This window comes from Acinonyx jubatus, chromosome E2 (genome assembly GCF_027475565.1).
Source record: "Acinonyx jubatus isolate Ajub_Pintada_27869175 chromosome E2, VMU_Ajub_asm_v1.0, whole genome shotgun sequence".
NCBI lineage: Eukaryota > Metazoa > Chordata > Mammalia > Carnivora > Felidae > Acinonyx > Acinonyx jubatus.
In genome coordinates this window covers 43,009,851-43,137,045 of record NC_069396.1, presented here as the reverse complement: position 1 = coordinate 43,137,045, position 127,195 = coordinate 43,009,851, and the positions used below count along the sequence as shown (strand labels likewise).

General features: G+C 49.5%; 5 protein-coding genes and 2 long non-coding RNA genes across 13 annotated transcripts; 1 reads left to right on the top strand and 6 right to left on the bottom strand.

The window, feature by feature from the left end:
* Positions 1-14,499: 14,499 nt before the first annotated feature.
* On the bottom strand, positions 14,500-28,395 carry MAG (myelin associated glycoprotein). Of its 3 annotated transcripts, XM_027044745.2 has the most exons (12): positions 28,301-28,395; positions 26,355-26,414; positions 25,830-25,898; positions 25,302-25,670; positions 23,544-23,840; positions 23,185-23,442; positions 21,813-22,073; positions 17,301-17,588; positions 16,867-16,963; positions 15,971-16,070; positions 15,676-15,714; positions 14,892-15,029 (listed from the first exon to the last, which is right to left on the bottom strand). In XM_027044745.2, exons 3-11 carry the CDS (start codon positions 25,873-25,875, stop codon positions 15,688-15,690), a joined length of 1,743 nt encoding a protein of 580 aa, XP_026900546.1. In that variant the 5' UTR covers positions 25,876-25,898; positions 26,355-26,414; positions 28,301-28,395; the 3' UTR covers positions 14,892-15,029; positions 15,676-15,687. The 3 variants fall into 3 exon arrangements, with proteins under 3 accessions (XP_026900544.1, XP_026900545.1, XP_026900546.1); XM_027044743.2 differs by lacking the exon at positions 15,676-15,714 and having other exon boundaries at positions 14,500-15,029; XM_027044744.2 differs by lacking the exons at positions 15,676-15,714; positions 28,301-28,395 and adding an exon at positions 28,156-28,294 and having other exon boundaries at positions 14,500-15,029.
* A 3,783-nt stretch (positions 28,396-32,178) lies between these two features.
* Positions 32,179-33,862, bottom strand: HAMP (hepcidin antimicrobial peptide). The gene is made up of 3 exons (XM_027044853.2): positions 33,598-33,862; positions 32,482-32,541; positions 32,179-32,397 (listed from the first exon to the last, which is right to left on the bottom strand). Exons 1-3 carry the CDS (start codon positions 33,682-33,684, stop codon positions 32,293-32,295), a joined length of 252 nt encoding a protein of 83 aa, XP_026900654.1. The 5' UTR covers positions 33,685-33,862; the 3' UTR covers positions 32,179-32,292.
* Positions 33,863-35,931: 2,069 nt separating this feature from the next.
* On the bottom strand, positions 35,932-45,248 carry USF2 (upstream transcription factor 2, c-fos interacting). 2 transcript variants are annotated; one of them, XM_027044823.2, is made up of 10 exons: positions 45,139-45,248; positions 44,829-44,875; positions 44,601-44,719; positions 44,346-44,465; positions 43,695-43,845; positions 43,485-43,572; positions 43,135-43,193; positions 36,987-37,081; positions 36,680-36,808; positions 35,932-36,580 (listed from the first exon to the last, which is right to left on the bottom strand). In XM_027044823.2, exons 1-10 carry the CDS (start codon positions 45,198-45,200, stop codon positions 36,491-36,493), a joined length of 960 nt encoding a protein of 319 aa, XP_026900624.1. In that variant the 5' UTR covers positions 45,201-45,248; the 3' UTR covers positions 35,932-36,490. The 2 variants fall into 2 exon arrangements, with proteins under 2 accessions (XP_026900624.1, XP_026900623.1); XM_027044822.2 differs by having other exon boundaries at positions 44,265-44,465; positions 45,139-45,247.
* A 1,131-nt stretch (positions 45,249-46,379) lies between these two features.
* On the bottom strand, positions 46,380-60,173 carry LSR (lipolysis stimulated lipoprotein receptor). Of its 2 annotated transcripts, XM_027044620.2 has the most exons (10): positions 59,822-60,173; positions 58,279-58,623; positions 52,916-53,035; positions 51,150-51,206; positions 50,432-50,578; positions 47,986-48,147; positions 47,774-47,833; positions 47,543-47,674; positions 46,625-47,250; positions 46,380-46,534 (listed from the first exon to the last, which is right to left on the bottom strand). In XM_027044620.2, exons 1-10 carry the CDS (start codon positions 59,928-59,930, stop codon positions 46,499-46,501), a joined length of 1,794 nt encoding a protein of 597 aa, XP_026900421.2. In that variant the 5' UTR covers positions 59,931-60,173; the 3' UTR covers positions 46,380-46,498. The 2 variants fall into 2 exon arrangements, with proteins under 2 accessions (XP_026900421.2, XP_053066769.1); XM_053210794.1 differs by lacking the exon at positions 51,150-51,206 and having other exon boundaries at positions 59,822-60,169.
* Positions 60,174-68,963: 8,790 nt separating this feature from the next.
* Positions 68,964-90,236, top strand: FAM187B (family with sequence similarity 187 member B). Of its 2 annotated transcripts, none has more exons than XM_015071973.3 (2): positions 68,964-70,544; positions 89,827-90,236. In XM_015071973.3, the coding sequence occupies exons 1-2, from the start codon at positions 69,832-69,834 to the stop codon at positions 90,212-90,214; spliced, it is 1,101 nt and encodes a 366-aa protein (XP_014927459.2). In that variant the 5' UTR covers positions 68,964-69,831; the 3' UTR covers positions 90,215-90,236. The 2 variants fall into 2 exon arrangements, with proteins under 2 accessions (XP_014927459.2, XP_014927460.2); XM_015071974.3 differs by lacking the exon at positions 68,964-70,544 and adding an exon at positions 83,871-87,071.
* On the bottom strand, positions 85,736-93,029 carry LOC128313261 (uncharacterized). The gene is made up of 2 exons (XR_008293712.1): positions 91,104-93,029; positions 85,736-86,703 (listed from the first exon to the last, which is right to left on the bottom strand). It is a non-coding gene; the product is annotated as an uncharacterized LOC128313261 (long non-coding RNA).
* A 7,123-nt stretch (positions 93,030-100,152) lies between these two features.
* LOC113595332 (uncharacterized) lies at positions 100,153-104,012 on the bottom strand. Of its 2 annotated transcripts, XR_008293711.1 has the most exons (3): positions 101,833-103,297; positions 100,578-101,126; positions 100,153-100,477 (listed from the first exon to the last, which is right to left on the bottom strand). It is a non-coding gene; the product is annotated as an uncharacterized LOC113595332 (long non-coding RNA). The 2 variants fall into 2 exon arrangements; XR_003415827.2 differs by having other exon boundaries at positions 100,153-101,126; positions 101,833-104,012.
* Positions 104,013-127,195: the final 23,183 nt, after the last annotated feature.

Genomic DNA, 127,195 nt, shown 5'->3' with positions numbered 1-127,195 from the left:
TATCAAAAGGAAAAAAGATAACTTTCATGGAGTGTTCTTGAATGGGCAAGTCTTGAGACTAGAAACTTACCACTTTCATCAGGCTTCTAGTCTGTGAGTGTCTGGAGACCAGACCCAGACATCAGGCAAAGCCATTCAAATCCTACAGATGGTCAGGGAAGTCTCTGAGAAATCTTCACCCTGGTATCATCAAACTCTACTGACTACCAGCCACTGAGAAAGGAACAGAAAAGGAGAGGGGTTTCTGGGTGGCTCAGTCGGTTAAGCATCTGACTTTGGCTCAGGTCATGATCTCACGGTTCATGAATTTGAGCCCCGTGTTGGGCTCTGTGGTGACAGCTCAGAGCCTGGAACCTGCTTTGGATTCTGTCTCCCTCTCTCTCCCCAAAATAAATAAACATTTAAAAAACAAACAAAAAAAGAAACAGAAAAAGAACAACTTATTCAAAAGACAGTAATGTTATGGGAAGGTATATTCTTCCCTATTTCTTCTGCTAAGAACAATTAAAAACTCTGGATATTATAAAATAAGCATAAAAAGACACTGAAAGACTGAGAGAAGGCACACTGGTTAGGGACCTTGGGACCTGAGGAATGATATGACCATGAATTCTCTGGGTTTTCTCTTCGCTTCATCTATCCCAGACTGAATACTGAAGAAGCAAGCAACTGGAAATGACAATGAGCACAGACAAAAAAAAAAAAAAGTTCCAGCAAAACTCTGCTCTTCTAGCTAAAGAACCAAGAAAGGGGCAGCCCAGAAAGACAGAAATCTTTCATGCAGTAACTGCTCTACTCCAGCGAAATGTCACAGAAAAACCTGCTGCTTCACTTCTACCCCTGACAGCAAAGGCTGAGTGCGACCCTAGACTTTCACCCTTGCCAGGCCACGCCCCCATACCACATCTGAGTGGTGCCAGAGGAGGCTGAGTGTGGGGCTGGGCCCTCCAGCCCCTCTGGGCTCTTTCTCCCCACAGTGTCAGTAGAAACCACATGGGCAGCCTGAACATCCAACCCCACCCTGTGATGAGACATCATACTCCTCATTGGAGTGGTGTAAGAGGAGGTCTAGGGGAGAATCAGGACTTTGACCATCACTCAGTGATCATAAGCCCAACTTCTGTGGAATCTTCATGAAAGCCATGTGGAGAGCAATAATGATGTACCCCCTCTCTGTCCCAGTCAAGATGGTATTAATGGATGCATAATGGGGAACCTGATCTTCCACCCCTGCCCAGCAATGAGAAAACTTCACACACACACACACACACACACACACACACACACACACCAGCTGTCAAGAGAGGCTGAGTGGAGAACCTGAACTTCTACCCCCATTTGGTGATAATGAGGCAGTGCCCCTGTTCATTTCACTGGAACAGTGTCAGGGGAAGCTTGCTAAAACACTGATTTAAATAAGATCCAGTCCCATAAATAATACCCAAAATGTCCTGGTTTCATTTGAAAATCACTCAGCCCACTAAGAACCAGGAAGTTCTCAAACTGAATGCAAAAAGATAATCAACAGACACAAACACCAAGATGACACAGATGTTGGAATTATCTAACAAGGATTTTAAAACAGCCATCATAAAAATGCTTCAGTGAGCAATTACAAACATGTTTGAAACCTATTGAAAAAAATAGAGTGTCAGCAAAGAAATAATAAAGAATCAAAAGGAAATTTTAGAACTAAAAAATACAATAACTGAAATTAAAAGCCCTAATGAATGAGCTCAACAACAGAATGGAACATGGAACATTAGAAATTACCCAATTTGAAAAACAGAACAAACTGAAGAAGAAAAAAAAAAAAAAGAAGAAGAACAGAGCCTCAAGGACATGTGTGGCTAGTATAACAAAAGATCTAACATTCATGTCATTGTAGTCTCAGGAGAGGAGAAAGAGGGTGAGCCTGAGAAAATATTTGAAGAAATAATGGCTGAAATGTTCCTAATTTGACAAAACAAACAAAAACCATATTATCTACAGATTCAAGAAGCTGAGTGAATCCCAAACAAGATTAACCCAAAGAAATCCATGTCAAGACACATACTAGTCAAACTTATAAAAATTAGACAAAGAAAAAATCTTGAAAGCAACCACAGAGAAATGATGCATTACCTACAGGGAGAAAACCCATTCAAATGACAGTAGATTTTGTATCAAAAGGTGATAAGGTGATAAGAAAGGTGTTATGAAAGTGAAACAGCATCTCTTAGATACTGAAAGAAAAGAACTATCAACCCAGAAATGTATATCTATTCTTCAGGAATGAAGGGGAAATCAAGACATTCTCAGATGAAGGAAAACTAACAGAATTTTTAACCAACAGAGACCCTAGAAGAGTGGCTATAAGGGAATCTTCTAAACAGAAAGAAAATTATTTAAACATTAAAAAAAAAATTTTTTTTTTTGAGAAAGAGAGACAGAGCGTGAACAGGGAAGAGGCAGAGATGGGGAGACACAAAATCTGAAGCAGGTTCCAGAGACCAACGCGGGGCTCAAACTCATGAACCATGAGATCATGACCTGAGCCAAAGTTGGACGCTCAACCGACTGAGCCACCCAGGCGCCCTTGAAAGAAAATGAATTTTTTTTTAAAGAAATTTTGGAACACCAGAAAGGAGGAAAGAAAATGGAAAGAGCAAACCTATGGGTAAATACAAAGGACTTTCCTTCTCTTCTTGAGTTTTCTAAATTATGTCTGGCAAAGCAAAATCTATAACACTGTGTAATGCTGTTCTCAGTGTCTGTAGAAGAAATATTAAAGATAATTATAAATGGGAGAGGGTAAAAGGATGTAAAGGAGGTAAAGTTTCTATACTTCACTTGAGCTGGTAAAATTTTGAAACCAGTAGACTTTGATAAGTTCTATATAATGTAATGCTTAGATCAACCACTAAAACACTATACAAAGTGATATATTAAAAAACACTACAGATAAATCAAAATGGAATTTTAAAAATTGTTCAAGAGACCTACATGAAGGTAGGAAAAAAGAAAACAAAGAAATTAAAAATTGAGAAAACAAAAATAAAATAAAAATAAAATGACAGGCTTAGGCCTTACCATGTAAGTAATTACATTAAATGTAAGTGGTGTAAATACACAAATGAAGACAGAGATTGACAGAGTGAGTTAAAAAAATGACCCAACTATATGCTGTCATAAGAAAATAACTTCAAATGTAATTAGACAGGCAAGTTGAAAATAAAATGATGTAAATTAATCAAAAGAAAGTAGAGTTCTTCAAAACAATTAAAAATAAAACTACCATTATGTATGAGCAATTCCACTTCTGGGGTATTTATCTGAAGGAAATGAAAACACTAATTCAAAAAGATATGGCACCTCCAAGTTCACTGCAGTATTATTTACAATACCTAAGACATAGAAGCCTCCTAAGTGTGCATCAGTGAATGAATGGATAAGGAAAATGTGATGTGTGTATATACAATGGAATATTACTCAGCCATAAGAAAGAAGGAACTTTTGCCATTTGTGACAACATGGATGGACCTTAAGGGCACTATGCTAAGTGAAATAAGTCAAACAGAAAGACAAACACTGCCTTAACTCCCTTATATGTGGAATCTAAAAAACAAACAAAATGAACTTGTAGATACAGAGAACAGATTGGTGGTTGCCAGAGGCAGAGGATGGGGAGGTGGTCAAAAGGGGTGAAGGTGGTCAAAAGGTGCCAACTTCCAGTTATAAAATAAGTCTTGGGGGTGTAATATATGGCATAGTGACTATAGTTAATAATACTGCTATATTTGAAAAATTCTAAGAGAGTAGATCTTAAAAGAAAAAAATTATAACTGTGTGTGGTGATGATGGATGTTAACTAGACTTATTGTGGTGATCATTTCACAATATATATAAATATTAAATCATGTTGTACACTTGAAACTAATGTTGTATGTCAGTTATATCTTAATTTAAGAAAAGTAAACTTCAGAACAAAGAAAATGACCAAAGCTAGGGAGGGATGTTATAAGGAAAGGGTCAATCCACCAAGAAGACATAGCACTGCTAAATGTGTGTGTACCAAACAACACAGCTAAAAAATACATGAAACAAAAACCAATAGAAATGAAAGGAGAAATAGACAAAGCCACAGTTATAGTTAGAAACTTTAGCATCCCTCCCTCAACAAATGATAGAGCAACTAGACATTAGAATCAGCAAGGATATATAAGAACGCAAGAACACCATCAACCAACAGGATCTAGTTGATGCTCAAATGATGTAATACACATTCTTTTCAAGAATCCATGGAACGTATACCAAGATAAACTAAATTTAGGGCTATACAACAAGACTTAGAAACTTTGAAATAATTGAAATCTTGTAGAGTACATTCCCTAACCATAATAGAATCAAACTAGAAATTAATAACAGAAAAATCTCTGAAGACTTGGAAACTAAACAGCACACTTCTAAATAATATATGTGTCAAGGAGGAAATCTCAAGGGAAATATAAAAAAATACATTGAACTGAAAGAAAACGAAAATAAAACTTACCAAATTTTGTGGTACACAGCTAAGCACAGGAGGTAAATTTATAGAACTAAAGGGTTACATTAAAAGAAAAAAAGTCTCAAATCAGTAATAAAAGTCTCCATCTCCAGAAGCTAGAAAATAAGAGAAAAATAAACCCAAAGCAAGCATAAGGAAGGAAATAATATACATAAAGGCAGAAATCAATGAGACTGAAAACACAGAAATAATAGAGAAAATTAAATATCTGTTTCACTGAAAAGACCAATAAAATTGACAAATCTCTAGCAAGGCTGACAAAAAAAGAGAGAGATGACAAATTGCTAACATTAAGAATGAATGGGGCATGGGGGCAACTGGGTGGCTCAGTCGGTTAAGTGGCTGAATCTTGATTTTGGCTCAGGCCATGATCTCATGGTTCGTGGGATCAAGCCCTGGGTTGCTTGGGATTCTCTCTTCCTCTCTGTGTCCCTACCCTGCTTAAGTGCTCACACAAGCACTCTCTCTCTCTCTCTCTCTCTCTCTCTCTCTCTCAAAATAAAGAAATAAACTTAAAAAAAATAATGAAATGGGATACCACTACAGGTCCTGCAGACATCAAAAAGGTAATAAGAGAATACTATGAGCAACTCTATGCACATAAATTTCAAAACTTAGATTAAGTGGATCAATTCCTCAAAAAGTAAAAACTACCACACCCCTCCAGATGTCAGGTAATTTGTAGAGCCCTATAACTACTGAGATAATTTAAAACATGAAAAAGAAATCTCCAGGCACATATGGCTTTACTGGAGAATTCTACCCAATGTGTAAAGAAGTAACACCAATTCTACATAATATCATCCAGAAAACAGTAAAGGGAACACTTCTCAGCTTATTCTGAGAAGCCAGTATTACCCCGAAACAAACAAACAAAAAGACAAAGACAATGCAAAGAAAAACTACAGACCAATATTCCTCATGAATATAGAGGCAAAAAATTTTATCAGAATATTAGCAGATAGAATTCAGCAATATGTAAAAAGAACTATATACTATGACCAAATGGAGATTATCTGACGGATGCAAGGCTGGTTCAGTATTTGAGAATCAAACAATGTAATCTTACATTAATAGGATAAAGAAGAAAAATCACATGATCTTATAAATTGTTGCGGAAAATTTTGACAAAATCCAACACCCATTCACAATAAAAACTCTCTGAGAACTAGGAATAGACAGGAAATTCCTCCACTTGATAATCTGCAACTAACTTAAAAAAACTAAAATGGGCCTATCAACACTATAAGACTGAATATTTCCACCCTAAGGTGTCTACAATCACCACTCTACTGAATACAGTACTGGAAATTCAGCAAGGTTGCAGAATACAAAATTAACACAAATATTAGTCATTTACTCACTTTTTTAATACTGACAATAATCATGTGGAAACTGAAATGTAAAATACAATTCCATTTATAATGGCTTTTTAAAAAGACATAACTAGATGTAATAAATCTAACAAGACATATATAAGACTTGTATACTGAAAATGACAAAACACTGCTGAAAAAAATAAAAGAAGACCAAAGTAAATACTATATTCATGAATCAGAAGATTAAACATGATAAAGATGTCAATTCTCCTCAAATTGATTAAACAGATTCAATGCAATTACTTTCAAAATCCCAGAAAAAATTTTTGTAGCTATAGACAAAATTATTCTTTTTTCTAATGTTTATTTATTTTGAGAGAGAGAGAGAAGGCATGAGCAGGGTAGGGGAACAGAGAGAGAGGGAGAAAATCCCAAGCAGGCTCCGTGCTGTCAGTGCAGAGCCCAATGCAGGGTTCGATCTCACAAACCGTGAGATCATGACCTGAGCCAAAATCAAGAGTTGGACACTTAACCGACTGAGCCACCCAGGTGCTCCTAGACAAGATTATTCTAAAGTTTATGTAGAAAGACAGAGAACTAGAATAGGAAACATTTCTGAAAAAGAAGAATAAAGGGGCGGTCACTCTACCCCGATTTCAAAGCTTATTATAAAGTAATGTGCAGTAATCAAAACTGTGTGGTATTGGTGGGGGGAATAAATACATAGATAAATGGACTAAAGAACCTGGAAATGACCCCAAACAAGGATGGCCAACTAATTTTTTTATAAAGGAGCAAAAGCAATCCAATGGAAGAGACATAGTCCTTCAACAAATGTTGGTGGAGAGATTGGTTACATCCATAAGCAAAACATGAACCTCAACCCAAACGTCACACTTTGTACAAAAATTAAAGTGGATTATAGATCTGTATGTGAAACATAAAACTAAAACACTTTTAGAAGGTAACATGGAGGGGCACCTGAGTGGCTCATTTGGTTAAGCATCTGACTTTTTTTTTTTTTTAATGTTTATTTTTGAGTGAGAGAGAGAGAGAAAGAGAGCAAGCATGCAGGGGAGGGGCTGATAGAGGGAGACACAGAATCCAAAGCAGGCTCCAGGCTCTGAGCTGTTAGCACAGAGCCCAACCCGGGGCTCAAACACATGAGCCATGACATCATGACCTGTGCCGAAGCTGAATGCTTAACCAACTGAACCGCCCAGGTATCTGACTCTCGATTTCAGCTCAGGTCATGATCTATAAATTGGATTTCATCAAAATTAAAAATTTGTGTTTGTTTTTGCTTTTGTTTTGCTCTGTGAAAGACCTTGTTAAGACAAGGAAAAGACCAACTACAGACTAGAAGAAAATATTTACATATCTAGAATATATATATATGTATATAATTACACACATACACACATACATACATACACACACACACATATAAAAGCTCAACATTAAAAAACTCAGTCAAATTAGAAGATGGTGTTAAAAATAAACCAGGAAGTTATTTTACCAGCAAAAATTAGTTTATTCAGGAATAACAGAAAATTATAATTTGGGACATGCAATTGTATAGGCAAGTCCAACAAAGGAAAGGAACATTATTTTATGGACAAGGAGGAAGTTAAAAGGTGTTGTTTGGAATGAAAGTCCATTGGAGAAAAGCCCAAGTCCAGGGTGATGACAGTTTCTCACTGGCTGAGTTGCAGGGGTGATTGATTTCTTGCAGGAGATGCAATGTGCTTCTTTCCCCTGTTGGGCCCTGTAATTGAGGATTCTTTCCTGTTGATGATTCTTCTTTTGGGGTCTGTAATTGACAGTTCTTCCTGTAATTGGCATTGAGTGGTATGGCTCCCCTTTCTAGCCTGCTCCATTTTAGTGAGGCTTCCTTCTATTAATTTTCACAACGGGCAAAAGACATGAGACATTTCACCAAAGACAATCATATAAAAAATGGTCAGCAATCACTGACCTTTAGAGAAATGCAAATTAAGATCACAATGAGGTAATACTACCACACATCTCTTAGCTGAAATTAAACATAGTGGCAATATCAAATGCTAGAAAGGATGTGCAGTAACTGAATCTTTTATATATTTCTAGTAGGAGTATAAAATTGTCCAGCCACTTTGGAAAACAATCTCAAAACAGTTCCTCAGGTTAAACATAGAATTACCATAGCTCTCTGCACTTCTAGTCCTTGGTGTATACCCAAGAGTAAAACATATCCGTCCAGAAATTTGAACACAAATATTTGTAGTGACATTATTCATCAGAGCCAAAAAGTAGGAACAACCCAGGTGTCCATCAAGTGATGAATGGATAAAGAAAATATGGTATATCCATACAATGAAATATTTGGCAATAAAAAGAAATAAAGTACTGATAGATGCTACCACATGGGTGAAGATAGAAACATTAAGTGAAAAAAGCTGATCACTAAAGACCACATGTTGTATGATTCCATTTATATGGAGTGTCTAGAAAAGGAAAATCTATAGAGACGTAAAGTATTTAATGATTGCCTAGGGCTGAGAGGAAATGGGGGGTGACAGCTAATAGACATGGGTTTATTTGGGGGTTGATGAAATGTTCTAATATTGATTGTGGTTGGGGGTGCCTGGTTGGCTCAGTCGGTAGAGCATACAACTCTTGATATCTCGGTCATGAGTTTGAGCCCCACATGTGGTGTGGAGTTTACTTAAAATAAAACATTTTAAAATTGATTGTGGTGAAGGTTGCACACCTCTGTGAATATGCATAAAACCGCTGAAGTATACACTTTAAGTAAGTGGATCGAACAGGCAACTAGAAAACGGGCAAAAGTCATGAAGGGATGTTTCACCGAAGGGAAACGTTTCACAGATGGCAAATAAGCACATAAAAAGATGTTCAACATCACTGGCCATCAGTGAAATGTAAATCAAGACCCTGGTAAGATATCACTACATACCTATTAGAACAGCCAAAATAAAAAATAATAACAATACCATGTGCGGGTGATGATACAGTGAAACTGGATCATTCACACATTGCTGGTGGGAATGTAAAATGGTGAAGCCACTCTGGGAAATAGACGGTGAGTTTCTTGGAAAAATGAACAAAACGCACCACCATATGACTTAGCAATTGCATTCCTAGGTGTTTATCCCCAAGTAATGAAAACTTACGTCCACACAAAAACCTTAACACAGTTGTTCATGGCAGCTTTATTTGTAATAGCCAAAAACTGGCAAGAACCAGCATGTCATGTAGGTGAATGCTTAAATTGTGATCCATCCATACCATGGAGTAGTAATAGCAGAGAACAAGGTATTGACGCACACAGCTTGTATGATTCTGAAGGACATCGTACTAAGAAAAAAAGGAAACATCAACCTCAACAGGTCATGTACCATATGATTCCTTTTATGTAACAGACCAAATAAAATGACAAAATGATAGAGATGGAAAACAGATTACTGGTTGCCAGGGGCAAAGGGAAGTGGGCATGACTACAAGGGAAAGCCTTGTGGTAAGGGAGTAATTCTGGATCTTGATTGCAGCGATGGCCACATACATCTAGACATGTGATAAAAGGACTCGGAACTGTATACACACACTCTACTAATGTCACACTCTTGGTTTTGATACTGTACCATAATTGTGTAAAATATGGGCACACAAGACCTCTGTTTTATCTGTGCAACTTCCTGTGAATCTATAATTATTTCAAAATAAAAAGTTCTATTTTTGCAACTTCCTGTGATTCTATAATTATTTCAGAATAAAAATTAAAGTCCCCAGCAATCTCAATGGGGGCTCCAGCTGGGGAACAGGGTCCCAAAGGTCTCTGGCAGGGGACCCAATAGGGACTTAAATCCCTAATCATCACCTAGAAGGAGTGCCTGAGACCTCTGCTGGCCTAACTCCAGGCATCGCTCACAGTCTTGTAACAGGAGGAAACTGGGCAGTAGACTCACGGATGTGCCTCGGTTTCTGGAGACCAAAGGCTTATGGAGAAGGCCAGGGTGGAAGCAGAACTCTATGACTTTGGTGCCTTTACTCTTCTTTCCAACTTTCCTTCCAAAGAGGTAGATAGTCTCCATTTTGGGTGGCCAAGTGTTCTAAATACTTTCTGTATTTATCAGTGATTCCTTCCTGTTGATGATTCTTCCAATGGGGTTGTAACTGACAATTCTTCCTGTAATTGACATTGGGTGATGTGCCTCTCCTTTTATGGTGGATGGCCAGCACTTTGGGTCACATCCCCTCTGGGAAAGCAGTGGAGCCAGGCAACTAGGTGCTACCGTGAGCCCTGGGCTACCACTCCCCACCTGGCCATGTGCCCCCTCGGAGCCCCCTCCCCAGGACCATAAGATGAGGATAGTGATCGCGCCTTCCTCACAGGTTTAGTGAGGTCACCCGTGTGATGGACTCAGCTGTGTGAGTGCCTTATGACAAGCATGTGGTAAACAGACCTGGTTTCAAATCCAAGTGCTGTCAATTATCAGTTGTGACATCCCTCAGTTTCCCTTCTAAGGGAGATGATGATATTGGCAGAACTGACCTCATGGGTGTGCTGTGAGAAATCACAGGCACATATAGTGCTTCACACAGTGGCTGTCACGAAATGAATGTGCTGTAAAAGTGAGCTGTTATTATTATGGATATTGTCACTCGCTCTGCTTGACCAACACTCCATGGGTGACCTGGAGTTGGGGCTTGACAGAGAGACCCTTTGAGACCAAACTATTTTTTTCCTCCCATTCCCCAGGGGAGCTACTCCAGGCAGACCAGACTCTGGGGGTGGGTCTTCTGCTTGCCTGCTGCCCTGCCCGGGAGGCCTGTGAGGCTGAGGTTGTCTCCTTCTGTCCGGGGAACAGGTTGGAGTTGACAGCGAGGAGGGTGGGGAAGAAAACCCAGGGAAGGAGGCTCTGGCCTGGAGCCCTTTCACTGATGAGGATGACAAGCTGCCTGCCGCAGGCACTGTCCTCAGGATAGGACTGGGGGCTGCCAGGGATGGGTTGTTCTCAGCCAGGAGGAACCTGGGAGTTGGCAGAAGAGGAAAAGGAGTTGCCTGTTGTCATGACCCTGGCCTGGTGCCTGGGCGTCTTCCTTCCTACACGCGGTGGCTGTCCCTGCCAACATGAGACCTGCTCACCTCTACTCTGGCCCAGCCAGATGTCATCCTGTGCCTCTGTCCCCATGTCTCTAAGTCACCATGTCATAGGTTCTGACTCTTCCTCAGCTTGTAATTTCCCAAGGGAGGGCTGCCGTCAGCCTTTCCTATTGATGCGGCTGGAGTAGGGCACACTTGTGTTCTCCACGAGCTTGTTCCTTCCACCGTCTTCAGCGGCTGAGGAAGAGGCTGTCTGGAACCCCTCTCTCTCCCTCTCCTCCAGCACTAGCAAGCTCCATCATTTCCTTTTACAACAGAGGTCCTGACCTGTCCCCTCTCACTGTCTCCACTTCCTCTCTCTTGGCCTCCTGAGCCCTCTGCCCACAGCTGCCCATCAGCTGGGTTCATTGTTCCCACAGTGGGGTCTTAGAAACCTCAGCCCCTCCTTAATATGCTTCTGTGTATAATCCTCCAGTGACAACCCAGATCACTCTGAGTAAAAGACCAAGTCCTAACCATAAGGCCTGTGATCAGGCTTCCTTGAAGCCGGAAACTGTTCCGGCTCACCAACCCCCCCCCCCCCCCAGGCATGCTGGTTTCCTTCTGGTTCCTAAACATAACACGTACATTCCCACCCTGAGCCTTTGCACCCGATCTTGGCTTTTCCCTGGATCCACATTCTCCACAAATGACCAGAATCCCCTCCCTTACTTCCTTCTCTCTACTCAAATGACCTCTTTCCAAGATGGCAGCCCTACACAGCACATTCTGTCCAATCGTGCTCACTTTCCTTCTTAGCACACCCACTCCCCAACCGGCACTTGTTTGACTGATTGTCATCTGTCTCTTCCACAGAGTGTCAGCCTCATGAGGTCGGAGAGAGTTTCTTCTTGGTCACTGTGATATCCCTGGAGCCCAGCATAGGTGCTCAGTAGATGCTTAGTAGGCACATAACAGGTGCTCAGGAACCACGTGTCGATGGAAGAGATGAATTCTGGGGGGAGTCTAGGAGAGGGGTGGAGTGTGATATCCCGAATTCCGATCCTCCTTGTGTGTCATCACTGAATGTTAGTCCCTCCTAAGAGACGGTCTTTGTATCAGATCACTTCGTTTTCCGTAAACTTTAGAGGTCTGCCTATGACCTTCAGGACTTTTGTTCTGTCTGTCCTTTATTTCATACATCTCTTTAAATCAATTCACTTGACTGTTTTAAGTTATTTTAGAGAGAGAGAGAATGAGCAGCATGATTGGGGGAGAGAAGCAGAGGGGGAGAGAGAGAGAGAGAGAGAGAGAGAGGGAACCTTAAGCAGGCTCCACCCTCAGCACAGAGCCTGATGCGGCACTTGATCTCATGAAACTGTGAGATCATGACCTGAACCAAAATCAAGAAAGAGTTGGATGCTTAAATTGACTGAGCTACCTGGGCACCCCCACTTGACTATTTTTTAAACAGCCTCATCCTAAGCTTTTGTTAAAAAACAAACAAAAAACAAAAAAACAACCCAATCACCAGTTTGGCGTGTCGCTTTCCTTTTGTTCCGATCCATGCCAAATGAAACATCAGTATTAATGTTGAAATTGCTCTCCAGCATGGCACTCGGGCGGCCCTTTGGGCAGCACAGGGTTACCGGAGTCCCTCATTATTGACACTGCTCTGCTCCTCGGGGCGAAGTCCTTAGGGGCCTTCCTATCAGCCCAGACCTGCCGGAGCCAGAGTCTGTCGTCAGAGGACAGGTGCGTCAGGGTGGGGTCCCTGCGTTGCGCAGGAGATCTGCTCGGAACTTCCCCCGTGGCTCCTGGGAAGTCCCCACGATTCTCTGCCTCATCCTCCGCCACTCTCCGTCCTTCCTCTCGGCTCCCGGGACCTTGCCAAATATGTTCCCACTTGAGGGGCCTTCACACGCCGTGTTCCCGTGAGACTTTCCTGTCATCGGGACGCTTCCCCTGACCCCTGAGACCCCGAGGCACACTTCCGTCCCGGGCTCTAAAAGCCCCCCTTGCACTTCCCTTGGGAGCAGGCGTCATCGGTGGCAGTCGGCATCACGTGTGAGGTCCTTTGTTCAACGTCCTTCTCTCTACCGGACCAAGAGGGCTCCGGGAGGAAGGGGCTCGGGCTAGGCCTGGGGTTGGTCCCCTCCCCACTGCTCACAGCCCCACGACCACCCACAGCCCCTTCTTGCTCCTGCAAGTGGACTCGCCATCCTAGCCGGAGGCGGCCTCATCACTTTCCCTCCGGCCATGGTTTGGTTAGTCCCACCTCTCAGCCTTGACTTTGGCCTCTGTGGTATCCTCTACCTTCTTCAAAGAGCAGGGCCCGCCCCAGCCCGGCCCAGGGCCCGCGGCCCAATTGCGGCCCTGTCCTCCCCGCTCCCTCAGCACCTTCCGTCCCGTGAGCCCCCGTTGCTTCAAGATGGCGGAGCGCACAGTGGCGGGAGCCCGGCTCTGGCCTCAGGTTGGGGCTGTGCAGTCACCAGCTGGGGGACCTCAAGGACGTGATTTAACCTTTGTGCCTCGGCTCCCCTAGGTTCCCAAACATCGATGCCTCAGAATCACCCGGAGGGCTCGTCAAAACACAGACTGCCGCCCCCCCACCCCCGAGCTTTTAGTTCCTACAGACTGACAAGGGGCCTTGTGAATGTGCCTTTCTGACAGGTTCCCAGGGGACGCTTATGCTGCTGGTACAGGGACCATTGTGAGAGCCACTGTCCTACTTGTTAGGGAAGGTAAGTGGAGATTGATTAACCTCTTCACGTTCCCAACAGGGGTTATGGAAAACGAAGAACTGAGTCCAGGGCCTGGCCACTCCATTTCCTAGCCCTGGGACCCTGGGGAAATCACCTGGCTTCTCGGAGCTGCAGCGTTCTTACCTTCACAGGGTTGTTCTATCCCTTCCCACGATAGCCTGAGCTTCTTGACAGGGCTTGGTACACAGCTGGTGCCTAATTAATGTTTCTTGAACCAAATGAGTGAGGTGGGAGAGGCTGAAGCTACAGACTGTGGCACGAACGTGGGGGGAAGGCAGTCAAACCAACACAGGCTTACGAGACGGTGAGATCTGCGGTCACCCCGACCTGCGGTCACCCCGCCCAGCAGAGTGCAGGAGGGAATGGGAGTGAGTGAAGGGGCCAGACTCAGCTCACAGCTGCCAGCCCCGAGTGGGAGCGGCTTCAGGGCAGTTGGCCTGGGCTCAGGGCTAGAATTCCTGGGCCCACGTCGCCACACGGGGCCTTGCAGAGGGCAAGGAGGGCGATGGTAGTCTCGCCTAGGATGGATCAGAAATCATCAGGATAGATCGGGGCGCCTGGGTGGCTCAGTCGGTTAAGTGTCCAGATCTCGGTTTCTGTTCAGGGCACCATATCGCAGTTCTGTGAGTTCGAGCCCCGTGTGGGGCTCTGTGCGGACAGTGCAGTGCCTGCTTGGAATTCTCTCTCTCCCCCCCCCCACCCCTCCCCCACTCACAATGTCTCTCTCTCTCTCAAAATAAATAAATAAAGTTTAAAAAGAAATTTTTAAAAGAGTCATCAGTATCTAGACAGGTATTTGGATTCAGGGCATTTATTTCATGTCCCTCTGTACAGGCCCTGGGGCCGGGTGTGGGGGCAGGAGACCAGGCAGGGGGCAGCAATAAATAACACGGACAGACAGACGGAGCTCCCCTCTGGACAGATGAGGTTAAAGGAGGTTAGAGAGGAGCCACAGTGCGGGGTGGGTGCTGGCAGGGTGGGGGCAGCTGGGAAGGAGGGGAGGCCGGGCCCCCAGGACCTCACCGTCACCTGCCCCATCCCTTTCCTGCCCCAGCCCTCACCGCTCTGGGGAGCAAGGGAGCCCATAGCCAGTAGGGGCCGGTGAGGGTCCCGAGGGAGGGGTGGCCACACGGGCTGCCCCCACCCCCTCACTTGACACGGATTTCAGCATACTCGGCCAGCTCCTCCGTCAGGGTGTAGCTGTCCTTGGTGGGCCGTTTTCCCAGGTCCGAGTGAGAATAGCTCAGGTCCAGCTCTGGGGGTTCCCCCCGAAGGCCCAGCAGCCTCCTCTCAGATCCCAGTCGCCTCTCGCTCTAGGAACAGAACCAGCCCGTTAGGAGGCCCTCGTTCCACCTTTTCCAGAGGCTGCGGTTACGTGCGCCTGCACGGCCCCACAGTTGAGTCCCAAAGCCCCACGTGAACCTCCTTTCTCGTCCCACCCTGGGGCCTTCGCCCCCACGGGTGCCCCGACGCACAACCACCTCCTCCTTGCTGAGCCCGAAAGTCACCTACAAATTCAATGTCTCCGGGAAGCCCTCTTCAACGTAGGGATTTGAGGGGCATGCAAGTCAACCCATAGCATCTTCCCAGATTAAAGCCACCTGGTCGGGATCCCACCTTTCCAAATATTTGCAAATGCCTGGCTCAGTGCGTCCTTCCCCTATGTTTGGGTCTGGTGAGGCTCCCCTCCGCAGTCTGCGAGATCCTGCAGGTGTGACTTCGGCTTCCCTGTCATGTGCCCCATCCCCGCCCCCACCCGTTGGACACAGACACGGGACAGCGGCCACAGACAGAAGGGAGCAGCAACAGGACAGAATAGACAAGGCCAGGAGTGCCGGGCAGGGCCGGACTTGACCAGGAGCCGTCCTGGATGCCTGACGAGAACGCACACACATGCACGCCAACCCCACGGCCCGACAAGGGCCCAGAGGCGGGCACACTGAGGCCCCCGGAACCTACCTCCTGGGGCGCTCATTCCAGGGTAGAGACCTCTCTGGACTATTGGAGAAGGAAATGCAGTCACAGACCCGGGTGGGGAGGATGGGGGCTGCCCTCAGCGGAGCCCCTCGGCCCCCTTCACGGCCTCAGCCCGAGCGCCCTGCCCAGCCCAGGTGCAGCCAGCCCTCCGTACTTCCTCCCTGCCCCTTCTGAGGGGCCAGCCTCCCTGCTGCCCCTTGGCCCCCCAGGCTCTCCCAGACCCTCCGTGTCCCTGGCACCCAGGTACTCCAGCTAAGCTGGAGCCACAGGCCCTCACCTCATACTTCTCTGGCGCCCCAGAGATGCGGAAGTCGCTGCTGAACAGGACCGGGGGGTTGTCCCCCGCCGAGAAGCTGGGGCTCTCTGTCACGTTCTTTCTGCAGGGCAGGACATGTCAGCCCCAGGGGGAGTCCCAGGCCTCCCTCCCCCTTCCATTTCTGCACCCCATCCACCTTAGGAGTTTCACTCAAGGGACCCCAGAGTGGTTTCCAGCCTTCTCTCTAAGATGGGGCAGACGGCCTCTTCAGAATGACCAGCCTCTTCCTGTCCCCCACTGCCCATCCCTCCACCTGGTCCCTGCCACTTTTCAGGACCCCGGTCTGGCTTCTAGGGGTTCTTCCCTGGCCCCGTCACACCCTCTTGCTGCCAGGATGTGGTGCAGAAAGATTAGTCCGCTCTCAGGGGAGCTGACGTGCGTGTGCCACAAGGCAGAGAAACAGCACCGTTGTGGCAGGGGGGCGTGGTTTGGGGCCGGGAGTGTTTCTGTTGCCAGAAATGAGGTGTGGGATCACCAGGGCCCTGGAACCACCTGGGGCCGACCCCATGGTTGCGAGCCAGGGGTAGCTGGCATTCCCCCATCACGCTGTGGCCTGCTCAGGAGGAGGGCTCTTAGAGGGCAGGAGGCCATAGCAGAGAACGCAGGGGACAGGGACCCATCAGGGGAAAGTGCCCTCCCAGGCACCGGCGCGCCCTGAATGGTGGTGGCTCGTGTTGGCGGGAGTCTCTCTCCTCCATCCTTCGGAACATTCTCAGAGCAGAACTGCCCTCCCACACACAGACAGGGAGGCCTCCCTCGCCCCCCCCCCCCACCCGCCGCAGCCTCTAACTGACCTCCCTGCCTCCCTAGCCCGGGAAGACTCCCCACGCCCAGATGAGCCCCGGCAGGCCACTCACTTTCTCCGCGTCTGGGTGATGTAGCAGACGATGGCAATTAGGATGGCAAAGGCGACCACGGCTCCCACGGGGCCAATCTTGGCCCACATCAGGCGGTCTGAGGACAGAAGACCCAGGCCCCCTCAGGGTTGCTGGTGGTAGTGAGGACACCCGGGTTCTTAGGAGCCAGGCTGGGGCAGAGGTGATAGTGAAAATATTTACACAGCTGGGGTGTCCTCGCCCTGACTGGCCTGGAGGGCTTAGCTGCCGGAGGGCCCAGGAGCGGACCCGGGAGAGCACAGGCAGACTCAGGACAGCCCCTCCGTATCACCCGGGAAGGGCACCCTTACCACCTGATCAAGCCGCGTGCTCGGTCGGCCTTGGAGAGGGCAGTGTGGATCCAAGAGGAGCCCCCTCCACCCCCGTGGCTCCCGGCCCCGGCCCGCACCACTCACGGGCTCCCTGGAAGGGCAGCTCCAGGCTCTTGGTGCCGTAGAGGTTGCGGGAGGTGCAGATGACCCGGGGTGGGGCCTGGGCCTGTCCCCGCAGCGTGAGGATGCTGGTGAGCAGGAGGCCGCTGCGCTCCGAGTACACAAACTCTCGCTCGGTCTCGTTCACGGTCACGTTGCGTGAGGGCAGCTCGAAGGCCACGGACGGCTCGGGGTTTGATTTCACCACGCACAGGCACTGCACTGTGTCCCGGGCCGCTGCACAGTGGGACTCCAGCAGGATCACAGGGGCAACTGCGGGGGCAAGAAAGACCAGGACTCAGGGGACCAGAGGCCCCCCAGAGGCTGAGGGCCAAGGATAGCGGCAGCTGCGTCAGAGATGAGCTGTATTTCCCCCTTTGCAGAACCTCTTGCACCCTCTCTTCGTTCACCTTGCAAAACACAAATGAGATCGTGATGAACCCCCCTCCCCCATGTCACTTACAGTGACATCCAAATTCATTTCCTGGTCTTGCAAGGCCCCCGCAGGACCCAGCCGCACTAATCTTCTCTCGCCATGGCTCCTTCCCAGTCGCACCAGCCTCCTCGCTGTTTTTTAAAGTTCATGGAGCTTTTTCCCACCTCAGGGTCTTTGCGTTTCCCCCTCGGCCTGGAACACTTCCCTGACATCGGCTGAACTCAGTCCCCTGCTCTGCTCAGATGACACCTCTCTCCCCTACCACTCACGGAAACCGCACCTCGCTTCCCTGACTATGCACTGCCGGCAAGTTTGGGTCTGCTCCCCGGCACTTACCCCTACCCATGTTAGATGATCAATTTGGCTGGTCTCTTACTTCCATCAGGACAGGCTCTCGCTCGGCCTCCACTCTGTCCCCACACTCAGACCGCGCCTTTCACGCAGCCGAGCTCTGTGAACACTGGCAGGAACTATAGGTGCCCCTGCTGACCGCTAGAACCCCCTTGCATCCTGACCGTCCCTCCCTTGGGGGCCCCCCACTGCCACTGGCACCGGCCCCCATCCTCCCCCCAAGATCATTGTGTTGAGCCTCCCTTTGCTGCCATTTGTATTACAAAACTGGGACTGCTCCGGTTTTTTTGTTGTTGTTTCTTTCATTTTCCAAAATATGATCTTATAATAGGATCTCAAATGTTGCTTTTTTAAAATTTAAATCCAAGTTAGTTAACTTGAATGTTGCTTTTTATTTTATTTTTTTATGTTTATTTATTTTTGAGAGACAGAGAGAGAGAGGGAGAGAGAGGCTGGAGGAGGAGTAAAGAGAGGGAGACAGAGGATCTGAAGCAGGCTCTGCATTGACAGCCCAGAGCCCGACATGGGGCTTGAACTCACAAACCGTGAGACCATGACCTGAGCCGAAGTCGGATGCTTAACTGACTGAGCCACCCAGGCGCCCCTGAATGTTGCCAAGTTCTTTTTCCCTCCTGAAGAATCCAGCACTAGAGTCCACTCACTCTAGACTGAGCTCTGGGTCTCAGTCCCGACCAAAACCCACTTACACGTGGGCAAAAGACTCTCAGGCCATCAATTCCCCCACTTATTTTCAATTTCCAGGGGGAAAAAAAAAAAAAAGCAAGTCACAGTGATGGACCAGGTGTCACGTGACCGGATTCAAACTAGAGACGATTCCAGCTGGAACCTCAATGCGTTCATGCATCTAAATCTAGTAAATTAAACACGTATGGCCCAAATTTTGCCCAGGCAGACAGGCACTGTGCTTGCCGTAGTGTTAACGAGTTAATACACCACAGGGTACATTAACAATGACAAACCTGAACTATCACATTTTTTAAAAAAACTTTTCATGCACGACTGTGCCGCTGTGCTCAACGACAGCCTGCTGCCACTCTGCCCGTACGTGCTCAGTGTCTCCGCAGCTTTGCGGGCAGCCCGGGACGCCTAGGAAACCCTGACTGACCTTACGCAGACCCCAAGTTCCACAAAGAGCGGGGAGTTCTGGAAGCCCAGCTGGAAGCCCAGCTCTGCCCTGATCAGGCCATTCAGCCTCCCTGGGTCTCCAGGATGGAGTTTTCATCTGTGCAAACAGGGGTATTGGTCCTTACTCGAAAGGAGCTACGTGAACTCTGAAGGCGGGCTCATAAGCGTGATGCTCCCGAGGATTTAGGAGAAGATCAACAGAACCATCCCGGCAGAGGGAGCGTATGAGCAAAGCCTCGGCGGCAGGAAAGGCCGGGCGGGCATCCAGCCCGGAGTCCGAGGGAGAGATTAGCCGGAAGCGATGCCTCGGCCTTCCGGAGCACATAGCACACGTCAGGCGAGGCACTGTGGGGGGCTCACTAACCTCCACAGTCTTCACAACCTTCTCTGGGCTCAGCTACTGCCCTCATGCCCAGTTTTCAGCGGAGGGGCGCAGCAAAGGTGGAGTCCCTTGGCCGGGACCATGCAGCAAGGTGGGGACAGAGCTGGGATGCCGACCAGCTCACACTTCAGTCTCCTTCTGTTAAACCGGGGTGAGGAACAGTCCCTCACCATCACGTGTTGTTGTGACACCAAAATAGGTCAATGTGTGCCGACGGCTCAGACTGGTCCCCGCCCACAAACACTCAGGGGAGGCGAGCACCACCTGCGTGTCCCACGCCGAGCTGGCCCTGGGATCAGCAGGCCAGCGGGAAACCCCAGGACACCCCTCACTAGGAGCACCCGCCATTGTCAGTGAGCGCGAAACCCCTGGTGCTACAGGACAAAGCCTTCGGGAACAGAAAGGGGCCTTGGGGAAGCCTAAAGGGCTCAGCAGGTGTGGTGGGGGCAGGTGGGGGGGGGGGGCACAGCTGCTTCTCAACTCCAGCAGATTGAAGGCCTTCCACTCCCAATGTGTTTGTTATCAGAACGAGCCAGATTAAGCAAGTCCTTGGGCCCCCAGGGCTGTGGGGACGCGAAGCCGCCACGGGTTTGAGAGCAGAGGCAGACGAGAGTCCAGAAGGATCCTGGCTCTACACAACCTTCCTAGCTGCATGGTCTTGGGGGATTCTGACCTTGGTTTTCTCCTCCCTCAAAGAGGAGATGATGATAGCACATACGTGCTTCACAGGGTGGCCACAAAGGCTCAGCAAAGTAACACCGCGGAAGTTAGAATCCTGCCCAGAGCAGACCGTTCATGACCGCTGGCCACTCTTACTGCACAGGGGTCCGTGACTACAAACGTATGTGAGATGGGGTGGTGTGCACGTTCCGCGGCTTCCATCAGATTCTCAGGGGGCTCTCCGCCTCTAAAACCTAAGATCCGCTGGCTTGGGGTGTGACAGGGAAAGGGGGCGTAGCAGCAGGAGGAAGCTGGGCCCAGGAGGGCAAGCATGGAGAAAGCAGAGGACCCCACAACGCGCGATCACCTCGGACGCTGCGGGCAGAGGTGAAAGGCCAGCCGAGCCTGTGTGGCCACCCCTCTGCCACAGAAGGTGGCCCTCCAGAAGTAATCTGTATCTACCACGTACTGATTATCGCCACATACACGGTATTGAGTATGGATTGTGCTCAGTGCCTTCCGGCAAACCTGTGTGGTGGGGACCACGGTAGGGGGAGTCACGGAGGCCAGGAGCGGAAAAGTCTGGAGACTAGTGTCGGAGGGCCAGGCCGGAGCTAAAAACGAAGCAGATGGAAATATGGAGATGCCACTCCAGAGGTAGTCGCGGCAGGAGAGGGAGCGGAAACGTTGACTTGGGAGCCGCGGCCCTGAACGGCGGCCCCGTGCCAGGGTGGGGGTGGGGCTGTTGGTGGTGATGTCGGGAGAGGCTCTGCCTGCCAGCGGAATGAGGAGTTCCATTTCGAAGACAGTTAGCTTTCTATGTGCATCCACCCCACCTCTCTGGCTACACTGTATCTGATAATAAAGCTTGGTGCCCACTTGGTCCCCCCCCCCCCACATCCCACAGAGCCACACTGCCCTTTGCAGAGCACAACTGTCTGATCCATGTATTCTGATGTAATAACAGAGGATGAAGTCAACTGTGGCGGTACGGAAAAGTGGAGCCAGTCTGCCTGGATTTGAACCGTTTTCTGGCTGTGTGACTTTGGGGAAGTGGCATAACCTCTCTGGGCTTCAGTTTGCTTCTCCGGAAACTGGAGACAGGACTAGAACCTCCCTCATGGGAATGTCATGTGGACGAAACGAGCGGATCCCTGTACAGAGCTTCCAGCAACGCCTGGTACCCAGCAATGCAACACAGGGGTCAGAGGTCGTGATTACTGTTGAACGCAAAAGGCCACACGATCCAGAAATCTCTTTGGTGACAAGCACGCCCCAGGATGTGAGAACACAGTACTCTCAGGGGGGACTTTTAATTTCTTGCTGTGGATTCGGTTTCCCTACCTTCCCCATTCTCACCTGCTGGTGCAAAGCTGACCCCGGGTTGGGAGGCACGGATGCTTTCCAGTAATCCAGGTACCCCCACCGAACCATCCACCAAGGCAGGGAAGGTGAAGGAGGTCAAGTCCAGCCGGAAGTCAAGATCAAGTCAGCAGGGGAAGGGGGGGGTGCGGGTACTCACACTCCACGGATAGGTTGAAGGTGGTGGCCCTCTGGCCGTACTGGTTCTCAGCCACACACCAGTACTCTCCGTCATCCTCAGGCGTGACGGCAGGTAGTTCCAGCTGCAGCTCGCTCTCGTAGATGACCGTGGCCAGAATCTGCTTCTCCTTGAAGATGGTGAGAATAGGATCCGGGTTGCTCTGTGTGGAGCACAAGATGGAGACCGTCTCCCCCTCCACGGCCACCATTGTCCCGTTCACCATCGGCTTCCGGGGTGCATCTGGGGGGCAGGACAGGGGGCCGATGGTCAGAAGCCAAGGGTGCCTCTTCTGCCAGCCAACTCCCAGCCCCAACGTGACCCCATCCACCCTGACCTGAGCGCACCAGCTCAGGGTGGCTCGGGTGACCCCTGTCCTGGTTTATCCTGTTTACATCAACACGGGCTCTGCAGCCAGAGTACTTGTGTTTGAACCTCAGCTCTGCCCCTTCCCAGCTGTGAGCGGACCCATCTCCTAACGTCTCCAAGCCTCTGGAAAAGGAGCTTAATCAGAGTCCCAAGCTCACAGGAGCCACTGGGAACCCAAGTGGCAGGCACTCCTGTAACCTGAACAAGGGAAAATGAAGATTTCCAACCACGTGAGTAGACCCTATGTAAGTAAATAAACATATAGGAGGCAAGATGGGGATAGCTGCTTTGGAGAAAAATTAATGTAATGGGAAATCAGGGAGTTACAGTTTTAACGGGGATGGTGAGGGAGGGCCTCCCTGGGTCTAGAAGAGGTGGGTCAGAGCCAGCCGTGGGGATGCCTGGGGGCAGAGTATTTGTGTAAAGCACTCTGAGTAAATCTTGGCTGTAGCTGTCATTATTATTATCCACAGCCCTGGGCATTTTGCCTCAATAAATATTTGTGAATGAATGAATGACCTCTCCTTGGTTCCTAACAAAGAACCTCATCTGACCAGCCCCTCCCCATGGACTCCACAATACACATGGTGTAGGCAAGGGGCTGGGTGAGGTCCGGGGTCCCCTCATCCCTCCCACTAGAACTGCCACGGGGCTCATCTTGAAATGCAGATTTCCAGGGCCAAGATCTACTCCCAGAGCAGCCAAGGCTGTGGGCAGGAAGCTGAGTTTAACAGGCTTCCCCGGGGGGGCGGGGCTCCATCTGTCCCCCACCTTGTCCCAGGGATGAGAGTGGTCACAGTAGGTGTTCGCCAGATACTTTGGGAAGCAGGCGGGAACGCCTGGACCTGACACCCTCCTCTCCATCTCCACCTCCACCTTGTTTATGGCCTGGAGGGGGCCGGGCCCGACTCCAGCGGCCCTGCGTGAGGCCGGTTTCCCCTAACCTCTCTGCCCCGGGGCCGGTGCTGGGGTGCAGGAGACTCACACATGACGCTGAGCCCCACGGTGCGGTTCTCCTGGCCATAGGCGTTCTCTGCCAGGCAGGCGTAGACGCCGTCCTCCGCGGGGGTCACCTCTTCCAGATCCAGGAACAGGCTCTCGGCCACGGCCTCCCGGAGCACCGTGCCGTCCCGCATCCACGTCAGCAGCGGCAGCGGGTTGCTGTCAGCCCCGCAGAGCAGGCTGACATGCGAGCCCTCGATGGCCTCCACCGAGGCATTCATCTCCACGATCACCGGGGGGTCTGAGGCCGGGGACACGGTGTGGGGTCAGGGGGCTGGGGCCACAGACCCCGCCCCCGGCCCTGACCACCGCCCCCCGCCCCAGCCCCGCCCCCAGGCTCACACTTGACGTCCAGGCTGGCGTAGCCCTCGAACTGCAGAGTGGTGTTGGGGAAGGAGGCCTGGCAGCCCAGCCGGTGGCCGTTGGCCTCCCTAGTGGGCACGAAGTGTAGCAGCGACACCTGCACCCACGTGCCCTCGTCCTCGCGCAGCCGACCCAGCACGGTGGGCTCCCCCAGCCCTTCGTGGCCCAGCCAGCTCAGCTCCGGGCGCAGCTCTGGGCAGTTGTCAGGCACCATGCAGCTGACCTCGACTTCCGTGCCTGCCACCACCTCCGGGGGGACCACGATGTTGGGGGTGTCTAGATGAGACAGGGGTGGTGGGGGCCGGGGGAGGAGGGAGGGCTGAGGAAGCGGCATCGGGCCACGGGCCACCTCTACCTTGTCCTACTTCATTCTCGGTACCTGGTTGCCTCCCCATCCTTGGAGACAGAATTCCCTACGACCCTCTCTCCTCCCGGTTACCTGTCACCCAGAGGTCCTCCACCATCAACCACAGGTGTGCAATAATGAAAGTAATGCTATAATGCCCTGAGTACATGACACCAGTTTGACTTGCCAGTCCTCCCAGCCATGCTAGTTAAGTGGGTAATATTAGTTTGCTCATTTTTGAGGTGAGGAATTCTACTGAGACCACAGCTAGTGTGGAGTAAAACTGAACTTCAAACCCTGTCACTCTGGCTTCATAATCTGTGCTCTGGCTATGACATTATATCCCCTAAGAAACTTCTCTCTGGGTGGCTCAGTCCGTTAAGCATCTGACTTCAGCTCGGGTCACGATCTCACAGTTCATGGGTTCCAGCCCTGCGTCGGGCTCTGTGTTGACAGCTCAGAGCCTGGAGCCTGCTTGGGATTCTGTCTCCCTCTCTCTGACCCTCTCCCACTCACACTCTGTCTCTCTCTCAAAAATAAACAATAAACATAAAAAAAAAACCCAAAACCCTTCTCTCCTTTCCGTGTTTTCTTTGGTTTATTTTCCGTGTGTGTGTCCGTGCCTGGCTGTGCCAGTGGGGTCTCTTTCTGCATCACGGCTGTGATCTGGCTCATTTAGCTCCGTGCTGATGGGAAATCCGAATCTAAGGGCTCCATGCTACAGGGCCTCTCAGACATTAGGCAGCGTGCCCTACTCTGATTGCCAAATCTGGCCCAGAACTGCATTTTATTTGGCCTAAATTTAGGATTAAAAAAAAAAAATCTGAATCAGCAGCCAATGTTTAGGAATTGGGAGATTACACGGAAAAAACACACAGTTCTGGTTTCTCTTAAAAATTCAGATCGTCTGGGAGCGGTATCTGTGCATTCTCCCGGATCACCAGCTACCCAGAGCAGGGTCCCCTGTGCCAGGCGCTGCTCTGAGCACTCGTAACTCTTCACTCGTTGAGCTCTAAGGGCTGTTCCCATCCCCGTCTTACAGACGAGGAAAGCACAGCCCAGAGAAGTTAAGTAATTTGCCCCCAGTCACCCAGCTGACACAGGGATCCATCCAGAGGCCTCACCCCGAACCCCTGGGCCCCGCTGCTTTTCTCCGAGTTGTTTCTAGAAGAGGAAGAGCGCTCATATTCCTCTGAGGGCAATAAGACTATCCGGGGCCTTAGTCTGCTGTCGTCCGCCTGGTCCGTGTGGGCGTTGGGGTTTGCACCCCTCCCCCCAGCCAGACCGGGAAGTCCCTGGACCTGCCAGCCCGGACCTCCCTGGAGAGGTCCCGGGGAAGACTTTGTGCACCGCCCCAGCCCGCAGCACCCGCGCACCCTCTAGGGACTCACTGATGATGTCCAGAACACTGTGCTCAGAGAAGGTGTACTGGTTGTAGCCCCCGAGGTCCCCGCGGAAGTAGTACTTGCCGCCCAGCTCCGGGCTGAGGCTGCTGAGCAGCAGGGTGCAGTTGCGCATGCCCAGGTCCCCCAGGAGGCGGCTGCGGCCCTGGAAGCTCTCGTGCACGACTTGGGTTCGAGACTTGAAGACCACGGGGGGGTAGTTTTTCGGGTAGGGGCTGTTGAAGTACCAGACGCCATGCACGACGGCTGGCCGCAGCTCGTCGGGGAAGTCGAAGCGGCAGGGGATGGAGACGCACGTGCCCTCGAAGGCAGAGATGGACGAGGGCATCCAGGCACCCCAGTGACCCCCTCGGGAGGCTGCAGGCAAGCGGGACCACTGAGGCGGAGGGACACGTCCTCCCTGACCCCCCCGCCCCCACCCCCACTCCCGCCGCCTTCCACCGCCCTGAGGGCTCCAGGGGCCCACAGAGACAGCCCCAGTGCTGCCCCAGGACCCCCAGCACCCCTACCTCGTACCTGAAATCATAATCCAAAACAGAGGCAGTGTCGTGAGGAATATCATTTTGTACAGCAAGCGAGCAACAGCTGGAAAGGGGAGGTGGTGGTGAGGGTTGCTTCTATTAAGGCTTCAGGAAGGGGCCTGTTCAGATGTTAGCCGCTGCTGGTATTATTATGGTCTGTAGTTGCAAACATTTCTATGACATTGACCGCGCACGAGGCTTCAGCGCTTTACTCCGTGATATTAATTCATGTGATCTCTTTGAGGTAGGTGCAGTTATAACCCACACTTTATACTGAGGTCCAGAGAGGTTAAGTAACCTGCCCAAGGCCACATAGCCCGCAAGTGGCAGAGTTAGGATTCAAGCCCTGTCTGCCTAGCTCTGGGTCTGCAGACTTCACCACCGAACCGCCCTGATAATTAGCCTCCTTGTCCTCATACCCCTGGGCACCTCGAGAAAGTAAGGACAGAGCCAGGGCTGGGCCAGCAGCGGGAAGCGGGGGAAGCCAGGGGGAAAGAGAAGTTGGAACCCCGCCCCTCACCTCCGTCTCCCTGAGTTGGGAATGTCTTCGGGTCTCACTTGAAGCGGTCAGCCAGCCAACCTGGAACGAGAGTCAGACAAGTGTCCCCCTGCCGCCCTCTTTCAGGGTCCGCTCTGAGTGGCGACCCGCCGTAAGGCTGCCCGTGTGGGCTCTGCGGCCTGTGGATGCTTGGGACCCTCCCACACGGCCCGGCAGCTACTCTGTGGCCACGGCCCACCCCAAGCTGTGATGGCAAAGAACTCTGGGGAGGAAAGGGGGAGCGGCAGAGCATTGGGGTGGGGGGGGGGAGGCAGGCAGGGTGGTGAGTAGGGTGAGGGAGCAGATGTCCCACGGCTGAGGCCTGGGGGTGGCAGGCAGGGACCTGGCCCATCAATGACTGGGTTTCACGGCATCAGCATTCCCGGCATGCCGCGGGAATTCCTGCCGCCCTCTCCCACCCCACAGACGGCCCCTGGTGTCCCCCACCCTCAACAGAGGCCAGGACCGGTTACAAAAGAGCCCTGTTCGCTCAGGGTGAGGGTGCCTCATCCCGGGGGGCTTCTCGGGTAGGTGGGATGGGAGAAGAGTCCGACACTCCTGGCTGGGCTCTGAGCGGGACCAGGCGGGACCAGGGGTTGGGAGTCAGTGAGTCCCTGGCACCCGGCGGCTCTGTGGGTTGCCTCAGGGTCGAAGCCAAGGTTTCCAAGTGGCTGCCTTTCCTGGCCTCCGCCGCCCTTCTTCCCACGGACACAGACGCATGCACAGTCAGACACATGCAAAGGCCGGTATGAAAAGTGACAGATCCAGACCCGACCAGAAGGAGCAGGCTCACACAGCAGGGACTCGGGCGCACCCCGGTCAGGGCCCTGCACCCGCAGACAGGCACCGAGACCCCCACGCCCGAAGAACGTGCCGGCACACACACAGTCACAGAAGCATGCTGCATTGCCCCGCCTCGTGTCCGCTGCACGTGTCCACCTGGGCTGGCGTGGGCACGGCGTTCAGGCACGCGCGTGGACCCGCCTGCGGGCCAGGCTCACAAAGACCCACAGACCTGCGCACACGATGAGGTGTGGCTGAGGACAGACCCGCCCAGACGCGCGCTGATGGCCACGTGGCTGATGCCACCACTGCACATGCGACAAGGAAGGCACAGGAGATAGACACAGGTGAGGCCCAGCCCCAGGACCCGGGCCGACTTGTGAAACAAGTTTGTAGGCCACCTATTTTTCACGGGGGGTAAAACTTGGTTCCTGGGGGGGGGGGTGGGCCAGAAAAGTCTTAGAGGTTCCAATGCAGTGTGAGTCTCGAAAGGGCCGCGGTGCATAAACATGCATAGGGTGTATCTGCTTGGTGGGAGTGGGATTAGGAAAACCAGGTCTACACTTTTTCCTTAGTGGGGTGTAACGAAAACAAGGCTGAGGAACGCTGATGCAGATCCAGGCGGACCCAGGGGCAGCGTGTGTGTGCGTGCACGTGCGCACACACACACACACACACACACACACACACACACACATGCACCTGTCAGGTGCCGGGTGCTAGAACTTGCTCGCTCACGGCCCACCGCCCTCACGCCCTCACAGACAGCGGGATGCAGGTGTCTGATCTCCTGCCCATCCTTCTGTTCCTCATCCAGCCCCAGACACTCCCACCGCACCTTAGGAGCCCTCGGGCGGCCGTTCCTGCACAACTTCCACCGTGGGGATGCTGAGGGGGCCCTTTGTTCTTTCTCTCTGGTTTCTTCCCTAAGGCCGGTCACTGTCCCTGCTGCGGTCCCAGCCCCTCCCCAAAGCAGTTCTGACCCGCACCCTGCTCCAACCTAAACTGGTGGCAGTTGCCGGTGACCATCCACGGCCCAGAGCACCTGGCCTTGGTGCGTGCTTCTGGGCGCCCCTCGCCGCCCCCTCAGTCCCGGTCCTCTGCCCTCCACCTCATCGCTGGCCCCTCTTGGCGGCGGTACTCACTTGGATGCTCTTGCTTCTGCGCCCTCCGCTCCACCGGCCCAGCTCACAGTCCCCTGGCCTCCCAGGGTCCGGGCCCCCACTTGCCAGCCCGTCCCCTCCCCCCGGGTGCCAGGGGCCGCCTGCCTCCAGGGCCCAGCTCCTCCCTGCCCCCGAGGGAGGGGGGCACAAAGGGGCCCTTGTCACCACCGCTGGAACTGGGCAGCCTGATGCCTGGGTTCTACTAGCTCCTTCCTGGAGGGGACGGGGCGGGAGGGAAGCGGCCTCACTTGTTCCCCCTCCTCCATCACCCTGGTTCTGGGTCCCTGAGAGGGCCTTCTGATATCCCTGGAAGTCTCAGGCTAACAGGAGGCCTTGTCCTCAGTGCCTAGGGAACGTCAGTGGCAAGAACAGGTATAACCTCAGTCCCAAGAGGCCACAGAGGGTGTGAGCAGGAGCAGGTGGGACCTGCCCGCTCTTGGCTTCAGCGTCACCTCCACTCTCTCTTGAATCACTTCCCAGGGTCAGGTTGGGTGCCCACATCCTGGTCTATCTTCCAGGCTCTTCTTGCTATCACAAGTGACCGTATGGTTTGACTGTCTCCTCTCATGAGAACTTGGCCTCCAGAACGACAAGGGCTTTGCCTGCTTATTCCGTCTGTCCTGTTTGTAGAATGGCTCCTGGCACAGAGTTAAGCTTCCTAACCACAGAGCGGGTGCACGAATGTGTTGCTCAAATACCCAGCGGCACCTTCTGCCTGGAGACCTTTGCACTTACCTGTTCCTTCCTCCCGGACAGGTCTCCCTACCCCATCCCGCTCCCCACTCTGCCACTGGCCGCAGCCTATGCACTCTGTTGGCTCCCAGCTCGGACACCACATCCTCTGGAAGCCTGCCCTGCCCGTCTCACCAAGCCGGGCCCCTCCATTCAAACGCTGCCCTGTCCTTCCAGAGCCCTCCGCACACTTGCCCGCCGCGCTCTGGGTGTGCTCCTTCCGCGCCGGCACAGGAGCTCCCAGAGGGCAGGGTTTCTACCTGTCTGTCTAGTTCATCCTCTGTCCCATAGAACAGCACCTGGTGCACAGAGGGGCTTATCGGGGGCTCTGTTTACTCTATGAGCTGGGTGAGGACCCTCTGTGTGCCGATTCCAGATTCCACAGCGATCCTCCTCTTTGGTCATGACCTCTGCAAGGTGCTTGTACGGGGAGGGACGGGCGGAGGGAGCTGGTGATGCCGCGATTAAGCGTAGTGATGGTTTGACCAGGAGCTGTTCAGTCACACTGGCGCATCCTCAGTCCTCATTCAGGCCAGAGCAGTTTGTGGGGAGAGGGGAGGTCCTTTCTCCCAAGGGAGAACTCGGCCAGGGTGGGGAGGGTGAGAGGCAGGGAAATCCCTCAGACCCAGGCGTGTGGAGTCAGAGAAAGCTGGGTAGAGGGGGAGGGGGAGTCCCACCCCCACCTCAGGCTTCATGATGTCAGACTCTGCCCGTGCCTTTCCCAGACAGGGACAAAGGCCCATTGAGAGTGGGGTGGGGCTTGAACGCCTGGGTCCCGGAGAAGAGAGGGGCCCGGTGCCTGGGCTTCGGAGGAGGACACTGAGATCCTGGGCTACTCATATGTCACAGCCTTCAGCCTCAACACCAACCCCGTCGGGGTCGCGTGCCTGTGCCGTTTGGGGGTTCAGCTCCTCTTTAGGCGTGCACCGGAGGCTGTCTCATGGGGCGGGTAGGATGCACAGGCAGGTGCCTCCACAGAGAGCCCTGGCCACTAGGCTGAGATCTGCAGTCCTGGGTCTCCAGGCCACAGGAGGGTGGGGCGCTGGGGAGCCTGAGAGTGTCTAAAGGGGGAGCCGCGGCTCTGGTCCGGCCGAGCCTTCCAAACCAGGCAGGTGTGGTAAGGCTACTGTGACAGAGCACCGCATGCCGGGTGGCTCAAAAAACAGAAATTGATTGTCTCCTGGGGCTGGAGGCTGCAGTCTGACGTCAAGATGTTGGCAGGCTCGACCCTGGGCGCTGGGGGGAAGGATCTGCTCCAGGCTTCTCTCCTTGGCTCCTAGGTGACGGTCTTCATGTTCGCATGGCGTTCTTCCCGTATACGGGCCTCTGTGTCCAAATCCCTGCTTTTCATAAGGACACTAGCCCTATTGGATTAGGGTCCACCCTACTGACCTCATTTTAACTTGATTATCTCTAAAGAGACCCTATTTCCAAATCGGGTCACAATCCTGGGACTTAGGACTTCAACATTTAAATGTGGGGGTGGGGGTGGGTGGTGCCTGGGTGGCTCAGTCGGTTAAGCGTCCAACTTCGGCTCAGGTCATCATCTCGTGATTCGTGAGTTGGAGCCGAGTCGGCCTCTGTGCTGACAGCTCAGAACCTGGAGCCTGCTTCCCATTCTGTGCCTCCCTCTCTCTCTGCCCCTCCCCTGCTTGCGCTCAGTTTCTCTCTCTCTCTCTCTCAAAAATAAATAAACATTAAAAAAAAAAAATTAAATGTGGCGGGGGGTGGACACAGTTCAACTCATAACTCGTGAGCAGCTAAATCACCCGATGAACCGAAGCCTAGAGATGCTTCTCCTTTTTCAGATGAGGAGGCGGGGTTTCCGTGGAGAGAAGACGCCTGCGAGATCCTGCAGCTAATGGGAGACCAAGCTGTCTACCTCACCTTCCTCTTCCCACCCTTCGGTCTCCATTCAGGGAAATCACTTCCAGAGGGCAAGCCTCTCATGGCTTCCAAGGCAGAAGGTAGAGGGTGGTGGTGTACAGGACCGATCTGGCTCCCTGGCTGTGTTTAGTTGGGCTCACAGAGTGCTGTTTACAAAAAATAAAATCCCTTTCATCAGCTGCCAATATTTAAAAAATCAGGAAATTTCACATAAAAATAAGCATGGCCACCTTCTCTCGAAAAGAAGATTTCGCCATGTTTGGCCCATCTTTGGGCACAATAGCCATCTCCCGGTCCCCCGTTGGATACCCGGGCCTCCCCATGGATACGAAACATTGGGCCCAAATGGCCAAGGCCCCTTATCACCATGCTAGCGCTGATGTTTTCTTAGAGGCTGGGAAGGTAGTGAAATGCATCTTCTCTGTTTCTATCAGTGGGGAAATGGGATAAAGTGAGGGGGATATGGTCCCAAGAACAACGGGAGGGAACTCAGTTCCTCATGGAGGTGGACGGCGTTCTCCCACGTGGGTCACGTGCCGTGTGTCCTTACTGAGATCACAGAGCCTCCCACGTGCTCCTCTGAGACAAGCCCACCACCCCTCACTCGTTCGCCGTGCCTGTCCGGAAGGTCGTCGGTTTTTCTCAAACTCTTTGGTGTCAGAATCCCTTTCTACTCTGCAAAATCTTCGAGGACTCCAAAACAACTCTTGTTTACATGGGTGGTATCTATGGCTGCTCAGTGTATGAGAAATCGAGACTGGGGCGCTTTTAAAGCACGGGGGCACACGAGCGCACAGCTCATTACCGTCAGAGCCATGGGGTCATCCCGTGTCACACAGCTTGTACGCCCGGGACGCAAAGAAGGTGAAAGAAAAAAACAAGTGACGTTTTCGTAGTTTCCACCTTGTGGAGCCCTGCGAGGAGTCCCCAGACCTTGCTTTGAGAACCCTTGTGGGGAATCTGAAGTTGTAACCCCTGTTTCAAGAAGACTTCAAGGAGAAGAACTTGGCTTAACTTCTAGCCCCTGCTGTAGCCCCTGCTGTAGGTAAATTCTAGGTCCTCTGAAGAGGGGAAGGGAGGGAAGAACAGGGAAGAAACTTCCTTCACCAAGCCTCCTTGCCAAACCCAGCACGCACGAACCCCGTACACCCCACGGAGTACCGGCCCTTACAAGACAGGGGCCAGAACCAGCCTCTGGCATGGGCCTGGGGCAGGGAGAAAGGGCAACAGACACTCTGGGATGGAAAACAACAGACAGAACGAGCCATTTTATTCCAAGTCTATTCACTGAGAGTCAGGGGGCAGCAGGAATAAATACGGAGGGGAGGGAGGTCCGGGGGCAGGCTGGGGAGGCTCTACGTCTTGCAGCACATCCCACACTTTGCTTTTTTACAGCAGCCGCAGCAGAACATGCAGATGGGGAAGTGGGTGTCTCGCCTCCTTAGCCTCTGGAGCACGGGCTGCGGGGAGGAAGGGAGAGTGAGCGGAGCTTGGGCGCAGGGAAGGGACGGGGAGGCTCAGAAGGGACTCGCAGGTGCTCTCACCTTCAAGCCCGCCTCGGCTGCCGCTGTGTCCTGGGGTTGGAGGTCCGTGAGCTGTCCTGTCTGTGAGAGCAGAAGGGGTGGTGAGGGTGGTGGGGACGTGGAGCTCTCAGACTCGCCCCCAAAGACCAGCTTCTCCCCGCGTGGTCGGTGTCCTGGGGCTCAGCTGGTATCCCAGGAGTGGCCTTGCTGTCTGGCCTTTTCTCCCCCGCCCTCGGGCAGCTCTTCCTGCAGACATCCCGGATCCGTCTCCCTCTCTCTCTTCTTGGGGACATCACCCTCCCTGGCCTGGATGCCACCCCCGCCTGTAGCAAGTCTCCCTGCGTCTCGCCCCGTCCATCCCGTTCGTTCCTCACGCCTTATCGGTCGGATTAAAAGCGTGGCGCCCGCTCGAGAGTCTCTCCCTCCGCCCCTCTCCCCAGTGCCTGCGCGTGTGCTAAAAGAAACTAGCCTGCAGAGCTGCGCTCACAGGCGGAGGAAAGTCAGTACTTGGAGTCCGCCCCTCAGTCTCCTCTCCAAGCAGCGTCCTCTCCACTTACTACAGCCTCCGATCCTCGGACACCCGTCTGTCCTCTGCCCGGGGCTTCGCTTACCGCCCCCTTCTCTTAGGGTCCGGGTCACCCAGTCCCAGGTCGAATTTCATTTCTCACAAACCATCCCGCTCGACTCCCGGCCCCTGGTCCGTCGGAAGTCCTCCCCTCACCCCTCGTGGCCACTCTGCTGCCATCACCATCTTCTGTTATTCGGGATCCCATTGACGAGACAGTTATCCTGGTTGTTTTAACTGTTCACAGATGAATTCCCCGGCCGGGACGTAAGCTCCACGAGAGCAAAACTCTTCTCTCATCTACCTTGTTCGCTGCGTGATCCCCACTGACTAGAAAAGGACTTGTCACAGAGCAGGTGCTCTGTAACTGTGGAACTAGTTCGGGCCCCCAGTCCGATCCTCAGGCCACGATCTCCGTACTTCAGGCGGCCGGCCGTCCCCACCCCGGTCCCTGCCCCGAGCTCCGCCCAGTGCTAAGGGGACCAGGTGCCCTCAGCAGTCCCCCCACCACCCCAGGGCCTGGCTCTCCGGTCCCGGCCACCGTGCCGGGCCCAGGCCCCCTGGGCTCTCACCTCTTGCCGGAGAGCCGAGCCACTGGCCAGGCTGGCCAGGAGGAGGAGCAGGAGGCAGGCGGCCTGGACCTGTGTGCTCAGTGCCATCGTGTTGTCTGGCTGTGTCCCGCTGTCGGGTTTGGGACTTGCTGTGGTGTCTGGGGTCCCGTTTCAGCTGCTTTTATGGGCCCTTCTGGGGGAGGCGGGGGTACTAAGCCCCCTCCCCTTTGTCCCAACTCATTTCCAAGAAGGTGGTGGCGCCGACAAGACGGGAGATAAGCGGGAACAGAGCGACAGGGAACAGTGTTATGTCACCCTGAGCCAGCGGAGGTGTGTCCAGGGGGTGGGGCAGACGGGGCCACAGACCCACGCCTCTAGCCAGCCACCTGGGAGACACTTTCCCTGACACAGCATCATCACCCTGTTGACTTCAGAAACAATTCCTTTCGCCCCCAAAGTTGAACAGTTCGATGGGTAGGAGGAAGGTGACCTCTTATTCTCCACCCTTTCCCGATATCCTCATCCACAGGGAGGCCGGCTGTCACTACGGTCCCCTCGGGCGTCCAGCAGAATTCCTACCACTTCAGGCGGTCTTCACACGTGCACGGGTTCTGGCAGGAAACGCTGGGGCGGCCAGACGCAGGAACCTGTGTCGGCTCCAGCCCCCAGCAGGCATGTGGTTTTCTGAATCTTGGGAAATGTATCTGCAGAACGTCCCCGAGAATTTTGGGCCTCGAGACAGCAGTGATAGTAACGGCTGCCATCAGACGCCTGCATCCAATGCGCCAGCAGATGTACTGACCCACTTTTGCATTCGGCCTCTGCCGCCCGCCCCCCGCGGCTCCCGCCTGCCCCACGTCGGGCTCTGCTCTGTGCTTTGGGGCCCTCGTTGCCTTCTTAGCCACCGGTCCCGGCGGCCTAGCTTCCCAGGCCCTGCTCCCTCCTAGGAGCCCACGGCCACCCCAAGGCTGCTTTTCTTCATTCTGTAGGGGGAACCGAGGGCGGATTCGGGGCAGTGCCCAAGAGCACCTGGTCAGAAGAGCTAGGCCGGCCTGAGCGGCCGGACTCTGGGGCCCGTGCTCTCACCATTTGGCCTTCCTGCCTCCCCACGAGCACAGGCCACAGTGGGACGTGCTAGACCCGGCTCACACTGGCTCCACGGAGCGAAGGGTGTGCATCTCATCCCAGCTCTGCCGCGGGACATCCCCCTGGCACCTTGAAACCGGCCGCGGTGGGAGCAGCCAAACCACAGACAATGGCCAACGCTGCACAGCTGGGCCTTTTTTGGGCGAGCTGGTCCTCCAGCAGGTCACCGGATGGAGACGAGCCTGGGCTGCCTGCCTGGGGCCACCTCCCTCCTACTCACTTGGGCCGTCTTTGCGGGCATACGGCCCTGGGAACTACCAACCTTGACTCGGCAGACAGGCCTTTAGCCATGCCGCCTCCCTGACTCACTCTAGGACCGTTCAGGGTCAACTCCAGCAGAAGAGCCTACAGACGACGCTGCCAAGGAACGGACACGCTTTCTGGGTCTGAGCTGCCGCCGAGGCCCACTCAAAACCACAAAAGTGGGGCGTGTGGGGGCCAGGAGGCGAAGGCTGTTCCCTGCCACCTGCCCCCCGATTCGGTCCACGTTAGGCTCTTCCTGCCCCACACGCCTTCACTCGGCGGAGGGGACGGGGCTGTCAGAGGGAACACCAGGTAGGAACATTCAGGATGGGACCGGAGAGCTCGGTGAGGTGACGAGGCTGGCAGGCCCGGCTCCCTGGAGCGGCGTGGGGGGTGGGGCCGAAGCGGAGTCAAGGGCTGTGCGGCCACCCACAGGGAGACATGGCAGCGTCCCCCGGCACCGCCAGGCATCGCCGCGTCTCCGCTCAGGCCAGGTTTCGTCATCAGCCGGGGCAGGGGTCACAGTACAGGCGCCAGAGCCACAGTGTGAGGCGACAGGCTGACGGGCCAAGCCTGGCTTCCTGGCCATCTGCCCTTCCTGGGGGTGGGGGGGCTCAAGGCCAGGCCCCACCATTGGCTGGTGCAGAGGGGAGGGCTTCAACCCCTAAGGTCAGGGTCAGGAGCCAGTCCTATTTTTAGAACGGATGACAGGAGAGACCCCAGCCTCTCCTCCAAAAACATGGGACGTGTCCTTGACCCTGGCACCTCCTGCCTTCACACCACATATGCACACCTGGGGCCTCAAAGAGGATATCCGTTCCTTAATTTCTCCACCATCCAGCCGACAGACTGGGTGCCAGGGGGTACAGGATGGCAGGGACGGGCACACAGCCACGAACACAACATGGAGTTCTGCAGACCCCAGGCCCCCCCTCCCCAAACCCAAGATGGACAGATACACAAACAGACAAGGCGGGGCCACATGGGGCCAGTTTATTGCAGTTAAATACCTCTCTCTCTCTCTCTCTATTTTTTTGTCCACTTTTCCATAAAGAAAATTAAAACACACACACACACTCAAAGGGGAGCAGGGATCCAGAAACAAGAGGTGGGGTGGGACATGGCCTCCCTGCTTAGGTCCAGGCCCCGGGGCTGGCCCCCCTAAAGTCTCCCCTCCTTCCCGAAAGCACCCTGTCTCAGTACCTCTAGAGACCAAGGAGGCAGCGGGATATGGCAGGGCTCCGTCCTCCTCCCTCTTGCCTCCAGGCGAGACCACTAGAAGTGCTGGGGCTCCGTGGGGGCCGGAGGAGGGAGACAGACAGGAGGGGGAGGGAGGAGATCATTTCCCAAGTTGAGGAGAGCGGTGGGCGCTTATCCACAGAAATGCATTATTTCTCCCCGTTTTGTTAAAAATCTACTATAAAAAAACGCAGCTGGGGGAGGGGCGTCTGTCCCTCTCTGTGCTAAGGGCTGGGGAAGGGGCAGCGGCGGCCGGAGGAGCCCCCGCCGCGCGGCGGGGCGGGTGTCACTGCCGCGTGCTCTCGCCCACCATCTCCAGGTTGTGCTGCTGCAGCTGGGCACGAAGCACAGCGTTCTCGTTCTTCAGCTCCTCGATCTGGCACACACGACAGGGCACGAGGAGCCAGGGGCTGGCTCCCTGCCCCTGCCCCGGCTCCCCTACCCCCCCACTGCCCCGGCCCGGCCCGGCCCTCACCTGTTGCCTCAGGAGCTCATTGTCCATCTGCAGCCTCTCGGCCTCCTTGAAGGTCTCCTGCATGCGCTGGTTGGTCTGGCGCAGCTCCCGGATATAGTCACAGGCCTTTGACAGGATCCCTCCTTTACTCTGAGGGGTGGGCGAGAGCGCCGGTGAGCGCCGCCCCCCGGCTCACCCGGGACAGGGCCTGTGCCCGGGGGCCGGGACAGGGCCTGTGCCCGGGGGCCAGGTCAGGCAGACTTCGTCGCAGGGGCTGGGGGCCTGGCCCACGGCAGCGCGGGGAGCTGGAGGGCCGGGGGGCACTCACCGCTCCCGTCTTGCTGTTGTCCGCATTACAATCTGGAATGATTTTTGAAAGCTGGACGATCCAGTTGTTGATCTTGTCCCTCCGCCTCCGCTCCACTGTAAGAGCAACAGCAGTGTCCACGGCCGTGCCAGCGGAGCTTCGGGCGGCTCACTCCCTGACGCTGATGTTCCGAGACCCGAACGCAGGCACCCGCGCCCCGCTTCTCAAGAGGAACAGAGTCTCCCCTCTACCCACCCGCCCCCCCGCCCGGCAGATTCTAAAAATCTGAGCCAAGATTCAAATTAAGAAATTTCACGTAATAGTTGGCATCTTGAGAAATGGAGTTGTGGCTTGTGTGCCTGGGAGGCAAGAATGGGCCAGAGCTCCTTTACACGGGACCCAAGTACCCCTCGCGGGTCCCCCAGAGCAGGGGCGTTTGATTTTTCCATACTCCCTAGAGCTTTGGGCTCCGTAATTTTGTTTTCTCTTCATCTCTACAATCAGTCCGACCATATCCCACCCCCGGCTAAAATCCTTCTCCAGAGCCCTGGCACGAGTCCCAAGCCTTCCCAGCTGGCATGAGCGGCTCGCAGGGGCCTGCAAAGGATGTGAACCCTACCTCGAAGGCCAGGGCTGGCAAACTAATGGAAGGTTTCACCTGAAAAATTCCAGATTCGTGATTTTTACTCTATAAAACTCGGCAACCTGACCCAAGCTGTCAGCTGACTTGAGTGGCAGCTACCCCGTTCAGCTGGGGCCTGCGCCTTCTCTCCAGTTCCTCCCTCTGGCTCACTTCAGGGCCTTCTAACAGCTGCCTGGGGGCGGCCTGCGCTGAAGCCCGAGACCCCACTTCAGGGCCTCCTGAAGCAAAGCTGTGCCAGAATCTTCCTTACCTTCCAAGCACAATACTAGGCACTGGTGTGGACACACAAGAAAGCCTCCGTCAACCCACAACTATCACACACCCTCATCCCTCCTGCCAGGACAGACCACAGACAAAAGCCGTCGGTGTTTGCTGAGGAGATGAAGCCTGGAGGAGGGATTTGGAGAGGAAGGCAAAGGAGTATGGTCTCCAGGCTGGGCAGTGCTGACAGGAGTTTACAGAGGGGGTCGGGGGTGGGGGTGGGGGTGGGGGGGGGGGGAGTGAGAAAGGAGGGTGGGCCGGAATCACGCCCCTTACTCCTCACAGCCTCTGAGGCTGGTTCCTCCCCTTGACCCTGCTGTTCTCTCAAAGAACACGCCCGGCCACGAACAGGCAAATCCCACCGCCGGCTCTTGGCTTTGTCTGCTCACTGCCAACCAGCCTTTCTCCACGTCCGAGTGCTCCCCACTGTAGCCTGGGTGAGGACGCCCTCCTACATGGACTCTCCCGTCTTTCCACAAGAGTTCCCCAACGCCTTGCTGAGAACGTGCCCGGCACCGCACTTTGCCCCACCCTGGCTCTGGTCTGAGTGCACAATACCTGGGTCCCAGGGAGAGACCTGCACCTCCCCATGGAGGACGGCCATGTCCTATGGTCTGGGAACTCCGTGGCCAAAAGACCACAGCGGAGCCCAGAGTCCAGCCCGGGCCTGGCGGTGCCGCCCCCCGCCCCCCCGGCCCCCGCAGCGCGCTCCACTCCACAGCAGGTGGCTCCTCCGCTTCCTGGTCTCCCCTCGCGCAGCCTGGCGAGCTCGAGCCCGGGCACCATGCTGTGGCCCTACCTTACGTGGACTCCTCCCTTCCAGCCACCAGGGGGCAGGGATGGGGGGCCGGGCACAGCTTTTCCAGTTTGCGTTTCCTTCTTTAAATCGTTCTGCTTGCGCTACCGTGTGCAGGGTGCCCTGCGAGGCCAGAGTCTACGGTGGACTCCATCTCTGCCCTGCTGGTGCCCACAGCATCCCTGAGATGTGCGTCAACGGGGGGTACGGACACCGTGGAGGTGCTGGCATCGAGGATTGTACCGAGGGCCTGGGGAATGCCAGCGTGAGGCAACGATCTCTGCATGGGGGTGGGGCGTGGTGGACCTTTAGAGAAAAGACTCGGAGAGGGAACATTTGGGCTGGTTTCTGAGGACAGGGGCATTAGGTAGACAGGTGTGAAAAATTCAGAAATGGCGACATGGCAATACTTGGGGGGGGTGCAGATACGGTGGGGCAGGGTGTAGGAAAGGCCAGGTTGTAAGGCCTTGAATGCCCTGTTTATGGGCCCAGGCCCTTGAGTGTAGGCCCCTTCATCAAGCAGGTGGTGAGGTGGTCAGGCCTGTGGCTCAGGAAGACCATCTTGGCACATTTAAAGTGGTGGAAGACCATTAAGACCAAGGCCACATCCGTTCTACGGAAGTTACGCCCATACAACGTTGAAAACAATTCAGGAGAAAAACCTGCCAGGACTGGGGGGAGAAATGGGCAAATTCACAGATACAATTGGAGACGCTAACACTCCTCTCTCAGTAACTGACAGGACAAGGAGACAAAAAAGTCAGCACAGAAAACCTGAGCAGTCTCAGCCAACTTGACCTCGCTGACCGAGGAAACACTCCACACAACAGCAGCAGATACATTCTCTTCAAGTGCACATGCAAACTTTCACAAGACAGACCACGTTCAGGACCATAAAGTAAGGCTCGACAAATTTCAGGGCACTGAAATTATATAATAAGAGTATGTTTCTAATGAGAACAGAACTAAACTAGAAATCAGAAACAAAAATTTACCCAGAAAACGCACACGATTGGAAGTTAAGAAGAAATCGTAAGGAAAACTGGAAAATATTTTAAACTGAACGATAATGAAAACCAATGTATCCAAATGGGATGCAGCTGAAGCAGCAGTGGAGTAAAATTTGCAACCAGAAGGGCCTGTGCTAGGAAAAAAGAAAGGTTTAAATCATCTTAAAAGGCTAGGGAAAAATCCCCAAACAAATTAAATCCAAAGTGAATAGATGGAACGAATTAACAACATTAAGAGTAGGAACTAACGAAATAAAAAAAAGCAATCCCATCCGGCATTTAAAAACCAGATTTCACACAGAGATCTGGATTTCTGGCTCCTCAGAGGATCTGGGCAACAGGGGACCCAAAGCCTGACATGGCTGCAGTGGGCTGGCACTGCACGGGCCACCCTCAGGCAGGACCCGCAGGACCCAGTTTCCCGTGGGGCCTGGAGACAGGCTCCTGTGGTTCCAAGAAACGGGGGAAAAGAGGGAAAAAGGAGAAAGAGAATCTGATTTGAAGTCCGCTTTGGCACAGGATCTCAGGGTTCGCAGACATGAGGGAAGAAGAAGGGGGCAGAGTGGACAGTGGCCCTGGCATTCGGTTCCAGCTTGGGTAATTACCACAGGGGAGCCTTATGCCGCTCTGGAAAGAGAAATGTTGCCTGGGAGCCTTTGGGGAGGGGAGACGGCAGGCTCTGTTTTGGACAAGTTGAGTACGAAGGGGGTCTCTAGGACATCCAGAAATGAAGATTTTGAATGGGCAGCTCAAACTATGGGTCTGGAGATCAAGAGAGAAGAATGGAATAGAGACAGCTTGGCACACAGCCAGGGCCAGGGCGTTGGCGGGGGGGGGGGGGGATGGGGGGTTGGGGGGGGGGCTGGGAGGACACTGAAAAGTGGTTCTCATCTTGTCCAAGTCACATACTCTTTTCTGGAGAAACGATCGACACCTACAGTAGGGGATAAGGCTTTGGGGATACTGACCATCCCTGGGCCTAATGTTTCAACTCTCCTGAGGCCAACAGAAGAGGGGCGAGACCTCAACGGAAACCATCAGTCAAAGCAGTTTCCCACCCCTGCCCAATGGGAAGAATCACCTGGGTAACTTGTTGAAATACAGACTCCTGGGCCTCCCTCTGACCCACTTGTTCAGAACCTTGAGAGGACAGCCCTGGAGATAGAGACTGTTAACATGCTTCCCGGAGCTACTGGGATGCTATGCTATGAGGAACAGGCTGGGAAGGAAAAGCAGAGAGTGCAGAAAAACCAGAGCGGGTAGAGCAGAAGGGAACATTCCCGAAAGAAGGAGAACAGGCCGGGTCAGATGCTTGGAGCACAGACAGGAAAGGAAGCCAGTGGATTTGGCAATGAGGTCATCCTGAGTGACCTTAGATGGACGTCTTTTGGTAGAGAAATGAGCCAGACTGCCAAGGGTACAGGGAGGATGGGCAGAGGGTGGGTCAAATACTGTGCAGGTCAGGAGAGAACAGGATGCAGCTGGAGAAAAACAGGGTTATGAGAGAGATGGTTTTTCGTAGGACGAGAAAGATTCACGACTTTGCAGCTAGACCAACCTAGTGAGAGGCAGAGAGTGACGAGTGGGGTGGAGGGTGGCTGGATGGTATCCCCGAGTCACTGGTGTAGCCTTACCAGGCGGCACACCGCGCTGCTGGGGGGGCTCGTGTGTCTGTACTGGCTGAAGTCACCATGAGTGTCCGGGGGAGCCGCGCGGGCACCATTCTACACAACACCGAACAGGCACAGACACTGAGAAGCAGCCTCGCGTCACGCAGCCAGTAAGTAGCAGGGCCACGACTGCCTGGGAGCCTACTGGGGGCCCCTCAGACACACCGCAGCCCAAACCAAGCTCAGATCTGCCCCTTCCCTACAAAGTGACCTGATGCCATCGTGAAGCCCTGACTCTCCAGCCTTGGAATCATCTCCCCAACGCGCTCCCCTACCTCATGCCCTGTCCTATCCCGAGTCAACATCTGCAATTACCTCCTATGCTCCCAGCCCCCGGTGTCCCATCACCCTTGCCATCCAGCGTCCATACACAAACCCCTCTGCTGGCTGGAATTAAAACCCGGGAGCAGGGATGCTGGGAGGGCCTCTTACAAGGCCCTGCGTGACCCCGGTCCCGGACAGCCCTCCTGAAACTCCAACTTCCTCTTTCCTTCTCGGACTCCTGCTCTTCTTCAAAGACACCAAGTCTGTTCTGGCTTCGGCCTGGGCGTCTGCACTTAAGCATCCTCAGGCACCTGACCGGCCCATTCAGGCCTCTGCTCAAATGTCACCTCTCAGAGGGGCCTACGGAGCACGCTGTCTCCGTTACCCTCCAACCTCCCGTGCAGCTTTACGTTCCTAGTCGTGATTTACGCTACCTCACGGCACACCGCAGCTTTGGGTGACTTCTGTCTCTCCCACCAGAACGGACACCGGGAGAGCCAAGACCTCATCTCTTCTATCATCCGCTGTACCCGAGGGCCTAAAACACAGGCATATACATGGTACAGATATGCTCAACGCCAAGCTCAATGAGCTGCTCCAATCACAGGTACAAAGGCCCAAACCCAGCTGAACACCGTGGGGAGTCTCAGGGCCTCGCCTGACATTCAAGGCCCTCCTTAGTCCTCCCCGGTCCCCCGCCCCCAAGCACTCCGCATGGAACCTCTGCTATGACCACACCAGCACTCCCCGAAGCAGCTGCAGGCCACTCTGCCTGCCCTCCAGCCTGCGTTGCCCTCTGCCTGACACGCACTCCTAAAGGCCAGCTCTCTGGGGAAGAAACCAGCCTGAACTCCATCCAGCCTCCTTGACACTGCAGACCGGGCTCCAGACCTGGCACAGGGTGGGGGGCGGGGGGGACGTGCTTGCCACCCAGCCCAGAATCCACCTTCAGGAAACATTTGCTGAGAGACAACCGTCAAGACATAAATGTTCCCCTGGACTTGCATGTGACCACGTCCACGACAGTGGCTACGGACTGGGGGCAGGCAGGGCTCGGGGTGGGGAACTAGGGGACATCATAAAGGGCCAAAATGACCGTAGGGTGGGCTTTGGTGTTTACAAAAGGCACGATGCCCCAGCCTTGGCCAGCCAGAGGCACAGCTTCTGGAAGTCAGGTAGGCAGGGGAATGAGGGACTTGAGGTCAATGACAGCCACCAATGGAAAGATAGTTCTAGGGGCATCAAATCAACTCGAGTTTTCAACAGGCAGGAAATCCGTATGTGAATGTGAAACACGCCATTTCAGATGCTGACCGTTAATTCGAGATCATTAACCAAGATGACAAAACACATTCCAATTCACACCTCCTGCCTGTCTGTTCCTGACAACAAACTTCCACCTGTTTCTACTCTTCCGGCATTCAACGAACACCTTTTGTGCACTTCTAGCACGTCGCTGATCTGTGACACCAAGCACCAGGCCTGGCCGTGCCTGTGAGACCCAGAAACTCCACCCCGGCCTTACCTTCGTTGTGCTGGGCCCTCCTTCTTTCATCCCGTGGTGTTCTGGTTCCGTCAATTTTCCTAGAAAAGGAAAACAACGGGCACGTGTTATCTCAGGTACCGTTTGCCTAAACATCTACTAAAGAGTCAGACTTGAGAATCAGCTGTGTAAGATAAACTCTTATGCAGAAATAGAAAAACGGTAATTCCCTTATACTCAAGAAGCAGAAACAGACCAAAAACACATACTGACTGCCTGCCGTGTGCTCAACTGCCTGGCTCCCATTCCAGAAAACCTTCCCTTCCTTTGGCCCTCTCACACCAGGCCCTCCCAGGGTCCCCTGCTCCTGGGAACAGGTCTCCTGCACGTACGGGGAGTAGGGGTGTGTCCGAGGTGCAATTGTCCTCTGTGTTCCTGTCTGAAGCACGTCCTGTGGCGTCATCATGACATAGAACTGGCCTGCAGCGAAAGCAGGGGTTAGTGCAAAAACTGGAGGGCAGTAAGAACTGGTTAGGGGGCTTCCCTCCCTGCTAGGCCTGCTGCCTCCCCTGCCTTCCGCCCTGGCCCCTTCCTCCCTTTACCTCCGGCCTGCAAGCTCTGGTCTGTGGTCTGTACGGATACAGCTGTGGTATCTCCCACACTGGATGCTGGGAAATAGGCAAAGCGTGCCTCCCCACTGACAGCCTCAGCTGCAGGGCTGCCACCATTGCTGAAGGGATTTTGGATTACGGCCTGGGGAGTAGGAGGACACAGAGGCCACCCTTAGCCATCTTTGTTCCCCAACCCGCTCCCGTGTTGCTGTGTCTGACATTCACTGCATTCTATGGCGAACGGAAAACCCCTGTGTGCCACTCCACTCTGTCTCCTAGCCCCGGAACTCAGCAGATACTCAGTGATCACCTGATGGGTTGATTCATTTTTACCTCTAAGAGTCTTTCCTGTTACTCTCATCCCCCTTTTACAGAAAACAACAAAAAAATGACATTTCAAAACTCCTAACCCAAATTTCATCTTGCAGAACAGGGATATGACCCACACAACGCAACGGGTCTAAAGGCAGCATCTGTGTCCCACCTGCCCCACTCCCTGGGGACCCCCAAGAAGAGAGTTTCTGTCCCCTCTCCATCCCCCCAGGGGTTGTGGGCACCTACCAGTGGGAAGGGTGCTGCGGGACCTGGGGGCACAGATGCAGCAGTGGGGCCAGGACGTTGGGCTGCCCCATCCACACCCACCTGGGTCACAGCCTGCTGACCCCCAGCGAAGGCAGCCGTAGACACAACGCTGACGGCGCCAGCCGTGTCGCCCTGGCCATCCAGCTGACCATCAGTCACCTGGACTACGCGGTACGTCACCTGCAGGGGGCAGCAAAGCGGCGAGATGGGTTCTAGGGTTCCGGCAGGGGCCAGGTCCGCGCCCCTCCCAGCTCGCCCTCTGGACCCTCAGCTCAACACTCCACTTGCCCGCGGGCTCCCGGCCCGGAGCCTCACCTGTCCTCCATTATTCTCTGTGCGGAACTGGTACTGGATGTTGTGGTCGCCAAACGCCGCCTGCTGGACGCTGGCGATGGCCACCGCCGTCTGCTCCTCCGCCCCAGGGCCGTCCCCGCCTGCGGTCGGGGGGGGGGGGGGGGATGGTCAGTGGTCACGCGGCCTAGGCGCCCCCAGTCCCCTCCCCGGGCTCAGGCCGCAGACCCGGTGGGCCCCTCGAGTACTCACCTTCCTGCAGCTCGACGCCCTCCTCTGCCTCGGGTCCCTTGTCGTGACTGCGAGGAGGACGGGAAGGAGAGGGGGTCAGGGCCGCCCACGCCCCTTTGCCCAGGTGCACGGCCCCCGTCCCGGCCAGCCCGGTCTGGAGCTGGGATACCGCTAGGACCCGGGACCCAGGGTATTAGCGCGGGGCCCCCCTCCCTCGCGGCCTCCATTTTGAGCTGGGCCCTGCGGCCGCTCGGGATCATGGCGGCCCGGTCGCCAGGCCGAAGGGCCGGGACCGGGGCGCGCGGGGCACGGACCGGTCCGGCATTCTTACCTGGCGGCGGCAGCAGCGGTGGCCGAGGCAGCGGGATCCAGACCCGGGTCCAGCATGTCCATGGGGGGGGTGGGGGCGGGGGGGGCGCGGGGCCCGGGGGGGGGGAGGGGAGGGGAGGGGAGGGAGGGGAGGGGGCGGGCGGCCGGGGGGGCCCCGAGCCCGGCGCTCACGCCGCGCGGCAGGAGGGGACGGAGGAGACACGGGAGCCGCTCGCGCTGATCACGGGGACAAACAGTGGGGTCATGTGAGGAGGAGATGCCGCCGCCGCCGCCGCCGCCGCTGCTCCTGCAGCCGCCGCCGCCGCCTCCGCCCGCCCGCCCTCCGGCTCCCGGCGGCTCCCGGCTCCGGGACGCAGCGCGGCCGCCCCCCGCCCGCTGCACGCGGCCCTCAGGCCTCCTTCCCTGAGCAGCCGCCGCCGCCGCCGCGACTTTTTTTTTTTAACCCGGCCCGCCCTGGATGGCTGCCGCCTCTCCCCTGGATCGCCGGCTCGCGCGTCCGCCGCCCGGCCTGGCCCAGTCCGGCGGCGGATCGCTGCTGCAGCCGCCGCTGCTTTCTATTTTTTCCCCCTTTTTTTCCTCCTTTACTTGAGCTGCGCGCGCGCGGCGGCGGCGGCAGCGGCGGCGGCGGCGGCGGCGCGAGCCCGGGGCCGACGCGCGCGGGGGGAGGGCAGCCCCCGGGGAGCGCGCGCGCTGTGTGTCTCGGATGGCGGGCGGGCGCGCGCGGGCCCGGGTCTCGGCGGGGCGCGAGGTCGCCGTCGCCGCCTCCGCCTGGCACCCGCCGACAGGCCGCCCGGTGGAACGCGGGCCCAGATGGAACGCCAGGGGACCCGGAGGAGGGGCTCTGGTCGCCCGGGACGAGGCAGGCTGCGGGGTTTGGAGAAGTAAAGTAGGTCGGGGGGGGGGGGGGCGGGGAGGTGAACGGGGTTGAAGGGGAGAGGAGCGCGCGCGCGCGCTCCCGGCGGCCGGGCGGAGGTGCGCGAAGGCGGAGGACTGGGGCGCATGCGTACGTCTGGGCGGGGCCGGGGCGCGCACGCAAGGCCAGGCGGAGCCTGCGTGGGGCACGTACTCCCGGCCTGGGGAGGAAGGCAGACCCGGTTCTTTCCTCCCGGCCCAGGAGGCAAGTCCTGAGAGAAAACTGGACACATGGCCTTTTGCACACTCGCAGGCACGCACACACAGACGCAGCAGCTCCCCGGCTACCCACTTCGTGCAGCAAAACAAACACTTCCCTCTAGACACAGGCCTTGTAACGATAAGTTTTATTAGACTTAGGAGGGCAAGATAATCAATACTCCCTCGAATTAAAAAACAAAAAACAAAACAAAACAAAACAGTACAAAAGGTACATACAAAACGTGAGATCAGACGACTAAACTTTCTCGACTCAGGGCCAAGTTCTGCAAGGGAGAAAAAAAGAGGGTGTGAGCTGGGGACTCTGGAGGAAAGTCCAGGAAGGGTCTTAAAGCCAGGGAGGGCTGTTCACTCACCTTCTTAAGCCTCCTCTCCCGTGAAGCCTGGGAGTCGGTCTCAGAGTAAGGGGGAGGCGCTGGAGGGTAGTAGGCCTCCTCATCTTCCTCCCTGTAAGGCCTCCTCCTCTCAGCTGGCCCCTTTTTCCTCAAGGCCTCTTCCAATAGCCGCCCATCATATTGGGGGTCCCCAGACCTGGAGCTATCTTCCCGAGGCTCCCGGGAGCGGTGGTAGCGGGACCTAGGGTCAGCATAAGGGCGGTCTCTAGACCTGAAGTCATCATAGTGGGGATCCCGGGAGTGTGGAAATTCCCTTGGGTCATCTTGGTCATAGAGATCATCCCGGCTTCGGCTTCTGGGAGGTCCATACGCTTGGCCTCTCCTCCCCCTACTTGGGGGAGACCTCCTCCCAGATTCAGCAGAGCTTGGCCGGGTAAGGTCATCCAGAGCATCCACAGATCGTGCACGGGGCCGCCCGGCCCCCCAGCCACTCCCTGGCCGCTCCGTGGGGGCCTCTTGCTCCCACCGCCTGGGACTGTGAGGGGAGTGGTGACTCCATTCTTCATCTCGGATTGGGGTAAGGGCAGGACCCCGGGATGGCCGGGATCTCCAGTCGTCCTCATGGAGGGAGGTGACTTCACTCATGGCTGTAGGGAAGTGGGGGTGGGGGTGTGTCACTGACTGCTGGGAGGTCAGGAACTCCAGGGCCCAGCAGTGTCACCCACTTGGCTCATACACTTTCTAGAAGACCCTAAACTTCTCATCTTTTTAAGTATTGACATGCAGGGTCCCGTACACTTCTCGCTGTGGCTGTGGCTGTGGCAGGGAAGGAGGGACTGTGCCCAGGATTTGCCACAAGCATACACAGGGCAGGTGTCAGGGAGACTTGGTTCTCCCTCCCCACTCAGGAACCCCTCAAACCCCAAGGCTCCCACTCACCCCGCTCTACGCGGCCATTGGGGGCACCAGGTCGAGAAGGGTCAAAGTTGGCCAGCTCTTTTTCCATGTAGTACAGGACCCGCATGGAGTCGTCCTGCTGGCTGGCCTGAATTCTGTAGCCACTGCGGACTTCTAAGGGCAGGAGATGGAGGTGATCAGTTTAGAAGAGCAGATGTAGACCCAGCTCCCTCCCCTAAAGGCATGTCCGATCTTTTAACAGTTGGTTCTTACCAGAGGTCACACTGCTGTCTGTGTCACGAAGCAGGGGTACCTGGGAGCTGTGGCCACCAACTGAGGGAGATGACTGTCAGTGGCTGTCTACCTGGAGCAACCCATATCCAGCCTCCTCTCCCCTGCCTCCAATCCCCTCTTTCTTCCAGCCCCAGACCCCTTAGGACCCAAATGTCCAGCCTACCCCCTGCCCTGGCTCCCCCAGGCCTCACCTGAGCTATTCCTGTCGAAGTCTCCAGGGTACCCATTGTAGATGGGGCCCATGGGAATCATGGCTGGTGGGGGCGGGGTCTTGGCAGGGGAGAGGTGAGCATAGGTGCTTGGGGCGTAGATGCTTGGGACGCCTGAGGTGGCGGCTTTGCCAGCAGCATACACTGGGAAGGACACACAAGATGAGAAGGTGGCCAGGAACCATGCCGCTTTTTGCTGTGTTAGAGGGTCTGGAGGAACATATGCCTGGACCTTCTTCCCGATCCCCCAGCCATGGGGCTTCCCTAGGCACTTGGATTGGTTTCTGCAGCGTCCCTGAGACTCAGGACATCATCGTTGAATCCATACCACCTTTGTGTTTCTTCACAAAGGTTTTGGGCAGGGGGTGTGCACTGGTAGCATGTGCTACCAGATGGGGGGCCCCCATCTGGCAAGCCAGCATGTTTATATGATGGTTTGCCAACATTTGACAAGGTTTTACTTAAAATCCCAGCTCTCTAACCACCTTGTCAGGAGATGTGGCCACCCTGGGCCTGTGTCCTTACAGACCAGTAGGGTGCAAAGGAGCCCCTGTAGGTAAAGCCCATGTGCTAGATTCTCTAGCTGGATTCAAGTATTCCCTTGACCATTCCAGAAAATGCATCATCTGGGGAGGAATCCCATGCCCACTCCCCTCGCATGGCTGCTGGGTCCTCCAGGCCCACATGCAATGGGAATCAGTCTGAGGCAAGAGCATGGGAGCCTCAGCGTTCACTTGCCTCAGCCAAGCAGCGAACCAAGTACCTCCTCCAGTGGCCGAGGGCCACATCTACTCCCACCCTACCCCCGCCTGATTCTAGGCTGGACAGCTCAAGGGCACATCCTCTTTGCTGCCTTCCTCCCCAGGCAAGAGGCTGAGTTCTGGTGGCTGCTCTTGTGTCAGAGTCACTGGGCCCCAGGAGGCTGCTTCCTCCCTGGGATTGGGACAGGGAAATGGGAGGCACAGAAAGCTCCCTCCTCTGATTCAGTTTGGAAGCAGAAAGCTCAGCACTCAGCACCTCCAGGAGAAGCCCCTCGGTAGCTCAGGTGATCTGGCAGTTCCCTAACTAACCGTGGGAACTGGACCGACTTCTTACTAGCTAGGAGTTGTGGACCAAAGGAACGGGGCCCCTGGCAATGATTTCATGGGTTCTCTGAGGTATCAGGGTCTCAGGATGGAAAGAACATGGCCTGGGACAGGCATTTGCCATTGTGGCCCCAGCCTTAGTTAGTGGGGTAATTGCAAACCTGGATGCAGCCCCGGCAGGGGGGGTTGGGGGCATCTCTCATCACCTGTGATGTCGGCTAACACCCCCTGCCTGAATACGAAGCTCTCAACTAAAAATGACAAGAGAAACAGGATGGCCAGCAGCCTCCAGAGAGCAGCGGATTTTCCTCAGGGCAGCAATACTTTGAGGAACCGGGTTGCTCACTGCCGAGTTCAATGTCATAAAATTAGCCAGTGTGGATTGAGCCACAGCCCTGTGCTGGGTGCTCACACGCACTCTTCCCTTCATGTTCAAACACCTTCTGCGGGGACCTGGCAAAGAAGGAAACCGTCCGGGAGAGTGGGCGCTGCTTGTGTGAGGTCACACAGTGTCACTGCCAGGGCTCCAAGGTGCTTCCTGGCCCTTAGTCATTACCAGTGCTGACAGCAACATGTCCGACAGCTAGTGGGTGAGGAACGTTTTCTGTAGGCTGAGCCCCGCGCTAAGTACCGGACACACATGGGGAGGTGGCTCATTAGGCTTCCTAGCGGGTGACCTGTCCAGCCAGACCTTACATCTCCACCTGCCTAAGCCCACAACAGCTGCCTGCCACTTCACCGTGAAGTGCGGAGGGGCACCGCCGTACCTGGACGCTCTAGAAGGAACTGGCAGCGCTCACGTCTCTGAGGAGAGGAGCTGGGCCAGTGGCAAGAGGGAGACTCCCTCTCTTTGCCTCCCCCTTCCTGTTTTGTTTGCTCTTGCCCCTCCCGTCCCCAGCCATACCTACTCTGATGTGCTAGAGATGGCCTTAAACACGGCATCCGCGTCAATCCCAGAGTGCTTTTGTGGACGTGGGCTTTTAAAATTTTGTAAATTATACAGTGCTGTAAACCTTGTCTGGTGTCTTACTTTTTCATTGCAGGTTTTGTTTTTCAAGGCAGCTTTTCTTCCCAGTGAATGGCATTTTGCACTGTTTGAATCCTTTTTTTTTTTTTTTTTTTTTACCCATGTGCATAAATTATGCTTTCAAAACAAACAACTCCGAATAAGTGGAAATCTAAATGAGCATTGAAGACAGCAGATCCTCCTTGGCCCACTTTGTCCCAGGTTGCTCAAACCCTCCAGAACAGTGACAGTGTCCTGGGAAGCAGGCAGAGGGCTGCCTCCTCCCCTGGAAGCCAGGAGAGAGGCCTGCAGGGGTGGGCGTGTGAGGGGCACTTACAGGCCTCCGGACAGCAGCACTTCTCTGGGCAGCAGGGACACCTGACATAACAGCAGCACGTGTGGGGGCAGCACTGACACCAGCAGATGCCCAGGAGGAGGAAGACGAGGAAGGCAGCCAAGCAGACCACGACCACAAATAGCCAGTCTGCGGAGGGAGGAGAAAAGGCCGTGAGCGGGAGGCCTGGGAGGACACGGGGACATGCGGACACAGGCACAGCGGGGCAGTGCAGAGTCACGGGTGGGGCGAAGCTGTTTGTGAAACTTGCTGGGGACGTTGCAGCCCCCTGCTGGATTCTCCATGCCAGACGCCGGGGCGCAGCAGCAGAGGGATGCCCGCCCTCTACGACCCAGGCCAGTCCTGAATTTAGGGAGCTTGCACTGGGCTCATCAGGGAAGGCAGAGAATGAGGGGTGACCTGGCTGGAGCAAGAACAGGATGGAGCCTCAGAGAAGGGACAGAGAGTCAGCTGCCCAGATCCTCATCTCTAGAAGAGTAAGGCAGGCACCAGTCAACAGGAGCCCCCTGCCTGCACCCCAGGCCCCTGCTCAGCCAGCCCAGCCCACCCCAAATCCCAGGGCCAGGTCACCTGATGCCACGGAGTTGGAGTCAGGTGAGGTTAGTGGGGGTCCACAGAGAGCAGTGTTTAGGGTGGGGGAGAATACTTAGCAGTGGTAAGTGGTGTCGGGGGCGGGGGGGGGGGGGGCGCCACCCCGTACCTTCCATGGGCCCCGCCTGAAAACCAGGTAAGAGCTCTGCCACCCCCGAGGTCCTGCCTGGAGGGACAAAAGAAAGACAGATTATGCTGGCAGGGGCCAGCCCAGCCCGCCCCTACCCTGAAGCCAAGCTCCAGGCTCATCAGGGTGAAGGTGTCCTGAAGCAGACGGGCTGGTAGCCCAGGAGGGTCCTGGCACACAGTTCCTGCCACGCGCCCCCCACCAGTTGAGTGCTATTTTCCAGAAGGCTTCCACCACATAATTTACCCACTCTCTCATGCCACGGGGAATTCTCTTGCCCCAAAGGGTCCCGTGGTTCTGAAGGTTCAACCTCTGTGTGGGCACTCCATCTTTTCCACATACACGGGTCCTATCGCCCCAAAGGGCTCCATGTCATGTGACAGGGACAGTCCTGTTCCATCAGGCAGAGGAGGCACAGTGCCCGAGGGCCCATGAAAATGTTTTAATTTTATTTTAAAATCTGAAGAAAAAAATATAGTAACACTGAATATATAATAATGAATTTACAGCAATGCAATCATAAAACACGTATTTTTAATACTAAGGAAGAGGCCCACGAAGGCAAAAGTGCCAACAGGCCATCAAAATCATAGCGTGGCCCTGAGTTCTGTCTCATTTCACACTCTGTCCCATACGCACATTCCATGGCCCAGCTGGTGCCACCGGTTGCTCTGTGTCCCACTAGCATCGTACCGCCGGGGCACCCACACACCAGCTCTGTGTCAACAAAGCTCTCCCCAACAGACCTCACATACTCCGTGCCACCTGCCCCGACGAGGAGGTTCTAGCACGCAAGCCAGCGGTTCCCAAAGTGTGGTCCTGCCCACGAGGCTACAACTCTCAGAATGACACCATGCCATCATTTGCCTTTTTCGCACCCCATCTCCCGCAGGTGCGCAGGGGTTTTCCAGAGGCTCCGTGCCGGGCGATGACCTCATCGCTTTGAGGATAATGGATCGGGTGCCCACGTGCCTCATGCTTAAAAAAACCTCCTGCTTTCAATTTGTAATAATCCACAAAACCGTCCACAAAAACTCTGTGCGAGCCTCGATAGTTGTTTAATGCGTTAAGCAGGTCCTAACACTACATTTTGGGAAATGCTGATGTAGAATGTGCATTTGACCAAAGGCCAGCGTTCTCTGGGTCACCCACACGTGAGCTCTGCTGTGATCTGAACACCCTGGAGCACATCCCCCATCATGTGTGTGCTCATTCACACATGCGTTTCCTTGCATCACACGTGTGATGATGGCAACGTCCAGCCCAGCAGCGCCACACGTATAGCACATGCCTCACATATAGCACGCGCCACACATGACTATATGTGTTGGCCGGTAACAGAGCATCTGGCTAATGGCAGCGTCCCTTCCACGCATGGCAGCAGGATCCAGCCTTCCCTCAGTTAGACACACCGCCTTCCCTCCTCACTCACTGCCAATTAACTCTGAGAATTTCGAGATTTTTAAAAACGGAGACCAGGAAGAGGTAGAATCCCCAGCGCTCTCCACTCTCAGTGTGGCTCTGGCTTATCTGAATTGTTGTGGGGAGGGGTCCCTGCCTGGGGTGCAGGGCAAAGAGAAGCCCCAGTGACTGGTGGTGCCATGAGGGGAGAGCGAAGCAGGCGACAGAGTCCAGAGAGCGAGCTGGAGGGCGGAGGGCAGACGGCAGACATACACAAGTGGCTGAAGAAGGGGCCCGGTCCTGGTTCCCACCCCCTTCCCGGGCCCGCAGGGCCCAAGCCCACTCACCCAGAACGATGAGCTCTGCATAGGCCTCGTTGTTCCCCTGGAGGTCCTGCGCTGAGACCACGGAGCAGTAATATACACCGCTGTCCCCCCAACCCGTCTGGTCAAAGGTCAGGTCAGCATCTGCAACAGGAGACAGGTGAGGGAGCCTCGGGAGGGCATCGGGGCCTCCCCGAGAGCATGTCAGGAAGAGGGTAAGAGAGCAGGCCTACACACGGACCACGGGAACAGTAAATGACTCGTACCAAGGGTGTGCTACTTTTTAGGCTCTGTTGTAACTACTTAACACGGGGTATTTCAACTAGTCTGTGAGGTGGGTCCTGTTACCTTTCCTGTTCGGTAGATGAGAAAAGAGGTCTGGCGAGATCACCTAATCTGACCCAGGTCATAAGAGTCGTCAGCGGTGGAGCTGGATGGTCTGACTCCAGAGCCTGGGCTGCAGATTTATAGCCATTGTCTTACCACCTCTCACAGCAAAGGGGACTCCCCCGACAAGAACCACCATAGTGCCTGGGATAGACCCAGGGGCAGGAGGCTGGGGTGGCGAGGCAGAGAAATAGGCCAGATTCCAGGAATTGGGAGCCACCCAGGCCTGGGAAAGAGTGGCTGTGAGAGACACTAGGGCCGCCCCCAGTTCCCAAGTCACCAGCCCCACATTCCAGGTCAGGCCCAGGGCTTGGGACGCTCACACAGGCCAGGAGCCTGTCAATTACAGTGGTAATGAAAGTCTTTCAGCACATCCGGTTTCCTCCCTACTCCTCGGGCCCTAATTAGTTAAACCCCTTCGGCCATTCACCCACGTGGGATGGGGTGGGACCCCGGGCGACTCCCCAGGAGGCCCTTGGAGGATGGGAGACAGGAACAGGCCAGAAATGAGCACCTCCCTCTCCCACCCCAGGAGTCCAGGCCGCTTTCTCTGCAGCTGCTCTGGCTCTCTGGCTCCTGCTGACCTGCCTACCTCCCTGACCCGCACACCCAATGCCCTTCCTCATGTGGGCCCCGAGGGCATGAAGTGTGTGCCCCAGTCTGCACCACTTGGGACCCAGCAGGGCATCAGTCCACTGATGAAGTAATGAAAGAGCTGATCCCTCTTCCTTTTTCAAAAGGCCTCGCGCCTATAGGAAACCCTCCTGCCGAGGTCCTCCTACGCCCCTCCAAGCACCTTACCCCCAGCCCACAAGGCCCTTGGCAAGATCTGGCCACTGGTTACGACACCAGCCTCAAACCCACTGTTCTCCTTTGCTCACTAGACTCCAGACACACTGGCCTCCTCACCGTCCCCCAAGATGCTGGGCCCATACCTGCCTGGCACTGGGTTCCCAGACGCTCACAGGGCCGGGTCCATCCTGCAAGCGTAACCTCCACCTGACTGCTGAATTGTATCAGCCAGCTCAGGGGCTGACCCTCCGTGACCCCATGCCCAAGGGAATGTGGGCTCCATGCAGGCAGAACCCGGCCTGTCTCGGCCACTACTGAGTCCCCAGTGCTTGGCACGGGGCCTTGGCCAGGACCGGGAAATGAACCCCTTCCCTCTTCATGCCCACCTTCCTTAGCACCTGCTGTCTGTTCCAGCATTCTGGGCACATGGCTGTATTCAAATAGGCACTTGATACACTCATTCAATATTCAACACATAATCACCAAATGCACCCTATGTTCCGGACATACCTGAGGCGACTGGCGTGCTAGAAAGGCAGTCCTCCAAGTGCGATCTACAGACCCCGGGGTTCCCCCAGATCTTTTCAGAGGTGTCCTTGAGGTCAAAGTTATCATCATAATAATACTAAGGTGTTATCTGCCTTTCTCACTCAATCTGTCGTGCGTTGCCAGGAAGTTTTCCAGAGGCTATAAAGCCTGTGCTGTCACAGTATACTGAATGCAGCAGCAGCTCTGAGAAGCCAGCTTCTCCTGCTCGGGCAGACTTGCAGGAGATGTGCAAAAATATAAAACTAAAACAATGCCATACTCTTCGTTAAAGGTTTTTGCTTGGGTTTGGAAAATATGGTTCTTTTTCCATAAAAAAGCACGTTATTTATATTAACCTGTAACAAATTGGTTATTGTCATTTTAAATATTTTTTAAACTACTCTGTTTGCTAGTCATAAAAGCAAAGTTCTTTGAAGTATTTAAGAGTGGAGAGGCCCTACAACCGACAAGTCTGAGAACCACTGCCACATACAGCAGATATAAATCCCCGCTTTGACGGAGCTCAGATCCTAACTGGGAAAGAAAGACAAATAAACTTAAATATACCATGTATCAGATGGTGATAAGGAGTATGGAGAAACCTGACCAGAGAAGGCAGACGGAAAGTGCCAGAGGTGGGAGTTGTGTAAATTTAAGGGGAGGCCAGGGAAGCCTTACACGTAAGGTGACCTTCCGAGCAACTGTGAGGGAGTAGAGGACACAACTCCCCTCCACAATCACACATCTAGCCACTGATTATTGAGCTCTTCCTCTGTGCTGGGTCCCTTTCCATGTATTCTCACTGAATCCTCATAAAACGCTGAACTACGTGCTCCCAAATCTTCCTGATTCTCCGGAACACCCTCTCGGCCCATCATTTTCCCACCTGTGTCCTTAAATCAGACTCCAACCAAGTCTCCAAAACCAGAGCTGAGGGGCGGGTCCCTACCCTGTGCTGCAGAGGTGGATGGGAACCCCCGGCTACAGCAAAAGTTCACAGGCCAGGAGTTGAAATCCCCTGGCTCCTCTGGGCCGGATCCCAGGCTCAATGTTTTCTTTGAGGCTGTATAACGTTTTCAAAACCCACACAAAATATGGCTTTCCAGCTGCTTTTGATCAATTCTAAGGCCCGGGCCCACCTCCTTCCTCCAGGGCGCACCCTGTTCCCGGTCTATGTGTGGTCCTGACATCACTCGGGCTGGGCATTGCCCTCATTGTTTTAGGTGCCAGGAGGAGGTGCTGGGTCTCCAGTTGAGAACAGAGCAGGGCCTCCTCCACATCTCTGGGCCTCTGGTTCCTTATCTGCATCAGGCAGAAGCAGCCCTCACCACAGGGGTCCCATGGGCTTTCTAGTGCTACTGGGTGGGGGCGGGGGGGGGGGGGCACACGTGCCCAGGCAGCCTGGTGAGGTAGAAACAAGGCTCCCATCCCGGGGCTCCACGTCACCCAAAGCAAGGAGGAATGGAGGGGTAGCCAGAGGCACCCTGAGCTGAGGGACACACCATTATGGTTTGCCAAGGACAACTTCCAGTTAAAACCTGGACAGCTGGTGGCCCTAGGAACACCAAAAGGGGGTCCGCTTTTCTCCATCCTCAAAGCTGAAATGGAGGAAGCTCCCGCGGCTCCCAGATTTCCTGAGAGGACATACACACAATGGATATTTACACATTACTGCCTGTATCAAACACGACACAGAGCGCGTCAAGGCGGCTTGAAACCCCCGCGTCAAGGCACCTTAGGCCTCTGGAACAAGAAGAGTCTACCCCAGGAGAGCCTGAGGGTCACTCTGGAGTTTTAGCCTCAGCAGAGGAGGCGTGATTCCAGCCAGCCTTCAAGGACACTCTCAGTTTGGGGGTATCCGGACAGGGCTGCTGGGTAGTCACGCCTGGTTCAGGCCAGAGACGGCCCTGGGTTATAGGGGAGGGGCCTGTACAGGTTGAACCCCCAAGAAGCTCTTTGACCTCAAGAACAGCAGGATGCTCATGAAAAGTCAGGGCAAGCTGTTCGGGTCCCTCCCCCAAGCGCGACTGACAGACTGGGTCTCTGGAACCTTGCCTTCTGTCCATGGTCTAGACAGAGCGAGGGAGTGTGCTCCACGACCTGCCTGGTCTCTCGGGGTCTGCAAAGGGACGCTCCCTTCCCTGCTCTGTCCCCATGCCCAAGATCAAAACTCTAATCCTTATTTAAGACAGTGAAAGGGTAAATCCATTACATGGGTTGAGCATTCATCCCTCCCCCACTACAGCCCCATCACCTTCCCCTAGATTCTTTAGGGTCTGGTTCTTCTATCTCTTATTTTAATGTTTATTTATTTTTGAGAGAGAGAGACAGAGACAGAGTGTGAGCTGGGGAGGGGCAGAGAGAGAGGGAGACAGAATGCGAAGCAGGCTCCAGGCTCTAAGCTGTCAGCACAGAGCCCGACGCGGGGGGCTCCAACTCACAAACTGTGAGATCATGACCTGGCCAAGTGGGACGCTTAACCGACTGAGCCACCCAGGCACCCCTAGGGTCTGGTCCTTCGAAAATCACACTCACTAAACGTCTTAAGGGGTGCGCCGCTGACTCATTCCATATAGTAGGTGGCCCTAGCTGGCTTGCTCTGTAGCATTTAGTACTCCCTGAAATTCTCTTTCTCTGCTTGTTCACTGCCAGTCTCACCCCACTAGAATGTCACCTCCTTGAGCACAGAGACCTTGGCCGTCCTGATCGCCACTTACGTCCACAGCACCTACATCAGCACCTAACATTTAGCAGATGCTCGATAAATACCGAAAGAATGGATGACTTCCTACCTGCTCCTTACTTAGTCCCAAAAGGCATTTCCTATTAGCTGGCAGTATTATGGTTAAAGACCAGGCTTCTGAAGTCTGCCTGGGTTCAAATCCCAGTTCCAGCCCCTTCTTAGCTGTGTGTCTAGACAGCCACTCTAACCTCTGTGAGCCTCAAAGCCAAGAGTGTAAAATGTGGTCACGAGGACTGCATAGGAGAAAGTATGTAAGATGCCTGGCAAGTCATAGGCTTTATCCATGAAAATCTCTCACGCCGTCAGCTTACTCATGTTACTGCCTTGGTGAGCCCTTTGCTGACCACCCTGGGCAAGTAAAGGGATTACAAGCTTGGAGATGAGACCCAAAGTGGCCGCCTTAGAATCGCAGCTCTGTGACCCCGTGTAAGCTGCTTTACCTCTCTGGACCTCTATACAATGACAATAGAATCTCACACAATTACTGTGTGGTCTAAATGAGTTAATCCATACAAACCCGATGAGGGCCTTGGCACATACTTATATATATTTTTACATACTGTTGCTGGTATTAGTATCATTCTAGAACCGCTGCTTCTCTTCGTTACCCAATTTTATGTTCCAAGCACTTGACACTACATGTTATCTCATTGGTCTCCCTCACTGGAATGTGGTCTCCACAAGGGAAAGGATTTGATGAACTTCCAGCATCAAACAGCACCTGTATACGTTAGGTGCTCAATAAATCTTTGTTGTTAAATAAAGCACAGACGGATGAATGGATGGATGGAAGGAAGGATCCCTCCCTCCATCAAGCCTTTTAGACACTGCTGCTCAAGAGCTTCCGGGGGGGCGACACCAGGTTGGGCACAAGGGAGCCAACACCGCCACCCAAGCAAGCCCCGCCCCGTCCCCTGCCCTGCCCAGCCCAACATACTTCCTGTGATGGTGATCCTTCGGCCCTGGTAGTAGTCTCCCAGGGTCACAGCATTGCCCTGCTTGGTGGCTACAACCCTGACAGTGCGCATGCTGTCCTGGCACTCCACGTAGGGATTGTAGCCTGGGTTACCGGCTGCCAGTTGGGCATTGAGCTGGTTGTCCACACTGGCTGGGGAGAAGGCATCGGCGACGCGGTCCCGGCAGAAAGACTTGTACTTCCAGATCACAATGGGTGCCGTGGGAGTCGTGGTGGCTTGGTAGGTGCAGGGCAGGGTCACAGGCTGGAAGAGGATCACCACGTGGTAGGGGTCTGACACAGTCACCTGGATGGCGCTGGCAGGAGCTGAGGGCAAGGGGAGAGTCAGCAAGGGCTTCTGTGAGCTCAGGGAAGTGCCTCAGGACTGAGCAACATCACGGGTCACCAGTGGGACACTTGCAAGTGTAATGGTTTTACAGAATCCCTAGCACACATTGTTCCTTAATCCCTGGGACCGGAGAGGCTGCTCAGATAATCATGCCCATTTCCTAGACCCGCGGGGCTAAAGTGGCAAGTGCAAGGTCACACAGCCAGATTTCTTGGAACGTCCTGTCCATCCCTCTTCCTAGAGTGTGGCCTTGGCTCCCTCTTCCCTTAGCCATTCTCTCATGGGAAGGACCTCTCTCTGTGGCCTAAGCAGGAAGGCGCAAAGACCACCCCAAGGCCACTGCACTCAAGGCCCTACTGCAAAAACAACCACTAAAGAAAGGTTCCAAGTTCCATGGGGTCTTGTGACTGGGGGGCGAGGGAGGGCAGTGGAATTTTGGAGTTGTTTCATTGAACTCTTTTGCCATGGAGTAGCTAAAGCCCCCATAGTGTCTCCATCAGCCTCCCACCTCACCCGACCCTAATCCATCTCAAACGAACACACCAACAAAAGCGCTTGGGTAAAGACAAAGTCCCCTCCACATCCCCACCCAAACATCTGATCCAGGTGAAAGCTTGCCAGCAGAAGATGGTTTCACACCCAGTCCGTAAGTCCATCCCACCAGACCCTTAAGCAGATACTTGGCAACATGGATGGGGCTGGGGCCTGGGGAGTCCCTAGTCTTACATCCACCCAAAGCCTGGGCTCTGTTTCTTGAACTCTTTCTCCAGGCGGCGTCTGATCCAGCCCTCGAGTGTCCGCTCTCCGTTACCCCAAGTCTTAGAAATCTTGGGGTGCGCCCAAATCCCCATCCCGGCCTTTGCCAGTGATCGGGTGGTCCTTCACCCCGACATCACAAAAGGTCCCCTTCTCCTTGCCGCTCCAGGATTCGCGGTCCGGGGAGTTTCACTTCCTGCTATCTCTGAACTAGGGCGGGGGAGCGTTCCTTGGCTCGAATGGGGAATTCCCTTCACCCTGGCACCCAGATTTCCCGAGACCCTGGGGATCCAGAGATCCTAGTCTCGGCGCTCCCCCTCCCCCAGCTCCCCAGCCCGCTCGGCTGTGTAGAACTCCATCCATCCCCCTTCTACAGTGCCGTCCCGCCGCTCCGCCGACCAGAGGCCCCGCTCTCCATACCTGTGCACAAGGTGCTGAGAAAAAGCCACACGAAGACGACCGCGCCCCAGCCCCGAAAGGCTAGGTGAGGGCCCATCCCCCAGGAGAGCCCACGAGCCACTGGCGCCATCGCGGCCGTCTGGGCGCGTCTGGCCCGCGCGTCCCCTTCTTGGTACCGAGAGGGTAGGGGGCGCGGCGCGCACCAAGCCTGGGAGGGGTGCTTGCTCCTCCCCTTCCCGCTTCCGTTCCTTGTCCCTATTCCAAGCCCACCCTGCCCTGTTCCAGGACTTTAATTAGCGGAAATAACGTGGATGAGGGGCACGCTCCAGCTTTCGGGGAGAAACTCGCCGGACCCACTGTGGCTCCCCGAGCCACTCCACCCCCTGCGCGCTCTGGGGAATGGATTAGCCCAGGTACACTGGGTGAGAGCAGAGGGCTGGGCCAGGGGGTGGGCGGTGGGGAGGGGCTCCTCCACCTCCCTCCCCGGAAGTGGGCTGACCCAGGTACGCTCCGGCCCCGAGGGTCGGAACCAAGTGACCAGCCCGCCGGGAGGGCGCCTGCGGACTGGGGGTCCTGTCCGGCCCTCTCCTGCCCTGGCGAAGCCGCGCAGAGTGTAACTCACGAGAACCGACGCTTAACTGGGGTGATTCACCTGTTGAGGGGGGCGGGTCCCTCCCTGCACCTGTTCCCTCTCTGCCTACACCCCTCTGCCCGGCTGGCGATGGACCCGCCTAGGTACACCCTGCGGGGAGGGGCGAGTCTTAGCGAGCTTTGGGCTGGGGGAGGCTCCCGTCCTGGGAGAACGGAGGCGTTGCAGGCCTGTTGTGCCCTCCACTTAGATAATTGAAAGAACCGAGTGAAGTTTCCGGAAAGGAAGCTGTGCGCTCTTAGGGACGCCCGAGGGGAATCAGGCCCAGGAAAAGTTGGAATTCTTTTTGGGAAGTTTTCTCCGCCTCCCTTCCCAAGTCGCGGTTCAGTCCCCGGGCAGCCATCGCCCCAGGTTAGGCCTCCGGACACGCTCGCTCTTAAAGGGCCGAGCGGAAGCGCGCAACTACGGATAGGTTTCGGCGTAAGGATTCCCAGGGTCTGGGCCACCTGCGCCCGAGGGTGGGGTGTGTCGAGGCACCCGAACGCGAGGCGTTCAGCGCGGCTCTTCTGCCCCCCGAAGGCGGCTCGGGGAAGCGCCTCCTGGGGAGCACTAGGCGCTTACTCGACAGACTCCCTGGAGGTAGCGAACTGGCCACTGGCTGGCCGGTGGCCGGTGCAGTGGCCTCGGATGTTTTGTTCCACTGCATCCTGTTAAAATTCAAGTCGGATCACGTACAGCTGTTCAAAAACTTGCTGTGGCTCCCCTTCCCAGAAGAAACTAAAATACTTACCGCGGCCTGAGCTCTCTCTGGCCTCCCCTCCTTCCACTCTCCTCCAGGCTCACTCAACTCCAGCCACACGGGCTCCCGCCCGATACTGGAATGTGTCTCTCCCACTCCCACTCAGACCTGTTGTACTACTCCCTCTGGCCGAACCCCCTTCCTGCAGATGGCCACTTGACTTTCCGCCTCCTTTACGGCTCTACAGAAAGGTCATTTCTTATAAAATTTCAACCCTCCCTCGCCTCTTTATTGTTTGTGTATCTGTGATAAAATATACATACCATTTTAGCCATTTGCATTTATTTTTTAAAGTTTAGTTGTTTATTTTGAGAGCGAGAGAGAGAGAGAGGGAGAGAATCCCAAGCAGGCTCCTTTGCTGTCAGCAAGGAGCCCGACATAGGCCTTGATCCCACCAATGGAGAGACCATGACCTGAGCCAAAATCAAGAGCCACCGAGGTGCCCCAACCTATTTGTAAGTGTCCAGTTCAGTGGCATTAATTACATTCATAGCGTTTACCTTCTCATCGCCACTATCTATACCCTTTTTGCATCATCCCCAATACACTATCAATTCAACCATAACTCCCCATTCCTACCTGCCCCCAACCCCTGGTAACCTTTTCTCTACTTTCTTTGTCAAACTCGTCTATTCTGAGTAACTCATGTAAGTGGAATCACACAACATTTGTCCTTCTATGTCTGGCTTATTCACTAAGCATAATGTTTTCAAGGTCTGTCGATTCATAGGATATATCACACCGAAAATTTCCTTCCATGTTGTGGCTTCCATTTCAAGTATCCAATGTATGCCACATTTTGTGTGTCCACTTATCTATTGTTAGACCCTTGTGTTCTTTTCCACCTTTTGATTATTGTACCTAATGCTGCTGTGAACATTGGTATATAGAGACCTGCTTTCAGTTCATTAGGATATATATCCAGGAGTAGGATTGCTAGGTCATATGGTAGTTCCTAATCTTGAGTAACTGCCAAGATCACATCAGCTGCTCCTTTTACATTCCCACCACTAACCCAGGATGGTTCCAACCTCTCCACGGCCTCACTGACATTTATTATTTCCCATCTTCCCGATTATAGCCATACTAGTTGGTGTGAAGTGGCATCTCATCATAGTTTTGCTTTCCATTTCCCTAATGACTAGGGATGATGAGCACCTTTTCATGTACATCTTCTTTGGAGAAATGTCTGTTCAAATATTTACCCATTTTTGAATTGGGTTGTGTTGTTGTTGTTGAGTTGAAATTCTTTCTATATTCTAAATATCAATCCCTCGCCAGATATATAATCTGCAAATATTTCCCCCATTCTGTAGGTTGTCTTTTCACTTTCTTAACAGTTCTTTCTTACTATTAAGTTCTTAACAAAGGTTCTTAATTTGATGCAGTTCTGTTTATCTGTTTTTTTTTCTTTTGTCGCCTACGCTTTTGGTGTCATATCCATGAAATTGTTGCCAAATCCAAGGTCATGAATATTTTTCCCAATATTTTCTTCTAAGAGTTTTATAGTTTCGGCTCTTAAGTTAGATCTTTGATGTATTTTGAATTAATTTTTGTACATGGTACAAGGTAAGAGTCCCAACTTCATTCTTCTGCATGTGGTCATCCAGTTTTCCCAGCACCATTTGTGGAAAAGACTGTCCTTTAACTGTTGAATGATTTGGGCACCTTTGTCAAAACTCAATTGACCACATATATGAGGGTTTATTTCTGGGTTCTCTGTTCTATTCCATTGGTCTCTATATCTGCCCTTATGACAGTACCATACTGTTTCAATTTCTGTAGTTTGTAGTAAGATTTGAAGTGTGAGTCCTCTGACTTTGTTCTTTTTCTCCCCAAGGTTGTTTTGGCTATTCAGGTTCAGGGCAATTCCATATGAATTTGAAGATTTGCTTCTATTTCTTTGAAATAGGCTGTTGGAACTTCGATAGGCATTGCATTGAATCTGTAGATCACTCTGGGTAGTATTGACATGTTAAGTCTTCCCATCTATGAACACTGAATGTCTTTCCATTTCTTTAGATATTCTTTAACTTCTTTCAACAATCTTTTATAGTTTCAGCTTCCAAGTCTTTCACCTCCTTTTTCTTTTTTTTTTTAATTTGATAGAGAGAGCAGGTGTGCCGCACACAAGTGGAGGAGAGGAGCAGAGAGAGAAGAGAGAGAGGATCTTAAGCAGGCTCCATGTTCGGTGCAGAGCCCAACATGGGGCTCGATCCCACGACCCTGGGGTCATGACCTGAACTGAAACAAGAGTCAGACGCTCAACTAAGTAAGTCACCCAGGTACCTCTCACTTCCTTGATTAGATTTATCTTAATTATTCAATTCTTTTAGATGCTACTGTAAATTAAATGGAATTGTTTTTTTATTTCCTCTTTGGTTGTTTAATGCTGTTGTATTGAAACACAACTGACTTTTGTGTTAGTCTTATACCTTGAAAGTTTCTTGAATTCATTTATTTATTAACTCTGGTGGCTTTCTTGTGCATTCTCTTGGACTTTTTATATACAGGATCATGTCATTTGTGACTAGGGGTAATTTTATCTCTCTCCAATTTGAATGCTTTTTACTTCTTTTTCTTGTCTGATTGCTATGTTAGGGTTCCTGGTATTGAATAGAAGCAGTGAAAGTAGGCATGCTTGTCTTGTTCTTGACCTTAGAAGGAAAATATTCAATCTTTCACCATTGAGTATGATGTAGCTGTGGATTTCCATAATACTCTTTATCAGGTTGAGAATTTTCCCTCTATTCTTAGTTTTCAGAGGGTTTTTGTCAACAGAGTTTATTTGATTTTGTCAAATGCCTTTTCTCCATCGAGATAATCATGTGTTTCTTTTCCTTTCATTCTATTAATGTGATATATTACTTTGATTAGTTTTCTTATGTTGAACCACCCCCCTTACATTCTTGGATAAATTCTAGTTAGTATCTTTTAATATGCTGTTGGTTTTGCATTGCTAATATTTTCTTGTGATTTTTGCATCTATATTCATAAGGGACAATGAACTGTAATTTTCTTTTCTTATCATGTCTTTGTCTGGCTTTGGTATCAGGGTAATGTTGGCTACATAGAATGAGTTATGAAGTGTTTCCCCCCCCCCCCCTTCAATTTTTTGGAAGAATTCGAGAAGGATTGATGTTAATTCTTCTTTAAATGTTTTGTTAATCTGTGAAATCATCTGTCCCTGGCTTTTCTTTGCTGGGAGGTTTTAGATCACTGATTCAGTCTCTTTACTTATTATAGGTCTGTTGAGATTTTCTGTTTCTTTGTGAGTTAGTTTAGGTAGATGTATGTTTCAAGGAATTTGTCCATTTCTTCTAGGTTATCTAATTTCTTGGCAGATAGTTATTCCTAGTATTCTCTTGTAATTCTTTTTATTTCTGTAGGGTCAGTAGTAGTGTCCTCACTTTCATTTCTGATTTCAGTTATTTGTTTCTTCTATCTTTTGTTTTATCAGTCTAGCCAAAGGTTTGTCATTTTTGTTGATATTAAAAAAAAAAAAACCTTTTGGTTTCATTGTTTCTCTTCCCCCCACATCTCTATTTTATTTCATTCTGGTCTACTTTTCATTATTTCCTTCCTTCTGCTAGTTTAAGTTTTGGTATATTGCATTTTAATTTATCTCTAAGTATTTTCTAATTTCCCTTGTGATTTCTTTTGACTCACTGTTTTAGAGTGTTTATTTTCCACAGTTGTAAATTTTCTGTTTTTCTTTCTGTTATTGATTTCTTACTTAAGCTCACTGTGACCAGAGAAGATGGTTTGTATGATACCTATTTTTTTTTTTTTTAATCTGCTGAGATTTAGTTGGTGGCCTAACACATGGTATATCCTGGAAAATGACTCATGCATACTTGTATTTGTTGTTGGGTAGAGTGTTCTGTATATGTCTGTCAGTGCTAGTTGTTTTATTGTGTTGTTCAAGTCTTTTATTCCTTACCTACTACTTGTTTGTTCTATCCATTATTGAAAGCGGAATATTGAAGCCTCCAACAATTATTGTAGAACTGTCCATTTCTCTGTGCAGTTCTGTTCACATTTGGTTCATATTTTAAGGTACATAAATGTATAGGTTATGGTTTCTTGCTGTGCTGAAACTGTTATTAATAGATACTGTCTTTCTTTGTCTCTTGAAACCTATTTTCAATTTGTCTGATATTAACATAGCCATTCCAGCTCTCTTTTGGTTATGATTTGCATGGAATATTCTTTTCTATCCTTTCACTTTCATCCTGTTTGTGTCTTTGAGTCTAAAGCGAGTCTCTTGTAGACAGCCTATGGTTGGATCATGTTTTCTTTATCTATTCCACCAATCTCCCATCTTTTGACTTAAAGTAATTACTGATGAGGAGGGACTTATTTTTGCCACTTTGCTATTTATTTTCTATATGCCTCAAAGCCTTCTCTTTGTGCCTTTCATTTACTCCATTACTGCCTTATTCTGTGTTTAGTTCATGTTTTTACAGTAAAATGTTTTGACTCCCTTCTCATTTCCAATTATATATATATCCTATGGCAATTTTCTTTGTGGTAACCCTGGGAATTACATTACATATAAAATCTCCTGAAGTTATAACACTTCAGTTTGAATTTATACCAGCTTAATTAACTTCAATATCATATAAAAACTGGGCTCCTGTACATCTCTATCACCTCCTTCCATTATTGGTGTCTCAAGTGACATCTTCATAAAGTGTTTTCCCAATAGCAAAGATTAATCATTATTTTTATGGATTTTCTTCTAAGTCATGTAGACAATTAAAAGTGGATTTGAATATAATAATATTAGCTTTAATAATTGCCCATGTATTTACCTCTGCTGCAGAGCTCTATTTCTTCCTATAGCTTCTGGTTACTGTCCAGCATCCTTTCATTTCCATTAGGAGGACTCCCTTTATCATTTCTTTTAGGGCAGATCTAATGGCAACAACATCTCTCAGCTTTTGCTTATCTGGGCATGCTTTAATTTTCCTCTCATTGTTGAAGGATGATTTTGCTACTTATAGAATTCCTGGTTGAAAAAAAAATTCTTTTCTCTCAGAACTTTGAATATTTCAACCCATTGCCTTCTGGCCTCCAGGGTTTCTGACAAGAAATCAGCTGAAACTCTTACTGGGAACCACTTTATGTAACAAGTTGCTTCTCTTTTGCTACTTTCAAGATTGTCTCTTTCTCTTTGGCTTTTGCCAGTTTGGTTACAATGTGTCTTGGCGTGCGTCTTTTGAGGTTAATGCTGTTGAAGTTTGGTGAGCTTCTTTGATTTATAGATTCATGTCTTTCTTAAAACTTGGGAGGTTTCTGGCCAATATTTCTTCAAATGTAGTTTTGTAGTAGCTTTCTCTCTGTCTTCTTCTGGGACTCCAACAATACATATGTTGGTCTCCCTGATGGTGTTTCATAGGTCCCTGAGGTTCTGTTCACTCTTCTTCAATCTTCTTCCCTTCTATTCCTCAGACTCAATACTGGCAGTTGTCCTATCTTCAAGTTCACTGATTTTGTCTTCTGCCTCCTCACATCTGTTTTGAACTCCTCGAATGAATTTTTCATCTCAGTAATTGTATTATTCAGCTCCAGAATTTCTATTTTTAATATTTTCGATCTCCCTATTGATATTCTCATTTTGTTCATACATCATTGTCCTGTTTTTCACCATGTCTTCTTAAGCTCTTTTAACATTTTAAGACTATTGTTTAAGTCTTTGTCTAGTAGTCTGCCACCTGGGCTTCCTTGGGGATAATTTTTTCTTTGAATGGGCTATACTTTTCTGTTTCTTTAATGCCTTATGACTTTTTTTTTTTGTTTCAAATGGACATTTGAATCTTATAATGTGGTAACTCTGGATATCATATATCCCCCTCTCCCCAGGGCTTGCTGGTAGTTGTTGTCGTTTTAAGGTATCTCTGTGCTGGGGATCAGCCCAAAGTGTAAGTTTAGGGTCATCTCAGATCTTTTCTGAGTTTGCATTTTCCCCTGGACTTATGCAATGACTTTCTAAATTCCCCTACATTCTGTGTGTATGGTTGCTTGCAAATGTCCTAATCCATAAATGTCTGGCTTCCAAAAGGGGTAAAAGGGGAGAAAGCCCAGAGGCTGGCCTTTTAAATTTCCCGGAAGCTGCTTCACCCAGCGGGGGTCGAAACAATGGTGGCCTGCCTCTGTGTCTGCACTTCTGTGATCAGAAGCAGTAATCTGCAGTCAGAACACAGAACCTTGATATTTAGAGGGCAAAGTACTTGTTGCACATTCCCCAATAACAACAGTGGCTGAGCACTTTATTTACAACATCTCATCAAATCTTCATAAGTGCCCTTTATTGCCAGTACCATTAAAATCCCTGTTTGAAAATGAGGAAACAGGTTTACAAAGAGAAAGGCATTTGATCAGGCCTCCATTGCAGGAAGAGACTTCATTGCAGTTCCTTAAATTGTAAGAAAGAGAAAAAGCAGCCCCTGATAGCTGGTAGCTGACCTGACACTAATCACAGTGTTGGTGTCACTAGGAGGTGGCCTGTAACTCACAGCTAGGTCATGGTATGCTATTGAACATAAACAATCTAACAGAATACTAATATCACACAAAGCCTCTCTGTGACTGTGATGAACCAAGACAAAAACAAGATCACGCTATAATCATGTCTGAACAGACATGACAGGGACATTGTCCAAGCCACAAAATACCAAATGTCCTCCCCCTCTCCCAGGTCATATGAGTGACTGCCACTTTAGCTACACTGCATTCTTCTGATCTTCTAGATAGTATAGAATTACTCCCCCCAAATAAGCATTCTCTTCTACATCTCTTCTGTATACAACGCCCGGATTTTGTTTGTCTTCAATGACTTCTGTAGTCAGAGAGGGTTATACTTCCCCAGTCCTAGAAAACAAATTCTGATTGTCTTAAGCCAATCATGGGAATTCTCTTTTCTCTCAGGGATTGGTTTGGGTCTGCACATGGGACCTAATCTTGGCTAATGGAACCTTAGGAGATCTGATGGGATGATTTTGCAAACGATTTTAACTTTCTGATGTAAAAGAACACTCCTTGTGGTAACTATCAACTGTGGTAATCTGACTTCCTTCTACTAAATGTTTTAACTGACTTCCTTCTACTAAACTGACTTCCTTCTACTAAATGTTTTCTGGGCATAGTAGAATTCCATTTCCTTTGTTGGATTGGTGAACTGGTGGTACCATGTAACCGTTTTTGGCCAGTGGTTTGTGAGCAAGTGACAGGTGTCATTTCAGTCCAGAGCATTTAATTATGGATGTGAAATCCGACAGAGCCCTCTTTTTTCCTCCTCTGGTATGAAACTGGAAATGTTTGAGGTGGCTTTGCTCCATCATCCTGGGTCCCTGAGTGATTATAATACCAACCCACAATGGATGTGGAGCTTGAGTGAGAAATAAACCTTTGTTTTTGTAAGTCATTGAGATGTGTAAGCCTGAGGTATTGCTACATTTGCTGTACAAGCAAATAGCCTATCTTGAGTGATACAGAAATTAGTATCAGGAGTGAGGTGTTGCTGTAACCAAAAATAAAAACACATGGCACTGGCTTCAAACACAACAAAAGGAACAAGAAATGTATTTGAAACCAGCAGGATGGAGGCTGTTGGCTGAGCTACTTTTTTTTTTTTTTTAGGTTTATTTATTTATTTTGAGAGAGAGAGAGCACATGGGAGGGGCAGAGAGAGGGAGAGAAAGAATCCCAAGAAGGCTCTGCACTGTCAGCGTAGAGCCCAAGGCAGGGATCAAACTCATGACCCTTGAGATCAAACCAGAAGTCGGATGCTTAACGGACTGAGCCACCCAGGCACCCCTGCCTGAGATACTTTTAAAGGCAAATGATATACTTCATGAACTTGCAGCTTTAGTGGAAGCAGCTGGAATACAGAAGAGTGTGCGTGAAAGTTCACTAAAGTTGGCCAAAATTTGGGAAGGCCTTTGAGAGGCAAAATCCAATTAGCTAGTTAAATCTTTATTACCCATTGTTAAAGACTCTGAATGAATTCAGATACTCCCAGAAAATCCTTAAGATACCCCCAGGTAGGCAAAAGTGCTCAGTGAAAGAGAAATGAAGAATATGGCTCCCGATGCATGCCTGATAGGGTGCCTCTGCAGTGACAGAGAGACAGAGAGGGAGAGAGTGGGAAAGAGATGGGGCACACCTTGCACAGAACTGTGGGTGTGGGTTTTTTTGCAAATGGAGTTGGCTGGAGCCTCTTAGGTCCCAAACTTTGGAAGGCAGGAAGCAGGCCAAGGAAACTGTTCATGTGGAAAGGAGTGCAACTCTTTCAATGTCACCTCAGATGTAACCAAGGATGATAATGGCAAAGAAGATATTTCTCTGGAGAGTGGAGACAGGAGCCCAGGGAACAAAGATTTAGAAAGCACCCCCACCCCACCTCAATTAGCAGATCTGGTGCTAATTAAGCAGTCCTCCCCAGTTACAAGACAGGAGGCCCTTGCAGTGTTTACTCAGTGGATTTTAGAAATGGTACAGACCAGTGATTTCTGTGTACTCCTAGAAGTGCAGCAGACCAAGTGTCATTCTGCTGCCCAGGGCTGATGCCCGAGTTCTGTGGGTGACTTCACAATGCCCAAGATGGTTCCCAGCATCCTTTTGTAGTCTCAGGTTACCATGTTGGCCACCCTGTGGCTGCTTAGCCTTTCTCTCCCCACTCTGTGGGCCCAGAAATTAATCAGTTGTGCCTATAAGAGTCTCTGCCAGCAGGCCCTAGTCTCAGGCAATGATGCCGTCCTGCAGTGTGACTATCCCAAAGCACTCTGGTACTTCTCTTCCATTCTAGGGGAAGATCCCTTCCTGCTCTCCTCAATGACTCACATAAAGAAACTGCCTGGGGGCAGCCTTCAACTGACCAAACCTCAGCCCTCCCAGACAGGCCTCTATCACTGCCAGGACAATGACAACGCCCTTGTGGTAGAGTATGAGACTGATTTCCAAGATGCCACCGCCTTGCATGTTACGCACGAAAGCCTGGGCCAAGAGCCCCTGCAAAATGAGACCCTGAGACTGGGTGGCCACGTACTCGTCTTCACCCACTGGGAGCCCTGGCAGGACTGTAACCACTGTGGGGGCCCTGGTGAGCGGAAACGCCTGGGGTATTGCTACATTGGGGAGCCCCAGGAAAAACCCATGCCCTGTTGGCTCTATCTGAGAGCGGAGAAGGCACGACACAGCCGTATGCGGCCCGAATTGCAGGTGGAAGCCTGTCTTGTACCCTGTGACCACGTTAAGGAAATCAACCAGCCATACTTCATCTTTGACATATATCAGTTGGGCAAGTTGACCAACAACATGTGGCTTACCTGCCCCTTGGCCTCCATCTACAGGTGACTGGACCAGGGCATCAGCCCTGCACCTGACCCTCACCTAGGCTTTGTTTCCTAAGCCCACCTGGGCCAGGGGTTTGCCTTCCAGTGGAAAAGCAGGCTCTGTCTCCCACCCATAAGCCTTCATGGTCAGTCTGTCCAGGAAGGGGTCTCTTCACTGGCTTGTTTAGGTAGATGTTCATTCATTAGGAACTACTTTTGCCCCTTCTGAGCCAGGCCCTGGGTAGGGTGCTACTGGGGACACAGGGGTGACCAAAAAAGTTTAGTCCCTGCCTTCATAGGCTCCTGATATTCAGGAGTGACCAAATGTAAAACCTAGAGACCAAGCACTTTGGCCCGTATTCATGTCAACATCATCACTAGTGTTGTTTCTGTCTCCTCACTGAACTCTGATGAATACAATTTGTTTACGCATCCTTGCATCAATGCCGTGGTATTTTTATTACTATCCCTTTGTAGTAAGTCATGATATCTGGTAGTATAGATTTTCCAACTTCGTCCTTCAAGACTGTCTTGATTAGTCTTAGCCATTTGTATAAAAATTTTGGAATCAGCTTGTAGTTTCCATCCCCGCCAAAACCCTATGTTTTAATAAATGGGGACTTCATTGAATTGAAAGATAAATTTGGGTAGAATCAATATATTACAATATTTAGACTTCTGATCCATTAACATCATAAATATTTCTTTTATTTAGGGTTTGTTAAATTTCTCCCAGTAATGTACAGTTATTAATGTAGAGCTTTTACATGTTTTATTATATTTATTTCTAAATACTTGATTTTCATGCAATTACAAATGTGTCTTTTTTATGGATTTATAAGGCATGATTTAATAAGTTGGTACATGAAATAAAATAATCCAAGTTTGTAAACAGTGTTTTGACTATTGACAAAATTTTAATATACCTGATATTAAGATCTGATTCAAGTCACAGGTATGTATTATATATATACATACACGTAACAAATATATTATACATATTATTATAATGTACAACATACATAAAATATATATTATATACAGTATTATATTATGCTGTACACCTGAAACTAATACAACCTTCTATTTTAATAATCCTTCTTCAAACCCCTCTTCAATTATCATCCCTCTATACAGAGACAGGTATAACTAAAATATAATGTTATATTAGTTTCAGGTGTATAACATAGTGATTCGATATTTGTATACACTGTGAAATAATCACCATGATAAATCTAATTACCATCCATCATCATACAAAATTACAAAATTTTTTTCTTGTAATAAGAATTTTTAAGATTTATTCTCTTAATAACTTTCAAATATGCAATAAAATATTATTGACCATTGTCACCATGTTGTACATTACATCTCCATGATTTATTTATTTTATAACTGGAAGTTTGTACTTCTTGACTCCCATCACTAATTCCACCCACTCCTCAACGTTCCTCCCCTCTAGCAACCAATCTGTTTTTTATTTCTATAAATTTTAGTTTGTTGAGTTTTTTAGATTCCATATACAAGTAAAATCACGGTATTTGTCTTTCTCTGTCTGACTTATTTCACCTAGTATAATGCCTTCAAGGTCCACCCATATTGTCGTAAATGTCAATATTCCATTCTTTTTTATGGCTGAGTAGTATTCCACCGTGAATTTACACTCCATCTTCTTTAGCCATTCATCCACTGATGGACATTTAGATTGTTTCTGTATCTTGGTCATTGTAAATAATGCTTCAGTGAACATAAGGGTGTGTATATCATTTCAAATCAGCGTTTTCATTTTCTTGAGGTAAGTTCCCAGAAATGGACTTGCTGGATCATGTAGTAGTTCTATTTTTAGTTTTTGGAGGAACCTCCAAACCGTTTTCCATTGTGGCTGTACAAATTTACATTCCCACCATCAGTACATGAGGGTTCATTTTTCTCCACATTCTCACCAACACTTGTTATTTCTTATCTTTTAAATAATAGCTGTTCTAACAGGTGTGATGTGATATCTCATTGTGGTTTAGATTTAAATTTCCCTGATGATGAGTGATGTTGAGCCTGTGCCTGTTCATGTGCCTGTTAGCTATATGTCTTCTTTGGAAAAATATGTATTCAGATGCTCTGTCCATTTTTAAATTCGATTATTTGGGTTTTTGCTATTGAGTTGTATAAGTTCTTCATGTATTTTGGATATTAACCCCTTCTTGGAAAAATAATTTTCAAATGTTTTCTCCCATTCAGTAGGTTTCCTTTTCATTTTGTTGATGATTTTCTTTGCTGTGTAGAATCTTTTTAGTTTAATGTCCCATTTTTTTATTTTTACTTTTGTTGGCATTGCTTTTGGGGTCAAATCCAAAGATATGTTGCCAAGACCAATGTCAAAGAGCTAACTGCTTATGTTTTCTTCTAGGAGTTTTATGGTTTCAGGTCTTATATTTAAGCATTTAATCCATTTGAGTTAATTTTTGTGTATAATGTAACGTGAAGGTCTAGTTTCATTCCTTTGCATGTAGCGTCCAGTTTTTCCCAACACCATTTATTAAAGAGACTGTCCTTTCCTAATTATATATTCTTGGATACTTTGTCATAAATTGACCATATATGTGTGAATTTACTTCTGGGTTCTCTGTTCTGTTCTATTGATCTATGTGTCTATTTTTATGCTAATTCCACACTATTTTGATTATTATAGCTATGTAATATAGTTTGAAATCTTGGGGTGTGATGCCTCCAGCTTTGTTATTTCTCAAAATTGCTTTGGTTATTTGGAGTCTTTGGGGTTCCATACAAATTTTAGGATTATTTGTTCTATTTCTGTAAAGTATGCTATCAGAGTTTTGATAGGGATTGTCTTGAATCTATAGGTAATATGGATAATATGGACACTTTAATAATATTAATTCTTCCAATTCATGAACACAGAATATCTTTCTATTTATTGGTGTCTCCTTCAATTTCTTTCATCATTGACTACAGTTTTCAGTATATAAGTCTTTCACCTTGTGGGTTAAATTTATTCCTAGGTATTTTATTCTTTTTGATGTAATTGTAAATGAGATTATTATCTTAATTTCTCTTTCTAACTATAGTTGATGTATGGAAAGGCAACTTATTTTTGTACATTGATTTTGTACCCTACCACTTTATTGGATTTGTTTATTTAAACAATTTTTTGGTGAAGTCCTTAGGGTTTTCTACATATAAAACCATATTGTCCACAAATAGTGATCGTTTTACTGCTTCCTTTCCAAGTTGGATGACTTATTTCTTTGTCTTGTCTAATTGCTATGTCTAGGATTTCCAGTACTATGTTGAATAAAAGTGGTGAGAGTGGGCATCTTTGTCTTGTTCCTGACGTTAGAGGAAAAGCTTCCAGGTTTTCACCATTAAGTATAACGTGAACTGTGGGCTTGTCATATATGGTCTTTGTTATGTTGAGGTACATTCCCTCTATAACTACTTTTGAGAATTTTTATTATAAATGGATGTTGAATTTTGTCAAATGCTTTTTCTATATCTACTGAGATAATCATATGACTTTTATCCTTCATTTTGTTGACATGGTGTTATCACATTCATTGGTTGATTTGTGGATGTTGAATCATTCTTGCATTCCTGGAATAAATCTCACTTGGTCATGGCTTATGAGCCTTTTAATGTATTGTTGAATTTGGTTTGCTAATATTTTCTTGAGGATTTCTGCATCTGTGTTCATTGGGGATGTTGGCCTGTAATTATTTTCCTTTCCTTTCCTTTCCTTTCCTTTCCTTTCCTTTCCTTTCCTTTCCTTTCCTTTCCTTTCCTTTCCTTTCCTTTCCTCCTTTCTCTCCCACCCTTCGTCCCTCCCTCCCTCCCTTCCTTCCTCTTTTCATCCCTCCCTCCCTCTCCACCTTCCTTCCTTCTTTCCTTTCCTTTTTCCTTCTCTCTCCTCCCTCCTTCCTTCTTTCTTCCTCCCTCCCTTCCTTCCTTCTTCCCTTCCTTCTGCCCCCTATTTCTCCTTCTTCTTCCACCCCCCCTTCCTTCCCTCTTCCCCCTCCTCCTCCTCTTCCCCCTTCTCTTCCTTCTCTTCCTCCTTCCTCTTCCTCTTCCTCTTCCCCTTCTTCTTCTTCTGCATCCTTGTCTAGTTTTGGCATCAGGGTAATGCTGGTCTAAAGAGATGAGTTTGCCTCCTCTTGAATTTTTTTGGAAGAGTTTGAGAAGGATAAGTATTAAATCTTCTTTGAATGTTTGGTGGAATTCACCAGTGAAACTGTCTGGTCCTGGACTTTTGTTTGTTGGGAGGTTTTAGATTACTGATTCAATCTCTATACTAGTAATGTCTTTTGGGGTTTTCTGTTTCTTTATGATTCAGTCTTGGAAAATTTTATATTTCTAGAAGTTTATCTATTTCTTCTTGGTTGTCCAATTTGTTGATGTATAATTATTCACAGTAGTCTCTTATGATCCTTTATATTTTTGTGATCTCGATTGTAACCTCTCCTCATTCATGTCTGATTTTATTTATTTGGGCCCTTTCTCCCCACCTCTCTCTCTTTCTCCTTTAGTGAGTCTAGCTAAAGGTTTGCCAACTTTGTTTATCTTTTCAAGGAAACAACTCTTAGTTATGTTGATCTTTTCCATTGTCATTTTAGTTTCCATTTCATTTATTTCTGCTCTGACCTTTATTATTTCTTTCCTTCTACTAACTTTGGGTTTCATTTGTTCTTCTTTTTTTAGTTTCTTTGGTTGTAAAGTTAGATTGCTTATTTGAGATTTTCTGGTTTCTTGAGGTCTGTGTCACTATGGACTTCCCTCTTAGAACTACTTTTTCTATATCATAGAATATGGTATGTTGTATTTCCATTTTCATTTGTCTCAGGTATCCTTTGATTTCTCCTTTCATTTCTTTACTGACACATTGGCTGTTCAGGAGCATGTTGTTTAATCTCCACATATTTGTGATTTTTCCAGTTTTCTTCTTGTAATTGATTTCTAGTTTCATACTATTGGGGTTGGAAAAGATGCCCAATATGATTTCAGTCTTCTTTAATTTATTCAGACTTGTTTTGTGGCCTAACATATGATCTATCTTAGAGAATGTTCCATGTGCACTTAAGAATAATGTGCATCTACTGCTTTGGATAGGATGTTCTGTGAATACCTATTAAGTCCATCTTACCTAATGTGTCATTTAATGCTGTTATTTCCTTATTGATTTTCTGTCTGGATGATCTATCCATTGATGTAAGTAGTGTACTAAAGTCCCCTACTATTGTTTTGCTATCAGTTTCTCCCTGTTAATATTTCCTTTACATATTTAGGTGCTTCTGTGTTGGGTGCATTAATGTTTACAGATGTTATAGCTTGTTGGGTTGAATTCTTTATGTAATGCCCATCTTTGTCTTTAATTACAGAATTTATTTTAAAGTCTATTTTACCTGATATAAGTTAGGTTTCAGCCTTTTGTTTGTTTTCATTTGCATGAAACATCTTTTTCTAGCACTTTCAGTTTCTGTGTAATTTTACATCTGAAGTGAGTCTCTTTTAGGCAGCATATTAATGGACCTGGGTTTTGTTTTTTGTTTTTTGTTTTTAAATCCATGCAGCCACTCTATGTCTTTTGATTGGAGAATTTAGTTCATTTACATTTAAAGTAATTATTAATAGGTATATACTTATTCCCATTTTATTAATTGGTTTCTGGCTGTTTTGTAGTTTCTCTTTGTTCCTTTATTCTTCTCTTGCTCTCTTCCCTTGTTGTTTGGTGACTTTCTTTAGTTTTATGATTAGATTTCTTTCTCATCTTTTGTGTATCTGCTATAGGTTTTTGTTTTGCGGTTACCATGAGTCTCACATATAATGGCCTTATATATAATAGTCTATTTTAAATTGATAGCCAGCTGAGTTTGAGCACATTCTAAAACTCTACATTTTTACTTCCACCCTTCTGTTTATGTTTTTGATGTCACATTTTATATCTTTTTATTTTTGTGTATCCCTTAACTAATTATTGTGGGTATAGTTTTGATTGATTGATTGATTGATTGATCGATTGCAAGCATGTGCACGAGCAGCAGCATCAGGAGTGGAGGGAGAGGGAGGGAGAGAATTCCAAGCAGACTCCACAGCCAGTGCAGAGCCCAACACAGGGCTGATCTCATGACTGTGAGATCATGACCTGGGCCAAAATCCAGAATCAGATGCTTAACAGACTGAGCACCCAGGTGCCCCTAATTTTGTCTTTTAACCTTCACACTAGCTTTGTGATTAATCCATTATCTTTACTGTATATTTATCTTTACCAGTGATGTTTTTACTTTCATACACTTCTTGTTACTAATTAGTGTCCTTTCTTTTTGGCATATGTAAGTTCCTTTAACATTTCTCATAAGGCTGGTTTAGTGATGATGAACTTCTTTAGCTTCTGTTTGTCTGGAAAATTCTTTTTCTCTTTCAATTCTAAACGATAACCTTTCCAGGTAGAGTATTTTGGTTGGAAGTTTTTCATTTCAGCATTTTGAATATATTATGCCAACTTCCTTCTTCCTGCAACATGTCTGCTGAAAACTCTACTGATAGTCTTATGGGGATTCCCTTGTATGTAATAAGTTGCTTTTCTCTCACTGCTTTTAAGATTCTCTTGTTATCTTTATCTCTATCTCTTGACATTTTAGTTATATATGTGTCTTGGTGTACAGATCTCTTTGAGTTCATCTTTTTTGGAACCCTCTGGGATTCCTGGATCTGGATGTATGTTTCCTTCTTCAGTTTAGGGAATTTTTCAGCCATTATTTATTCAAATAAGTTTTCTTCTCCCTTCTCTCTCTCTCTTCTCCTTCTGAGTCTCCTATAATGTGAATGTTATCCTGCCTGATGTTGTATTCTAGGTCCCTTAAGCTATCTTTACTTTTTAAAATTCTTTTTTCCTCTTTTTGCTGCTCTGTTTGTGTGAGTTCCACTGCCCTGTCTTCCAGATCAGTGATCCTTTATTCTGTTTCATCTAGTCTGCTGTTGAACTCCTGTTGTGCATTTTCAGCTCAATTATTGTTTACAGTTCTGTGGCTTCTGTTTGGTACTTTCTTAGATTTTATTTATTTGTTTTTGTTGAAGTTCTCACTGTGTTCATTCATTTTTCTCCTGAGTATCGTTTTGTGACCATTACTTTGAACTCTTACTCTCTTGGGTAAGTTACTTATCTCCATTTTATTAATTTTTTTTCTAAATTTTATCTTGTTCCTTCATTTGGAAAAAAACTCCTCTGTTTCCTCAACTTGCTCAACTTTATGTGTTTGTTTCTAGATCTTAGGTGAAATAGCTACCTCTCCCAGTCTTGAAGAAATGACTTTGTGACTTTGTGTAGGAGATGAACCTTTATCATTCAACTGTGCCCTAGTTCTTGATTTTCTCTCATACCTTTTTGATTGTCCAAGCAGCCTGACTTATTCTTGCTTGGTCCCATTTGGTGAGGGTGTGCCAAGAATTTTCAGTGTTTCAAAAGGAGGAATCTCAGTCAACACCTAGTTTCAGGCTGATTGGCAGCAGCTTTTAAATTATGCCAATTTATACAGTCCTATGAGACAACAGTTATAAACCCTGCTGGCTTCTAAACTAGTTGATCTGTAGGTGTCCTTTGTGTGACAGATGTGAAAATTAGGGCTCCAGATGAGTTTATAAGCTCCATTCTGGAAGGTGACAGTGAACTGTAGTAAGGCCAAGGGAGAACACAAAGATGGTGCCCGTGGCCTACATTCTCTGAGAGCTCCTTCATAGCCTCTAGATGTGTGGCAAAACTCTAGGATGGGTAGATAGGTCTTTTTCACAGGAAGACTAGGATGTGTTTCAGTCTTCTGTAGAGTGCCCTAGGGATAGTAGCCTACCCGCACTGTCTCTCTAATTGTTTCAGTCCCACTGGGGCCTAGAAACACAAGCCCTACACCCCCTCCCCACAACCAACTACCAGAACCAGGCAATTAAGGGGAATCCCCTGTGTCAACTGGTTTGTTGGCATACTGGCCAGTTTTCATGAGACAGAAGGAGAGCACAGGGCCTGGGTGCATCCATTAGCTTTGGCAGGGGTGCAGGTGAGTGGAGGGCTGAAACACATGCCTGTCAACGTTGGAGGGACAGCTAAACAGACAAATTATATCTTCTAAGTTTCATCTTCTAATTGTTTGTTGTTGGTATATAAAAATACACTTGGTATTTGTATATGACTTTGTATCAAATTATTTTGCTAAATTCACTTACCTCTAGTAAAATGCTGAGTGGAGAGGTTGATGGCAGACATGCTTATCACTATTAAATATAATACTGCTCTAGGTTTTTAGTAGAAATACTATCAAATTAGTAAAATTCCCTTTTATTCCTAGTTTTCCAAGAGTTTTGAGCCATGAATGAGTGTTGAATTTTATCAAATGATTTTTCTGCATCTAATAAGGGGATAATATGGTTTTCTCCTTTGTTATGTTATTATGGTGAATTACATTGATTGATGTTCATATGTAAACCCAAGCTTGCCTTCCTGGGATAAACCCAGTGTGGTCATGATGTTTATTCTTTTTACTTATCATTGGAAGAAATTTGCTAATATTTTGTTTAGGATATTGTGTCCTTGTTCATGAAAGAGATTGGCCTGATATTTTCCTTAGTTGTGATATCCTCATAAGGTTTTGGTGTCAAGGTGATGCAGGCCTCATAGAAGTTTGGAAGTGTTTCATCTTTTTATATTTTTGGAGGGATTTTGAAAGATTGATGCCATTTCTTAATCATTAAAAAATGTTTGCAAGAATTCAGTGGTAAATCTTTCTGGGATTAGAAGGATTTTGTGCATAGGTTTTTAATTACAAATTCAATTTCTTTCATAGTAAACATAGAACAGTTCAGAATTTTTCTTGTGACAGTGTCGTTAAGCTTTTCAATGAATTTATCCATTTTATCTAAATTTTTGTGTAAGTTTTGGCCAAAAGTTGTTTTTAATATCATCTGATTATCTTTTTATGCCTGAAAGTAGTAATATCTCTTTTTTCATTACTGGTAGTTGTTATTTAGGCCTTCTTCCTGTTTTTTTCTTGATCAATCTTGCTAGGGCTTTATCAATCTCATTCATCTTTTAAAGAACCAACTTTTGGTTTGTTGGTTTTGTTTTCTATCTAAGTGATTTCTGGTGTTTGAGATACTTGCCTAGATCTCTAGTTTTTATCCCCCACCCCCTCAAAATATGTATTTAGGCTGGAAATTTCCCCCTAGGTATAACTTACTTGCATCTTACAAGTTTTAATATTATATTTTTATCTTCATTCAGTTAAAAATACTTTATATTTTCAATTGTGGTTTCTCTTTTGATCCATTAGTTATTTAGGCATTTCACTGTACAAATTTCGAATATCTAGTGATGTTCTTGTTATCTTTTTGTCATTTGAGTCTAACTTAATTCTACTGACCAAAAATGTGATTCTATTCCTTTAACATTATTGAGACTTGTTTTATGATCTAAAATATGGTCGATTTTGCCAAATATTTCATGTAATTAGAAAAAATATGTGATCTGAAGTTGAGTGCAGTATTCTACATTACATATATGATTAAGTCAAGTTTATATCATATAGCTCAAATATTCTTTATTGTTACTAAATTTTTATTTGCATATTGCCTTGTGGATTTGTCTATTTCAACATTTAGTGCTATAAGATTTTGCTTCATATATTTTTAGTTTCACACAAATTTAGGATCATTATAACTTCCTATCAAACTGACCATCTTATACAATGGCTCTTGTAATCTCTATTAATACTTTTGGCCTTAATGTCTACTTTCTGTTATTAGTATAGCCACTATACCAGTTTTCTGTTATTTAGTGTTTGCATGATATTTTTCCATGTCTTTACTTTCAACTTTTCTGTATCTTTTTACTTAAAATGAATCTCTTAAGAAGTAAATACTTAGGGGCACCTGGGTGACTCAGTTGGTTGAGCGTCTGACTTTGGCTCGGGTATGATCTCATGGCTCATGAGTTCGAGCCCTGCATCAGGTGATGTGCTGACAGCTCAGAGACTGGAGCCTGCTTCAGATTCTGTGTCTACCTTTCTCTCTACCCTCCACCCCCCGACAGCTTGTGCTCTGCCTCTCTCTCTCTAAAAAAAAATAAACATTAAAAAAAAGAAGTATATATTTAGATTTTTGTTTTGGTATTCAGTGTGAAAATCTTTGTCTTTTAATTGCAGTATTTAGTTCATTTACATTTAATGTAATTACTGATATAGTTGGGTTTAAGTTTACCATCTTCCTCTTTGCTTGTTACATGTTCTGTCCCTTCTTTGACTCTTTTGTCTTGTTTTACTTTTGGATTTACCAAGTATTTTTAAAAATTTTAATTCCAATATAGTTAACATACAATGTTATATTAGTTTCAGGTGTACAATATAGTGATTCAACAGTTCTATACATCACCCAGTGCTTATCACAACAAATGCATTCCTTAATCTCCATCACCTATTTAACTCATCCCCCCACCTACCTCCCCTCTGGTAACCATCAGTTCTCTATAGTTAAGATTCTGTTTCTTGGTTTTCCTCTCTCTTTCTCTCCTTTTTTTTTTTCCTTTACTCATTTGTTTTGTTTCTTAAATTTCCCATATGAATGAAATAATTTGTCTTTCTCTGACTTATTTCATTTAGCATTACACGGTCTAGCTCCATCCATGTTGTTGCAAATGGCAAACTTTCATTCTTCTTTATGGCTGAATAACATCCCATTGTATAGATATCATATCTTCCTTATGCATTCATCTATTGGTGGACACTTGGGCTGCTTCCATAATTTGGCTATTTTAAATAATGCTGTTATAAACATATGGGTGCATATATCTTTTTGAATGAGGGTTTTTGTATTTTGAGGGTGAATACCCAATAGTGCAATTACTGAATCATAGGGAAGTTCTATTTTTAACATTTTGAGGAACCTCCATACCATTTTCCACAGTGGCTGCACCAGTTTGTATTCCTACCAACAGTGCAAAGGGTGTTCATTTTCTCCATATCCTTGCCAACACTTGCTGTTTCTTGGGTTTTTTATTTTAGCCATTCTGATAGGTGTGAGGTGATATCTTATTGCAGTTTTGATTTGCATTTCCCTGGTGATGAGTGATATTAGCATCTTTTCATGTGTCTGTTGGTTATCCGGATGACTTGTTTGGAGAAATGTCCGTTCATGTCTTTTTTGCCATTTTTAATTGGATTATTTGTTTTTGGGGTGTTGAGTTGTATCAGTTATTTATATATTTTGGATATTAACCCTTTATTGGATATGTCATTTGCAAATATCTTCTTCTATTCAGTAGGTTGCCTTTCAGTTTTGTTGACTGTTTCCTTTGTCGTGTAGAAGCTTTTTGTTTTGATGTAGTCTCAATAGTTTATTTTTGCTTTTATTTCCCTTGCTTTAGGAGACATATCTAGAAAAACGTTCTAAGGCCAATGTCAGAGGCACTATTGCCTGTTCTCTCTTCTCGGATTTTTATGGTTTCAGTCTTACACTTAGGTCTTTAATCCATTTCGAGTTTATTTTTGTGTATGGTGTAAGAAAGTGGTCCAGTTTTATTCTTTTGTATGTCGCTGACCAGTTTTCCCAACACCATTTATCGAAGAGAGTGTCTTTTTCCTATTGGATATTCTTTCCTGTTTTTTTGATGATTAAGTAATCATATAATTGTGGGGGGTTTTCTGGGTTTTCTATCCTGTTCGCCACAATCAGGTGGGATTTATTCCTTGTATACAAAGGTGGCTCAATATTTGTAAATCAATCAACATGGTACATTACATTAATTGGAGAAATAATAAAAACCATATGATCTTTTCAATAGATGCAGAAAAAGAATTTGACAAAGCACAACATCCAATCATGATAAAAGCCCTCAACAAAGGCCACATATGAAAAACCCACAGTGAACATTATATTCAGTGGGGAAAAGTTGAGAGCTTTCCCCTTAAGGTCAAGAAAAAGATAAGGATGTCCATTCTTGCCACTTTTATTCAACATAGTACTGGATTCACCAAGCACTTTTTTTTTTTTTTACCCAGTATTTTTTAATTATTCCATTTCCCCATCATGAGCTTATTAGATATGCATTCTTTTATGATTTCGCTAGCGATTACAAAATTAATTCTCACTCATTAGAATATAATATAATATAAATTTGTACTTGTACCATTACCTCGACAATGTGGAGACCTTATAACTTTTTAGCTCCGTTTATGCTTCCGTCTGTTGTGCTTAGTATTTTTTATTCTAAATACATTTTAAACCCCATAAGACATTATTTTTAAATTCTCTAAATATTAATTTAATTTTGCCCACATATTTACTCTTCTGGTAGTTTTTATTCCTGTGTTGCCTTGCTTTCATTTGGGATCAGTTTCTTGCTGTCTGGAGAATTCTCTTTGGTATTGCTTTTAGTGTGCTCTGCTGTGGTAAATCCTCTCAGTTTTCATCTGAAAATATTATTTTTTGCCTCCGTCTTTAGAAGATATTTTAACTGTGGTCTATAGAAATCTATATATAGAATTCTAGATTGGCAGTCGTTTACTTTTAGTGCTTTGAAGGTGGCATTGCATTGTCTTCTAGCTTCCATCATTTCTTTTTTTTTTTTTCCCATCATTTCTTTTTAAAAGTCCGTGTAGGGTCTTAGGATTATCACTTTCAAAGTTTGTATCTTTTTCTTCTCTGGCCATTTAAAACCATTTTTTTTTCAATTTTTTAAATTTATTTTTGAGAGCGAGAGAGAGAGAGAGAGTGAGCATGAGCCAGGGAGGGGCAGAGAGAGAGAGAGAGACACAGAATCCGAAGCAGGATCCAGGCTCCAGGCTCCAGGCTCCAGGCTCCGGGCTGTCAGCACAGAGCCCAACGTGGGGCTCGAACTCATGAGCTGTGAGATCATGACCCGAGCCGAAATCAGACGCCCGGCCGACTGAGCCACCCAGGCGCCCTTTCTCTGGCCATCTTTATTATTTCTTCTTTGCTTTTCAGCAGTGTCTTCCTATAAAGTTCCTGGGTGTGGCTCCATTTATATTTACCCTGTATGGGATTTGAAGGCCATCTTGAATTTGTTGCTTGATGTTTTTTGTCAGTTTTGGAAAGTTTTCATTCAGTACCTTAAAATATTACTTATGTGCCTGTCACTCCTTTGCTTCTGAGTCTCCATTTACATGAATGTTAGAACTTTTCACTATGTCTTATATATGTCTTGCACTTTTTTTTGGTATACTTCAATATAGATATTTTTCTGTGGTCCCATCTTTCATTTCCCTGATCTTCTTTTCTGTTGTGTTTAATAGATTGCTATCCTTTCTAGAGAATCCTCAATTTCACAAATTTCTTTTTTTAGTTCTAATATTTCCATTTGATTCTTTTCTGCTGGTTCAAAATCCTCTTCTTGTCCTCTCCTGAACATATTAATCCTGGTTATCTTAAAATCTATAGTTGTTATTAGCAAGAGTGTTGATCTAAGCTTCTCGGTTGTAGTAGTAAGCGGAAACCCCACCCACATTATTAAAGAATAGCAGGGAATCTGGATTCTCATGTGAAATCTGTTGGCTTTTACATGTTGGCCACTGATTTAAATACCCAACCCCCTCCACCAGGGAGGCCAATTCAAACATTTGTTCAGGCTGTATCCAGCCAGTCTGTTACTTCTCACCTAGACCGTGTGAAAATTGGAAGTGGGCTATCTCACAGTGGCCCCATATCCCCGCTTACGTGTTTAGAAAAGATCCCCTGGGCTGAGGAGACAGAGAGGGAGAGAGCTGGAGGGGAAACAACACAAGTATGACTGTTAATGTGTCTCAGAGGGATTTTAGAAGGTCCTGGGGAGCAGACAAAAACTCTGAACGGTTTTACAGATCTGAGAACAGAGGAGATGTGTGGCCCACTCCTGTGGTGAAGGTGGTGGTGAGATGGTATGGAAGCAGCCGTTCCAGAGTCGAAGCGTACAGCTTATGCCAAACACAGCCTGTAGAGGTCTCCACATGGGACAGGGACATGACTGAGAGAGCCCCCGGTCATAAGGAGCCAGGTAGAGGAAGGCAGGATGTCTTAGCAAAGACTTGGATGGAACTTTGACCTCACCCACTCACCACTCTCCTCCTTGTCCACTACTCCTTAGCCGCTCTGGCCTCTACACCCTTTAGATATGGCAGCCATGTCAGGGTCTAGCCATCTCTTGGGAATATTCTTCCTCCAGATATCCACATGGCCCTTTATGTCAATTTATTCAGGTGTTTGTGCAACTTCACCTCCTCGGTGAGTGTTCAGACAGGCCTGACCAGCCTCCCTGAGCTCGCACTCACGTCCATCTCTTCACTTTCTATGCCCATTTCCCTGCTTTACTCTTCACTTGATCTCAGCCAAAAGGCCGAGAAGCGATCCCCTGCTTTACTCTTATCTTTAGTGATTATTAGTCCTCATCATCTGAGGGTTCCATAATTGTGAATTCACCTGCTCGCTAAAATTTATTTGTAGCCCCAGGTCAACCCCCACAGTGGTTCCAAAGTCATTTGTGGACATGCAAAGAGGAGTGAAACAGTCGAATCACTTAATGCACATTCCCAGCTGAGGTTGAACAGGGAGACACTGCCTTCTGGTTTCAGTTATCATACTATTAACAAGTATCCTTTTCATGGTCTGCTTAGTGCCACTTTTGTTGTTGTTGTTGCATTTTTGTACTTTTTGTTGATGATTTCACTATTTAAAATGGCTCCCAGGCAGTGCTGACATGTTAGCCAGTGTCCCTAAGCACGAGAAGGCTGTGACATGTCTTGTCAAGAAAACACGTGTGTTAGAGAAGCATTGTTCAGGCATGAGTTAATAGTGCTGTTGTGTACAAGTTCATTGTTAATTAACAATATATATTAACTAAGAGGCCTTTAAACAAAAATATACATATAACAAAGTTATACGTTGAGCAGTTGACAGAAAATGTTATGACCAAAGGCTCATAGGACCTTGCTTAAGTCTGTATGTTTCCTACAATATTCAGTATTTGCTAATTCAGCAACTTTATAGAACATAACCGCCATGAATAAGGAGACTCTACTGTATCTGGTATTGTGTATTATATATTTGTTTATTATCTGTCTGTTCCACTAGAAGGTAAGTCCAAGAGGGAAGAGGCTTTGTCTAACCTGTTTGGGGCTGTGATTAGAATAAGGCACATGGTAGGCATTCAGGAAACTTGTGAAATGAGTGAGCAATCCTGCACAATAATTGTTTTTAATTTCAGTACTGAGAAGGAGTTTAGGAAAGGGTTTGGAAAGGGGACCACTGAGAAAAATATTTGCTTGTTTAAGATGAGTTGAATCATGCAGATATCTGTGGCGAGAGTCTGGGACCAGCACATGCAAAGGTCCTGGGGCAGGAGCCCTTTGCTTGCCTGATGTTTTCAGAAGGTGGCAGGGAGGCCAGCATGTCTGGGGAGGAGAGGCTGGGGGAGAGGGGTAGGAAATAAGAATGGTAACCAGACAGAATTTATTCACCTCTCCACCCCCTGCACTAAGAATTGTGTACAGAACATAGTAGGTGTTCAGGAAAAATGTGTTGAACATTCACATGTGACACGTTAATGCCAGAGCAGGGAATGGTGGAGAAAATCCTGAATAGACAAATTAAGTTTCCTCCTATCCCAGCAGAGTGGAGGGCTTGGAACAGATATTAGGTAGAGTTGTTAAACTGTCACCAGTCAAATGGGGATTGTGACCTCGCATACCCGTGAGGTGAGCTACAATTCAGCCTGCTGCCCAGGGCCGGCCTGGGTTTCATGGGTGACTTCACAATGGCCAGCGTGGTGCCCCGCCCACCGCCACAGTCCCAGTCCACCATGCTAACCACCCTGTGGCTGCTGCTCAGCTTTGCTGTCCCCTTGCCAGGGTTCTATGTCTCCTTCAGCTGTCCCGACGAGAAGCAATGCCAAAGAGCCCTCCTCTCGGACAATGACGTCTTCTTGCCCTGCAACTCTTCTGGGTCACAGTGGTACTTCTTCCTGCAAGACGGGACCAGCCGGTCCCACACACTCTCCAGTGCTTCCAACGTGGAAATCATACCTGACAGCGGCGTTCTCATTCGGAGTCCGTTGCCCTCCCAGACGGGTTTCTACCACTGCCAGGACAAGGACGGCCTCCAAGTGGTACAGTATGAGATTGACTTCCAGGATGTCAGCACCCTGCACATAACACACAAGGGACTGGGTCAGAAGCCCCTGCGGAACGAGAGCCTGAGTCTAGGTGGCAAAGGGATCGTCTTCACCCGCTGGGAGCCCTGGCAGGACTGTAACCGCTGTGGGGGGCTGGGCGAGCGGAAACGCCTGGGGTACTGCTACATCGAGGAGCCCCTGCAGGAACCCATGCCCTGCTGGCTGTATCTGGGAGGCAGGAAGGTGTGGTCCAGCCGCATGCGGCCCGAGATGCAGGTGGACGCCTGCCATGTCCCGTGCACGGCACTGACGTCGGATTACGTCCCCTTTGACAACTTTGAGATCACTGAGGAGTCGGGATCCGTGTGGCTCACCTGCCCCCTGGGATCTGTCTACAGGTGATGGAGACAGGCACCAGCCCTGCCCTTGGCTCCTAGCCAGGGTCCCCCAGGCTAGGAGCCTTCATGATGAATTCCTGCAGAGGGGAGGGGGCCCACATGGTCAGATTGCTCTCTGCTGGCCTCATCAGATGTGCCTTTGGTAAGAGCCCCCTGGCCCCCACACACAATTGAGTCACACAGGTAGAACAGGACCGCTGACCCTTCGGGAGGGCTTGGCTGATTCTGTGGCCGCTCCTGTGGTCGGCCATGCTGTGGATGTGGCGCTCATCAGACACCCCTGCGGAAGCCCCCAGCCTGGGGGTGGGGGTGGGGGGTGGACAGCCCGGGGTGGTCAGGGCTGGGATGGGAGAAGCCCACGTGAGTAATGAGGCTATGCCGGGGGAAGCTCAGAACGCTGTGGGACCCTGAGACCTCTGCTCATTGGGGAGGATCAGAGAGCCCCGAGGAGAGGAGGCTGCCCCGGGAGGGTACTCATCAGGGTCTGCCTCGCAGAACGCACACTCATGTTCTTGTATTCCTGCCTGGAGCCCCTGGGAAATCTCCCCTTGGCCTGTCTTCCCTAAGCCACCCGCACTGATGACCCTGACCCCGGTGAGAAGAATTACAACCACTCACAGCCCTGCACTTTAGCCACGGGCTGCATCCCAGCCCCAGAGCCAGAGCCGTGGGCCCCAGGGGGGCCATTTACAGATGAAGAAGCTGCAGCTCTCAGAAGGCACAGTCCTTGCCCGGCGGGGGGGGGGAATACACTGTGGCCCTAAATCCTGCAAGCTTGGCTACAGAGTCCCCGTGGCCTCCAGCCCCGCGTGCCAGGGATGGCTCCTCCCTTGCTAGGTGGGGGCCCCAGCAACCCCTTGGGGCCTCTGTAGCCACAGGCTCTGTCAGTGTGAACCCGCCACCTCCATCTGGTTTGCTTTCCCTTGTTCCAGCTGTGACCTCTGACCTCTTCTCCTTCTCACCCTCTCTCCATGGTGTCCCTTCCTCCTTTTTCCCTCCTCCTTTAAGTATAAAGGTAACAGCTACTCCCTATAACCCTCCCCCGCCACCCAGTTCAGAAGTGCAGGAAAGGGCACATGAGCCTCTCCACTTACCTGGACTGGGCCACCCACTCCACGCCGCTTGCCAGACAAGGAGTCCCTGGCTGCCAGTCACTGGGGACCTGAGATAAGAATCAAGGGAGGTCCCCAGAGGCTTTAGGAGTTGCCGGGTCTCAAGGGAGCCGAGTAGAGTGGCATTTCCTGTGAGGTTTACATCTTGGACTCTGGATTCATCCAGACCTGGGCTCCAATCCCAGCTCTGCCGCTTTTCCAGCTGTGCGACTTTGAGCCTGTGGTGTCCCTCTGGGCCTCAGTCTCCCTGTCTGTAGAATGCGGGTTGCATTCATTTCCTAAGGCTGTCACAACACAGTACCACACACTGGGTGGCTTACAACAATGTAAATGTATTCTCTTGCAGTTCTGGAGGCCAGAAGTCCAAAGCCAAGGCGTCACCAGGGCCACGCGCCCTGTGAGATGCTGGGTGGAATCTGTCCTGCCTCTGCCTAGCTCCTGGGAGTGGCAGGCAATCCTTGGCCTTCCTTGGCTTGTAGCTGCATCCCCCTGCCCCCCCCCATCTGTCCCTGTCATCATTCGGCATTTTCCCTGTGTGTTTGGGTCTGTGTCTCTTTTCCCTTTCTTTTTTTAAAATTTATTTAATGTTTATTTTTGAGAGAGAAAGACAGAGCGTGAGTGGGGGAGAGACAGAGAGAGAGGGGGACGCAGAATCTGAAGCAGGCTCCAGGCTGTCAGTCGGCAGAGAGCCCAACGCGGGGCTCGAACTCATGAACTGCAAGATCATGACCTGAGCCAAAGTCGGACGCTTACCCCACTGAGTCACCCAGGCGCCCCTCTTCCCCCTTTCTCAAAAGGACCCAGGTTGTATTGCATTTAGGGTCCAGGGATTTACTCCAGTCTGACCTCGTCTTCACTAATTACATCTGCAACACCCCAATTTCCAAAGAAGGTCACGTCCTGAGGTTTAGAACACGAATTTGGGGAGGACACGATCCAACTCAGTGCAGAGGTCTTGGTGGGCCCGGCCTCTTGGGCTCATTGTGATGTCTAAGGGGCAAATGTCTGTCCAGATGCAAAGCCCCACCCTCTAGTGGGTGTTCGTTTTTGCTTGCATGATGACCGGCCCTGTCAATGCCGTCTGTTGGGTCTCCTTTCTGTTCCTCGGTCACGACGGGCTGAGAAGTTGCCAGCACTGAAAGGAGATGAGGGAGCCAGCCCTGTGTGCCGAGGCACAGCCCTCGAGGCAGAGGGAACAGCCAGGGCAATGGCCCTGAGGCAGAAAGGTGCGTGCTGGAGGACCACCTAGGAGGCCAATGTGGCTGGGGCAGCCTAAGTGAGAGACAGAGTGGGGAAAATGAGGCCCGGCCAGGAAAGCGGCGGGGGGGAGTGGGGGGGTGCGTTCTTGCTGATTCCTCCAAGTAACCCTCAGAGGCAGGTATAGTCACACCCCCCGGTTTTCAGATGAGCAATGGGAGGCTTGAAGAGCTAGAGGCATTTTCCTGTCGCAGATTGAGTGGGGGTGGGGCTCTGAGCTCCCTGACACCCGTCCCCACCTTCCCCTGCTCTGTAGCACTCTTGGAGGGCATGCCCTGTGCGCTGTTCCCCAGGGAGGAGGGCGCCGCTGTCCCCATCTCCTCTCAGACACCAGTCCCCCAGGTACCCCCCGGGGCCACAGCAGCTGACCTTGTCCACCTTTGCAGGCCCATCCTCTGGGAAGCCGACAACATCCCCCTGACCTGGCAGAGCCAGCTCTCCAGCCAGGACTTGGACGCTATTCTAGAACCTTCCAACGGCGGCAAGCAACTGCGGGTCTTCCAGCCGGCCATTTACAAGTGCTTCGTGCAGCAGGAGCTCATGGCCCGGTTCAACCCCGTGCCCTTTCCAGGCACGGCGGAGACTCTCAGGGAAGAGGAAGGCGGGCCACACTGGGAGAAAGGGAAGACCCAGGAGGGGAAGGCCAGCTCCATCCTCAAGGGCCTCAAGTTGCTGCTGCTCCTGGGCACGGTCCTGGGCCTGCTGGGGGTGCTACTCAAGATCTTCCACCCTTCCCAGGGCAAAAGCAGTGACCAGGTGCTGCTGGTGAAATGAAGCAAGCCCTCTGTGCCCAGGACTCTTGGCCTCCTGTGTCTCCATCACTTTAACTGTCCTTCCCAAGGCACTTCTGGGGGGGTGGGGAGCGGCAGAGGCGGTGCCCGCAGGTGCAGAACAGGCCCATGGCCACAGCGAAGGCTGATGAGCTCTTCCCTGTTCCAGGTCCTGCTCGGTTAACCCCTTAGCAATCCCCATCCCGCAGATGAGGAAACGGAGGCAACTACTGTCCAGTAATTGGAAGGTGGGGGGTGGGGGCGCTCCAGTTTGAGCTCAGGTTGCCTGGCTCAAGTCTTGTGTTCTTCACAGGGAGGACGGGAGGGATGGAACTCACCATTTTCAGGGCGAGTCTCTGGGAGTTGGTAAACTGTAGCCACCTTAGGCAGCTTACTGCATTCCCCCGAGGACAAGGGCTGAGACAGGATGGGAGGGGGTGGCGGGGGGGGGGGGTCACACCCCGACCTGCAGATCCGCACTGGGCTCTGCCTTTCCTTGGTCGTCCTTGCCCCGCACTCCCTCAGATGTGCTGAGGGCTTTCAGGCTTAGCCATATCTGTCCGAGGCAGAGGGTGTTCCCAGGGTCGTAGCCCCGGGCCGCCGGACCTGTGTCACCCCTCCTGGCTCTTGCAGTGGAGAGAGAGCCCCAAGAAGGAGAGACAGACCCATTCTACCAGGACAAGGCGCCAGGCCTGGCCCAGCTGACCCACGGGAGTCACCAAGCCTAGTTGTTCCCAGAAATTATATACACTGTTCCGCAGAGTGCAAGAGTGAGAAATAAAATATTAATGCCTCGTAAAACTCGTTGCCCTGATATCCCACTGGACAGATCTGAAACTTCCAGAACAGAGCTTCTGCCCCTGAGCAGAGGGCAGAGCTCACTCCTCGCTTACCAGACACTGTTGCCAAAACACTTAAGGCTTCACACGGTGCCCACAGACGCAAAGGTTCCTGCAGAATCGGGAGGACATTCGTGGAGAACTAAACAGGGTCCGTTGGGAAACAGAGGCAGAGAATAATGATGACAGCAATGGCAAATATTTGTGAACTTCCTGGCATGATCAGAACTCACACCCTTCATGAACTTTATGTCCTCACAGCCACCCATGAGGCTGGGGTTCCTCCGAACCTTGTTTTGAAATAGTTTTTTAACGTTTATTTATTTTTGAGAGACAGAGAGAGACCGAGTTCGAGTGGGGGAGGGGCAGAGAGAGAGGGAGACCCAGAATCCGAGGCAGGCTCCAGGCCCCGAGCTGTCAGCACAGAGCCCCACGCGGGGCTTGAACCCACGAACCGTGAGAGCATGACCTGAGCCGAAGTCGGACGCTTAACCGATGGAGCCACCCAGGCGCCTCCAAACCTCATTTTGTAGTTGAAGACATCAAGGCACAGAGGGCTCAAGCACCCTGCCTGAGGTCACACAGCAAACTTGAGATGGGGCCAGCAACGGGAGAGTGAAGGAAGACCTTGGGGCCCTCCGACCAGCTCCCCAGAACCCCCGGTTTCCTGCACCCGCGGCGGCACATGTCGTGGTAGCCGGGGGTGGAACAGCCAGACCCAAGCACAGGCTGCCCCCAGGCCTGAGGACCACAGTCCACAGCCAAGGCAGTCCGTGTCCCCCGGCGGCAGGCAGACACTAAGGTGACCCCAGTGATTTTCACCTCCTGGTGTCCACGCTTTGTGGGGTTCCCCTTCCTGTCCAGTGTGGATGGCACCGGTGACTTGCTTCTAACCACATTCATACTCTTACTGTTAAGGGGTCAGAATGTCACCCCTGGATGAGGGTACATTGTATGAGACTCTGTCTTAGCCTCCCGGATGCAGAGAGAGGCTTGCTGGCCGAGTGAGGTCAGCAGCCATGGCGCAGAAGCCCGCTTGGTGTGAACCGTGAGTGGCCTCTAGGAGCCACAAGTAGTCCTTAGGACCTGAGGTGACAGCCCGGGCCTCAGTCACATGGTCCCCAGGAAATAAACTCTGCCAACAATTTGAGTAAGGCGGGAGGCAGGTTCTTCTGTCGAGCATCCGGATGAGAACACAGCCTGACCGACACTTGGACTGAGCAGAGGACCCCAGGGAGCCGCATCCGGACTCCTGACCCCTGGACACCAGGCTATCATGCACGTGTGTGGTTTTAAGCCACTTAGTGTACTGCCATTTGTTACGCAGCAGTAGGCAACAAACGCCCCCCCCCCATAACCCCCGGTCCCCCTGAGGTCCCCTGCAGCTTCAGCGGTGACGCAGACAGTTGCCTCCCCTCAGGGGCCAGGCCAGCAGCTGGGCAGCTGGTGCCCCCGGGAGCAATCCTTACCCAAGAGGGATGGCGGTGGGAGCCACAGGTCTGGGGCGCATCCAACACCTTCCCTCAGGCTCTTCAGTGACACTGACCTTCAGGTGGGCACAGCGGCAACCGGCCCATCCATGCCCGTTCATCAGGTGAGCCCCTCTCGGGCCCTGCTCCCCCTCACTTCCGCGTCCCCAGATTAGATTCAGCAAGTATTTTCTCAGCCACATGTTCCCCTCTTGTCTCCTGGGACATGGATGTTAGACCTGCTGCTGTCCCACGGGTCCCTGAGACTGTTGATTCCCCACCGCACCCCCCCCCCCATCTTCTCTTCAGGTCGGAGAACATCTGTTGATCAAGTTTGCTGTCACCTCCCTGGGTCCTCTCTGCTGGGTTCTTCCGTCCGTCCAGTGAGCCTTTTCCTTTGGCTAAAGTATTTTTTGGTTCTCAAATTTCCATCTAGTTGTTCAGACCTCCTAGCTCCTTGCTGATACTTTCTTTTTAACAAGAATTTCTTTTTTAATGTTTGCTTTTGAGAGAGAGACAGAGCATGAGCAGGGGAGGGGCAGAGAGAGAGGGAGACAGAGAATTGAAGCAGGCTCCGGACTCCAAGCTGTCAGTACAGAGCCCGACGTGGGGCTTGAACCCACGAACCATGAGATCATGGCAGAAGTAGTCCAAGTCACTTCTAAGCTAGAGCACTTAATTCCAGAGCAAAATACTCTGGAATTTCTCTTTCCAGATTCCAGATTCCAGATTCCAGAGCAAAATACTCTGGATTCCTCTTTCCTCTGTGCAGAACCCATAGCCCTTGTGATGGAGGGTGTTCTGCCAGCCTGGGTCGAGGTATGAGCAGCGTTCCAGCTGACCCACAATACACATGGCACATAAGTTAGAAATAAACTTTTGTTATTATAAGCCGTAAGGCTTGGGGGATGTTTGTTACCACAGCATGAGCAGCCTATCCTGACTGACACACTCTCCTTCCAAAACACTTTTCACTTCTGCGATTTTTCACTTGCTTTTGTCGCCGTTGGGCTAATATTTTTCTTTACCCACTGAACTGAGAGCTCCATGAGGTCCGGGATATTTTTTGTTGTTTCCCCACTGTATCTCCTGAAACAGCTGGAACATAGCAAGAGTGTCAATTGACTGAAGGAAGAAATCAATGAGCCATAATCCTAGGAGGTCAGTATAATTATCGCTATTTTACAGGGATGAAATGGAAGCTCAGAATGGTTGCATTGGTTGCTCAATGACACATGGCAGGAAAATGGCAGCGATTGGATCAGAACCTAGGTCTCCGTTCAAAACTTGTTCTGAGTACTGTGTGGCTACCTTTCCTGGACAGGAACGCCTTGGGGTGCTAGGTGTTAAACTACCTTCTCAAGGGTTTTCAGCCCTACCTCCAATATCTCTGCATTGGTGACATTAAAGGACAAAAGGCTTGGGGCGCCTGGGTGGCTCGGTCGGTTGAGCGGCCGACTTCGGCTCAGGTCACGATCTCGCGGTCCGTGAGTTCGAGCCCCGCGTCGGGCTCTGGGCTGACGGCTCAGAGCCTGGAGCCTGTTTTAGATTCTGTGTCTCCCTCTCGCTCTGCCCCTCCCCCGTTCATGCTCTGTCTCTGTCTCAAAAATAAATAAACGTTAAAAAAATTTTTAAAAAAAAAGGACAAAAGGCTCGGGAATCTATGGACCACTGGTCATCTCTGGAATGAGCCACAGCTGGCCAGACAAGGCGGGGAGATGCAAAGTGAGGGGGTGTTTGTCAGCTGTCTGCCCTTCGTTTTACCTATTTTTAAAACAACTTCCCTTAGTTGAGTGCTTAGTCTCTGCCAGGCACTGTGCCAAAAGCTTTAGGATCATGAGCGCACAGCATCCTCACGACCATCCCAAGTGATTTGTTTTTCCCACAGGAGGAAACTGAGGGCTAGAAGGGTAAATCTACTTGCCTATGGATACACACTTAGTGTATCAATTACGGCTGCAAAATAAAAACATCCTCCCAAATCAGGGATTTAAAATAGTAAGAGTCTATGATTGCTGACAAGTCTAGCGACCAGCTGGGTAGTTCGGGTCTCAGCTGGGATTATTCGTGCTTCTCTGATCAACAGCGGCCTGGGGTTGGCCCTCCAGTCTTGGCTGAGGTGCCTTACGTGTGCAGGAGTCGACCGTCCCGGCTGGAGCAGGTGCCGGCAGTGGGCTGGGGCAGCTGGGCTCTCCACGTGGTCTCATCCTCCAGCAGGCAGAGAGCCAGGCTTGTCCACAAGGCGATGGGAAGGGTCCAAGAAAGTGGACAGAAGCTGCAGGGCCTTTTGAGGCCCAAGCTCAGAGGTAGCATTTGACCAGGGACTTGGGCAGAGTGGCCTTGGCTTGCCATCCATGTGCCTTGAAGGTTAGGCTTGGGGAAGACGCCTGGGCGAGACTGGATTAAATAAGATCTGTTATCTACTGCTGCAGGAGAAACCATTTAAAATGCAGTGGTTTGATACGATTATTTCTTTACCTCTCCATTCTGTAGGTCGGTGACAGGCTGGGCTCAGCTGGGTAGTTCTTCTGGTCTACCGGAAGCTAGATGGCTCTGCTTCAGGGGGCTGGGTGGCAGTTGGCTGGGGAGCCTTCAGTCTCCTACCCGCAGCAGGCTAGCCTGGACATGTTCACGAGGTCATGGCAAGGCTGCAAGAAAGCAAGCAGAAGCTGCACAGGCTAAGCTTAGAAGTAGCACAGCATCCCTTTCTCTGTGTTTTACTGGCCGCGGCAAGTTACAAGGTCAGCCCAGATTGTAAGCGTGAGAAAATAGACTCCATCTTTTGATGGGAAGAGGAGCAAAGTCACACTGGCAGAATGCATACAGGGAGGAGTGATGGGCTGCATCCTTTCTGTAATCGCTTTACGTAGGCAGCAAGGAACACGGCTGGGCTTCTAACCCAGGAGGAGGAAACTAAGTCTTCCCAGCTGTATCACTCGTGTTCCTTTCCTTAGCTTCCCCACCACCCCATGTGTTTCCCCTCTGTGTTGTTTGAGCCTCCAATAGCCTTCTGTATCAGTCAGAACACCGTTGGCTGCAAGTACCAGAGATCCAGGCAAAGTGGTTCAAGCTCAGAAGGAGTATATTGGCTCTTGGAGTGGAGAAGTCCAAGAGTAGTTCTACTTCAGGCACAGTTAGATCCAGGTGCTCAAACAGTGTCCTCCCACATTGTCTTCACTCCCCTTTTTTCTGCATTGCCTTAATCCTCAGGCAGATGCTTCCCAAGAGATGAGGGCAGCTCCAGGATTACATCGCAGTGGAAGGAGAGCATACCTCTCACGACGCGACAGAAACAACGGCAGAGTGCTCACTGTGTGCCAGGCACTGTTCTAAGCACTTGGCAGGTGGTAACTTATTTAGTCCTCACACCCCATGAGGTTATCATCATCTCCAGTTTACAGATGAGGGAACTGAGGCACAGAGATTAAGATCCATGTTTAAGGGTTCACAGGTAATGAGTGGCCAGGCCGGGAGCTGAACCCAACGAGGCTGCTCCAGACTCCTTGCTCTTAACTACTTCACAGAAAAGTAGTCATAATAACAAGCCTTATTCAGAGAAGATACTCTGTGCCTGACATTGTTGGGAGCATCAGGACATAACGGTAATAATATCCATTGAACCATTTAAACCTTCCAGCAACCCTATGGGGTAGCACTGCTATTATGTCCATTTTGCAGATGGGGAAGGTGAGGCACTGATAGGGTGAATAAGCCTGAGGTCATGTGTGGGGCAGCGAGGAACTGAATCCAGACAGTGCAGTCCAGAAGCTGTGTCTGCTCTCCCCAGCGTCCCTCTTCTGAGCCAGGGGTGAGGTCAGCCTCTGAGAACTTTAGGAAGGGAGCTGGAGGGGGGGCCCCAGGACAGCCCAGTCTTTCCCCTCACCGTGTCTGTGTCTCCCTGCTCTCCCCTCCACCCACGGCCTGGCACAGCCTTCCCGGAACCCGCTTGTGAACAGACTGACCTAATGCAGGCTGGGCCAGAGGGCTGAGTCCTGGCAAACGGGCAGTGGCCAGGCCTGAGTCACCGGGCAGGGCTTGCCAGGGCCCGGAGTGGCGGCGTGAGCCTGTGCCAAGGAGGGCATGGGCTGAGAGGGACGACACCTGGTGCCACCGGGCAGCTGCAGTTCCTTCTGAGCCCGTGACCTTGACACCCGTTAGATCTCTGCAAAACAGTCACGCCAAGTCATTTTTTAATGCATTTATGAGAAACCGAACGTGGCTATTTATATGGTTTTGATTTGTCAGCCGACTGAGAACTGGGTGAATGTAATGACATCTCATGAGCAGAATCCGGGCGTCACCGCCCGCCCCTTAACGAAGACAGCAAGCATGCTTGGCTACATGGGCTCCTCGGGTTCCCAACCTGCTGGCATGGGGAAACTGAGGCGCAGAGAGAGAAGGTCACTTGCTCGTCGCCTCAGCTGGGACATGGCAGAGCTGGAAATGGACCCAGGAAGATTCTTCACCCGCTCAGAAAACCTGCTCGGCTGTGTGGTCGGGACCCATCCACCCCACTGAGGACAACGCTTAGCTGCTCGTGGGAACCTTCGGGAACATTCCATCTGCCTTACGTTTCTTCTTCTGTCCCTCATCCCACCCCTCCCTCCTCACTGCCTTCTTTCCCCTTCAATGTGAAGATGTGCTCTTCCCTCGTCTCTTTCCTGCCTTCTTCCCCTCCTTCCTTCTTCCTTCGCTGACCTTCTATCAAGGCAAGAATCACAGCGCTAACGCTAACTGGCCTTAGAGCGGGCCAGCGGGGCCCTGAGCTCCCCACACGAGGAGCTCGCCGGCCTCAGTGGACTCTCTGCAAAGTGCTCCTACTATTGCCATTTTACCGATGCAGGCGCGTGCCCGGTGGCTCCTCCACGGTGGCTCGCTCTGCACTTGTGCGCCGATGTGGCTCCTGCGGCTGAGATTCCAGCCGAGGGCACTGGAAGTGAGCCACGTAACTGTCCACGTTCGGGCAAGCTGATGTTTGACTAACGTTACGCTGCAGTGACCCTTCGTGGCCGCAGGTTCCCACGGGGGATCCCCGGTGCCACGGCCTTTCACGGGATCCGCCCTGTGCCTCCGGGTCCCCTCCCTGTCCCTGTCGCCTGGAGGATCGAGTGAGTTAATGCATGTGTAGTGCTTCCGTAACAGCGCTCCAGCAGGTCTTAAGGGATAACCTGCTTCAAGTCCACGAGCCCCTGGCTTGCGGACCTAAGTCCCTTGTTCTGTAGAAGAACTAAGCAACTTTCCTCGAGATTTGCAGACCGCTGGCCTTGGGAAGTGAAGGCCCACACCTCCCCAGAAGAGAAGGCATGACCACATTTGAAAACAGCCGTCCCCGATGCCGAGTCTGTTCAGGGCCGCGTGGACCTCCGACGAATGGCCTGGCCGCCAGCTTCTCCCGCACGCAAGCCCCTGCCCTCTTCCTGTGCCTTCCACGTTAAAACCCTCCGGCTCCCCCTGGACAGGGCAGGTGGTTTTGAGACATCAGTCCACCATCTTCCCGGGTTGCCCGCTTCCTGAATAAAGCAACCTTGCCTTCCCACCGTCACTTGTGTCTCGAGTACTGGCTTTAGAGCGGCGAGCAGCCGAACCCGAGTTTGGAATCCGTTCTCGGCCCTGTAACACTTAGAGCAGCGCCTGGCTAGAAATGTGCTTCCGAATGTTGGTGGCGGCAGCTGGTGCTGCTGTCTTCAATGGTGGTTTTTGCAGAACTGGCCTGATGCTGGGAGAGGCCCCTGTGGCTGTGCCCCTGTGGGCCGCTCCTCGTCTGGTGCGTCCAGCCGGGGTCTTCCCTGCAGGCAGGCTGTCCGGCTCCACCGGCCTTGCTCATCGGCGCTGATTTTGCTGACCCCCATCCCGGATGGATGCTCACGGGAATGAGCCGGGCAGACACTGGGGAGCTCACGCGCAGAAACTGCCCGGCTCCCAGATTCACGCCTTCGGGCCTCATTTCCTTTTTTTTTTAAATTTGTAAAATATTTATTTATTTACTTAATGTTTATATTTGAGAGAGAGAGAGAGAGAGAGAGAGAGACAGAGCGCAAGCAGGGGAGGGGCAGAGAGAGAGGGAGACACAGAATCCAAAGCAGGCTCCAGGCTCCGAGCTGTCAGCGCAGAGCCCGACGCGGGGCTCGAACTCACGAGCCGTGAGATCATGACCTGAGACCAAGTCGGAATGTGCAACACACTGAGCCACCCAGGCGCCCCCAGCCCTCATTTCCTGACATAGCAGCTGTGGCCTCCGTGCCTGCCACCCCCTCCCTCACCCACCCTCCACCACTTCCTCCCTCCAGACACAAGCAGTAGTCACGGCGGCCTGTCACCCTTCTGTCACCATCTCCCCATCTCTTAAGATGTTTATGCCTCTGGGTTTTGATTCGTCAGTGTCACCCGCAAAGCCATTGACTTCCTGCCCTGGGGGATGAGGATTCATTTCATGCCGTGTCCTTCCTGACATAATGACTCGGCTCAACGTCCCTGGGCCTCAGCTTCCACATCCGGAAATGAGAACAACAGCAGGTACCTACCTCACAAGGTGGTGAGGGTCACAGGGATGAACCCTGTAACGCCCTTGGAAGAGGGCCGCACCTCCCGTAAGGGGGTATGCTGGCCATTGTCGTTATTATAATTGTCATCCCTTTTGGTTTCTCTGTTAGCTTTGTAAGTCCCAACCACAGACAGATCTCCATTTCCCCTTCCTGCCTTTCCTCCCTGGACCTGGCGACTGTGAGCCACTGAGGACAACACCCTCGGCTGGCCCTCCAGCAGGAGAGAGGGGCGCCGTCACCAAGAAAGATCCAGGCTTCTGCCCGATTTGAGCCGACATTATTTTTTTAATGTTTATTTCTTTATTTTGAGGTGGGGCAGGGGCAGAGCGAGAGGACAAGAGAGAATCCCAAGCAGGCTCTGCACTTGTCAGCTGAGAGCCGCTGTGGGACTCTATCTCAGGAACCCTGAGATCATGACCTGAGCTGAAATCAAGAGTCTGACACAGAACGGCAGGATCACGACCTGAGCCAGTAACAAGAATGGGACTCTTGACGGACGGGCCACCCAGATGCCCCGAGCCACCATTGATTTGAGCATCTTCCACAGCAGTGGACTCAATTTCCTGACTCTCCATAGGCTTTTCTTGCCCCCCCCCCCCAACACTGAATTATGAGAATTTTCAAACCTACAGAGAAGGTGAATGAATTTTACCATGACTCCCATGCACCTATCATCTGGATTCTACACTTGTTAACGTTAAAAAATTTTTTTTAATGTTATTTATATTTGAGAGAGAGAGAGGGACAGAACACGAGTGGGGGAGAGGTAGAGAGAGAATCCGAAGCAGGCTCCGGGCTCCGAGCTGTCAGCACAGATCCCAACGTGGGGCTCCAACCCACAAACCGCGAGATCGTGACCTGAGCCAAAATCGGACGCTTAACTGACTGAGCCACCCAGGCACCCCTTGTTAACAATTTTCTACATGTGCTTTATCACATACCTATCTGTCCATCCTCTATTTATTCAACCACATGATTTCTTTGCTGGATTTTTAAATGAGTTAAAGTGAAGTATTTTCAAGCAGACATCTGCACTTTTAACTTCTAAATATCTCAGCGTCCATATCACTAATTAGAATTCAATCCTTACGGTTCTTTTAAAAAAATTTTTTTTAATGTTTATTTATTTTTGGGAGAGAAAGAGAGACAGAGCATGAGCAGGGGAGGGGCAGAGAGAGGGAGACACAGAATGTAAAGTAGGCTCCAGGTTCTGAGCTGTCAGCCCAGAGCCCAACGAGGGGCTCGAACTGGCTCAGATCATGACCTGAGCTGAAGTCAGCTGCTTAACCCACTGAGCCACCCCACCCAGGCTCCCCACAGTTCTCTTGTGAGGTGAAATTTGCATACAATGAAATGCGCAAATCTTCAACACAGGTTACTGGGTTTTGACTGGCACATAGACGGGTCATACCAACCCCTATTGACACAAAGGACAGTTCCATCACCCCACAAAGTTACCTGCTTGGGTCATCCCCACCCCACCCCCAAAGGCAGTCATGGCTCTGATATTTTTTTACCTTCATTGTCAAATTCTCAGGGTCGATGACGCGTACGTTCTGGGAGTGACCTTCACCAAACTTTATGGGTTGGTGGCTAGAGTTTAAAACATAACGACTGTTCCCCTCTGAAGAATATGGAAAGCATAATCAACACTATGATGCCAGCAGTGACTGGGCCGGGAGGAAATGGGGGGGCTCTCACGCTGACAGCCAGGACCGTGTCTGGTGGGGGCAGTGCTCTGGGCACCGAACGGGCCATACTGTTGACGTCCCCATGTCGTCCCGTGTGCACCACGCACACTGGGTGTATCACGTAGGCCGCTGCTGGCTGCAGGTAAGGGAACAAGAGATTCCAAATACCTTGAAAACTAAAGGCCTTTATTATTTTCCCAAACAGCTAATCTCACCAAGGTAGGGAGGTTGTACAGCGGTCAGCCCACCCGTTGAACGGTGTTCTTGTGAACGGTGTTCACGTTCAACGGTGTCGGACGAAGATTCCTCGGCACGTGGGCAGCGTCTTCCCTTAAGGCGGCAACATAGCTGCCACAGTGCCAGCCCTCGTTTCCTCTAGAAGCAGAACACAACAGCCTTATACTTCCTTTTGCTAAAATCCTACTCTGCCCGTCTCCCCCCTACACTTTAAGTGTTTAGCCTCTCCAGGTTTGCTCTTGGGACTTAGTGTAAATCCTGCTCTTGGCTTTGAGGATTATAGGCTCTTCAAAGTGCTGGTGAAAGAAATTGCAGAAAGAGAAGCAGAAAAATGATCTTTCTTTGCAGCTGCAGAAATCAGACACTCCTCGGCAACGTAAAACTCCCCTTGCAAATACTTTTCGTAGGCCATACAGACTTCAGAGATTGCTACATCTTGTGAAAGGCAGCTCCAACCTTCCAAAATCTGCAATTCTGATTTGTCTTACTTAATAACTTATTGCCCTGGGAATAATACTGAAGTGGGCATGTAGATTTTGAAAAGGCTAAATATTTGTGAGGTGTTTTTTTGTTGTTGTTAAACCAGGGGAGTGTTATTAGCACCGCCCCCCCCCCTTTTTCTCCCACGTGATTGGAGTGCAAAACCAAACACAATCTCTGTTGTGATTCTGCTTTAGACTAAGAGTTCGAGAAAACGAAATCCCACCATCAGTTGGTGTCTCCCCACGCCGCCGTACTTTCTGTGGGAGGCAGAAAAGGGAAGCGTCTTTCCCTTGCATTACTTTTTAAGAGCAAAACCATTTTCTTCCAGAAACCTCCCCTAACCACTTCCCAGCAGACTTACCCTCACATGTTCTTGTCTAGGAGTGAGTCACGGCTCCTTCCAGGACCAGTCACTGACCGGGAGACTGGGGAACTATGACTGGCTTAGACACCTCCCCGAAACACATGGATAGAGCTAATAAACAAGCTAAGACAATCAGGGCTCAGCCTACCAAGAAGCAGGGAAATGGGTTAGCACAGTAATAATGCAGATCCCCACTTCCTGCTGCTGGTCGCATGGCTGTTTCTGTAGGCACCCCACCTCTGGCCTCGCACTTTGCTTCTGCTTTTTTGCCTCAGGTGGAGCGAACCCCAAACATTCAGGCCTTGTAGAAAAGGAGCCTCTAGAGGGGACGTGACTTCTGAGCGAGGGAAACACCTGCCCACATCCCTCAAGGGGAAAGTACCTAAGCTGGGCTGCCTGCATATCTTTGAGGCTTGGTTATCTTGGAGGCTACAGAAACCCAAACTAGCTTAAGCACCAAGGGAACTTACTGATTCTTACAGTGAAAAAGTCCAGCGGGAGGGAGTTTGGATTTCAGGTATGGCTGGATCCAGGTGCTCCAACAATCTCAGGACTGTACATCTCTCCTTCTTTCACCTTTTCTTCCCTCGATATTGATTTCGTTTGCAGGCAGGCCCTCTCCTCCCCTGGCAGTGCCAGCCTGCCAGCCTACCAGGTAAGCAACCACGGCAGCACAAAACTCAGCGTTCCAGTAGCTCCAGCGAAAGTCCTGCAGCCGTCTCTCATTGGCTTTCCCTGGGTGATGTGCTCATTTGTGGAGCTGGGGAATGGGGCTGACATCAACAAATTGCACAAAGAGAAGGAAAGGATGGTTCCCAAAAGAAAACGAGAAGGGAAATGAATGCCCATTGGGCTAATATATCTCTTACGTATAGAGAGAGCCCCTGGGAGCACCAGCCTATCCTGTTTTATCATGAAGAGCAGTACAGTTGCTAACAGGGTATAAGGGGCTAAATTAGCCGGGGGTAGTCAGGGAAGGCATCTTGGAAGAGGCACCATGGGAAGCAGAGCCTGAGGAATAGAAGACAATGTGCCAGGCACAGGTACCTGCAAAAGCAAAAGACCTGAGACTAAAAAACACTTTATGGGTGAGTGGATAAATGAATTAATGAATGAATGCCTACAGGCAGGAACTATATACAAGAGCCCTGTCTTCCCGCTCAGAAGAAAGCCATGAGCTCTGTAGCAACGGGGGAGCTGGGGTCAGACTATAGATACTGCAGGGGAAGAGGACAGGGCAGACAGCCTGAGTGGGGAAGGGGGAGAGGTGTATGCACTCCTCAAGAGCCAGGAGGAGAGGGTGACAGTGAACCCTACCTTGGAGACCACGTCCCACAGCCCTCCCTCCCCTTCTGAGGCTGCTGGGGCCACCCAGAAACCCTCCCCCTGTCCAAAGCTTGTTTTCCTCTCCCTCTCCCCGCCCCTCCCCTCCCCACCCTCTCACCCTTCCCTCCTGCTCTCCCTTCTCATTCTCACTTCCTTTTTTTCTGTTCCTCAAACACACCAAATTTTTGTTCCCGTCTCGAGACGTTTGTTTGTGCTTGCTGTTCCCTCTGCCTGAGACACCCTTCCCCAAGAACTTTGCGAGGTTGGCTCCTTCTTAGCCCTCAGGTCTCAGCCAGGTCCCCTCCTCCGAGCAGCCCTCCCTGAACACCCCAACTGAGGGACCAGCCCCCTGCCCCACAGCTCCTTCCCAGTCATGGGGACCTGCTTTACTTCCTTTTCCCTGAGGCTTTCATGTTGGTGGGGCTGCTGTGGTCACAGCTGTCACCCCGGTGCCCAGCACACACCCTGGCACAGGCTAGGTGCTCAGAGGGCTCAAGGTTCAGCTGCACTCCCTGTCTGCTCTTTTCCAGGTGATTGTGCCTTCTCTGTGCCTCAATTTCCTCTTCGGTAAAGCGGGCGTAACAGTAGACACGTCCTCTGAAGACAACCTATCTGAGGCACTCGGAGCGCATGGAGCTTGGCTCATACAGGTGCCCCCTAAGGGTCAGCCACTATAGGACTGTCATTAGCACCTTAGGGCTGTCGTGAAATCTCTGGGAGAGGGCTGGCACGGCGGTTACCTGTACGTGACTCCCCAGTCCTCAGATTCCAGCCATGACGGTGGCTTCCTGGCTGTGTGACCTTGTTCTCTGAAAACTGAGGCTCACCGTAGTACCTCCACGCTTCTCCCCCCCCCCCCCCCCATCACTCCTCGCCATCAGGGATGCGCGTGCTGGCGCAGCTCACACAGCAGGGGTGCAGACGTAATGAACTCACGCAGATAAAAGTGTCTAGTGCAGGGCTCCGGGCAACAGATGGAAAACTGATTCACAAGGTCATTTGTTCAGCCAGCTACAATCTAGAGGGATTTCTTGGCAGGACATGTGACTGCCAGTGGCCTGGGTCAAACTTCACCTCCAACCCTCCTCCAACCCTTACCTTAGCTCTTAAGGGCCAGCTAAGAGCCGTCCCCTGCATGTAGGATGGATGGGAACAGCAAGCGTCAGCCCTGTCATGCTCCCTGCCCTGCTCATGCTGTCACCAGGTGGGGGCAGCTAGACTAAAAAGGGTCCCACAACTCTGGGATGAACACTTATAACTAGGGGCACTGGGGAAGAGTGGGAGGGGGTAGCCTAGAACAGGAAGTTCCCTGGCCCCCAAGCCAGACACCTTCCTCTCTCTTCTCTCTCTCTCTCTCTCTCTCTCTCTCTCTCTCTCATCTATCAACCTGTTATCTATCTACCAATTATCTAGCTATCTATCTCTATCATCTTGCAGAGCTCAGTGGGCTTAACCCTTTAGGTCACTGGGGGATGGGAGACAGGGTCTCGGGAAAGCTGGGTGGTTTTGTTTTGTTTTGTTTAGACTTTGGTGGGTTTTTTTTTCTTTAGACACTGGTAAAGTGTGCCACAAAAATATGAAGTCTGATATTGATATATATATCAATCTATCTATCGATAGATACAGATAGATTGATATAGTGTTCTTGTTTTTGAAAAATTTTACAAGTAAGAACATGGAAAATAAAACAAAACTAGTAAATTAAAAGCACTGCTCTGATTAAAAAAAAAATGGGCAAAAGATCTGAACAGACACTTCTGCAAAGAAAATATACAGATGGCAAATAAGCATATAAAAACATGTGCACCATTATGTGTCATCAGGGAAATGTAAATCCAAACAAGATACCACTACATACCTATCAGAATGGCCAAAATCCAAAACACTGACGAGGATGTGAGCACCAGGAACTCTCACTCATTGCTGGCGGGAGTGCAAAATGGTCCAGTCACTTTGGAAGACAGTTTTTCAGTTTCTAACAAATCTAAACCTACTCTTACCACGTGACCCAGGAAGAGCACTTCTTGGTGATTAACCCAAGGAGGTCAAAACTTGGGTCCACACAAACACCCGCAGCCAATGTTCATCACAGCTCTATTTGCAATTAGCCAAACTTGGGAAAGACTAAGATGTTGTTAAGCAGGTGAATGGATCAGTAAACTGTGGTATATCCATCCAGACAATGAAACATCGAGCAGCACTAAAAAGAAATGGCAGGGGCGCCTGGGTGGCTCAGTCGGTTGCGCGTCTGACTTCAGCTCAGGTCACGATCTCGCGGTCCGGTCCGTGGGTTCGAGCCCCGCGTCGGGCTCTGGGCTGATGGCTCAGAGCCTGGAGCCTGCTTCCGATTCTGTGTCTCCCTCTCTCTCTGCCCCTCCCCCGTTCATGCTCTGTCTCTCTCTGTCTCAAAAATAAATAAACGTTAAAAAAAAATTTTTTTTAAATAAAAAATAAAAAAATAAAAAGAAATGGCAGAACACAGGGGATTTTTAGGGCAGTCAAACTACTCTGTAGGATAAGACAATGATTGGCATGTCATACATTTGACCAAACCCATAGAATGTACACAACCAAGAGTGAATTGTAATGTTAACTATGTACTTTGGGTGATGATGTGTCATTGTGGGTTTGATCGTAACAAATGGACCACTCTGGCGGGAGGTGTTAATAACAGGAAGGAGGCTGTGCCTGCATGGGCTGTGGGCATAGGAGTTTTATGGGAAATCTCTGTACTTTTCACCCAATTTTGCTGCAAACCTAAAATTGCTTTAAAAATAAAGTTTACCAATTTTTTTTAAAAAAAGTATTGCTCTCAATCCCAGTGGCTTTCAAACTTTCTTGACTCTAAAAAGTCACTTTACATCACAAGTCAGGATGAACATATGCTCCCAACGGAAGTTTCCCAAAACAATACTTCCTAATAGCCCAAGACAAATTCTGATACTTTGGAATTTCTTTTCTCTTCTACTCAATTTCATTTTAAAAATGCTTGTCATGACCTTCTAAATTGATCTCATGAACCACTAATGAGTCACTACTCACAGTCTGCAGAGCTTTAATTATGTGCAAGAAAGGATGTTTTAACACCAGGAAAAAATGGGAAGGTTGTACCCAAAGAATATTCCTTTATGCTGAATACACTTTGCTTGATAAAAACATCACAGTTTTCCTTTTTAAAAAATCTACAGTGGACAGATGAGAATGTGCCATGGATAGGTACAAATAGGGGAAGCTATTTCTGTGGGATTAAATTCATTCATTCATTCATTCACTCACTCATTCAACAAACGTGTGCTGGGTGCTGGGGTTTCAGCTGCAGTGGCGTGCTGGAGCTGGTTGATACAAGTTGGCAGGAATCGTTAAAATTTTCAGGAATTTTGGTTGAAATCACACGGGTGGCTTGAGACAGGCCACACCAGTCATCAAAAGCTATCATCAGTGCCCCCCTACACACACACCTTACCCCTTTGGAAATCAATAAAAGGAAACCTTACTGAAGTCCAGTGGGAGGCTGGAAGGGGGCCGTACTGCTCTATGTCGATTGCAGGAAGAATTGTCAATTCCTACAGACCCCAAGGAAGAATCCCCAACAGGAAAGAATGATCAACTAAAGGCCCTAAAAAATGGACTGCTTGGAAGCTCAGCCAATGAGAAACCACCATCACTCTTGCTTTTCTCTGATGGACTTCCATTCAGAACAACAGCTCCTGACTTCCTCCTTTTTCTCCATAAAATAATACTCCTCTCCTTTGTTCTCTGGACTTGCCTATGGTTCTGCCATTGTTTGCAGGTTCCAAATTGCAATCTATGCCATTCCCAAAGAAATCCAATTTTGCTGGCAAAATAATTGACTTTTAAGGTGAACACCCTATATAGCTGCTCGTTAAACATTTGTGAGCACACTACTGGTCAGTTCCCCGCATGGACGGAGCTTACGTTCTTCTTTTTTTTTTTTTTTTTTTTTTTAGAGAGCGAGAGTGAGAGAGAGAGAGAGAGAGAGAGACCATGAGCGGGGGAGGGGCTAGATGAGGGGTGGGGGGAGAGAGAGAGAGAGAGAGAGGGAGAATCTTAAGCAGTCTCCATGCTCAGTGCAGGGCCCAATGTGGGGCTCAATCCCACAACCCTGGGATCATGACCTAAGCTGAAATCAAGAGTCAGTCAGATGCTCAACTCACTGAACCACCCAGGTGCTCCGAGCTTATGTTCTCAAAGGGAGTGAACAGTTTCCTGAAATAACCACACACACATATAAACATGTAAATGCTGTGAAGGAAAAGTACAGGAATTCACGAGAGCGTATCATATAGGGGCTCCAAGAAGGCTTTTCTGGGGACATGAAATTTGAGCAGAAACTTGAAGGATGTCAGGATTCAACTAGATAAAGAATGCAGGGAAGAGTGTTTCAGGGAGAAGGCATAGCATGTGCAAAAGCCTTGTGCCGAGAGAGAAGGTGAGTCCGAGCCTGAAGCTGGAGTGCAGAGCAAGTGGAAGCAGGGCGGGAGCCACGGACACCGGGCCGCGCGGGTGCGGGCCCCCAGGCCAGGCAGGGCCTGCAGCAGGGCGGGGCGTTTGGGTTTTATCCTAAGCACGAGTCACACAAGGGTACTACCCCGGTGCAAGGGAGATGTTCTTGTAAATGACCTCTTTCACACTTTCTCCCATCAGATCCTGGCAACTAGGTTTAGGATACAGATTGCACACAGCTGCGGGGCACAGAAGAGGACTCCGCCCCTTCCGGAAGTGCCTTTTGTTAATGAAGACTGTTGTTTTTTTTTTAATTTTTTTAGTGCTTATTTTTGAGAAAGAGAGGGAGACACAAAATCTGAAGCAGCTCCAGGCTCTGAGCTGTCAGCACAGAACCCTACATGGGGCTCGAACCCACAAACTATGACATCATGACCTGAGCCAAGTCTGAGACTTAAATGCTTAGCCAACTAAGCCACCCAGGCACCCCATAGACTGGTTTAAAAGTCAACTTCTGGGGGTGGCTGGGTGGCTCAGTCAGTTAAGCCTCTGACTCTTTTTTTTTTTTTTTTAAGTTTATTTATTTATTTTTGAGAGAGACAGAGACAGTGCAAGTTGGGGACGGTCAGAGAGAGCGAGAGAGTGAGGGGGAGAGAGAGAGTCCCAAGCAGGCTCTGCACCATCAGCCGAGACTGACGCGGGGCTGGAACTCACGAACACCGTGAGATCATGACCTGACCTGAAATCAAGAGTCAGACACTTAACCAACTGAGCCACTCAGGCGCCCCAGGCCTCTGATTCTTGATTTCGGCTCAGGTCATGATCTCACAGTCACGAGATTGAGCCTCGAAGCGAGATCTGCATTGAGCATGGAGCTTGCGTGGGATTCTCTCTCTTCCTCTCTCTCTCTCTGCCCCTCCCCTGCTCACGGTCTCTCTGTCTCTCTCAAAATAAACAAACTTAAAAACAACAACAACCACCACAACCCCTGGTGGGTCAGATGCGACCACGCTAAGAAAAAACAGACCTGGAGAGCTCAGCATTTCCCTGGACTGATGTTCCTTACAAACCATGAAGCAAGGAGTTCATCAGCCCACACACGGAATATATTTTGACAGCAGCTGGAACAGCCCACAGGCACCGGTGGAAGAAACCAGGGGTTGATGACAGAGAAGACACAGGGCCCGGGGAGCTGCTTTAGCGCCGCTGGTCTTGGCATGGGACAGATAGAATCAGCTTACCTGGGAGGGTCCAGGGCCGAGTGAGTCACGTTATTCATAACATTATCGTGATAACGATGAAAACAGCCATACAGGGGCGCTTAGAAGAGGTCAACTAGCCTGGACCAGTGCAATCAGGATACAACCTTTCCCTCTCCCACTCTTGGGGAGTCCTCCCAGTCGCTGCTGTCAGGAAGGGGTTGACATTCCTTTCCCACCAATGCTTCTTGCCTGTTGTGTAACCCGGAGGTGGCTGCCTAAGCCGTCTGCGCCACATCTGAAACCTGGGGGCAATTTTGGTAGCCTCCTCATGGGGACATTGAGATACATGTGGCGTTTAAAGGGCACCTGGTGCATAATAAGCGCTCTGTAAGGTTAGCTGCCATTGTTAATGGTGTCTCCAGCCTCCTTAATTTTCCCCCAAATCAAACACACGTTAGATGTGAGGCAAGTATACATAAGTTCTTTCACTGAGGGGTCGGTTTATTAGTGTTGAGTCTGCGGCAAGTGTCAGAACCCCAATTGCAAACGGACTTAAACAGAACACCAACAGAGGAGGGGGATCTTATCGGTGCACTCAAATGTACTTAGCTTCAGGCAGAGTTGGATCCAGGTGCTCCAAGGACGACATTAGGAGTGCACCTCTGTGCCTGCAGGGAAATCTTTTCTCCTGTTCTCTTCTCAGCCTCCCCCCTATTGCCCTTCCTTCCGGCCATGGAATCTAGCATTCCTCCCCTCTTCCCTGTGAAATTCCATCCTGCCATCTCTTTTTGCAGGACGGGGGTGGGAGTGGGAGCTTCAGTCAGAGGCTAATAGAAACTCTCTTCTGGCCAGATCTCCTACTCCCGAGGGTCCGCGCCCACGTTCCAGGCTCTGGTTCTGAAGTCACAAGAATTTGGTGGGTGTATCAGTCAGGATTCAACCAGAGAAACAGAACCACCAGGATATATGTATAAATAGCTATGAAGGCACTTGTTCCTGGATCTTATGCAATCTGGGGAGCTAGTGAAGCAGTCTCATACGGGAACTTGGAGTCCGCCGGGCGGGCAGGCAGTCAGGAAGGGAAGACAGACGTAAGGTCAGAGAGAGCAAGAGTTGGCGGGAGCACGCAGCACAAGCTGGAGTCCACGAGCATGGACTCAGCACATGTTGGGTCTTGTTGCCTCTGACGACCTTGGTGATGTGCGTGTCCTGCTGGAGCCAGGGCCCTTCGTCATGGAGCTAAACGCACACCTGGCTCAGGAACTAGGAAGCTGAAGAAGGGTCTAGGGGATGGTGGAGAAGTCTCAGGACCAATGGAGTGAGTCAGCAGATGAAGGACAGCATGTGTGAGCCTCTAAGTGGCCTCTACTTCCCCCCTGCCCCAAATCTCCCATAAGAATCCCTCCTCTGCTGGGCACCTGGGTGGCTCAGTCGGTTGAGCATCCGACTTCGGCTCAGGTCATGATCTCGCTGTTCGTGGGTTCGAGCCCCGGCGTCGGGCTCTGTGCCGACAGCTCAGAGCCTGGAGCCTGCTTCGGATTCTGTGTCTCCCTCTCTCTCTCTGCCCCTAACCCACTCGCATCCTGTCTCTGTCTCTCTCAAAAATAAATAAACATCAAAAAAAAAAATTTAAGAATCCCTCCTGTGGGTTCAGCCTTATCAGAAGCACTCCAAAGACGACATTCTGGAAAATGTAGTTCAATGTAAGCAAGTTGATACATTACAAAGCCACCACAGTCTACTCCTTGTCAACTTGCACATACATATCTCCTTAAACCATACTTAATCTCCAAATAAAGAGAATAGCAGAGTCACGCTGTAACTAAAGTATACATCTACGCCAGCTGAAACTCAAAATTTGCTAAACTTTTCCTAAGGAAAAGATATAATATTTTTTTTTCATTGTTGGATGATGTTCATTCTTCTCGTAGCCGATTCTACACCTTTGATATCTTACAGTTTACATATTGAGAAATAAAGCTAGCTACTATGAACATGTCTTCTGCTTGCTAACAAGGGGAAAGAGGAAAAGAGAAGAAAAATATGTGATACACACACACACACACACACACACACACACACCCCAAACATTCATTTCAAAAAACACACAAACATATTCATTTCAAAAAAGGAAGAAATAGCTCAGTGGCTCAGTCAGTTAAGCATCCAACTCTTGATTTCAGCTCAGGTCATGATCTCACAGTTTGTGGGTTCAAGCCCCTCAATGGGCTCTGTACTGACAGGATTCTGTCTCCTTCTCTCTTTGATCCTCCCCTGTTTGTTCTCTGTCTCTCTCTCTCAAAAGAAATAAATAAACATTTAAAAAAGAAAGAAATACTTACAGTTACTACAGTTCTTACTTCTGCACCTGGTCATCTCTGGCATTTATAATTATATTTATAACTACCTTTCCCATTACCCGTTTGCTATGTCCTGGAAGTTTGGGGTCCCCCCATTCATATGTTGAAATTCGAATGACCAATATGATGATATTAGGAGGTGGGGCCTTTGGGAGTTGACCGATAGGGATAGGGTGATAGATAGGGTCATAGGGATAGAACCCTTATGAATGGCACTCTTACAAAAGAGACCCCAGAGAGCTCCCTAGGCCCTTCCACTACATGAGGATATAATGAGAAGTCTGGACCCAGAAAAGGACCCATGCTCAACAATGCTGGCACCCTGATCTTGGATGTCTAGCCTTTAGAAGTTTGAGAAATAAATCTCCATTGTTTATAAGCTACCTTGTCTGTGGTATTTTGTTGCAGCAGCTGAATGGACTAAGACGCCATTCCATATTCATTTGCCCTCGGCAGCCACCTTGTCTGGTCATGAATCTCTGGTGAGCTTTGAATCAATGGTTAGTGGAGGAGGGGGCCAAGATGGCGGAACAGCATGGAAGTTCTTTTGCCTCTCTGGTCCCTGAAATGCTGCTAGACCAACACCAAGCCATCTAGCACACCTAGAAAACTGATCCAAGGATTGACACCGCAATGTATATAACTTGAACTATAGAACTCGGCAGGTACGCGGTGCAGAGAGGTGAAATGGGGGAGGGAGAAGCCACGGAGGGCAGGGAGCTGTTTTTGCTTGCAGAGAGAGGACAGAGACAGGGGGAGAGGGCAGGAAAAGCACCCCCCCCCAAAAGCAGCTGAATCAATGGTGAGTTTACCATTTTATTTTTCTTATGTATCCCCTGACCTGAACTCAACACGGTCTAAAACACAGTCTAAAACACAGAGCGTCTGTGGTACAGACAGAGAGAAATCTTGAATTCGGATGCCTTAAATTTCTTTTTCGTGCCTAATTGTTCTGGCTAGAACTTCCAGGACTGTGTTGAACAGAAGTGGTGAAAGCCTTGCCTTGTTCCTGATCTTATAGGCAAGACTCCCAGTCTTTCACTATTGCATATGATTTCTGCTATGGGTTTTTCATGATGGCTTTTATTCTGCTGAAGTTACCCTGTGTTCCTAGTTTATTGAGTGTGTTTTTTCCTCAAATCATGAAAGAGTGTTGAAGTTTGTCAGAGCTTTTTCTGCATCAATTAAGATGATCATTCTGTTGATGTGATCTATTACATTGATGGATTTTCCATGTATTGAACCATCCTTGCATCCCAGGAATAAATCTCACTTGGTCATCGTTTATAAACCTTTTAATATAGTATTGAATTTGGTTTGCTCGTATTTTGTCGAGAATTTTTGTTCATGTTGATAGAAATATTGGTCTTTAGTTTTTTTTTTACAGTCTCTTTGTCTGGCTTTGGTATCAGGGTTATGCTGGCTTCACAGGATGCGTAAGGACATGTTCTTTTCTCTTCAATTTTTTTTGGAAAAGTTTGAGAAGAGTTGGTAATAGTTTTCCTATAAATGTTTGGTAGGATTAACCAGTGATGCCATCATATCTGGGACTTTTCTTTGTTGGGAGCTTCTTGATTACTGATTCAATCTCCATACTAGTTACAGGTCTGTTCGGATTTTCTGTTTCTTCGTGATTTAGTTTTGTTAAGTTTTGTGTCTCAAGGAATTTGTCCATTTGATCCAGCTTATCCAATTTGTTGGCATATAATTGTCCATAGCACTTTCATAATCCTTTTTATTTATGTAGAATTAGTAGCAATGTCACCACTTTCATTTCTGGTTTTTGTAATTTGGGTCTTTTCTCTTTTTTTCTTAGTCCATCGAGCCAAAGTCTTGGCAGTTTCATTCATCTTTTCAAAGAATCAGGTTTTTTAAAAAAGTTTTTAAAAATTTTAATTCTGGTACAGTTAAATACCACGTTATTTTGGTTTCAGGTGTACAACATCGTGATTCAACAATTCTATACATTACCCAGTGCTCTAAATGTACCTTTTTTTTCTAAATGTTTTATTTATTCTTGAGACAGAGAGAGACAGAGCATGAGCAGGGGAGTGGCAGAGAGAGAGGGAGACATAGAATCCGAAGCAGGCTCCAGGCTCTGAGCTGTCAGCACAGAACCCGACGTGGGGCTCGAACTCACAAACCGCAAGATCATGACCTGAGCTAAAGTCGGATGCTTAACTCACTGAGCCACCCAGGGGCTCCTCTAAATGTACTCTTAATCCCCTTCACCCGTTTCACCCATCCGCCCACCCACCTCCCTCTGGTAACCATCAGTTTGTTCTCTATAGTTCAAAGAATCAGCTTTTTATCTCATTGTTTTTCACTATTGTTTTTCTATTCTCTATTTTGTTAATCTCTACCCTAATCTTTATTTTTCCTTCCTTGTGCTAGCTTTGGGTTTCATTTGTTCTTCTCCTTCTAGTGCCTTGGGTTATAGGGTTAGGTTGTTGATTTGCAATTTTTCTTGTTTGTTTTTTTTTACTTTTTTAACATTTATTTATTTTTGAAAGAGAGAGACAGAGAGACAGAGAGTGAGCAGGGGATGGGGGAAGAGAGAGAGAGAGGGAGACACAGAATCTGAAGCAGGCTCCAGGCTGTCAACACAGAACCCGATGCAGGGCTGGAACCCATGAATTGTGAGATCAGGACCTGACAGCCACACAGAGAGAAGTTTCCTTGGATCTGAAATGAGTCTCTTGTAGATGGTGTATGTTTTTTTTATCCATTCTGTCAGTCTCTCTGTCTTTTGATTGGAGAGTTTAATTCATTTCCATTTAAAGTAATTCTTGGTAAGGAGGGACTTACCTTCTACTGCTTTCCTATTTGATTTCCACGTTTTACAGCTTTTAGTCTCTCATTTCCTCCATTACCGTTTTCTTTTATGTTCAGTTAACTGTTTTTGTAATGAAATATTTAAATTAGTCTCAAATTATTTAGAAGACAAAGTGTGATGTTACAAACCGAAGTCACCATACTACTAGCTTTTAGAATAATAATTTTAAAAATGTCTCTCCGATAATATAGAAAACAAAAAGTGCAGTTATAAATCATTATGAAAATAATATTAGCTTTTTAATTGCCCAGGTGCATTATTGGGATTTATAATAAGAAATATATGTGTGGTCTCCATCCCCATTCCTGGCACAGAACTCCTAAAACCCTTGAATCAGAGTAATCAAGATGTCTTTTGTTATGTTAATGAGGTGATTCTTGGAAACGGGAGATGATGCCAGAGGAGCCAATCACGTGACTAGAGATTTGGAACTTTCTGTCTTACCACCCCACCTCCTTAGAAGGGAAGAGGCTGAAGGTTGAGTTTAACCACCAGCGGTCAATGATTTAATCACACTTGCCTATGTAATGAAGCCTCCATAAAACCCCCAAAAGATGAGGTTCGTAGAGCTTCTGGGTGGGTGAAGACATGGACATCTGGGGAGACTGACACACTCAGAGAGGACACGGAAGCATCACACCCCTACCCCATACCTTGCCCTATGCATCTCTTCTATCTGGCTGTTCCTGAGTTATATCCTTTTATAATAAACCAGTAATCTAGTAAGTAAACTGTTTCCCTGAGTTCTGCGAGCCACTCTAGCAAGCTAATTGAACCCAAGGAGGGGGTCATGGGAGCCTCTGATTTATAACCAGTCAGTCAGAAGCACAGACAACAGTCTGGGCTTACAAGTGACATCTGAAGGGAAGGCAGTCTGGTAGAACGGAGCCTTTGAGCTGTGGAATCTGATACTATCTCAGAGTAGATGGTGTCAAAATTGTGAAATTGTAAGACACCCAGCTGCTGTTGGAGAATTGCTTGGTGAGGGGGAAAAACACCCACATGTCAGAATTGGGCATGGAATCTCACCCTGTGAGATCTTTATTATCACCTATTGAGATCTTCATTTCCTTATATGGCTTCCAGCCACTGTCTAGTGTCTTCATTTCACCCTGCAGGACGACCTTAAACATGTCTTGTGATGGGATAAACTCCTTCAGCTTACATTTTAATATGAGAATGTTTTAATTTTTCTGTCACTTTTGAAAGACAGTTGCTGGATATGGAATTCTTGGTTAACAGGTTTTTTTTTTTTTTCATCTCTGAATATATCAGCCAACTGCCTTCTGTCTTCCTAAGTATCTGATGAGAAATTGGCTGATAATCACATTGAGGAGGTGAAAAGTCGCTTCTCTCTTGCTGCTTTCAAGATTCCATCTTTTGTTCCTTGGGGTTCTGGAAGGCAGCTATGCTCACCAGTATACCACCAATGCACATTTCATTGGCTTTTGAAAGTTTCATTATAATGGGTTCCAGTGTTCATTTTACTTAGAGTTGAGATTCTTAGATGTTTATATTCATGTCTTTCATCAAATTTGGGAAGTTTTCAGCCATTATTTCTTCAAATATGCTCTCTACCCCTTTCTCTCTTCTTCTGACACTCCCACAGTGTGTATATTGGCCCACCTGATGGTGTTCCATGGGTCACTTAGGCTCTGTTCACCTTTCAATCTTTTTTTTCTTTCTATTCCTCAGACTCAATAATTTCCATCATCCTATCTTTGAATTCACTGATTCTTTCTTCTGTCTGCTCAAATCTGCCATTGAATCCCTCTAGTGAGTTTTTCATTTCAGCTTTTATACATTTTAGTTGCAGAAGTTTTTTTTAAGTTCCTCTTCGGGTTTTCTGTCCTTATGGATATTTCCATTTTGTTCACACGTCATTTTGTTGACTTTCCCCATATATTCTTTTAGCTGTTTGAGTTTTTTTAAGGCAGTTGTCTTAAAGTGTTTATTAGGTCTGTCACCAGACAATTTGCAGGGACAGTTTTGGTTACTTTATTTTTTTCCTCTGAATGGGTCATGTTTTCTTGTTTCTTTGTAGGCCTTGTGATTTTTTTTTTTTTTTTGGAAAAATGGCCATATAAAACTAATAATGTGGTAACTCTAGAAATCAGATTCTCTTCATCCCCAGGGTTTGCTGTTTTTTGTTATTGTATTTGCTTATTGGTGTTTCTTTCTCTTTCTTTCTTTGTTTCTTTCTTTCTTTCTAACAGGCCTCCAATACCTTTTCTTTTTTTTTAAAGCTTATTTATTCATTTTGAGAGAGACAGAGTGCAAATGGGAGAGAGGGAGAGAGAGAGGGATAGAGAGAGGGAGAGAGAGAGAATCCCAAGCAGGCTCTGCATTGCCAGTGCAGAGCCCGATGCAGGGCTCGAACCCATGAAGCCACGAGGTCATGATCTGAGCAGAAACCAAGAGTCGGATACTTAACTGACTGAGCCACCCAGGCTCTCCTCTTTCTCTTTCTTTCTTTCTTTCTTTCTTTCTTTCTTTCTTTCTTCCTAATTGTTGTAAGCTGTTTCTGTGTTGAGGATCAGCCTGGGGTGTAAACCTAAGGTCTTCTGAGGTTTTTTCTGACCTTGCACCTTCCCTTGTATATGCAGTTGTTTTAATGTCCTAGTCTTTACTATCTAGCTCCCAGAAGGGGAAACCGAAAAATGAAGGTGGGGATAAAAAGTCACCAGCTCTTTAAGTTCCTGGGAAGTCACTTCAGCTGAAGAGGAAGAGGCTGGAACAATGAGGGGAGGTGCAACACTAATGGCTACCTGCCTCTTTATCTGCACCTCTGTGATCAGAAGCAGCAATCAGCGATCAGACCACTGATCCTCTATAATGGACGACAAGATGCTTTTTGCCCACTTTGGTCCTACAGGGTGTATGCAAGCTGCTGCAGGAACATGTTCATGGCTGCCTGCCACAAGGCTGGGGTTGGCTGATGGAGAACGGCTGAAATTGACTAAAATCAACCACAATCTAGTATCCAAGCCTTCCTCTGGAAGTTGTTGGCTTTCAATAGACTCCAGAGTTCCAAAATGAGTCCGCCAGTCCAGTTGTTGTCCAGGTGGGGAGACAGATCCCTCGCGGTTCCTACTCTTCCATCTTCCCAGAATTCTCCTGGGGTTTCCTTGTGGGGCGATGAAAATGTTCTAAAACTGATTGTTGGGCGTATCTATGAATATACTAAAAACCATTAGCTTATACGCTATAAAGATGTGGTATGTAAATTATATTACAAGAATGTGGTTATTTAAAAAAGTGCTGGTCTTTCCATGAGGGAAGCGTTTTAATGAAACCAACCTGCCATCATCAAGCTGACTGATCCTGTTGAGGAGTTGTGCACACGGCATACCCCGATATGTCACAGGATTCAGTGCGGGTCTTTGCTGCTGGCAGATTGGGCACTTATTGGTGGCAGTAGCCAGATCAGCCTTTGTGAGTGGAAGTTCTTGTTGCTTCATGCACTGCTCCCATGACTACCACCCTGGCTACCTTGTCGATGAACTGGCTGGGCGACGACAGGAGTGGCTGGGGAAAGTGGTTGATTGGTGTACACAAATGGGTTATCTTATATTCCTAAAATCTTATTTTCTAAGGTCACTCTTTGACGAGCATTCACATGGAATCAATTATTTTCCTCCTCTGGAGAGGTCTATCTACTTATCTCTTCCCCAGACCTCTTTGTAGCAGTCTCTGACCATCTAGACAAACCATTTTCTTTTCTTTTTCTTTTTTTAACTTTTTATTTATTTTTGAGACAGGGAGAGACAGAGCATGAACAAGGGAGGGTCAGAGAGAGGGAGACACAGAATCCGAAACAGGCTCCAGGCTCTGAGCGGTCAGCACAGAGCCCGACGCAGGGCTCGAACTCACGGACCGTGAGATCATGACCTGAGCCGAAGTCGGCCGCTTAACCGACTGAGCCACCCAGGCGCCCCTAGACAAACCATTTTCAACCAGTCTTTGACCGTCTGGCCAAACCATTAGTCACAACTGATGAATTGATATAAATCCATATTTCTGGGCATCTCTCCTTCTGGTCAAAATGGGCAACCAGGTGCACTGCTCAAATTTCTGCCCATTAGGAAAATTTCCATTACCCTTATCCTTCAAGGGTGTCCCAGACGGAGGCTACAGTGATTGAATGCAGCTGCCCACTTTTGGGCGGTGCCTCCATGTCCTGCAGAACTATATGTGAACCAGGGTTTTATGTAACCGGAGTTTTACAATTTGTAAAAAAATTTTTTTTTTCTTCCTCAGTCAACTGGTCATAGAGAACTCTCCATTAGCGATAGCTGAGGTTTGGGAGAGAGAAGGCATTGAAGCAGGAAGCAGGGATCTGGACATCGGGTCAACTCCCTCACGCAAAGTACCTGTGCCTTCGCCTCCTGCTAGAGCCATCTTGTATAAATCCCTCCCGCAGATTGCTGCTGTGGCACATGCCTAACTTTGTGACTCCTTGGGTCATACAACAGGTCATGATACATAGCTCAGTTTGCATAGTGTCTTAGTGGTCTGCGTTCAAGTAGATAGACTCTACTAAAGCCCAGTAGAAAGCCAAGAGCCGTTTCTCAAAGGTAGAATAATTATTTTCAGAGAAGGATATGACTTTGCTCCAACATCCTAGAGGTCTACACTGTGACTCACCTAGAGGGGGGCTGCCAGTGGCCAAACAGCATCCCTATCTACCACTGACACTTCAAGCACCATCGTAGCCTGAATCCGTTGCAGAGCTTTCCCTTATTCTGGATCCCACTCAAAAATGGCGGCTTTTCGGGTTACTCAACGCGTGAGTTACAGCAGCATTCCCAAATGAGGTATACGTTGACTCCAAAATCCAGAGAGGCTCCCCAGGCATTGTGTGTCTCTTTCGGTGTCAGGAGGGGCCACGGGCAGCAACTTCTCCTTCACATAGGAAGGAATATCTCAACACCCCTCAAATCATTGGACCCTAAAAACATTCATTGAAGTTATAGGCCACAAATTTTCGTGGGTGGGATTTATTTCCCACTCTTTGGCATGCAAGTGTCTTACCAATGTGTCTAAAGTGGTTGCTACTTCTTGGTCATCAGATCCCATCCTCATAGTATCATCCATGTAATGGGCCAGCATGGGGTCTTGTGTAAAAGGAAGGTGACGAAGATCAGTCCAGACCATATTATGATGTAGAGCTGGAGCATTGGTATACCTCTAAGCTGGGACAATAAAGGCGTGTCTGGCTTTGCCAGCTGAAAACAAACTTCTGATGGTTTTTACAATCAGGTATAGTAGATAAAAAAGCATTTTCTAGATCAGTACCTATATAACAGGTCCCGGGAGATGTATTGATTGCTCCAGCAACAAAACCCCATTTGGGAGAGCAGCAATTGGAGCCACCACCTGATTAAGTTTATGATGATCCACTGTCATTCTCCCTGATCCCTCTGTCTTCTGCACAGGCCAGATAGGCAAGTTGATGGGGATGTGGTGGGAATCACCACCCTTGCATCCTTCAAGTGTTAACAAAGGCACCAATCTCTGCAGTTTCTCTGGGAATGTGGTATTGCTTTGGGCTTAGTATTTGCATAGGTAGAGAGAGCTCTAGTGGCTCCCACTTGGCCTTTCTAACCATTGTATCCCTCACTCCATGGTTCAAGGCACCAGTGTTGGAATTCTTCTAATTGCTCAATATGTCTATTCAATTTTTGCAGCTAAGCATTGAACAAATTTACTTGGGTATCCCCAGGGTGGTTTCAGTGACCAGCTAGGCCTTCCCCCAAACTCCATTGATCACCTGACCTCCATAGCCCCCCTCTAACTAGTGAAACACTACTTCCTGGGATTCCAGGAACTAGAGTCAGTGGCCACCCAGGGTCCAGTAATCCTTAGAAAATCTGCTTATTTCCTTTTCCCCAGCATACAGCTGCCTGGTAAACGGCCACAGGTCTCTTTGGAGAAGTCTAGGAGAAAGATTAACAGCATACACTTTTGGCAGTGGAACAGGGTCCTTGCTCAAAGGAAACTGGCCTCTCCTTTGATCAAAGGCTCAAGTGTAGGAAGTGAGTGAGACACCATGCCTAGGTTTTGGTCATTTGGGTTAGACTTCGTTCACTAGACCCAGAACTCATCCACTTATTCAAATTGAGCAAGACTTTAGTAGGCTGCCCTCCTGCTTCATTTCTAGGGAAGCCATGACAAACTGGTAAATGCCAACGGTCTCTGCAAGTCAGACTATTCCAATTACTGGTTTGGCTTCACTACCCACTGTGGAAGCCATGTTGTCTTATCTTTGGTGTGCAAGTGCCACCAGGGGTCCCTGCCACCTGTGGGTTCCATCATGCCTATTGCATTTAAAGATCCCAGTCCAATGACAGCCAATTCCACTAGAATTTTTTACAAAGAAGAGCCACCATAAAGCTCTTCCAGGATGCTAGGACTCCTTCTTATAAATTTATCTGACAGCCACGTGACAGCTAATGGTAGTGATATCACTGTGGTCCCTTAACTCCCCACTGTGCGTGTATAAGCAACCCTTAAATGACAAAGCCATTCAGTGTTCCAATCTTTCTAAGCCTGGGTGGGTTTTCCCCCCAGCTTTACTGAGGTTTAATTGATAAATAAAAATTATATATATTTAAGGTGTACAGTGTGTTGTTTTGATATATGTACACATCGTGAAATGATTTCCACAATCAAGCTAATTAACATTTCCATCATCTCATATAGTTGTGTGTGTGTGTGTGTGTGTGTGTGGTAAGAACACCTAAGATCTGTTCTCTTAGCAAAATCCAGTATCACTGTAATAAGAACACTATTATTAACTATGGTCACCAACCTGTACAATTAGATGTCTGGAACTTACTTGTATAACTGGAACTTCGTGCCCTTTGACCCACTTCTCCCCATTTCCCGCATCCCCCTGTCTCTGGCAACCCCCACTCCACTCTCTGCTTTTATTAGTTTGATTTTTATAGATTCTACTTATAAGTGATATCATGCAATATTTATTTCTCTGTGTCTGGCTTATTTCACTTAGCACAGTGTCCTCTAGGTCTCAAGCTTTTTGGATACCTTCCTCCATAGCAGAAGTCAGCAAACTCTAGCCTAGGGACCGAACCTACTGTACAGGCTGTTTTCATATGGCCCACAGGCTACTGAAAATGGTTTGTACATTTTTAATTCAAATAAAATCAAAAGAAGAATAATATCTTGTGGTCCATGCAAACGATATGAAGTTCAGATTTCAGTGTTCCTAAGTAAACTTTTATTGGGACACGGCCATGCTTATTCATTTACAAATTGTCTTTGGCTGCGTTTCTGCCATAATGGCAGAGTTGAAGCTGACACTGACCTATAAAACCTAAAACATACACTGTCTGGCTTTTTGCAGAAAAGGTTTGCTGATTCATGCTCTGTGGTACTCCAAAGAACCTCTGACATTTTAACCCAGTACAGGCAACCTTTGGGTACATATGTCAGTCAAAAAACCAAGCAAACCGGCAGAGATATTCTTGGACCCGTACGTTCAAACACGGAATCCAGAATCTCTGCTCAGTGGACGCAATCAATAAATTTGGCCTGATCCAACTTTATTTTCTGCCACCACCTTGATTCAGCACACCTATGACCCATTTCCATACCCATTCTGCGGTTTTCTGTTGATACACATTGGCAAACGGAAATTGGCAATTGTTTTGGTGACCTCCTCATGGGTCATATTTTGTACTTCACCGTTTGGGTTCTGTTGAGACTTGAGTCTAGGTATAGGTTTCAGAGGCAAGAAAAGGATGTAGGAGGATAAGCGGCCCCTTGCAAGGCAGCTACCTTAGGGAAGGCCATTACCGTTTCTTCAAGCAGGAGGAGACTAACCTCCTCAGGCAGGGGTGCAGGCTCGCTCTGTGGGCAAAGAAGACTTGACAGCCTTATTAGGATCTGCTCGGGGTGCTCTGGTGGCTCAGTCAGTTAAGCATCTGACTCTTGATTTCTTGACTCGCCGTCCGTGAGTTTGAGCCCCGCATCGGGCTCTGCACTGACAGCACAGAGCCTGCTTGGGATTCTCTCTCTCTCTCTCTCTCTCTCTGTCCCTCCCTTGCACACACTCGCTCTCTCTCTCTCTCTTTCAAAAAAAACTTTAAAAAACAAAATAAAAAATATAAAGAATCTGCTCATATATCTCAATCCCAATTTTCAGGCCCCTGTTTCTTCCCACGTGATGCTCTAACATTAACAAAAAGACCCTGTGGGGTTGGAAGTTTGATTTGAGTTGTAATTTGGCCACCCACAGGATTTCACGGTGATTTGGCGTTTAGAACTCTTGGCCCTGTGTCAATGGGAAATAAGAGTTTCTTTCCATGCAGTCGCAGAAACTGTTAAGTCCCTTGTACAGCTCTTGAGATGGCAAAATGTAAAAGTCTGAGCTCCCCATTTTCTTTCCCAGAGTTTTCCAGCATCATTAGAGGCAACCAAGAAACTCTTACACGCCTGAGTTTTACTAAAATGTTCTATGGGAGCAAATACTTGGCCACCCCGAGGCTTGCCTACAGATACAGGAAGCCACTCATACTGATCTGAGTGACTGCTTTACCGCTTCGTACAATGGACTCTCAGTGCCCCCTGTACCACTGGAAACAGGCTCACCGATGCCTTTCAATCTAATTAGATCAGGAAAACAATTCCAGAAAAAGCCAGAACTCATCCTTAAGATTCGGCTTTTCTGGAACCACTCCTAGACCACATTCTGTATCAGCAGAGCAGAACCACTAAAACACACACACACACACACACACACACACACACACACACAATTTGTCACAGGAATTTGACCTTTCACAATGGTGGGAGCTAGTTAAGCTGTCTCTGTAAGGCTGTTGTCTCTGTGCTTGACTAGAAGTCCACTGGGCAGGCAGTCAGGAAGGGAAGGGAAGTGTAAGGTCAGGAAGAGCAAGAACAGTCTGGAACCCACCAACGCAAGTTGGAGTTCATGAGGGTGGACTGAACCCCACGCCGTCCTCGTTGCCTGTGATCTTGGTGGTGCAATGTGCTGCCACCACCGGGACACCCCATCACAGGGCGAGGCTCACATCTGGCCCAGGAGTTGGGGGAGCTGACAGAGGGGGAGACGGGACAGGCCTGGCTGCCTTCTGCCAACGAGATGAGTCGCAGATAAGCCACAGCCAATGTAAGCCGTAAAATGACCGCTGCTCCAACCCCGACCAAGCAATCTCTCGTGAGAACTTCTCTTGCAGGCCACCCTAAGCAGAAGCGTGCAAGGAGGGGAACGCTAGGAAATGTCATTTAACATGGACACATCACAAAGCCACCTCACAAGATGTTTTAAATCCTGTCTAATCTCCCCACCGGCAGGAGCTCACCGACTCACCAACCTCGGTAGAAGCAACACATCACTGAAGCAAGCCTTGGAAGTCCCTCCCAACACCCCCCAAAAAGCACAGTGTGGTCCCATGTGAAGAAAGCAGATTCCTTCCAGTTAGCATGGTTCGGCCTTAATTCTTCCAGAACGAGAATCTTGTCAATATTGTACTCAGGAGCCTGGCCGCATTACAAGGGCAATTCCATTAGCTCTTGGCAAGCCGTCTCTCCCCTGATGTAAGAGTGGAGGAGAAGGCTGCAGCATAGATATCACACAACAGAAAAAGGGGTTCTGTGCCAGGAAGGGTTGGGGCAGCAGATGAACAGCTTTTTGAAAGCTGTTGGAGAGATTTCGGGATATGTTTTCCAAGTCAGAGATTCAACGTTCTGTCCCCTGGAGGTCTCAACAGACTCCAGTCTTAAGAATTACCTTTTCCTGGGGCGCCTGGGTGGCGCGTAGGTTAAGTGTCCAACTTTGGCTTAGGTCATGATCTCGAGGTTCATGAGTTCAAGCCGCACCTCGGGCTCTGTGCTGAGAGCTCGGAGCCTGGAGCCTGCTTCAGATTCCGTCTCCCTCTCTCTCTCTGCCCCACCCCCACTTGCACTCTGTCTCTCTCTTCCTCTCAAAAATGAATAAACATTAAAAATTAAAAAAAAGATTTACCTTTTCCTTTCATATTAGAATAAAAACAGCTTGAGTCCCCACCCTTAATTTGGGACAAGCCCAGCATCCTCCTCACTACATCGCCCAATTCCTTGGGGCTACTGTTTTCCATGATGATATTTAGGGTGTTGTGGACTCCGCTAAAAGACTACATTTCCCAACTTTTTGCAAATAGAAGGTGGCCAATGAGAAGTAAGTAGAAGTCTTTGGGAGGAGATCCTGGGGAGTCTTTTGAAAAGGCATAAACTCACTTAGCGGTGCCTTCCCCAAACCCCACCTTTTTCTTTTCTTCTTGCTTTTCCCCTGGGAATATGACATGCTTGCTGAGGTTCCTGCAGCCATTTTGCGATCTTGAGGATTAGAGCCACATGCTAAGCATTGCAGAGCATTATGTCAGGAGAAGCCTAGTCCCTTATGACACCAAGGAACCCCTTCTTCAGCACCGGACTACACACTTCAGAGTTCCGCGATGGGAGAGAGAAATAAATCTCCGTTTCAAAGCTACTATTGTTTCTGGCTTGTGCCTCTTGACATTGAATATGGTTTCTGCTTCCAGAATTCTTGGTATGTGAGATAATAAATTTCCTTTGCGGCAATACCCAGCTTCCTTCTCTAAGAAGATTGTAGCTTCCTGCCCTCTTGAACTCAAATGTGGCTATGCGATTTGCTCTGGCCGATGGACAATGCGAGGAGGAGTGATGTGTGTCCTTTCTGGCAGAGGCTACAAGAGACAGTGTGTGACTCACCTTATTCTCTCTTCTTTCTGTCTCTGATAACCAGAAATACTTCTGATGGCTTCTCCACCAGCTGAGGTCACTTCATGGCTCTCAGCCGACCCACGAGAGACACGCGGTGTGGGTGCAAACAAACCTTTGCTGTCGTGAACTACCCAGATTCTGAGATTGTTACCGTCAGTTTCAAGCAAAAATGGGTTAGCTTGATGTAGGGAATGAGGAGCCTTTTTTGGAAAGGCTAGTGGAGTGGGCTCTAGGCTAAGACTTTGCAAATGATTCCAAGAACCTGACGATAAGGAAAAATTTGCCTCTGCTCCTCTGCATTTCTTGTGTCCTCTCACACTACCGCCACAACAAGCGGCTCTCTGTGACACCAGCGAGGTGGCCTACAACTCAATTCAATTCTGACACTAACCCGAGCCAGCGCAGGCCTCACAGGTTAAGGGCTCTCTCCCCACGAGACTGCCCCCCCCCAACTTCTGATGTCAATTGCCAGTAGGTCCCAGGTTCCCCACAACTTCCGTCAAACGTGGCTACGAATTGGGGGCTCCCACGACTCTCTCGCCTTGGATTTGGTTATTTGCTAGAACAGCTCATAGAACTCAGGGAAACACGTTTACCAGTTTATTAGGTAACAAAGGATATGTTAAAGGATGTGGATGGACAACCAGATAAAGAGAGACATGGGGCAAGGTCTGAAGAATCCTGAGTACAGGAGCTTCTGACCTCCGTGGAGCTGGGGGCGTCACCAGCCCCCCAGCACGCGGCCGTGTTCACCAACCAGGTTGCTCGTTGAGACTCGTAATTTTGGGATTTTTATGGAGCTTCATCATGTAGGCGCGATTGACCATTAACTCAATGTCCAGCCCCTCTCTCTCCTCCAGGGGATGGGGTAGGACTGGAAGTTTCAAGCTTCTGATCATAACTTGGTCTTTCTGGTGACCAGACCCATCTAGGGTCCTATCACACCTTGCCCCATTAGAACAAAAGAGACTCGTGTCACCCAGGAAACTCCGAAGGTTTTAGGAGCTCCGTGGCAGGAACTGGGACCAAAAGCCAATATACATATTTCCTATTATGTTACAGTAACTGAACCAACCCACCGGGGGGACTCCTCCCTCCACGTGAGTTGTGAGGTCACCCACCCATGGCACCTTTCAGCATCCTGTTGCTTTGTCTCCGATCCAGGAAGTCGTCACCACCCAACACATAACTGCCTTTTTATGTTCTATTTTGTTGTGTTTTGACTGTGCTATAACCTTCGCGTCACAAAGTACACAAACCTGAAGCCTGCAGTAGAGTTAACGCTGCTCTCTATGACACAAACACACTCGTGTAACTGCCATCATGGTGCAGAACACTTCAACACTCCAGAAAGTTCCCTCACGCTTCTTCTCAGTCAACGTTCCACCCCCGCAGTAGAGGCAACATGATAGTAGTAAAGGCAACTACTATTCTGACCGATATCACCATCAATTAGTTTTGCTTATTCTAGAACTTTCTATTAGTATACAGTCTGTGCTCTTTTGTACCTGGTTCCTCGCACCCAGGATAATGCTTTTGAGATTCATCTACGTCATCATGTGCACCAGTAGCTTCTCCTGTTTATTGCTGAGTAGTATTCCATCACAACACGTCACAGATTGTATCCACGCACATGTGTGCGTGTGTGTGATATACAATATATGTATGAATGATATTCTCTCCTGATTGGTTAGGCATCTGATTAGCAGACGGTGGGTGCCAATCACAAATATTTTTAGACTCCCCCATATGTATATATTACATACTATATATATATATATATCACATATGTAATATACATGTATTATATATACATATGTCTATACATATACATAATATATATCACATGTATATATATACCCTATATCACATATAACATATATTTGTTTTCAGTGGATTTATCTTTATGGCTACTTACATGAAGCAGTACTGATTTTCCATGTATAAATGTTCCTTTTGAAATAAATGTATTTAAGTTAAAAAGGGAGGTCATCTTGGGGCACCAGGGTGACTCAGTCGATTAAGCCTCTGACTCTTAATTTTGGCTCAGGTCATGATCTCACAGTTTGTGGGATTGAGACCCATGAGGGGCTCTGTGCTAACAGCTCGAAGCCTGCTTGGGATTCTCTCTCTCTCTCTCTCTCTCTCTCTCTGCCTCTCCCCCACTCATGTTCATTTGCTATCTCTCAAAATAAATAAATAAGCTTTAAAAAATAAAGAGAGAGGGGCGCCTGGGTGGCTCAGTCGGTAAAGCACATCTGACTTCGGCTCAGGTCATGATCTCGCAGTTTGTGGGTTCAAGCCCCACGTCGGGTTCTGTGCCGACAGCTCAGAGCCTGGAACCTGCTTCAGATTCTGTGTCTCCCTCTCTCTCTGCCTCTCCCCCACTCACACTCTGTGTG

Bases quoted from the DNA above. Each gene is read 5' to 3' on its own strand.
- USF2 (XM_027044822.2), bottom strand. From the start codon at position 45,200: ATGGACATGCTGGACCCGGGTCTGGATCCCGCTGCCTCGGCCACCGCT. The intron at 43,846-44,264 runs GTAGGTGCCCAC...CCTACTCCCCAG, and splicing joins CCGCAGCACCCTTCCCACTG to GCCGTAATCCAAAATCCCTT. The intron at 36,809-36,986 runs GTGAGTGCCCCC...CCCACCCCTCAG, and splicing joins ACAACAGCAAGACGGGAGCG to AGTAAAGGAGGGATCCTGTC.
- MAG (XM_027044743.2), bottom strand. From the start codon at position 25,875: ATGATATTCCTCACGACACTGCCTCTGTTTTGGATTATGATTTCAG. The intron at 23,841-25,301 runs GTGAGTCCCTAG...TGTCTCATCTAG, and splicing joins CAGTGTTCTGGACATCATCA to ACACCCCCAACATCGTGGTC. The intron at 22,074-23,184 runs GTGAGTCTCCTG...CCTGCCCCCCAG, and splicing joins CGTGGGGCTCAGCGTCATGT to ATGCACCCCGGAAGCCGATG.
- HAMP (XM_027044853.2), bottom strand. From the start codon at position 33,684: ATGGCACTGAGCACACAGGTCCAGGCCGCCTGCCTCCTGCTCCTCCTC. The intron at 32,542-33,597 runs GTGAGAGCCCAG...CTGCTCTCACAG, and splicing joins GCTCGGCTCTCCGGCAAGAG to ACAGGACAGCTCACGGACCT. The intron at 32,398-32,481 runs GTGAGAGCACCT...TCCTCCCCGCAG, and splicing joins CAGCCGAGGCGGGCTTGAAG to CCCGTGCTCCAGAGGCTAAG.
- LSR (XM_027044620.2), bottom strand. From the start codon at position 59,930: ATGGCGCCAGTGGCTCGTGGGCTCTCCTGGGGGATGGGCCCTCACCTA. The intron at 50,579-51,149 runs GTACGGGGTGGC...CTCCCTCCGCAG, and splicing joins TCAGGCGGGGCCCATGGAAG to ACTGGCTATTTGTGGTCGTG. The intron at 47,675-47,773 runs GTAAGAACCAAC...TCCTGCCCTTAG, and splicing joins AGACAGCAGTGTGACCTCTG to AAGTCCGCAGTGGCTACAGA.
- FAM187B (XM_015071974.3), top strand. From the start codon at position 86,302: ATGGGTGACTTCACAATGGCCAGCGTGGTGCCCCGCCCACCGCCACAG. The intron at 87,072-89,826 runs GTGATGGAGACA...CCACCTTTGCAG, and splicing joins CCCCTGGGATCTGTCTACAG to GCCCATCCTCTGGGAAGCCG.